This window comes from Tenrec ecaudatus, chromosome 7 (genome assembly GCF_050624435.1).
Source record: "Tenrec ecaudatus isolate mTenEca1 chromosome 7, mTenEca1.hap1, whole genome shotgun sequence".
Lineage (NCBI taxonomy): Eukaryota > Metazoa > Chordata > Mammalia > Afrosoricida > Tenrecidae > Tenrec > Tenrec ecaudatus.
Window position 1 is genome coordinate 136,778,838 of NC_134536.1, and position 133,467 is coordinate 136,912,304.

The following is a 133,467-nucleotide window of genomic DNA, read 5'->3' on the forward strand; positions in this document are numbered from 1 at the left end:
AGAGCAAATGCCTTGAGAATGATTGGGGCAGGGAATGTATGGATGTGCTTTATACAATTGATGTATGTATATGTATGGATGGTGATAAGAGTTGTATGAGTCCCTAATAAAATGTAACAAAAGAAGAGAAAAAAATGATTAGGACAAAGACTGTACAGATGTGCTTTATACAATTGATGTATGTATATGTATGAACTGTGATAAGAATTGTATGAGCCCCAATAAATTGTTAAAAAAAAAAAAAGAAAAATCTGTCTAATGGGGTCTGCTGTCCGCGTTTCCTGAACTGTTTTCTAAAAGGGTTTACTAAATAACCATCAACAGTATCGACAACATGGTTAACCAGTTCCTTATCACGATTCTTTGCACTAACCTCTTTGAGGACCCATGTTTTTTTTAAATCTAAAAACAGTATAGAAAGGCACAAAAAACAAGAAAATTATAGCTAAACGCTTGGAACACAGCCGCAAAAGGTTGAAACCATGGGTTCTCAAACTTTTTTGACAATTAAAAAAAAAACCTTAAATTCTGCACACATCTTATTTTGAAGTAAAAATAAAATGGGGCAAAAACACCCAGCGGCCTGGATAAATATCCTCGGGGGCCGCATGTGGCCCGCGGGCTGTAGTTTGAGGACCCCTGGTAATGCATACTAACGCCAAGACCACAGCACAAACTGCTTTTGTTTACAAAAATCATGTGTCGGGTTGGATTCTGATGTTTTATTTGAGCTCCAATGAAAAATTTTCTCGACATTTCACGTCAAATTCCGATTATGTTGGGTATTGATGCAGTTGAGTACCAGGGTTCTCCTATAGAAGGCTTTTCTCCACCTTAGTCTCCTCAGTCATCCTTCCAATTGCCCTGTTGGCCATCAGTGGTCACTTCTCGTGACCTGTCATCTGCTCCTACCTTCCTCTCCAAGTCCTACCTGCCAGAGAAATCTCGTCTTAGAAAGTGTAGGACCTCTTTCCAGGTGTAATGCCCCTTTCTGAAAAGGCTGGAGCCCTGGCCCCTGAGGGAAGCACAGCACTGAACAGGGAACTCCAGCCTTGAGATGCTGTCGGGCACATGAAGCAAGCCTTGGCCAGGTCCTTGCTCTGGGATTATGAGGGCATGGATTAGCTGGCCTTGGGCCAATTTTCCAGCCCCACGGCTGCCGGGTGTGCGTCTTCGGGTGTAAAATGAAGGCCAGACAAGCTCCAGGGGCTTCTCCAGTTCACAAAGCCCAGCTCATGCTCTGTCCCTGCCACCCACCCACAGAATGAGAATCCCAACGATGGAGGAAGCTGGAGCATCTTGCATCTAGAAATCAGCTGGCATGATCAGCAGGAGCCAGAAGTGCCCAGGGGCCATCCCATTTCCTTCACCCCAATGGGGAAACAGGTGCTCCCAAGGAGCATGGCCAGAGAGTGAACATGGGGATTGGAGCAGACCTTCCACAGCTTCCAGAAGGGAAGGAGCTACCTGTACTTGGGAGGGAAACGAAAATCAGAGCCCATCTACACGCCTTTCCTAGGCATCCAGGAGACTGACTTCTCACCCTACTCAAACTAACAGCGTGCAAAGCTCCACCTTTCACGGCCTGGCGTGCTTATTTCCCTGTTGTGCCCAGGGTTGTGACGAGTCAGACCAGACTTGGTGGCCCCAGACAAGGCTTTCTGAGGAGGGAATGAGCTCAGTATTAAAGTGAGAGCCCCGCTGATTACACCGAACACAGCCACAGCAAGCGCTGCCCATTAGAACATTTATTTCTCAGAGAGAAAATAAGTTGTAGACAGTCATATTATAGTAGGTAAAATTAACTTTTGTATTCTTTACAAGCATAGATTTTTTGTTTATTACCTCTCTTATACCATCTGTTATAAACAATTCTAGAAAGCAAATAAAGTCACTTTCTACAATAAATAGAGCATCATGTGCTTCACAGCAGACACGGCAGAGACCCGCAGGCCCCGTGCCAAAGCAGGATCTGAGCCGTTTCTCGTTCTAAGAGTATTTAAAAAACTGAGACTCAGAGAATGGAAGATTCAGAGACAGGAGTTGGGGGTGGGGGGGTGGAATAGAGGGTGAGTGTGTCAGGGAAGAAAGGGGTAGAGAGACAGAGTGAGGGCAAAAACCCCAAGAGCTTAAACACAGGTTGAGACACAGGTCACAAAGTCCACAGCTGACCAACTACCTGGGGAGAGGGGACATGTTGGCTCCTTTAAATAACGACACTGTGTGCATTCCAAACACTCAGCCACACAATGGGGGACTCCAGTCATGGCAACGACAGGCTGGAATAACTTAGAACAGTATTTTACAGTTATATATGTACACACCATGGCCTTCCCTAGCCACGGGCTGTATTGCAGTTTTAATATTGTACAAAATCCCAAACCCCATCCTCTAGTCACAGATAGTTTTGTTGGATTCGTTTTTAAACTCTGGCTCGTGTCCCAAATGTGTAAGGAGTTGCCGCGTGGTTGGTTGGTTCTATTTTTTTAAAAAGCCAAATGTGTAAAAATGGCAGTGATCGCCCTAGTGACTTCATTTTGTCCAAAACTTCCCTGCAACAAAATGTAAACCAATGATAAAAACCACCACCACCACCACCACCACAAAACCTGATCAGGTTAAAAAGCAACATGGTGATCAGTGGCCTGCAAGCCAGCATGGAAGCGCTGAGAGCGGCGGTGGTTTGTCAGTCAGCATTCCCCATTCACAGTTTTTTTTTATCCTTCCATTTTGAGCCGGTATAGATAGGGAGGGGCCCTGAAGGGAGAGGGGGAAGGGAAAACGGTAGGGAGGGCTTGAAATCAAAATGTGGCAGTCCCTGGAGTTTGGGGGTGGGAGCAGCAGAGGCTGGGCAGGGCAGGACAGGACGATGGTGACTGAGGCACCAGGTCAGCCCCAGGTGGTGGAGTGATACTGAGGACGCGGAAGCAGATCACTAAAAGCCCATGCAGAGAGGAAAGGACAGGGTGGTCAGGGGTACACCCAGCTGAAGGGCACGAAGCAGCTCTACTTCAGATAGCCCTCAGCACCCAGTGGGCAGATGGACAACCCCACCACAAGCAGAGCCTGGCCTGGTAAACCTGTCTACTCAGCCTTAGCCCACCCCTCAGCAAGGCCAGGAGCAGGAGGGGCCTCGGGTGCAGTCTGAGGGGGGAGGTGCTCACAGCGTTGGGTCTGTGGCAGATGTGAACTTAAGGTCAGGAGCCAGGTGGGGGCACCCACCTAAGCTCGGCAGCTGGCCTCAGGAGACTGAGACAATAAAGACATTTAAGAAAAAGATCACTTTGGGATGGTTTCTGTCAGTTTGGCACGAGAGAGAGACAGGAAGGAAGGAACATTGGGGAGGAATTGGGGTGGGGGTGGGAGAGACTGAGAGCAGAACAGGAGAACAGTAAGGGGTGAGAAGGTAGGGTTAAGGGGAGTTCGGTGAGGTTCTGAGTAGGGCCCTAGTGTATCCACAGCACCTCTGGGATTAATGTCAGAGCCTCGCCGCCCTGAGGTGGAGTTCACTGGAAGTGGGGTAGAGGAGTCAGGCAGTGTTTGAGGAGCACAGGACCCTCGCACACTGGGCCAGGTCCACGGGCCCGGGCTCCTCAGCAATTTCTACTTTTTGCTGGCTCTTCAGTGGACTATCCCCGAAGGGACCTTGTGGGAGTTTTTGGCACATAGCAGGCCTGCCAGGAGAGCCATGCAGTTGGTCAAAGCTGGAGCCTGGCTCTTGGGGAGACACAGTCCCAGTCCCTGGCCTGCCATGAAAAGGGGAAACTTCCAGCCAAACATCTGGCTGGGGCAGGAAGACATATCTCTGTGCCCCATGGGACGGAGGCAGGGTTGGCAGACACAGGCCAGACCCTGCCCTCACAGGTAGCTGGAGCTGACGAAAGAGTGTGGCCCCCGGACACGGCTCAGGTGAATCATGGCCCGGTCATAGGCCACCTGCACAGATTTGCGGATGCTGGTCTTACGGCCTTCCAGCATTTTGAGCTTGTCCACGGTGTCCTCCACACCCAGGGGCAGGACTTTGTCTCTTGGAAGCCACTGCCTGAAATGAAAGCACAGTGAGGCCTGGGTCAGACCAGGTCCCATGAAGGGGCTCCTTGAGACTCAATGGCCCAAGACTAGCAAAGCCACAGGAAGGAGAGTGATGAAGAATTGACTGGGACATGCTAGGCAGGCTACCGCTAAGAGTTGGGGTACCAAGTCGTGTGGTGTGGTGATGGGTTGTGCTGCGTCATGCTCCGCATCAACATCCTTCCCTACATCCAGCACTCACTAGGGCCAGGAGCAGAGAGAGGCCTATATGCCATGCTCTGGACTGGCTGGGCCAGCATGCAGGGCTCTGAGGAAAGCTGGGAGCGCTCCCTGAGTAAGCTACCATGTGGGTCAGGGCACAGTCTCTGGAGCCAAAGGCTGGTTTGTAGCCCAGCTCTGATTCTGAGGTCTTGGCTTTCTGCACATTTTCCTAATTTGCAAAATGGATTGTGAGAGAATTAATGAGGATTTAAATGAGGATTAAATGGGATCATGTATATAAAGCATTTGAATAAGAACATTGCCGCTCAATAAGTGGCAGTTTCTATTATCATCACAATTAGCATCATTATTTTCGCCAGCTAGACCTACCTCCTCACTGGGCAGAAGCACGCTGGGGCCCCGGAAATCCAGCTGTGGGGAAACCATGGGCAAGGGAGCCCTTGCAGGGCCGTCCCTGAGTTGTTCAGAAACCCATTGGGACTGAGACACTCATGCTGCCAGCTGGCAGGTGCCCAGCTAAGTCTCTCTGGGAATCCCCCTCCATCCAAGGAGCTGCCTAGTTCCTCCCCAGGGCAGCTGGCATCTAGTGACTAGTTGATGGCGGATTGGGGACGGAACGCAAAGATACAGCCCCAATTCCAGACAAGTCCACGTGACCACCTAGCTCCAGAGTTCCTGCAGGAATAGCTGTGGCTTCACTTTTAAGTGCATCACAGTTTAACTCTTTCCTCTGTGTTTTCCAACACCAGGGGCCCCGACTCTGGAGTTCTTCCCAATGGATCCCCAGTACAATACTGATTCGTGACCGTTACCACAACCTATGGAGTACAGACTGGCTGCGTGCAGAAAGTGCCTCACCCTTCACTTTGGGAGACAGTTTGCCTTTACGGCTCCTCAGCATCCAGCAGCCTCCCATCCTGGGCCCCTCAGGGCATAACTGGTACAGCCCCTCCCCTGGTAGCATTGCCCACTCACCAGGTGCGCTTGTTGTCAAAGAAGAGGACAAGGAAGAGCTTCTCTCCAGCCTCTGCCTGCCTCTGCTCTCCCAGCTTCAGCACATCCAGTGGGGGGACTGGGATGGGGACACCATTGTGCAGGAGGCCCTCCCGGGGCATCTTGGGATCGATGATCTGGAAGCAGGAAAGGGCAGAGGCACTCAGCAAGGGCAGGAAGGGAACCCTAGCCAGCACTAGATGCTGAGTCACCCCATGATAAAGCTTTACAAGGGCTTGGCTGAGTCCCAAACCATGGAATGGAGAGGCTGACCACTTCTAGGACCCCAACACAGAACTCTTGACTCTCTTTCAGCAGTCTAATCTGACAGACCCTGGCTGACCAGTCTTTTCAGGAACTAGGAGCTTGCTTAATGAACTGTAGGGGCCCCGGGTCTGAAGCAGAGCTAGCTGGAAGAGGATGTCAGAATTGAGCGGGGTACTGAAGTCTAGGCCAAATGGGAAAAGCCCTTTCCTCCCAATGTCTTTTAGAAGAGCAGAGGTTGGGACCTTCACAACTCATGACCAAGCTTGGGCCCATCAGGCATCATGATTATGAGGATGGCAGGACCCATTCCTGTCTGACTACAGTTCTTCCTGTGTGTCAACCACATACATGTGTGTCACCCCAAGGGCCCCACCAGGATCAGAGAGAAGGCTCACTGTGGAGCAAGAACGCTGGCTGCAGAGGGCTGCAAGAGGGGGTATGGTGAATGGAAAACAAGAGCCACTCGAGCAGGGGTTCTCAACCTTCCTCATGCCGCGACCCTTTCATACAGTTCCTCATGTGGTGGTGACCCCTCAACCATAAAATTATTTTCGTTGCTACTTCATCACTGTCATTTTGCTACTGTGATGAATCGGGCGACCCCTGTGAAAGGGTTATTCGACCCCCCCAATGGGGTCTCGACCCACAGGTTGAGAACCGCTGCACTAGAGGATGGTGGGCCCAGGGCCGAGCAGCACCAGCACAGCAACAGGTCTCCAGCTCCACGGAGCACCCATCATTACCTAACGCCCCGAATGCACAGGGTCATCTCATTCTACCAGCCTCGTGCCAGTGCTGGGAAGTTTGTGAGGCAGTGATTCGAAGACCGAAGGAAGTGCCAAGCACAGAAAGAGGATGGGGCAGGTGGGAGCCAGTGGCCTGGATGAGGCCCCAGCCTGTGCTGCCTCCCACACAGGCACTTCAGAGCAGTTGGCTGATGATCCGTGCACACAGAGGCAGAGCGACTTGGAACTGAACTGTACGGAGGAAGCAGCCACCTCCTCTCGGGAGACAAAGCCATCTCAGTGCCTAAGCCCTTCCCCAGGGGGCCGCTGCTCACACTAACCTACTCTCAGTATTCACTGCTGGATGTCTACCAGCTTCCCCTCGGTCCTCTTGACAGCAGCTGAAAGCACGTGCTCTCGTTAAGACTTTAAGGGAGAACCACCCCCTGGCTGTCTAGCCTGTCAGTCCAGGACTTCAAACCAGTTCACTCCAGTTCCACTCCCTGCTGAGAACTGACATTTCCACACACACCCCACCCCCAATGTACTGAATCAGAACCTGTAGTTTGCCAAGATCCCTAGGTGATTCTTGTACATTCCTGGGGCTATGAGAATCACCTGGACGTTGTTAAAAGACAATTGGTTATCTAGGGTGGAAATGCAATTCTCAGAAGGGGTTTCAACAAGACAACCCAGAGCTGTGGGTGTGTATGGGTTTATCTGTTAGCCTGTCCCTCCTGAGACTAGAGCTAGAGGTGCTATCAAGAACCACCACACCCTGGGCTTCCTGGACTACTAACTACAGGAACTACTCTGAGGAGTCGTCCTCACCAAGTCATCTTGGTCCTGCGGGGGTGAGAACCCAACCAACCAGTCCGCAAATCCATTCTGCCTCACTGGGACCGGTAGGAGAGAGGTGCCGAAGGCATTAAATCTTCAGGAAAGCAGCAGACAAACACATCTTTCTCCCATGGAGCAGCTTGGTGGTTTTACACCAACTTTTGAGTTAGCAACTGAGTGCTTTAACCGCGGTGCCACCAGGGCGCCTTTCAGGACAAACTGTCAACGATTTGATTCTGACCCATAGTTACCCTATACATCAGAGTAAAACTGCCTCTTTAGGTTTCTGAGACTCTCAAATCTTTAAGGGAAGAGACGTGTCATCTTTTTCCACAGTGCAACTGGTGGGTTTGAACCGGCTGACCAGGGAATTAGCAACTCAACGCATGATCCTCTATGCCACCAGGGCGCCTACGTTGGAGCTAAGAGTTCTCAAAAGAGTCTCTTCCAAGCCCAAAAGCAAGGTGAGTAAGCCTGCCTTTTGAGGAGAGCTTTCCTCTCTTTCAAAGACATTAGCAATTTTGTTCCAAGTAATAGTCCACTCATTCAATGGAATGCTATACAGATGTGAAGCAACATAAAGACTGCGATACAATTTCATATATAATAAATGTGGACACACTATTACTTTGAAAAAAAAAAAAAGACGACACACATGCTTACAGTACACACTAGGATGGTGGGGTTTTGTATTACTTGCCCTGCCCATAGAGTTTTTCAAAAGACCTATCATTTGAATAAATTATTTTCAGTCAAAAAATTTTTTTGTTAAAAACTATGTCTTCAATATTGATAAAAGCGAGAGCTTCAAAAAATGGAAAAATGGGACAGAAAGGACGGTTCTCAGGAACTTTCTGCAGTGCCCCCTTAAACATATTTAGGTATGCATGAGGAAAAGACAGAGAGCATACACCTAGGTTTAGGCATTGGTAGAATTTCTTCAATACTGAATAAATGATTATGAAAATAATTCAGAACAGAAATGAAACCAAGTTTAAATTAAACTCCCCCTTCTGGGGAAGTTTTTTTGTTTTTTTGTTTTTTTCCTAACCCTAACCCAGTTTTTAAAAACAAACCCCAAACCTGCATAGCCTTAATCATTCCTTCAGTGAGCTAAACTGCCAGAGTATCACCTATAGCAGATCCTAAGCATAGGGACATGAAGGCATCTCCCAGGTCTAGACCTGTCATCTACAGAGATCACCATGTGAGATCCCTGCCTGGCCTAGCTAATGAGGGAGTCAGACAGCCATGTGGACCTCAATACCAGCTCCAGGGGTTATGGTTTCCTCACCCTGCCCGAAGCGGATCAGAATCTCTGGTCTTTTCATTTTAAAATATTGCTGTCAGTATCAAGTGTCGTGGATGTGAAGGAGCTGGGAGAAGCACAGTGCATAATGGGCATTCCAGAGCTGGTAGGGCCCCGTGGTGGTTATCAACTCTGGCTATAGGTCACCTGGAAGTCTTTTAAAAAGTACCCAGGGTTCTATCTGGCCCCAGAGAGTTTGAGACCAAAGGAGTCCTGGTGGTGTAGTTCCCTAAGCATTCAGCTACAAACTACAAGGTGGTCACTCCACAGGAGAACGTTTGCTTCAGTAAAAACTGCAGTCTTATGGGGCAGTTCAACCCTGTTCTGTAGGTTCAGAGGAGTCAGAACTGACTGAATGGCAGTGGCTGTGGATCTGGGGGAGGTGGGATTAAGGGTGGAGCTCTAGGCCTGCTGTTAGGCTGTAAACATTTAGATTCCAGAGCGATCTGAGCACAGAAAGAGCCCTAAGAAATTACATTCAAGGTAGTAAAGCCGTGGAAGAAATGGACTGTTAGTTACTGCCTGCAAGAATGGAAACTAGAACCAACTTTCTGAAGGTAACCTTGCCAAGCCACAGAATACTGCACCCACCTTCCCAAGAAGGCATCCCAAAGAACTGACTGCAGACATGTTTGTGCACAAAGGTAGAGCTAGCCCAATGCTTATGCTGTTTGTCATAGTGAATATTCAAAATGATCTAAAGGGCCAACTAGGTTAAATGATGGTGCATGCCAACCACTGGGGGCAATGTGGTCATTACCGTGACACTTACGAAGACTGTTTAATGACCTATGACGCTCATGCTCATAGTGAAGCAGAAGTTAAGAATGAAGTGGGTCTGCCCTATAAAGGTTTTCGGTTGCAGTAAAAAAGCTGAAGGCACCTTTCGGAAGTTATCTCAGCATAGATGGGGCTGTGGATGGTCTTGAACTTAGTGGCTCAGAACATAGCACTTGACGTCACGCATTTTACTTACTCCCTGGGGTCAAATTCCAGCCCTGATGCTTGTAGTGAGATGACCACAGGTAAGCAAGCAGTCTTTGGGTTTTCTTCCTTGTAAAATGGAGTAGCTGTACCTTCCTTGGTATTTGAAGGCCTTACTCCAAGAGGAGGTGTCATGCTAAGTAGCCAGAGTTGAGAGCCACCCCTCCCTTCCTCTGACATTATTAGCTTTTTAAATTCTCTACCACAATCTCATATACCTTTTATGCATGAACAAATAAACATATACCATTAAAGTCCTAAGAACCCTAGTCTTGTGTCCACAGCTTTAGCCCCTAGCTGTGAGCCTTGCTGGTCTGACCCACCCAGGATGGGATAAGACTTCCCTCCCTTGTGTAGCTGAAGGCATTCTGAGCCCCACCACACTCTGTTGGCTTAATCCACTCAGATAAGCCCCAGAGGCAAGGCAGGGGCCAATAGACCCATGAGAGGTTTGGGTGGGAGGTGGTGTCTGGGGCAGACTCACCAAGGCGGGGTAGGAGGGGTAGCCTCGGCACTTGGCCCACACCAGCTCCAGGGGTTCCAGGTCTCCGCGGTCTTCAAAGGGCATCAGGAGGCTTCTGCCTGGGGGTGGGGGAGGGGAGGAGACAGTGCCCAAGGGGACTTGGAATGGTGCCCAGAGGCCTGAGTGTGGCCTCCATTTGACTGGGGCAGCCCAGAACTGAGTCAGCAACATCCCCTCCACCCTTCCTCTCCCCTAGCCTTTCCTTGGGAGAGGTCCTGAGGCTTCCTTAATGGGTCCAAGAAAGCTTTCCATGTAAAAGGCCAGAATGGAAGTCTTTCAGTGTCTGTGGGCCTCAGGGGGTCTCAACTCTACTACTATAGCATGAAAGCAGCCATGGGCAAGCCAAAAACTATTAAGGAGGCTGTGTCTCAATAAATGTTCACAAGCACTGAAATCGGAATTTCATGCATTTTTTTTCACCACTATGAAATACTTTTATCCTGGACTTCCCTTCCCCCCAGTCATGTAAAATTATCAGAACCAGTCACTGTAGAGCCTACCAAAATCAAACTGTGAGGCTCTGGGCCATGGACTGATGGGTTGGGTCAGGCGGGCAACTTTCCTTCAGCACCAGACAGGGCCCAATGGAAATGATCCAGATCCAGCTCAGAAAAAAGTCACAGGACAGAGAGCTTTATAGCATTCCTGGAAAAACCCCATTCTCTTGTAATTCCATTTCCCACAAACTCTTTGAAGCCCCCTTGAATTGCTCTCTGGGCCTCTCTAGCGGGGAGTCCACATGAAGGAGGCAGCTTCCTGAACAAAGATGTCTGGAAAGGAATCCCTAGTAAGCTCCTGCTGAGTTCTCTTCAGAAAGGGACAGCCCTGTTCAGCTGCAGGTCACCTGGATGCAGAAGGCTCAGTGGGCTTGGGTTTCAGGTGCTTCACCTCCTTGCTTTTGCCAGGCCCTCAGTGTTGAGCCTGGGGCAGGCCTTAAATCTCCTTGGCTTCCTGAACTCTCTCCTCACGCACTCCAACAAACTTCTTAATCCTCGGGAACAACTCTGTCCTTGCCTAAGGAAGTGACCTCACTCAACTGAGGAAAAAGGCCAAACCCCAGAGTGTGGAAATTATGTTCTGAAGGAAATAACCACCCTTGTAACTTAAAAGAAAAAAAATGTACTAAGCTAAGAACGATGCATTCTTTGGTACCTATTGAGTCGAACGCAGTAACTGAAAGATGAACTCAAACTCCAAAGAGGAAGCTGGGGCCATCCCACACTGCTGATACAACTACAGACCAGCTCAACCCTTCCAGAATACGATTTGGTGGCATGTGCCAAGAGCCATTAAAAACAAGCATGAACCATCTGCTCCAGTAAGTGCCTTCCCTGGGAATTTATTCCTAAGCTAGCTTCAGAAAGATAGCTTGATAAATGACTTTGAGCGAAAATATGGCCACTCTATTATGTCACAAACTGGAAATAACCTAAATGCCTAATAACTGAAGAATGATGCATAATCTTTAGTGAAACGATTAGGAGATACACTGCTCCAATAAATGAGAAGTAGAGAGATTATGTGTCAAAGGGGAGAAAAGCATAGCATTGGGGGGAAAGCAGCAAAAGTGTCCGTGTTGGGTTAAAAATGGTCCTAAAATAAACAGAGAAATGAAGACAACTGGGTTAAGCTGGTGGGAATGTGAGGCCAATTTCCTCTGGCCCCATTTTCAATCATAAGCATGTATCTTCGTACAATAAGAATAAGACGTCACCACCAGAAGCACAACTGTGTGTCAGTCTGTTCCTGGTCTTGGGCTGGATGCTGTACATCTCAACACGAGCCCTGCCTTCTGGGAGCTGACAGTCACAGACAGTAATGGAGCAGACAAGCATGTATCCATCAACACACACATAAGAAAGAACTGATGCAAGGAGAACACAGAGCTGCCGGGAAAGGAGAGAGAGGGGAGAGCAGCTTCGAGGCTTGTATCTTGGCAGCAGCTTCAATGAGAGGGCATCCAGAGATCACATTTGCTTCCTAGAAAGCTGGGCAGAGTGAGCTCAGAAACCGCTCTCTCTGCACCTGCTCCACCTGAGCACCACCCAGACCCTTTTCTCTTGGTCCCAACCCCCACCCCTTTGGCCCAGGTATTTTATGAGGGAGATTCAAAATAATTTGTGGAAAATTTTCATTATCTTTTAATCCCATTTTCCCCCATGAACTTTGTGAAGTCCCCTTAACCTTTTTCGACCAGTGTCTTTTGAAGAGAGGGCTGAAAGCATTGGATTACATGAAATTACAGGGTTTTTATAGGAGTTTCAGCAAGACATGCTCTCAGGGCAGAATTGGCTATATCAACCAAATTTACAAAAGCATCCTTCCATTCAGCAATTCCACTTCTATAGACACAATTCCTGTGTGTAAAACGTGCTCTACCTACAAGAATGCTACCTGGAGACTGCAACAGCAAATAAGCAACAACTATCCCGATGTCCCTCGTTGGCAGGCTGGGCTACATGTGCCATGGCCCTCCTACTACAGTGGAACCTTGGGCAGCTGATCAAAAGCAGAGTCATCCCTGAGGGGATCAAACCAGGAGGATCTCCAAGAGATGATGGGGCTCCAAAAAATTCATGTAAAAATGAATGAAAAGATACATTTTCCCATGGACTTTTGGAAGCTCCCTTGTCTACAACTAACTGAATAAAGACCTGGTTTATAACAGCATGCATGTAGGAGGCTTCTCTGTTCTGACTTTTGGCTGTGTCCGTGTGGATTACTCTGGAAAAGAACTAGAAAAACGGCTAGAAGTAGGTGTTGGGGAAACTGCTACTAGGGAAGGGACTGCTGCTTTCCAGGCTAAGTCCTTCTGGGCTTTCCCCGTTCCTGTTATCAAGCGCATGCATGAGTTGTTCAAATTTACCAATTGAAAAAAAGCATGAATGACCTGGGTGGAAGGGTCACCTTCCCGCCTGGTGCCCCAGGGTTTGGCGCACAGGGGCTGGCTGCCCAGTCGAAGTGTCCTGCAGAGTCTAGGCCCTGCCTGGACCAGTTCCTCACCTGAGTCATTGTAGTCAGAATCTCCATTCACACTGTCCAGGAAGGGCACTCGAGACAGGGCTGGCTTCCCTCGGCTGCGCTTAGGGGCCGTCAGACCACTGCGTACAGAGTGAGGAGAGGACAGAAATCAGCAAATCCCGACAAAGGACATTCTCACTCCTCTTCTTCCATTTGCACAGGAGTGAAATCATGCAAGGAAGGTGGTTTGTCACCTTCCACCAAAAATGCACTCTACTGCGGCACATTCTTGAGGACTGTCTTCATCCCCGTGGAGAAATGGAACCCAGGAGCATCCCAGCCCTCTGCCCTGGAGCCTTGGACTTCACCCAGTGACTTGTGACCCTCCCAGAGCCTGAACAGAAAAGGCTTTCTCACATCTGCCCTTTCTTTACTCCATGGCACACATTACTTCTTGAGAAATTAGTTTTCAGTTCCAAAAATCTGCCTATCAAAAATGTTTAAATGGACACATCTTAAGGTCCTTATTTTAAAAAGGTATTTTTACATTGAAGAGAAAAAATCCCCACTCCTTACTTTCAAATAATTCGTGAAGACAAGGTGAGCTCAGAGAACAGTTTGCTCTGTCCTTTCTGTGCTCTCGGACAGGGAGAAATCCCTATAATTGGTTAATACCATCTTTTTTTAATGAAAAGGAAAACATTTTATATAGATAGTGCAGGGAAGTAAAAATACATAAAGGGGGCTTTCAAAACATTCATGGAAAAATGCATTTTCACAAGTTTGTGAAGTCCCTTAGTATAATGAACAAAGACCAGAAGTAAATAGGGGGGGGGATTAGTTACAGCAAAGCAATGGTATAATATAAATGGGGCTCCATCCAGTGTTTTCAATACCTTTTCCCACGACTCTAATGCACATCCACCAAATGCATTTTAACTTTGCTGTTCTGTGCCATCAACTTGGTTAAGACTGAGAGATGTCAGTTGACTTGGTTGAGCTGTCCCAAGAACGCCAACCTTTTGGTTAGCAAACAGTGAACAGTTTCACCCCTGGGGCTCCTTGTTTTATTATGTAATAGGCTCAACTAAAAGAAAGACAAACCCGACAGAACTAGAGAAGAGGAGCAATATTAAAAAAAAAAACTCCCAGGATAGGAAGAGGCCTGTATTAGGACCACAGGGTAGGGCATTTCTGTCTCCTCAACCCAAAACCTAGACATGCTCACGGCCAGAAAACCTCGCATAACCAAGGCCAAGTGAATCATAGCCCTTCCGTAACCAGTAGTCAGGTTGGGGCTTTTATCCTGTTAGTGACAATCACTCATGGCAACCCCGTGAGTTTCTGAGACTGTAACTCCTATGGGAGTAGAAATTCTCAGCTGAGTCAGAATCCACTCAACAGAAGTGAATTAAGTTTGGCTTTGGTGAGAGAAAATTAGGACTTGGGCTTTGAAGTCGTTCATTCTGATTCTACTCTCTACTGAGAATTTGCCTTTTCAACCCAGATAGACTGAATCAGAACATACAAGTGATCATGTGCACACATACAGATTCTGATTAAAATGGAGACTCTGATTCAGAAAATCAGAAGCAAATTCTAAGGTGGGGTGGTGGTGGTGAATCAGTATAAACATTTCAAAGCACTGGTTTGAGAAAATGATAAAAACCAAAGTTCTATAGAGCTCACATCCTGGATGCAGTTCCCACTCACCCTCCAAAAATCTATGCATGAGTTCTGATTCTCGGTCCTGCACAAGAATTTCTATTAGGAAAAAGCCTCTCAAGGAGACATTCTCCAAAGAGCAAGAACACACACTGCAAGGTACCCTGAGGCCTGGGGGCTCCCTACTGAGCTCCGACTTGTGGGTCGGTCATTTAGCCACTCTCAGGCGTTTGTTCTCTGTGTGCTGCTGAAAACTGACGGAAATTAATGCGCACAAAGGCCCCAGCAGAGCACACACCAAGTCCACCTACACCTGACAATAATGAGCGCTGAGATGCAAGATGAGAATATTGCTGCCTATGATGGCTAACAAGTTATGTGTCAACGCACCTGGGCCATGTCTCCCGGTGGCTTGGCAGTTATCTAATGATGTAGTTAGTCATCCTTCATTAAAAAAAAACAAAAACCCACTTTTTTTTTATCCTTCACTTTTGCATAATGCTGATCTCCAAATAATGATCTGGCTTTTGGAACCTAACCATGTCAGTAAGTGAGAAGCGGGTGTACACAGTAAAAGTACTGATTATATGAAGGGCAGTACATTCTAATGTCTCACATTAAGTAGTGCAAATTACTTTATGAATACTGTTCTATGGCATGATGAACACTGAGGATGATGAGCTCAATAAAATAGGATCCAGCAACACCAGTTCTGTGAACTCCAGATTTATATGGGCAAAAGGTACAACTGGCCCCTGCAGGTCGCCCAGGCCTAACAAGTGAGCCAATCTAGAATTACTCAACTACGGGTTTATGGTCCACCTCAGCCCTCCGGAAGATAACCTCCACATGAGTAAACACAGGTGTGCTCAGTTATTAATAGCTTATGAGCCACAGTAAAAGGGTTCAGCCCCAACCTCAGAAAATAGTCAGAAGAGATGAGCTAGTAAGTATGTGAGGAATTTAGTGACCAGAGATCTTTCAAGGTTCTTTCAAACTCAGATCCTGTAATTCCAGCCTAATCAACACATACTTCTTTTTTTTTTTTTTCGTGTCAGATGGGTAATGTGCCCACGTCGTAACAAGCATTATGGGAGGCACATGTCACACAGACGCGTGAGGACCCGATCATCATGTTTATGAACCGGAAAAGGATCAACACATACTTCTTAAAGTATTGCTACAATGTAGAAGAACAGCCCAGAAAGTCTGCTGTTGGAAGGCCTCCCATCTCCTGTTTCAAAGCCTTAAATTCCAGTGAGGTAAAGAGGATTTGCTTCCCAAGGGCACTATTCCTCCAAAGAGCAGAATTTGGTGGCACTGGACTTAAGTTCCATAGAAATGCAATCACACCATCTGAATCAGCAGGCTGGCCACAACCTGTCCTGACTTGCTTCCTGTGGCCCATAGCTGAAGAAAAACGTCCTTCATGGGAGTACAACTTTATCTGTCTTTAGTCAAGGGTAATGAGGGATAGTTTGAAAATACCAGCCTGCCCCATCCTCAGCGAACCGGGCTTCCAGGCACCATATCCTGGAAGAAAGTCAAGAATCCCAATCCAAGATCTAAAAAACTGACTTCCATCAAAATCAATACTGATTCAGTGACCCTACACAACTAAACAGAAGAGAATTATCCTTTCCGGTTTCCAAGACCATGAAATCTTTCCTGGAACATACAACTTTCCTCTAGTTCTTTAATGCTTCCCCCCCCCCCCCACTATCATGAACCTAATCAATCTGGTTAGACCACAGCATGCAGAGAATTCAAGATGGATAAACCCCTCAGGACCAATAATGAAAGGAGCAATACCAGGACAGTAGGGGGAAGGGGCGGGGTGAAAGGGGAAACTGATCACAATGATCTACATATAACCCCTCCCAGGAGGGTGGACAACAGAAAAGTGGGTGAAGGTAGACAGCGGTCAGTGTAAAACATGAGAGAAATATATATAAATTATCGAGAGTTCATGGGGCGGGGGGAAGATGAGCTGATACCAAGGGCTGAAGCAGAAAGGAATGTTTTGAAAATGATGAGCACATGCACAAATGTGCTTCACACAATGGCTATATGGATAGATTGTGATAAGAGCTGTAAGAGCCCCCAATAAAATGATTTAATAAATAAATACAATGTTAAATAAATAAAATCCTGGAGCAGAAAGCCCTGTCTTTCTCCTGTGAACAGCTGGTGGCAGGCAACACATAACCCACACCACCACCAGGGCTCCTTAAGACCAAGAAAGAAACACAAGATTCTGGAAATCTTTTCTCTTTTCTATGCGTGGCAATTTTTCATATTAAGGGCTTCCAATTGAGACCTCAGCGAGAATTTGCACTCTTGCCTCCCCTCTCCTTAATATAATAATCGAAACCTGCATTTTAATAATTATATAAACACATAATCACCTGATCTTGTTAAAATGTAGATTTTGATTCATACCTGGTGTGGAAATGCATTCTCAGGCAACCAAACTGGAATAAACTGGCTTAAAGCCCTGCTGTTTTCCCTATTCACCACTCCTATAGTTCTCGAGAAAAGGGAGGAAAATCACTCAGCCACCACTGAAAGCTGGGTCCTACCACAGTGAGGCTAGTCCAGGCCTGAGGGAGCACCCAGAGGAGGTTCCGTTGGTCCAAAGTGATACCTGACAAAACACTCCCTGGCGATGAGAAAGGCATCCTTTCTGGGAAACACATCAGAGGTGGAGTGCTGCCCTGGGCCCTTTCCTTCCCTACTCTGAACCCCGGATCCATTCTGCTGCCTATGTGAAGAGATCCTGGGGCAACCTCTGGGACAAGTCCTTTTCCCCACTTCCATGAGTCCTACACTCCCAGCTGCCTTCAAGGGCACAGAATGCAGAGCAGGGGTCTCCACAAACTCTTGGACTTGGAAGTTAGTCTCAGAAATCCTCCCCTCACAGAAAATTAAATAAAGCCTATACCTTCCTAGGGCAGCAAGACTCGGGGACCTGTTGGATAATAGGCATTTACAAATTTCTTATGTGTTCATTTCTTAATCTTGCATCATGCCGCTAAGAGCAGATACCTGGGCAGATATGCAAGCTAAACAGGTGTGGGAGTACACCGATGAAGACGATTTGACAGAGGCAATTTGTACTGGTCTATTTCCTTTTGCTACAAACACACCCATGAATGTGATAGAGTGCATGGAGGGCAAAGGTATACAAACTTCTTAGACATCACCAAACCCCTGAAGGAAATGGTTCCTGGGGTGCCCAGGGCCATAGTCTCAGGAGAGAAGGCAATGTTGTATATTTTAATAAGGTGAGGAGAAATTGGGGTTTTAAAAGCTTGTGAGTGTGGAGGCTGGGGTGGAAAGGGGGAACCAATTACAAGGATCTACATATAATCTCCTCCCTGGGGGGACGGACAACAGAAAGGTCGGTGAAGGGAGACGTCGGACAGTGTAGGACATGATAAAATAATCATAAATTATAAATTATCAAGGGTTCATGAGTGAGGGGGAATATTGGGAGCTGATACAAGGACTCAAGTAGAAAGGAAATGTTTTGAGAATGATGGCAAATGTACTTGACATAATGGATGGATGGATGACGATGAGTTGTACAAGTCCCCAATAAAGAATTCTAATATTTTTTAAAAAAAGCTTGTGACCGCCGAAGGTGCAACAATATGGTCTCTCCCCACCCAGAGGAATGATGAAAACTTAGACACGAAAACAATTAGTCTAGTGGATCGATCAATTCCCACAACTCTTAACACCAAAAGAACTAGATGGACTGAGGCAAACCACAATGTCTGTGGTTCAAAACTACCAGTCACTCCTCAGAAGAAAAGTAACTCTGGCTCTGCTCCCCTAAGCCCTATATAGGGTTGCTGACTTCGATGTCAGCCTGGATTTTGAAATCGACTCGATGGCAGTGTTTCTGTATGACTAGCACCATTTACTCAGAAAAGGATCATGAAAGAAGGTCCTCAATAGTGTGGAGGAAAAACGCCGAACAAGACCCAAAATTCTAAGGATGACCAGGCTGACTGGTGCCTGGTGAACCCCCAAGACGATGGTCCTTAGTCACCCTTCAGGCCTGGAACTGAACTCACCTTGTGTCAGAATCATCAACCACTGAAGAGCAAAAGGACAGCATTCACCCAGGCAGAGTTCAGTGGGTTAGAGGAGAAGGAATGGAAACAGGAAACACAAGGAGGAAATAGGGCAAGTGATGGTACAGTAAGGAGACTGTATTAGAAAAGTTTAAACAAAATGTGTTAGAATTGTTGAAAATAAAACAGATTATCTGCTCTGGAAAATCATGACTTAATTCACAACAAAAAGGCAGGGGTGGAGGGTGGGTGACCACTTGTATGATGCATCAAAGGGTGAAGGTGGGTGGAGGAGTTGGCTCTAAGTTAACCTGATGGGCAATTCAGCCGTTTCCGTCCTCTAGAACCCAAATTCAGCTACATAAACCCTGTACAGTATGTGTTACTGCTCTGCTCCTAGTCCAACCAGGCCTGAGAGCTCCCAGCGTTGCAGACAGGAGGCCTCAGGAAATACGAGTGGGGAATGAAAAACGGAGAGAGCAGGAAGAGGCCGACTTTTTTGCAGAGCATGAAAGGAGGGATGGCAGAGTTGCCGACAAGGCTGTTGGGGAGAGCAGTCTTACCTGCAGGCTTCAAATGCCAGTCCACCACTGAGACCCAAACTACATTCCGAATCAGACCCGCTTTCGGTGTGCTTTCCAAAGCCATTGGTCACGCCTGCCAAGGACACACAGAGTGAGCCTGAGTGCAGTATCCTGACATCTACTACAGTGTGGGGCAGTGGCTACGGTGCAGAGGACAGCTGTTCCTTCCCATGGGAAGCTAATCTTGTGTGGCAGCAAAACATGACAGACTGTTGGATGGGGAAATGCTGTTTTCTTCCCACTCTTAGTTGCACTTTAAGGAAAACTTGGGTTCCCGTCATGTGGTACAGGGTAATACCAAGACCTCCCTGCTTTGGCTCCTGCCCTGGATCTGCTTTTCATTTCAAGTCTCAATTATCAGGGAGTTTCCTCTGCTTCTGAGAGTACCACCCACCTGGCTTCTTCTGATAAAACACTCCCACCCACCCTATCACACAGCTGACCCAGCCTTATTCATTCTTTAAGGATGGAGTCTGGAGAGGTTGGGGCAGGATAAGGGCTGTTAACTACACCCTCAAATATCTTATAAGGGATATTGCTTGTGGTTGGGAGGGAGGGGGCGCATGCAGACTAGCAGCAGCATGAACAAAGCATAAACCCTTCTGGACTGGGGACTCAGAATTTCCCCACTCCAGCCTATAAAGCTAGCGTCAGGCCTACTTCTTTAAGCCTTGGTTTCCCCTTCTAATGAAGGTAATGAAAGTACCACCTTCTTATTTAGGGACCATGCTATTAAGTATAAATGAGAGCTCTGTTTACAGCAGGGAGCCCTTCCAAAGATAGCCCAGGGACATGACCATCTTCTCTACCTAACCAAGTTCTAGCAACACTCCAGAGTCCTGCACGGCTGACAAGATGAGCCAAGGGAGTATGGAGATGTGCCAGACACTTGACTCAAGAACTGTCAGTCAGAGACACTTTGGCAAGAAAACTTGAGACAACTCACACCTGTATCTAAGAAAGACGTCTAGACTCTGGCCTAATTCTGCCTCTAATGCGCTGACCTCGATTTAAGTCACTGCATGGGCCTAACGTCCAAGGGCAATTTCCCAAATTGTAGTTGTCATTTTTAGCAGTGTTCTTAGTGCTGTGTAGCTAAGTCTGATAGAGCGGATGGCGATGACAACTGCTACCTTCTATGGCTTTATGCTGGGACCATTAAATGGCAATGGGCTTGGTGTTGGTTTACTGTTGTCTAAGTACTCTACAGAAGGAATTCCTAACCCTCAGACACCTGCGAGGCATCCAGTCGCCCTACATCCTAGCAACCTTACAAGGACAGTTGAACTGCTCCACAGGGTTTCCAAGGCTGCAATCTTCATGGAAGTCTGCAGACCACCTCATCTTTCTCCCATGAAATACCTGGTTGGGTCAACCTGCCAACCTTTTGACCTTTCACTTAGCAGCTAAGCACTTAAGTATTGTATTACTAGGGATCTAGGTCCATATTAAATAAGTCTCTGGCAGTTAACTTAAATTGCCTCGGGATGCAGTTGATAGACTGGAATATAGCTTTGCCTAACTCCAAGCCTCAAGCTCTTGGCTCGACTAACCCACTCTCCTAATATTGGGAAACCTGATCCAGAATGAAGGAAGGTATTGTTAGAGTGTTAGGCAGGAAGATAGAAATGAGAAATGCCAAATGCTGATCTCACAGAACAAAGCCACCACATAAATGGACATGAGATTGACAAAGAGCAAAAGCCAAGAGCAGCCCACAGCCCAAGCAAGCTGGCCTTCCCTGTTGCATCAAGACTAAACCACTCTGTCCTGTCAAGGTTCTTCAATCCAGGCCCACGGTACCTGCCTGGTGTTGGCTCGAGAGGCTCTGAGAAGTCCCTCTCCTTCCTGTTCCCGATTCTTCCTCTTCCTTTACACTGACCCAAGCTGTAGTTCTCCGTCCTATCTGTTCCATTCTCCCTGCACTCACATGGCCAGCCTAAGGTGCTGCCATCTCATGAAACCTTCCCCACTTTGCCAGCCTGTCTTCCCTCAACACCTCAGCAGGGCTGGCAATGGACACAACCATATATTGCTCAGCACAGGAATTTCTCTGCATCCTTGGGAGATCACCCAAACTGCCTACTGAACTGTAGATTCTTCTAGAGCTGGATCTGATTTTGACTTATTTTAAACCCATGACCAGCTGGGCATGTGGTAAGGACTCTTAAGATTGAGCTCTTTCTCTCTATCTCTGGCCAACTGACTCACACAGCCGCAGCCACATTGGTCCTTTCACTGTTCCCCAGACATACAGGTACTTACCCCATCCAGGACCTTGCTAGATCTTTTTTGGAACATTTCAACCATCATACTCCCACATTGCTCACTCCTTCAAATTTCTGTGGATCTTTACTGACATGTTACCTCCTTAGGTTTCCCTGGTCACTTTAATACCATAACCTCTCCCACCCCAGCATTTCCTATCCACCATCACTGCTTGACTTTTGCCATAGCTTCCAAAATGAGGGCATTTACTCATTTGCTGTTGGTCTGTCTTTATAAAAAAAACCTTTTGTCCATTTTATTTATTGATTTCCCCCCGGGGTACTTAGAATAATGCCTGATAATATGATGGGTGCTCAGTAATTATTTGATAAGTGAACTAGAAGATATGGGCCATTTTACCCCCGTATCTTTTACAGGGTCAAAGAGAGCCCCATATACATCTAGGGATCCCAAAATACTTGCTCAAAGCCTGTTTCCCAGGTCACTACTCATGCACTAAGCCCAGCTGTGAGATATATTATTACTGGAGTCCAGGGGGCCACGAGGGAGCTGGTGGATGGGGAAGGTGCTGGGTGGCAAGGCAAAGCAGGAAAGCAGATGAGATGCAGTGAGCCAAATTGCAGGCAGGATCACCTGTCTCTTCCTCCTGTTGAGGGGACCTTTCCCCTTCACTCTCACTACAACTACCGCTCCGAGGCCGCTTCCGGGAGTGCTGCTCCTCCTCAATGCTGGCTGGAGAGGCAGGAGAGCCAGCAACACTATGGTCCTCGCCATTCTCCAGGGCCCCATCGTCGGGGCTCCTCTGCAGCTTAGTCCCGTTCTTGGCCTTCTTGAAGAGGACTGATGTGCGACGGCCCACGCCACTGAGGGGGGCACCAGGGGGGCTGTCGGGGGCTGTGAGGGGAAGTCTGTTGAGACCACTGTCACTGAGCAGACATTGCAAGGGCTCACTCCCTAGCTGCAGAGGTGATTTTTCCAAGAGCTCATCTTCTTCCACCTTTCTGGGCTTTAGGAACCGGCTTGGAGGCTTGCTATCATTGATGGGTTTCAAAGTAGGGGGTTCTGGGGGAGATTCCTGCTCAGACAAGGATGGTGCCGGCCCAGTAGGCTCCAGGGTTGGTGGGGGAGGGAGTTTGGCGTCATCTGTTAGAGAAAAAGAGAGCCTGCTTGAACATTTTAGAAAGAGTCTGCCCCTACAAACCAGACACCAACACCGAGAACCAAGGACTGTAGGGCTGTCGTAAGGGGGGAGGTGTATCCCAGAGGTTTGGGGCCCGTGGGGAAGAGCAAGTAGGACAAAAGAGTACTGACAGTTCTCAAAACTGGCTCTCAGAATCATCTAGGAAGGTTTTTTTAAAAAAAAAACTCTTAACGCCCAGGCCTCATCCCAGACAAAATTTAAACCAAATCTTGAAGGGAGAAAAAAAAAATATTTTAAGCTCACCAGGCAAGTCTGATACAATGGTTGAAAACCATTACTCTCCAAGAAAAACCAAACCCACTGCTAGCAAGTCAACTCTGACAGTGACGCTTCCTAAGAACAGACAACCTGATCTTTCTCTCCCACCTCTAAGGCACCTGCTTAATGCTAATTAGCTAAGTCTCCACTTGGCAGATTTGGGGTTAGCAGTGTGAGTTTTTTCACCTGTCCATGGATTTTGTCGTATCACCCAAGTGAAACCATGTGGGGAAGGCAGAAAGAAGATGTTCACATGTGGAAAACAGCACAAATAAGTGCAGGCGGTGGCTCCCAGACAGGTCTGTTTCAAACCACAACCTGTACCCCAACAGCCTGAATCTCTGGGAGGTGAGGCCTTCAAAATGAAAACTTAACTCCATGGGTGATATGGCATCTAGTCCACTGGGCGCCACCCCTGCATTACCAGGGTCCAGGCATGGGATACCGGTGGTGTCTGCCACACAGAAAGCTGAGAGGGAATCGCAAGGGACACAAAGTCTTCCAATCCAAGTGCAACCTCTTACATTTCCCTGTTCTGTCAACACAAAACGAATGGTTGTCGGGGGTGTTTTTTTTTTTTTTTTTTTTTTTGTGGGAGGCTGTTTTGGCTTCTTTGCTCTGGAGATAACGCCTATCCTTGGGTAGATGACAGGCCCTCCAGCACAAAATGTGGGAAAACTGGAAGCAGCTCTGGGGCTCTGGCAGAATCATTCCCCAGATGTCTTTTGCAGTTTGGCCTTTCTGCTTGGGGTTGGCCTATATACCCAGCCAGCTGAGGTCAACAAAGGAGCTCCCCAAATCCACTCCTAACCCCCAATAATCTGCTCTGAGTCTTTCTACATGATCGTATAAAACAGGCTGATTTTTAACTGATTATGACTCCAGCCATTCAAAAAACAAACAAAAAACCCTCTGCATGATGATATAAAATGGGCTTTTTTTTAACTGATTATGTATATAATAGTTATAAAAAGAAAAAGGCAAACAAATCCATACTCACTACCAATGAGTTGATTCCAGCTCTTAACAATGCATGGGATAGGGCAGAACTGCCCTTTTGGGTTTCTAAGACTTTACTCAGGGGTCCTCAAACTACGGCCCACAGGCCATACCCCAGGACATTTATCCAGCCCGCTGGGTGTTTTTGCCCCGTTTGTTTTACTTCAAAATAAGATATGCGCAGCGTGCATAGGCATTTGTTCAGTTTTTTTAAAAAACTATAGTCCGGCTCTCCAACGGGTCTCAGGGACAGTGAACTGGCCCGTTTAAAAACTTTTGAGGACCCCTGCTTTAAATCTTCATCTTCCTCCCAAGGATCTGGCAGGTTTGTTTGTGCAGTTGTGGTTTGCAGCTCAGTGCGTGGCTCACTAGACCACCAGGTGTCGAACATATTGAAATAATGCTTTACTGAATTGCAAACAGCTGCTGGACCCCAGCACCAGAGGCTCAAGGAGCCTCCCTATGACCCAGTAACTGAACACTCACGCAATGCATCCTCTGCTCCCTCCCACACAACCCAGCATCTACAAGTGTTTAGCCTCGATAGATTCTTAAATATCATCTCTAAGCATATTCAGAAGTGTAACCCCTCTCCCCCAAGGGCGTGTGCTTCCCTCAAAGGTCAGAGCGTCACGTAGGGAAAAGCTGCCCTCACTCTGGGGTTTCAGTTGATCCTTAGTCCCTCACTCCTCCCTGCTCATGACTCTCTCACCTCTGTCCCCACTGTCCTCTGGCTCCTCCCGCAGGGTCTGCTCTAGCACAGCACTAGCTCCCCGGAGCTCTGCTGGCAGCTCTCCGTTGAGCACAGTCTTGTTCACTGCTGGTGGCGGGGGCTGTGCCAACTTCTGTCGGAGGGCGTTGATTTCCCGGTGCAGTAGGCGGACCCGGCGGGTCCGGGCCCCACTGGACCGCATGGCGCTCACCAGGTCCAGTTTCTCCAGCAGCTCCTTCAGCTGCACCTCCGAAGACAAATGGGCCCGGTTCTCTGGGATGAGGATGTTGTCCACTGCCAGGAAGAAGGGAGGACACAGAAGGGACTGAAGGACCTGCCCAGCCCAGAGCAAAGGGAAGGGGTCGAGTCCTCCAGATGCAACATATTCTCCAGGAATGCTAGGGCCAGTGGCTTTCAACAGCGGCACTGACACAGGTAACACCACCCCCAGAGAGTAGCCAAGGGGACAAGGTTAAAATGTGGGAACCATCTGCAAGAAGCCGTTCACAGACACAGTTACAGGCTCCATGGAGCAGAGCCGAGGAGGTTTGGCAATCCCCTGGTCTGAGTGGCTGTTGGGCTGCAGCCATTGAGAAGCAGGGGCTGGCAAATCACAGGGCTCAGAGGCAATCCCATGGTTCTGATCCTTGACCTGCACTCTTCTGAATAAGCCAGACACACCAGCACAGCACAGCACTCCCCCAACCCTGGGCTCCAACTCCTCACAGAGGGGTTGAGGAAGAAGACCCCAATGGAGGTTTCTCAACCAGATTAGCACCTGATCTCCCTTTCCTACTACTCAACACCTGTGAAGTGCATTAGGTAAGCTTTAACTCCTGGAACTACTTCAGCCACAAGCAGGCATACCCCAGCCAGGGGCCTACCCTCAGCTTTGTTCCTGGAGTTTTCCCAATAGCCCCAAGGCCCACCCTGCTCCCTGGTTCTCCGGCCTTTGTGCCTCCTGTTTGTCGTCCCCCGCCCTTCCACCCCACCCTTCTGGGCTTCTCACCGTCTTCCCAGGAGAAGCGGTAAAAGTCCTCCAATTTGGGTGACTCAGGCAGATGGGTGCCCCTTTCGGGGTCATAGCCGATGTTCTCTGCCTGCCTCCGGGCATGCCGCAGGATGGCCCCTCCTAGATCCCGCAGGCGGACAGCTGCTCGGTGGAAAATTGTGTCTTTAGCATTATACTTCATGCAGTTGGTAACTATAAGGTTAAAGTCCTCCTCAAACTCCTCCAAGGTGCGGTACAGATGGGATTCCAGCTTCCGCCTCATAGTAGAAAAATCCATTGGCTTGGATATGAATTCCAGGTAATCTGGAACCTAAACATATAAAACCTGTACAATTACAACAACCATTTACTAGCCAAACAGGACGCACCCTTCACCGGCACTCTTGGCCTCCCCATTTTCTGGTTTAATCATACCAGGTTTTCTCATAGTCCCAGGGGCCTGGCCCACCCTAGCCTGTTCCCTAGGGTCCTAACCCCTCATCATGGGTGTCCTAACCTTGCCCCCAAGTGCGTACACTCTGGCCTAACCCCCTCCTGGTCTACTCAGAACCTTATTTCCTGCTCAGGAAATGAGGAGGAACTTGCCTCACTCAGGTTGACCGGTTCGGCGAAGATATGAGCGGGATCCTTCTCCTGCAGCAGGTCCAGCGTGGTCCTCAGCAGAACATTGAAGGGCATCAGTTCCAGCTCCATGGCGGCCTGCTGGACCTTAACCTGTGGGAGAGGCAGCAGCGGGGAGAGGTCAAGGCAGCCCTGGAAACAGACCCCGAAACTTTCTCTTGATAACTTGGCTCTCACCTACTATGTATGACCAATTAAGCCTGGTCAGGATATGTGAAGCAATGCTACAATTTTGTGAATGTTTATTATGTAGCTAGCACCATACGGACACTTTTAGTAGCACATTTACAGTACTGATTGACAGTTATGTTCTCAGCACTTTCAGCATAACAAACTAATTTGATGCTCACAACTATGAGGCAGAGATAAAATATTGCAGAGGGGGAAAAAAAAGCCCAAGGCATAAAGAGACTAAGTGCCTAAGGCCACACAGCTACTAAGGTAAGAGTTAGGGTTCACTGTGTGTTGTGAACCGCTAGGCCCTACTGCCTCCCTGCTTCTATTACTCCAGTTACTCATCAAAATGACCTTGAAGGAGAAACGCTTATCGGTTTTACAGATAGATTATGATGAGGAGTCACTAACTCAAGGTCATTCATTCAACTAGAATAGAGCCACAATTGAAAAACCCAGGTATGACTGGCTCCAAAGAGCACATTGATGACAAAAAGTGTCCCGGGCCAGAATTTCCCACCCAGTGCAATGAAATATTGATCCTATCAGCCTTTGGGGTAGCTGGCCCGGCCTGGAGTGACTAGAGCTTCTAGGCTTACCACCTCAGCACGCAGCCTCATTGGTTTATACTAGCGTGCTGAACAGGTAGTTTTCCATGTGCCTTACGGTGAACTGGTTGGGGTTGGGAAGCCATGAACTGGGCCCAGGTTACATCAAAACAGGTTTGCCTACGTCTGGAGATCTTGGCCTCCTTCTCAGTTCTCTGAACCAGAGGCCAGGAAAGAAGCTCAGCTTGCAAGGCTAGACCTGGCATACTGAGTTTGTTCAAACTTGTAGAAAAAGTTCCGAAGAAGTCCTCCATGGCCACCCCACACCAAAAAATATTAGGAGACCTGCCCGGGTGCAGAGGTGGAAGCTCAGGCTATAGGCCTTCCAGGGAAAGGCTTGCGCTGGGGCTGAACAATAAAGAGAAAAAAATGGTCTGTCAGCCCAATATGGAAATGACAGCTGCGATTCCCAGACCAGAAAAAAAGTTTTGGCTTGTCATCAATTCAGTCAATACTCTCTGCCATGAGCAGAGTGCCAAGATAGACAATTCAAGGAGGCAAAGAATATCAATGATAAATAGTAATAGAGGATAACCTTTATATGGCCCCTGCCAGGTGGAAGATACTACTCTAAGCTCTACACATGTATACTATGCCATCTAAGCCTACAATCCCATAATGTGGGCTCTACTGTTGTCCTTGGGTTATAGGCTACAAAACGGGGTATAATAGGATGCTATAACTTGTTCCGTGTCACACAAGTAGGAAGTGGCAGAGCCAGCAGCCTGGTGCTCCCAGCCCTGATATTAAACTATCCCAACATTTCCTGCTTTCAAAACAGAGGATGGAAATTTTAAATCACCCAAGGTAAAAAATGTGCAAGGCCCTTTAGAAGAGAACATTAGGAAGCTCACAGGCCAGAGGTTCTCTATAGGTGATGCTTAGTGAAGGAGTTTTCCAAAATATTTAAGGCCAGGCTCAACCCTGAATCAAGAAAAGTCTGGAGAGGACCCAGGCACAGGAGATTAGGATTATGTGTGTGGGGCCACCACAAACAATCTCAAAAAGTGGGAGCCATCAACAGCATCACATCCAACATAGTGTAGGCAAGCTATAAAGCCCACAGGAGAGGGAGTGAAAGCTGACACCTGGGAGGGGCCCCAAGCTTACCCCCAGAGGGAGAAAGTGGTGGGGGAGGAGGGAACGGGGAGGAAAAGGGGGGTCTCCTTACCTGCTCACGCTTCAGCTTCTCCCTCTTCCGAATTAGCTCAATCAGCAGCCGCGCCCGCTCCAAGTCATGGCGGAGCTTCTGCCAGTATTTCAGCTCCTCCTTCACTGCACTTGTCTTCTCGTCCTGCTCTCGCTGTAGGACAGCCAGGGAAGGAGCAACTGGGGCCTCCTTCCTGTTCAAGCCTCTTGGGGCCTTGGCAGGTAAGAAGAGCCCTACCCCATTCCTTGACTGCCCACCTTCTGGGAGACTCTGCCCTCTCCCCAGACCCCATTCCTCCCTCCTGCCTTCTAACCATGTTTCTTTACTGCTACACAGAAACCGTAGCTGGAACAGAAACTGCCACCATTCCCATCCCAGAGGACCCCACATAGCAGCTGCGTCACTCGGGGCTGCAAGGAATTTGAGAGAAAAACTAATAGACACCTCAAGGGAGGGAAGACTCACTCTAGGACTACAACTTGGCTAGAAAACAAAAGAGGGCTCTTACTCTCAACTTGTACTAAGTAGTTGGAGAGAAGTTTGGTAAAACAGCCAACGAATTTATTTCTGTCCTAGAAAAGGTTAGTGTATCTGAGGGGTGGAAACCCAGGTTTTGAAGCACAAGGACTTCATATTAGCCTGAATATAACAAAAATGGATACAGGACATAGACAGTTTCTAAATGGGTGGGGTTGCACCAGAAAAGCCATTCTGGGGTGGGAGAGCAATCCTCCTGCGGCTCCATAGAGAGGTGGATGGAGTAAAGCAGTAAGAAAGGGCTTTTCTAGAACCAATGGGACCACCTGGCCATAGAAGCCAAGGATGGTGGGTCCAGGATCCACCTGACAAAAATCCTAAAATGACAGGCCTGGGTAACCAACTCATTGCCATCGAGTTAATTCCAACTCTTAGTGACTCTACCTGCCAGAATAGAACTGCCCCCATCAGGTTTCCGAGACTGTAAATTCTTACAGGTAAAGACTGCCACATCTTTCTCCTGAGAAGTGGTTGGTTGGTTCGAACGGCCAACCTTTCCTTCAGCAGAATTCTTGAACTACTGTGCCATCAGGGCTCCTCCTACCTGGAGAGGGGTCATATATTCTGGAAAAGGAACTGACACTGAGGACACAGGTGTGTAAGCACAGCTATGAAAAGAGAGCATTAGCGGCTGAGGACACCTAGACAGAACTCACTCAGTCGGGTTCATACTGATCCTAGAGGACAGGGTAGAAATGCTGCTGTGTTTCTGGGACCAACTCTTTATGAGAGTAGAAAGCCTTGTCTTTCTAGTTGGCTGGTGGTTTTGAACTGCTCAACTTGCAGACCAACATGTAGTCACAATCCCACCAGGGCTCCTAGAAAGCAAGCTACTGCTAAGACTAAGGGCACAGCGTAAGTAAAATGGAAATAAAGCCCCAAACCAAACCTGGTGTCCTCAAGTCAATTCAAACTCAGAACTCTGTGTGTATCATGAGAGCTAGGCTCCATAAGGTTTTTGGAAATAAATCTCCCCCCAAAACAAGGGAAGATTAACTGGCCCATGGTTGTGAGAAGAATCACCTCTCCAAGTGAGAACATAAGAGTTCAGGAGGGAGATGCTTCCATGACAATAATGGTGAAATAAGTTTATTGAAAAGAAAATGGTGATTTGTTTCCAACTTTTTTGCATTACAACATTCAGTGAAGTGTCCCAGAGACTAAAGGCAGAAAAAAAAGGGTGAGAAAATGCAGAAAATCTCGAACTGCTACCACAACATTATGTCACACTATGAAGAGTTGACATGCTTCCTAAGGAAATGGGCAGGTCACCTAGTAACTGGGAAAACCAATCATTATGAAGTGAGAAGTGGGGTCAGCACATGGTAAATGATGAAGTAAACTCACCACCATCAAGTTCATTCTGACTCTTAACAACCCGATAGTGCAGGAGAGAACTGCCTGTATTTCCAAGACTTTAACTCTTTAAAGGACAAGAAAACCTAGTCTTTCTCTCATGGAATGGCTGATGGTTTTGAATTGCTGGTCCTGTAATTAGCAGCCCAACGAGTAACCACTATGCTACTGGAGTAGAAAATGATGTCACAGAGCTCTTAGACAGTATGATCCATGGTATCAAATGCAGTCCAATCTCCCCAATTAGGGGAGAGTCTGGGGAAAGACTTGCTGGGCTGGAAGAAGGTAGTTGATGCTCTACAGCTGGGCTCAAGGGAGCAAGAGGATAAAATGGTTCAAGGAGAGGCTAAATATTGATAGGCATTTCAGAAGATTGGTTACAAAAGCAAAACCAGACACAAGTTTAAGGGGGTCAGAATTAAGTGAAGGCTTGCTTCAACTTTGGACCAGTGGTTTGGGGATTTAAAGACAGAAAATGAAGGAGCAAGTGAAGACGGAGAGGAGAGCTAAAGATGCTAACAATTCTGAAATGGAGACAGCAACTCTAGGGGGCCTCAACCATCTCGGAAAACACCAAACATTCAGCAACTCTAGCTGCTAAGGACTGGTTATATATCCTTTGTAGGTCCCCCCAAAGCCCATCACAATTGTGTAGGGTGTGTATTAGAACTCAAAAACCGTAAATCTGAATACTTACTGGGGAACACTTTCTGGGAGTCTAATGGCTTAATGCAAGGGTGCCTTTTTTCTAATTCACGACAGTCTGCCACATCTGGAAGGTGAACTTCCTCCAACATATGTGGAAAGTTGGGCTCGCCCTCCAGTCTTCCCTAGAATTTTCTCCAAAGCCGTGCCTCTCCCAACCAGAGTAGCTACTGTCTAATGAACAAACCCCCACGGCAGCCTCAGGAGGGGGAGGCAATCTACAGGTCTGGAGGCCATTCCTGAGGTAGACCACTCGAGAGAGCAAGACTTGCAGACCAAGAAAGGCTCTTTGGAGGGCCCAGGGAGGCAAGCTAGCAAGCCCAACCTCCTCCTCTTCTTGAGTCTCTGCCATTTTCTCACCCATCACTCTACCTACCTGCTCGGCATTTCTTTGGGACTGCAGGTGAGAGTGCAGGCGCCGGATGAGAGGGACGCCGTTCCGTGCCTGTCGCTTCAATAGCCAGTAGTTGTGCAGCCGCTGCATGAACTGGTTTTTCCTCTGAAAGGAGAGACCACTACAGATCTTGTTCAACCTTGAGTAGAGGCACAGGGAAGTGAAAGAGAGGGTCAGTGGGCAACCCAGATTAGAGCCCAGGCATCCTATCCAGACCCTGGTTCATCTCTGAACCAGACAGAGCGAGAAAGAAGTGGTCAAATGTTTCACCTCAGAGAAAAGGCTAGACAAGGACAACGAAGTTAAGCAGCTTAGATTCAGCATGAGCTATTTCACTTGCGTTTCTACCTCCTGCGCCTTGCAGTCCTAATCCTCCAAAGGAGAATGCCTCCCAGCACCTGTTTCCTGTGGTCCCTGGCTCCTTAGTCCCAAGTCGTCTCGTGCTCCAGACTCTCCTCTTGAAACAGGCAGTCAAAGGGAACAGGTACTTGAGCAAGCTATGGGCAATGTGGACAATATCTCCTGTCCCCTCTGGCTCAGGGTGCCAGACCAGGAGGCAGTCCACAACTGGAAGGTAAATTAGCAGGCGTGCATTAGGATACTGTTGCCTAACCTCTGCTTTTTCCAAATCTCATCAGTTTAGTTATGATTGAAGCAATTGAAAAAAGCTTTGGACGAGAAGATATAAAAATATCCTAAAACATGGCTCATTACAGCACCCTCAAAGAGAATCCCTGTCAGAGTTGTAACACTAGGGGAAGGAGTAAGAAGGGAATTAATGAAAACTTACTATCTCTATTCTTCATATTAATACTGTAAGGCGAGTAACATTATTCCCAAGTTAACAAAAGATGGAAAGCTAGCTGAGGAACAGGGGCTGGGAAAAAAAAATGAAAATTAACTAATGTAATTTATACAATGGTGGTTACACTTTGAATCCAGGGTTTCCCTATCATGCTGTGTACCCCAAAATGTTTATTTACAGGGTAAACGATGCTTTGTTGCTCCTACGAAAGTCCCTCTACCTTTTCTCTTCATCTCATTCCACTGAAAGGAAGATGAGCACGGCCAACCAAGGTGAAGCCCAAGAAAGACGAGCATGTTGGGCTATTGCTCCCCTAGTCTAAGAAAGATGAGCATGTTGGGCTAACTAATTCCTCTCCATAGTCAGACATTCTTGCCCCAAAGCCAAGCTTACAAAATCAAGGCCCACATCTAGGCCTTTCCCCAAAGGATAGATTCCCCCACCAACATCCATGCCAAGCACACCTGTCCAGATGCAGGCAGCCACCTCCCTCTACAACCTCTTGCCCACGGAGGGCACCAACAGCATTTGTGCAGGTAGGGAGAAGAACAATAAAATAGCAGCAGCAGCAGTAGCCACCGTTTATTGAGCACTTACTATCTGCCAGGCACTGTGCTAAGTGCTTTACTTGTAATTATCTCATTTACGTCTTACAACAATCCTGTGTCGTAGGCTCAGTTTCCAACTACACTCAAAGGTTAAGTAAGCTACCAAAGGCTTATAATTAATTAATTAATTGATAGAAGCAGCAGGGTTGAAAGCCAGGCCCGTATGGTTTGTAGCCAGCACAATATGCACCCCTGTGACAAGTATCTGGAAGAATATACACAACAAATAAAAAATCTAGCCCCTGAGCATAACCACCTTAGCAAGCATGGCCACCCCACACCCCGGCCTCAGGAAACAGGGTAGCCTAGAATAAACTCTGCGACGAGGAGACAAATTTCAAGTCCCCAAATTGTAACTTGTTCCATGGATCGTCTCCACTCTTATGCCTTTTCTCCCCAACCAAGCAAGTCTGGCTGCCTGTTTGCCTCATACAACTCATTCTCCATTCCAGTTCTCCTGTCTCCCTACCACTCTCGCCAGAGAGAGAGAACAGCTGGAACAGAACACAGCCTCATGAGTTCCAGAGAGGAGCTCAGGGTCTCTTGCTTTCTACCTGGCCTCAGCCTTTAGAACAGGACTTAGCATATAGTAAGTGCTCAATAAACATCTCATTGAATGAATAAAGGAGTGAGCAACTTTACCTCCTGTGGCCGCGGTTTCTTCATCTGGGGGTGTGGGAGAAGGTGCAAGGACTACATTAGATGAATAATCTCCAAGATTCTTTCCTGCTCTAAGACTGTATACCTTTTTATGAGTTTCACCCCTTATAAGATGAGCCTCCACTGGGACATCTTCCCTCTCTCTTGCTTCTCATCCACTTCTTCCAATATTTCCTTACTTTCTAATGGCTTTTAACCCATGTACAGTGGCTTCTCTACAGATAGGGGCCTAGGTGGCTTACATGACTAAGAAGTGATCTTCAAGAATCTCTAAAAAAATAAATAAAATTAAGCTCTCCCCATCCACAAAATGTTCATTATACCCATTCCAAAAACAAAAAACTCAAAATCATTGGCATCAAATTGATGCCAACTACACTCAACCCTATAGGACAGGGTAAAACTAATTGACCCTGTGAGTTTCCAAGACTGTAACTGTTTATAAAATGGAAGTAAAAAACGTGGTTTTAAACTGCTGACTTTGTGTATCTTTAGCCCAATGAATAGCCACTATGCTACCAGAGTGCCTCTCAGCATACCCAAGCCACATCTTTTTAAACTAGAGATCCTGACCCCTTTAAGGGATGTAAATTGGGAGTTCCTTCCAAGGATTTTCTGAAACACGTGGAGAGCATCTGAGCTTGTTACAGATAATCCTTGGGGAAGAAGATGCGACTGGCCTAGATAGTGCTAAAGATCTAGGAGTGCATGGCACAGCCCCTCAGAGTGAACAATTATCCTGTCCAAAATGCCATTGGTGACCTTGTTGAAAAATACTTCCTTAAATACCTTGTAACTCCAGTTTTTGAGCAGCCTAAGTGTATTTTGTCTTACTTTAATTCAAAAGACATACATTACTCTGAGGGCACAAAACCAGTAACTGTACCAGGCTAGCTCGCCATCTAAAAAATTTCAGATTTGGGAGCATAGAAGATATTCACCAACCACACTTGGGGATGTTTAGCCCAGGGACAATGCCAGCAGGAGAAGCCATCAGTTTTGGGGGAACCCTTCTGAGCAGGCTTACCTGTAAGAGGGGATCTGTGGTACAGTGACCACTGGGGCAGCTGAGGGTGTGTCCCTTCCTGCTTCCTCTGGTTCTTTCTTGATTTTTTGTTTCAAACTCATCTTATTTTTCTTGGGCACTCCTCCCTTCTGGGGGCCACTCACCCCACCTTGGCCTTCCTCCTGCCCCTCCTCCACCTCTTTTTCATCATCTTCCCCACCACCCTCCTTTAGTCCTTCTTCATCTCCAGCTTCACCAAGGCCTCCAGAGGAGTCACCCTTTCTCCTGGCAGCAGTGGCACCTGGTGGTGAGTGGGCCTCACAGTAAGCCGTCTTGCGCACTGTGAAGATGGTACCATTGAGGCTGGTCTCTCGCATGGGCTCAATCTTCATGAAAAGCCCAGCCCGCTGAGCACACGTCACATGGAAGGCCGTGTAGCAGTTCACCTTATGACACTGGATGGCTGCACCCAGGCCCTTCTGTTTACAGATATAGCAGGTTAGTTTCCAGCGGGCAGGTGGGATGTTGTCAATGCCTTCGATGGGCTCCAGGAACACGGTGTTTGCAAAGCAGACTTCTGGGATCCAGATGGCACACACCACATGGGCCCAGTGCCCATCACTGGTCTGTTTGAAGGCGCCACCCTTGTTTGGGCAGAGCACACAGTCCACAGGCCGGGAAGGAGACTGCAGGCAACAGCGGCAAAGCCACTGTCCCTCGGGGATGTAGGGAACTCCATAGCACTCCTGGTGTACAGCCAGATTGCAGATGTCACAAAAAAGAATGACATTGCTATTGTGGCATTCATCATCTAGACACACGCAGCAGAAGGCGTCTTCATCAATGAGTGACTGCTGGGCTCCAATGCTGCGGCTCTCCAAATACGACTCCTTCTCAAGGCGGTCCACCAATAGCTCAAAAGTGTCTGCTGATACCAAACCGTACCCATCCATCTGCCGCTTTTCGTTCACCATGTCCAGCCAGGCGAGGTCTACCTCATCCATGTCATACTCTACTTCTGCATCCAGATCTTCAGGTGGCTTCTCAATGTAGCGGTAGTAAGCAGCAGGCAGAGGAGGGGCTTCTGGCTGGATGAATGAGTCCACTACCCGAAAACTGGGCTGTGGGAGGTGGAGGGAGGTGCCAGATGCATGTTTGGAGCAGGACTCCTTTTTCTTGCCTTTGGATGAAGCTTTCTTGGACTTGCCAGGGAACTGGGGCTGCTCACTGTTTTCCTTATTACTGTTGCATTCAGTGATATCCTGAGCTGTCAGCTCATCCTCTGTGATGATCTTGAGTGGGTCATAGATGCTGATGCGATGTAGGCGTCCATCAATGTCCACCTCAACGATCCGTTGGGCCTGGGCATATGTCAGGGTCTCACGGGTAGGTGAGCACTTAAGGCTGTAGGGGGATGGGGAGCGCCGGCCCTCGGCATTTTGCCGAGACTTCTTGCGGGGTTTCCTCATGGCACCTGGTAACTGAGGGGACAGGCCTAAGAGGAAAAAGATCAGGAAACAGTGAGCTAGATGTTTATGCTTACACACACCTCATTCACCCCTCCATCAAGAGAACTGGCTTATCCTGGTCAGAACAACCTGCAGTGCAGACATGTACATAACCTGCTCATTTCTGTGACATCTTTTCTGATTACAGTTTAAAATTGCAATCCTGCCTCTAACAACTCATTGTTCATGCTGCTTTATTTTTCCCTGTAACACGAAGTGCTATCACACTATGTAATTTGTCTATTGTGTGTCCTTCCACTAGACCCATAAGCTCTGTGAGAGTACATTTATTTGCCTGTCACTGCTGTATCCCAGACGCCTGGCTCCAAAGTGTTAATATTCATTAAATAATAAAATCAACCAAACTCACTGCCATCCTCATAGCAACCCCCTGCTGAGTTTCCGACACTCTCTTTATGGGAGCAGAAAACCCAGCCTTTCTTCTGCAAAGCTGTTGGTGGTTTCGAACTGATGACCATGTGGATCACAGCTCAACGCATAAGTATTATACCTCCAGGGCTCCTTATTAAACAGGAGAAATCAAACATATGATCTCTGCCAGCTTTAGTGACATAGCAGTTAGGATAACTGTCTTTCACAGCTATCCAATAGTAGGGAAAGAGATGTTAACAGATCACTATAATGTGATGGGGAGAGATCTTATGCTGGGGGGGCACAGTGGTGGTTCAATGGCAGAATTCTTGCCTTCTCTGTTAGAGACTGGGGTTTGAGTCACTTCAAGTGCAGCCTACCACTTGTCTGCCAGTGGAGGCTCGTATGTGGCTATGATACTGAACAGGTTTCAGATGCTTTTAGACTAAGATGGTTTATGAAGAAACACTTGGCAACCTACTCTGAAAATCAGTCAAGAAAAATCGATGGACCTAATCAGTCCGATCTCACGATGTAGGAAGTTCCTGAGAGTCCGTGTCTGTCTCCGTGGCAGCTAAGAACAACAATTATATATATATATATATATATATAAAGCTGTATAACAACCCGCTACAGAGAGGGGTGGTGAAGGCTACAGAAAGGAAGAACACAGAACAGCACCTCTCTAATGCTGTACACGAACAATGGCTTCCATCAGAAGATACACTCACAGGCCTATCAGTAACCCTTTCCCTTGGCCATGCCCAAGAATAAAGGCATCTCTGAGATACCTATCACATAGGGCTTCAATGTTTCCCCCACAAAAAGTGCATCCAGCATACAATGGCCATATATTTCTAAATAGACGGTCTAGGAGTGACCTCAGAACATGTTAAGTTGTAAGTGGCTTCCTGGGCTCAAAATTCAAGGTGATCAGGACAGTATTTGAGTCTCAGTGCATTCTGTAACTTCAAAAATTCTTCCCTCTAAAAATATTTTTGTAGTCCACCCTTGTAAAGGAGAGAAAGTCCCCAGGTTTCCCACACCATGCTCGGTGAGCTCACAGGAGCAGTGACAGGAAGCACTTACTGCAGGGAAAGAAAGACCTCCAGGGATGTATCGCCCTGAGGCCTGGGAGGAGACTAGGAATGCTAAGAATTGGAAGGCGGATTTCAGGGAGAAAAATGCACCACCTAGGTGGCAATTTAGCATATACATACAGAGTTCTTTCCTAACCAGCCTTGGAATTAGCATATTGTGTCTCCATTTTATAAATGAAGGCCACTCAATGCTGTTTACGGTATGCCAGAGTCAATTCCAACTCACAGTGACCCCCATAGGAGGAAGTCAAACTGCCCATAGGGTTTCCTGAAAAACACAAAAATCAAACTCCATGATATCAAGGGCAATTCAGACTCAGTGATCCTATAAGGGCAAAGCAGATCTGCTCCCAGGGGCTTCTGGGACTGTAAATTTTTACCACAAAAGGTCCCCTCCAAGCCCTTTGGGGTGGCTGCTCAAATGCATTATACTATATCACCAGGGTTTCTATTAAGAGTTTCCTAGGCTTTTTAATAGATTACCAGGTCTTTTTTCCCTCTTGTGCAGTTAGTGGATTTACACCTTTCAGTTAGCAGTCTAAATAGCTATTATGAAATAACCATTATGCCACCAGTTCTCTTTAACCCAAAGGACCTCCCTACAACACCCACCACCAGTCAATTCTGACTCAAGAAACCCTATATAGTGTGTCTGAGGCTGCATATCTTTATTTATGGATATAAACAGCCCCATCTTTCACCCTGGGAGCAGCTAGTAGCTTTTGTTAGGGCAGTTAGATGGTAACTTTATCTTCTGATCAGCTCAATTCAACCCTGTTTTACCGCCAGAGTCAATTAAGGACTCAGAGTGACCTCACTGTGGGTTTCAAACTGCCAATCTGTGGATCACAGGTAACCACTGCACCACCAGGGAGAAGCCATGGTCTGGTACAAGAGATCTTGGTTCTCATCTCGGCCCTATTTGACTTGACAAAAGTCTTCTCATTTCCTCCTGCCTCTCCCCTCCATTAGTATAATGGGGGTAAATAAAGCCTACTTCTTAAGGATTGCTATTTGCTGGTAAGCCCCTCAGTGCCCCTCAGGAACACAAGCCCAACTTGAGCCAAAGGAAAAAGAATTATCACAGTAATCCTGTGTGGGTTCCTGAAGTCCTCGGTCCCCAGATGTCTTCCCAAAGCCAAGTGCTTGGGACAGCCATGGCCAACAGACCTCCTTTACTACTCCCTCCCTCCCTAGGGGCAAGGAGTCCCTAGGTGGTGTGCCCATCTACCAGCAGCCCAAAGGTGTGACTAGTGTATCGCAGGAGCGGGGCTGCCCCCCCCACTCCACCCCCACCTTCATTCACTCAAGTCACTCTGCGTCCCGTACCTCTTCGCAGCTCAGGTCTCTCTCAGCCGAGCAACATCTACGGAGACCTCTTCCTTCCAACCCAAGCCTCTAGAGTCGCCTGGGGGGCCAACTCTTCAGGGAGAAGGGCTACAGCTGAAGAATCTGTTATGAGCACTCTTCTCCCTCAGGGCGCTTACAGTCCAGAAAGGGTTTTGGCGGGATTTCCTCTCCCCTCACAACCCTTCCCCACATCCAAACCTCGAAACAACATTCCAACCACCCCAGTGTGTTTCTCGGCAGCTCCTGCCCCCCGACCTGCGCACCCACTCACCCCGGTCCCTGAGGAATGAGTCGCCGCTGCAAACACAGCGACCCCCCTGAACCCCACATAAGATACTCAGACTAGACAGGACCCCAGCCAAGGCTCCCGCCCCTTTAAGGGGGCACTTCTTCCAGAAGAATCTTACCCACCCCTCAGTGCAAGAGAAAAGAGCGTAATCGAATCTCCTCAGAGACATGGGGGGTGAGCGCGCCACTACCGACAGCCTGACGCGGCGTCCGAGCCGCAGACAGAGAAAGCGAGCGCCGGCGAACAAGCGAGGCAGAGATGAGCGCGCCTATTGGGCAATACATCTGCCAGTCAAGTGGCCCCGTGGGACCAAGGGGCGCGCCGAAGGCGGGAGTTCTTCCCAGCTTAGCCAATCGGAGTGCATGATGGGGGCGGGGCCCGGCTGCGCTGCTTCCAGAGGCGGGAGGGGGGGAGACAAGATGGCGACTGTGGGAGGAGGTCCCCGCTTCTCAGCTGCCCCCCCTCACCCGCGTTCTCCTTCCCGGCCGTCCCCCCCGCCCCGGGGGAGCGCTTCGCACCGCCCCCACCCCCACCCCCGCTCGGGGAGCCTCCGGCTTGCCCCTGGCCCCCGCCCCCCGCCGTGCAGCTCTTGGTCCCCGAAGGCCCACGGCCCCCGCCCCCGCTCTGGCCGGTCCCGCTGCCGCGCCCCCATTACCTCAGCCGCCAGCCCGGCCCCACCGTTCGGGGCCCCTGGGCGCGGGCGGGCCGACCGCTGAGCCGGTCGGCGCAGCCCGGGAGCGGAGCCTGGCTTCCGCCGTGCGCCCGCCAGGCCCGCGCTGGGGCCCCGGCCCGGCTGCCGCCTCCGCCGCTCCCGGGGGAGGAGGGGGAATGGAGCCGCCGCCGCCGCCGCTGCCGCCACGGAGCCCGGCCGAGGGGAGGGAGGGATCAGCCCCCCGGCAGGATCCGCCCCTCCGGCCTCCCCCCGCCACCTCCACCCCTTCCCTCGCTCCCTCCCAGGCTCTGCGGGCTCTCCCGCTGCTCAGGGGCGAGCGCGCGAAAGCGGGGGAAACGGGAGAGAATCCCCTCGCTCGGGCCCGGCGCGGTGGCGGCCAAGGCGGCGCGGACCGGAGCGCGGAGCCGCCGCCGCCACGGGGCAGAGTCCCCGGCTCGGCCTCACGGTGGCGGTGCCGCCGCGCCGGGGCCCTGCTGAGCCGTGGGTCTGGGGCCCTGCCCGCCCGCCGCGGGGCGAGCCCGACGGGAGAGCTGGCGACGCTGGCTTTTTGTCGTCGGGGAGGACGGGGCTCCCTGACTCTGACTGGGAGTCCACCACCCCCTCCACCGTCCCTGTGGGGGCGCTCACTAAGATTGTGACCCGCAAACCACCCTCTCCTAGCGAGAGTCCCTCCCAAGCTCCCGCCACTGGAATCATTGAAGTCAAAATCGCCTGTAGGGTTTTTTTTTTTTTTGGGGGGGGGGGGCGCAAATGCTTGCTACTACCAGAGAGTCGCCCCTCCCCCAACGCCCAAGTCCCGAGGACAAAGGTCCGGCGATGTCCATCCCCTCCCCCAGTGAAGACAGTCGGGGAAGACCCGCCTCTGCCCTGTACAGGTGAGCGTCTCGATCCCCCCAGATATCCTCCTTATGAAACAGACCTGACTTCGCATCGTGTGCCACCCTCTCCCTTCGGTGTTTAAACTGAGTAAACATAAAAGTTTGACAGTCTGCTTAAAGACGCCTGGGAACTCGTCTGTCACTGCAGGCGTGGGAAACGTTCTCTCTTTAAACCCCGTTTGGCTAAGAGCTGGTTAATTCCATGCACTAGGCGGCTTTCTAAAGGATGCTTGACGAATGGCAACTTCACGCTCAGATGTAATCAAATCGCCTTTGGATTGAAAATAATAATGACAAATTTAAGAAAAGGGTTCCTTTGCTCGCCCCTTTTGCCTCTAAATTGAAACGCTTACCTCATATGATTGAAGTCTTGAGCTGCAATGTTTAATGATGTTTTAAAGGGATGTATGCATAGGCTGCCTTTAAATCAGAAGGTGAATGACATGTTTTGAAAGCGTCCTCTGCCCGCGGTGGTGGTGGTGGAGCTGGTGGAGCCTTCCACAATTTCTTGCTTGGTTCAGATGATCAAGAACAGAAATTCCAGACTCAGGAGGATTGAGTCAAGTCTTTAGGATCCAAGTACTGCCTTCCAAATGTTTAAACTGAACCAGCTACTTTGCTCCTTATCAGAGAGTTTCAAATACATAGAACTTTGAACTTAAAAGTTTGATAAAAACAAGGAAGCTTGTTTGTATTACAAAGAAGTTTTTTGATTAGCTGTTGGCCCCCTCTGGCAAAAAGATAATGCAAAAATATTTGTATCAACCGGTTTAAAGAGAATACAGGGGAGTGGCTGGTGAGACTAAGCAAGGGCAAGACAATGTTTTGAAAGCTGTGAGGATGGAGCTGTATAAATTAATGTGTTGAAAGGCTTGGGGGAATAGTAATCACTTGGAGGGAAAGTGTGGAAGAAAACGTGATTAATTGTGGGAAGGAAAGCCCGAGAGACAAGAAAGTATTGCAATTACTTTCAGTAAAGAAAAAAAATGTCGACTAACAGAAGCAATAGTACTGACTTTCATTTCACAGTCTTTCAAAACGTAAAATATGATAGCCATTTGTCCACAGGACTAGTGATTTTTATTTCCTGATGATGTTCTCAAAATTATTTAGCATAATTCCCATTTGTGTGTTTGGAAGCTATCATCTTTCCCAGGAAAGTGAATGAATAAATACCTTCAGAAAATACACGGTTTGTTTTCCATTTGTAGCAGTGAGTAAAACAGTAATTTAAATGCTGTTGAAAATCCCTTAAGTTCAAATGTGGCAAAGAAAGCTGATGGTGCCCGGCTATCGAAAGAGATAGTGTCTGGGGTCTTAAAGGCTTGAAGGTGAACAAGCGGCCATCTAGCTCAGAAGCAATAAAGCCCACATGGAAGAAGCACACCAGCCTGTGCGATCATGAGGTGCCAAAGGGACCAGGTATAAGGCATCATGCAAAATAAAAATATATACCATAGTGAATGAAGGGGGAAGTGCAGAGTGGAGACCCAAGACCCATTTATCAGCCACTGGAGATCCCCTCATACAGGAGTTTAGGAGAGGAGATGGGTCAGTCAGGGTGCGATGTAGTACCGATGAAGAACACAGCTTTCCCCCAGAGCTTCCTCCCCCCAACTACCATGATCCGAATTCTACCTTGCAGGACTGGATAGGGCAGAGGTTGTACACTGGTGCATATGAGGGCTGGAGGCACAGGGAATCCAGGGTGGATGATACCTTCAGGACCAAGGGTGTGAGGGACGATGCTGGGAGAGTGGAGGGTGAGTGGGTTGGAAAGGGGGAACTGATTACAAGGATCCAATTGTGACCTTCTCCCGGGGAGGTGGACGGCAGAGAAGGGGGGGGGAAGGGAGACTCCGGGATAGGGCAAGATATGACAAAATAACAATCTAAATTATCAAGGTCTCATGAGGGAGGGGGGAGCGGGGAGGGAGGGGAAAAAAAGAGGACCTGATGCAAAGGGCTTAAGTGGAGAGCAAATGCTTTGAAAATGATTAGGGCAAAGAATGTAAGGATGTGCTTTATACAACTGATGTATGTATATGTATGGATTGTGATAAGAGTTGTATGAGCCCCTAATAAAATGTAAAAAAAAAAGAAAGAAAAGAAAATGCCTTAAGTCAACCTAGTGCACATGGATTCCCAGGTTTGTGCATTAAAAAGCTTTCATGTTGGGAACTTACTCAATCCAAGTGATTTACCTTTGGTTCTCAATGTCCATTTTTTACAAGACAGCATTACAGATGCCCTCACTTTCATTTTTAACATCTGCAATTGGTTTCTGTTCGTGTAACTGCACACATAACCGCTCACTATGATGTTAGCCTAACTGTAACGTGAGACAGTTATGCCATTAAAAACAAATTTGGAACACATCAAAAAAATCCCAGCAGCACTAAATTTAACTCACTTTAATCTTTAGCTTTCAAAGAGTTTAAATCCATCAAATACATAGAGTGATCGAGTTCAACATACAGGAGCAGGAACCTGCTTTTAAAACTCCCTCTCCCTTAATAGAAGGCGACATATTTGGAGAATGCTCTACCATTTAGAGCCAAAACAAAAACAACTACAAAAACTCTCCCTCCCCCGACCTTTATATATTTTTGCTATCTCAGTATATCTTTCACAATATTTTATTGAAGGATTAACTTGCTCTTTAATAAAATGTATGTGATGTAGGGAAAATATGCCTTAACTAATTTATTAAATTATTTTTAATCATTTTATTAGGGGCTTATACAACTCTTATCACCATACATACATTAATTGTGTCAGGCACATTTGTACATTCATTTCCCTCATCCTCAAAGCATTTGCATTCCACCTAAGCCCCTGGCAGCTCCTCCTTTTTTACACCCCTCCCCGCTTCCCTTCCCTTATGAACCCTTGATAATTTATAATTATTATTATTTTGTCATATCTTGCACTGTCCGACGTCTTCCTTCACCCACTTTTCTGTTGTCCATCCCCCAGGGAGGAGGTTATATGTAGATCCTTGTCATCGGTTCCCCCTTTCTACCCCACCCTCCCGGTATCACCACTCACACCACTGGTCCTGAAGGGATCATCACCCTGGTTCCCTGTTTCCAATTCCTATCTGTAAGGTAGAATTGGGATTATGATAGTGGGGTGGGGAGGAAGCATTTAGGAACTAGAGGAAAGTTGTATGTTTCATCATTGCTACATCGCACGCTGACTGACTCATCTCCTCACCAAGACCCTTCTGTAAGGGGATGTCCATATTAAATTATTTTTAAAGAATACTCTATCCTTGGAATTCTGAAACCACAGTTTGAAGGAATGTTGGTGGTTGCAGTCAATCATGCAGTGTCTGTGTGCGTGTGCTGTGTAATGGGATGGGTTAGGCACATAAAATTTATTTAGGACAAGAAAAAAAAGGCTAATAGATCTTAACCCCCCCCCCCCTCTGAATTTCATTCCATTCCTGGATTCCTATGGTAGCTCTGGGGGATGTACCAGTTAAACACTCGGCCATTAAAGGGTTGGTGGTTCCAACTACCTGGATTCCCAAAACCAAACAGGGTAGGATCGTCCTGTGTGGGCTTCTGAGACTTGTAACTCTTCAGGAGTAGAAACCCTCGTCTTCCTCCCTAGTGGCAGCCTAGTGGGTTCAAACTGCTAACCTTGCAGTTAGCAGCCCAACCTGTGACTACGCCACCAGGATTCTCACAGCATAGATTGCAGCCTATGGGACAGTACTTTCCGGTCACCTGGGGCCGCTTTTGAGTCAGAATTGAGTAGATAACACCTAACAAATAGATGTCCAGCTTCTTTGGAAGATAATGACAAAATCTTGACTGAGAAAGGGCCTAGAGATCACATATAAAGATGGAATATATTTTTTCCTTGCTCTGAATTATTAGCAATAACTGGAAATCAGCAGAAGAAAGTAGATAAAGCAGCTAACAGCGTAGAGCTTGAAAGGTCTTCAAAGAAGACCTTGGAAGACAGGTGACTTGAGACCAGCTCCAAATAGTGACGGATATGAACTGGTGGGAAGAATATGGTCTGACTTTATCAAGTTGGTTACAGGAAAGCCCAGGCAAAGGGAAAATACCACAGATATGGGTAGTAAGAAGATTCTCATAGCTGGCATGTAATAGAAAATATTGAATTTGGTGTGAGGTATGGTTGGGGACAGGGATAATGAAAAATTAAAAAAACAAAACAATTCACTGTTCACGACCATTCTAACTCATAGCAACACTATTGGGCAGGGTAGCAGTGCCCTTGTGGGCTTCTGAGATGGTAACTCTTTATGGGAGTAGAAAGCCTCGCTTCTTCCCACAGAGAAGCTGGTGGTTTTGAACTACCGACTTTGAGGTTAGCAGCCTAACACGTAACCACTGTGCTTTTCATACTGTATCAGAAGTCTTTATTGAACATATCAGTGGGGAAAAACAAAAACTCGTTTAATACAAGAAACCCATTGTCTCATGCTATGTAAAGTAGTAGTAGTTGCTGTTCGGGGCCATGGAGTTGATTCCAACTGATGGCAACCCTAAGCACAACAAAAGGTAGCACCGCCCACGCCAGCACCGCCCTCACAGTTGTTCCTGTACGGCAGCCCCTTGATGCAGCCACTGGGTCAGTCCATCTCATGGAGGGCCTTTTGTTTGCTGCCCCTCCACTTTACCAAATGATGCCCTTCTCTAGGGACTGGTCTCTCCTGACAGCATGTCCGAAGTATGTAAGATGAAATTTTACTATCCTTGCCTCTAAGATAAAGGCACAGTGAAACGATGGCTCTGGACAACGCGGATAGACACAATTGCTCCAACAAAGAGCTCAAACAGCAGTTGTGAGGATGGCACAGGACTGGATGGTGTTTCATTCTGTTGTACACTGGGTCACACTGAATTGGAACCAACTCAACAACACCTAACAACAACAGCATTGTCTCTTAGGAAAGGAAGTCTAGGAGTGTACCAGACTTCAGACATGGCCTAGGAAAGGAATTCACTTTGGGACACTGTCTCTTGTAAGCTCTGCCATCATGAACCAATGGCTATAGCTGGAGAGAGATGCTGCCCTGGTGAATTCTGGTCATATGTCCGCTATTAGAGCCAGAGGTCATGGACAGGAAATGGTGAGTCCCTAAAAAGAGCACATGTACAAAATAGATCCGCTGTGCTTGCCATATCTCATTTATCAATCTACTCACACTATGAAATAAGCATCATTATTATCTGCATTCTGTACAAGATTGGGTCAGAAAGGATACCAAGAAACCAAGTAAGAACTTAATCAGATAATTAGGCATTATGAAAATGAAAAGGCATCAAGAGGAATGGGAAGAAGAGTTGGCAGAGAGGGGAGGGAAAGAACGAGCCAATCAGCAGTCAAGACACTTTAACAGTTTCACAGCTGATTAGGCATAAGAACGAAGAAGAGGGTCAAAGATGAATCTAATGTTCAGAGATGTGGTGGGTTTTTGTTATGCTGATACGATCACTACAACTGTGGATGCTGAAGAGTTGCTCAGGAGCTCCAGCTTTGAGGGCCTGAGGACTGAGAGGTCAGTTCAAGTTCTATGGAGTCTTTGTTGGTCACACTGAAATGCGTAGCCATTCTATCATTACATGTTCGATGCCAGTAAGGTTCTGTTTTATACCTGTGGAGATGACAAAAGTGAAAAGGTGTTTTCAGCCTTGAAGGCACTTGCTGAGGTTTTGTTAGAATCTTCCAACAGGAATAAAATAAGCATATCATTAACTGTAACAGAACAGAATATAAGCAACGCAAGAGCGATGTAAACAAAGTGGTATCAAGTTTAGAGAAGAGAGCTAGCTTCTCGGATTGGCGAAGAGGGGAGGCTCCATGGAGGAGACTCTGCTTGTGCTTCTTCGAGTTGAGCAAAGTAAGGTGTCAACGAGGAAGAATGGCAGAGGGAGTGTGTTCAAGACTGTGTCACCAGCATGAGCAAAGACCAGGGTGGAACTCCGTAAGCTTGATCATGGGAGAGATGAAGAAGGCTCAAACTCCGAACTCACTGCCATCAAGTCATTCCCAACTCGTAGCGACCCTGTAGGACGGTAAAAGTGACCCCATGGGTTTTTGAGACGGTGAATCTTTATGGGAATAGAAAGCCTCATCTTTCTCCCATGGAGCAGCGGGTGGTTTCAAACTGCTGACCTTGTGAGCAGCTCAGTGCATAAGTGCATAACCTACCTCACCCACCAGGGTTCCTGAGAGATGGCTAGAAAGGTAAAATAAAGTCAGAGCACAGCAGCTTTTGAGCAGGAAATGACATGATGATTTTTGGAACAGGAAAATACTAGGTCCAGGCTTTAAGAGACTCATGCAAGAGAGCGTGGTACCAAACACCAAACCTACTGCTGCCTGCTCAGTTCCAATTCAGAGACTCTAGAGCAGGCATCCTCAAACTACCACCCGCGGGCCACATACCCTCCACATGCCCTCCAGTGGTAAATCTCCCTGGGAGCAGACAGGCTTATCTTGTTCTCAAAGATCGGCTCGTGGGTTTGACCTGCCAACCTTGCAGTTAACAATCAGTACTTAGACAACAGTGCCAGCGCCACCAGGGCTCCTCAGTGCAGTAGCCATCAAACCAAACCCACTGCTATTGAGTCAGTTATGACTCATAGTGGCCCTACACTGGGTTTCCAAGGTTATGAATCTTTATGGGAGCAGAGAGCCTCAACTTCTCCTTCGGAGGACCTGGTAGTTTTGGACCACCAACCTTCCTGTAAAGAGTTATAGCCTCGGAAAGCACATGGGCAGTTCTCCCCTGTCCCATAGGGCCATAGGGGTCGGAATGGACTCATTAGCAACAAGTGAACCTTGTGGTTTGAAAGCGCCCCCAAGGCTCTTTCTAGTACCCAAACCAAACCAAACTCAGCTGCCATTGAATCGATGCGACCATATAGGACAGGGCAGAGCTGCCCCTGTGGGTTTCCAAGACAGTAACTTTTGATGGGAGTAGAAGTCTCATATTTCATCTGAGTTCTGTACAGTAAGGTAAATGGTCTCCCAATAGGGCATTTGTTACTATCTTTGGACTTGAATTCTAGCTATATCATTCACCATAGACCCCCTGGCATGCTGAACCACAAGCTTGAAGTGTGGTGTCAATTGTTCAACCAGACTTCTTGTTGTTAGGTGCCATTGAGTCGGTTCTGACCCATAACAACTCTATGCCCAACAGAAAGAAACACTGTGTGGTGCTTTGCCATCCTCACAATTGTTCCTATGCCTGAGCCCACTTCGCAGCCGCTGTGTCAGTCCACCTCCTGCAGGGCCTTCCTCTTTAACACTGCTTCTCCGTTTTACCAAGCACAGTGTCCTTAGCCAGGGACTGGTATCTCCGGACAATATGGCCACAGTAATAGAAGACAAATCTTACCATCTTTGCCTCTAAGGGGCACTCTGGCCTTCTTCAAATACAGATGTTTGTCCTGTTAGCAGTGTATAGTACTTTCAGTATTCTTCTCCAGCACTACAATTCAAATGCACAACCAGACTTAATGTCTTATCATTTCAACCATGAATTTGTATTTTCCTTGAATCCTAAACTCTTTTTTAAAATAAATCATTGTATTGGGGCTCATACAACTCTTATCACAATCCATACATACATCAGTTGAGTAAAGCACCCTTATACATTCGTTGCTCTCATCATTCGCCTTCCACTTGGGTTCCTGGAATCGGCTCATTTTCCTTTTTTTCCCTCCCCCACCCCCTCCCTCCCCACTCCCCCCAAAACCTAAACTCTTAACCATGAGTAAAGTCAGGACATCATAAAATATCAGTCATGTCTGTAGTCTAGCACAGGAACGGACCCTACAAACAGCTGTCTGCTTTGTCTTGCTCTACAGGCACCCATGAAATACCCCATCTCCCCTAAAATGCCTGTCCGTCTGCTCACTGGAACTGGGGAATAATTTCCTGGAACAAAAGGTCTGGTACAAAATCCACATTCTCCCAGGAGAGGGGATAGTGACAAGCTTGCTGATACTGGTGTTTGATAAGTGGGGAGGGATGATCCAGGGAAAGGGGAAGGGAGCACCGAGGGAGAAGATAGAATTAGAGAAAATAGTGAATGGAGAGGCAGTGTTGCCTACCAGAGCAATTCAGTCTGCTCTCTCCTGAAATACCCTCCCTCCTGGTTTGTGAGGGGAAAGGCCAAGGGTACCTTCTCATTTTCCTTTGCAATCTTTCCCCTTCCCAGGAGGCTTCTTTTTATACAGAAATTCTAAGTCTTAAACCTTCCTGGCTGAAGCCTCAATTAGGACAATTTAGCACTTCTCACTGCCTCAGTCCATTTGCATGATTTTCACTGATTGATTTGACATTGTTTATTAGTGCTGGCATGAAAAAGAGAGAAGTGTTTGGGGGAGGGGACATATATTATCTTCCAGGGCAGCAGTGTCTTCTCCTGTGACCCACCCTCTTACCATTTCCAGCCCTCTCCAAGCTTTCACACCACATTCCTTGATTGGAAACCAAACTCCTTCACATCCGTCTCTTTTATCTCCCCAAGCTCTCCTTCCAGGCCTTGTTTGTAAATCTGCAAACTCCTGACTCCCCCAGGTCATATTAGCTTGAGTAAAACAATCCCCACTTGTTTTTATTTTAATGAATCATTTTATTGGGGGCTCTTAAACCTCTTTTAATGAACAATCCATACATCAATTGGATCAAGTACATTTGAACATATGTTGCCATCATCATTTCCAAAACATTTTCATTCTATTCGAGCCCTTGGTATCAGCTCCCTTCCCTCCCCCACCCTCCCACCCTCAAGAACCCTTGATAATTTATAAATTATTTTCATGCTTTACACCATCGCTGTCTCACTTCACCCACGTTTCTGTTGTTCGTCCCCCAGGGGCATGGGGGGTGGGGGTGTTGTACGTCAATCATTGCAATTAGTTCCCCTTTCTCCCCCCATCTTTCCCCTACCCTCCTAGTATTGCTACTCTCATTATTGGTTTTGGGGGGTTTATCTGTTCTGGATTCTGTATATCGAGAGTTCTTATCTGTACCAACCACTGTACATGCTATAGTCTAGCCAGATTTGTAAGCTAGAACTGTGGCCATGATACTTGGGGGGAGGAAGCATTAAAAAACTAGAAAAATATGTGTTTCATCGGTGCTATACTGCACTCTGGCTGGTTTGTCCCTTCCTGGTGACCCTTCTGTGAGGGCTGTCCAATTGTCTACAGATGGGCTTTGGGTCTCCTCTCAACCCCTGTCTTTCTCCTAGAAATGGTTGAATCCCCACTCTTGTTAGAACCCTTAGATGTGATTACTATTGAGCTGCTAATTACAAGGTCAGCAGTTTGAAACCATCAGCAGCTCAGTGGAAAAAAGATGGGGCTTTCTACTCCTGTAAAGATTTAGTTTCAGAAACCTACAGGAGCCATTTTAGTCTTTTGGTTCACTGTAAGTCAGAGAAGACTCCATTCCAGTGAGTTTGAGTTTGAGCATCCGCCTAAGACACCATCTACCATCCTCATTATTATCCCGGTTCATTATTTTCTCTTTGTTTTGGTCTGGAATTTTTCTGTTTTGTTGGGGGTTTTTTTGTTTGGGTTTTTTTTTTTGAGTGTGTGTGTGTGTGTGTGTGTGTGTGTGTGTGTGTGTGTGTGTCTATGGATGCCTGATACTCCACCAACATTTATCGAATAACTACCTTTATGCTTTTGTCAAAAATCAATTAAATTCACCAGAGAGTATGTATATCGGCAACATGCAGATGAAAAAAATCATTAACCACTTTCCCCCAAATACAAAGCCACTGCCATTGAGTCAGTTTCAACTCACAGCAATCCTATATAGGCTCTTTGAGGCAGCAGATCTTGATAAGAGCATACTACCAACAATCCCAATCCTAGCTATACACTCAGAAGCAATGAAGGCAGGGGTGGTAGTTACATAATCTGGTGTCAACTTGAGACTATTAAGAGTGGAGGGGCGGGGTCGAGCCTATCAATCAGGTCACAGCTTGATGACCTCATTTGGAGATGCTCTAGGAGATAAATAGGTCACTGAAGACCAGACCCACACTCTGCTTCATCTTCCTGTTGACAAGACACATGTAGCTATGCTGATGAAACCAGAGCCCTGGAGCTGGAGGAACCACGTGGAGACCCATGCCAGTGCTGAGATGCTTCCACAGCCATTGGATCTACAAGACTTTCCACCCACTGGCCTGTGATCTTCCTGCATTCGGTGTTACTGCATGTGTTGTGTGAGTCTGAAGAGGAATTTATAGACTGGTATTGGACATATGAGCTAATGTAGGACTTACAGACTTGATCTGGACTGGGCTGGGACGTTTACTTAATATACAATTACCTGTTTCTATAAAGCTCTTTCTTAACATACATATGTGTGTCTATGAATTTGTTTCTCAAGTCAACACGGACTAATACAACAGGAATGCAAACAGATGTTCACGGCAGCACTTTTCACAGTAGCCAAAAGGTGGCTACCACTGAAATGTCTACCCACGGATGAACGGGTAAACAAAATGTTCACCCACACAATGGACTATCGTGCATCTGTAAAAACAACTGAAGGCCTGGCTGGCGCATGTCACAACATGAATGAACCTGGAAGATATTATACTGAGTTCTGAAAGATGTGAGTTGCTAAAGGACAAATACTGTGTAATCTCACTGTTCTAAAATAATCAACTATATGGACACCAGGGGTGGGAGGAATGGGGACAGGGGGAGTGGGAAATGTAATCAATAGCATTAGATGTAAATGGGAAGCTGTTTCCGTGTGTAGGTTTTCACAGCAACAACCAAAAACTCCGCTGGGCATTTTTGTTCCTGTGGGTCTATTTTAGAGCTCGCGATTCCGTTCCGCTAACCCACAGGGCTAACCCTCTGCCAATATCTGAGTCTTGATTAATGCTGCTGTATAAAGTCCTTGGAATCAGAGGCTGATCCCCTTTCTTTATTCCTCTTTCTCAAAGTTATTGTAGCTCTTCTGGCTCCTTTGTCTTTCTAGCTAATTTTTAGAATAATCTTGTATATAACTGAAAAAACTTTCTAGGATTTTGACAGGAATTGTTTTATTCCTGTATAACAATTTGGAGAGGATAGAAATCTTTCTAAGTATATATTTTTAAACTGTCTGAATATAGACAGTGTTTTATTTATTAACTCCTAAATCATGCCATTGTAATCAGAGAATGTGATCAATCTTTTAGCAGTTCCTTGAAATTTTTGGTACTTGCTTAATGGACTCATAGATTTATTTATTTTTTTTACAAATGTTGTTTATATATCTGTAAAGAATTAATATCCAATTTCTTGGTGCTAAGTTCTATTGAGTCTAACAATTAGTGAAGTTTTTAAAAAATCTTTTGTGTTTTTTGCCATTTTTTTCTTTTGCATTATTAATCTACTAGCAATTGAGAGAGTTGCATTGAAATCACCATGATGATGAATAGATGAAGGTCTCCACCTATTCCATTGCTATCTCAATTTTTGTTTTACTTATTTTGAAGCTGTTTACTTGGTGCATCAACTGTTAGAATTTTTATAAGCCTCCATGCCTTTGACTCTTTTTAAAAATACATGACAATCTTTCTAATAAGGTTTTTTGTCTTAAAATCCATATTCTCTAATGCTATTATCTATTATTAGTAATTATCTGAGCTAACTTTTTTGTCCTTTTACTTTCCACTTCTCTGTGGCATTATGTCTTCAGTATGTCTATTATAAATAGTATATTACTGGCTTTTGTTTTTTTATTTTAAATTCAACTAAGTATTTCCGTCCTTAATGGTTCTTTTGAGCCATTTAGTTTCTTGTGATTATTGAGACACTTGACCTCCTTTCTATCATCTTGCTCTATGTTTCCTATTTGCCACTTTTCCCTATTCCTGTAGTGGTTACAAGTTGGGCTGCTAACCAAGAGGTCAGGAGTTAGAAACCACCTGTAAAGAGTTACAGTCTTAGAAACCCACCGGGGCAGTTCTGCCCTGTGCTTTTGGGTCACTAGGAGTCTAAGTGGACTCAATATCAGTGAATTTGGTTTTGGTTTTTATCCTACCTAACACACACACACACACACACACACACACACACACACAATTTCTTGTAAGTTTTTACCTTTGGAATTTTACCATACCTACAATTCTCAGGTTCATCAATACCTTAAATCATCTCCTGAACAATGCAAGGAACTTTTGAACACTTTCATGCCAATTACCAATTACATATTATAATTTTCCAACTTTTAATACCTGTTCTTAACTGAATTTGTTTTAAAAAAATGAAATCAGAGCTTCAGGTTCAAAAGGTGGAAATATGAAATGGTCTACAGTAAAACATTAAGAAAGAATTAGCCATCTACCTCCAGAAAATTATTTACTGAAGCCCTAGGGGGCACCGTTGGTTCCACCCTGGCACACATGGGTTTCTATGAGTCAGATTCAGATAGAATTCTGATGAGTCAATAGCACCTCAAAACTGGAATACAGCTCAAAGTCTCCATCCAATATTTGTCCCCCATCTTCTTAGGTCTCTATCATGAGCAACCATTGTTCTTAGTTTATTGCATATCCTTCCAGAAATCTGTGTACACGAAAATGTATATATGATGGGCTATCCCCAAAAACCTGGAATTTCGCTGGGCGAAGTGGAGCTTTCTTAGTACGCATTTTTCTCCCTAGGAGAGCATCAAGCAATTCTGAGTTAGTGTACCTAGAGTCGTTGCCTGGGAAGGTTCTCTCTGGTCACAGTAAAATTTTTAAATAAAATCAGTTTCGCTCAAAGCTTGTTTTTTGTGATGGCTGATTTAAGAGAACAGCATGCAGCTGTGAAATTGTGTTTCTTGCTCAGGAAAAATGCTGCAGAAACTATTGTGATGTGAACACATCTTACAAAGACAATGTTATAGGAAAAATTCAAGTGTATGAGTGGTTTTCTCATTTCAAAAAAGGTGAAATGTCAATTGATGACAAACCTTGTTCTAGACATCTGTCAACTTTGCAAATGGACAAAAATGTCTACTCAGTGCATTTGGAGTTCGTTCCACCAGGTCAGAATGTTAATCAAGTTTTCTATTTAGAGGTTCTGAAAATATTGCTGAACAGTGTGAGACAAAAAAGGCCTGATTCGTGGCAGACGGGGTACTGGTTTTGCCACCACAGCAACGTACCTGCTCACACAGCTTCTCGGTGCATCAGTTTTTGGCAAAAAGCAGCATGCCTTTCTTGCCCAACACACCATAGTCACCTGACCTTGCTCCATGCGACTTCTTTTCGTTTTCTTGAATGCAGAGGCACATGAAAAGACAGCGATTTGAAGATGTAGAAGAGGTAAAGAAAAAAAAGGAGGGAGGTGCTGTCAGCCATCCAAACAGACAAGTCTGAAAAATGTTTTCAAGAATGGAATCGCAGATTTGACAAATGTATTAAACGTAATGGAGAGTGCTTTGAAGGTGAGAAGGTTGTTTTGTAAAAAAAATTAAACACATAGCTTTGAAAAAAACTTCTGGGTTTTTTTTGGGGTATCCCCTCATATATTACTACTCTAGTCCCCTTTAAATAACAAAGTGCATTGCATAAGTTGCTCTACACTTCGCTTTTTTTCACTTGCTTTGTTCTAAAGATCATTCCTTTAATGGAGAACATTCTCATTATTTTCAAAATAACTGCTTATAGTTCATTATATGAATCACCATAATTTATTTACCAGAATAATGTTTGTTTGTTTGTTTTTTACTAGAATAATTTTGAAATTTTGGTTACTTCCATATTTATTTTACGTTTCTTACCTTTTTTAGCCAATTAGACCAGCTCCAAGGGGTAAGGAATCTGGATTTTTTTTTTTAAAAGATCATTTTGTTGGGGGCTCATACAGCTCTTATCACTATCCATACATACATTCATCGTGTTAAGCACATTTGTACATAGGTTGCCATTATCATTTTCAAAACATTTTCTTTCTACTTGAGCCCTTGGTATCAGTTCATTTCTTCCACCCTTCTCTACCCTCCCTCATAAAGCTCAATAATTTATAAATTGTTATTTTTGTCATGCCTTACATTGACCACTGTCTCCCTTCATCAATTTTTTTGTTCTTTGTCCCCCTGGGAAGGTGTTACATGTAGATCATTGTGATCGGTTCCCTCTTTCTCCCCCCACCTTACCTTACCCTCCTGGTATTGCTACACTCATTATTGGCTTGAGAGGTTTATCTGTCCTGGAAAACACTCATAAGGGTCAACAAACAGAACTGGAACTATTTCTAGGTTTTTATTTCTTTGTCTTTGGTTTTTTCTTGGTTGTTATAGTTTTGTTTTGTTTTTTTTTTTCTTTTTTTACATTTTATTAGGGACTCATACAACTCTTATCACCATCCATACATATACATACATCAATTGTATAAAGCACATCCATACATTCCCTGCCCCAATCATTCTCAAGGCATTTGCTCTCCACTTAAGCCCCTTGCATCAGGTCCTCTTTTTTTTTTCCCCTCCCTCCCCTTTCCCCCCTCCCTCATGTGCCCTTGGTAATTTATACATCGTTATTTTGTCATATCTTGCCCTATCCGGAGTCTCTCTTCCCCCCTTCTCTGCTGTCCCTCTCCCAGGGAAGAGGTCACATGTGGATCCTTGTAATCAGTTCCCCCTTTCCAACCCACTCACCCTCCACTCTCCCAGCATCGTCCCTCACACCCTTGGTCCTGAAGGTATCATCCACCCTGGATTCCCTGTACCTCCAGCCCTCATATGTACCAGTGTACAACCTCTGTCCTATCCAGCCCTGCAAGGTAGAATTCGGATCATGGTAGTTGGGGGGAGGAAGCATCCAGGATCTGGGGGAAAGCTGTGTTCTTCATCGGTACTACCTCACACCCTAATTAACCCATCTCCTCTCCTAAACCCCTCTATGAGGGGATCTCCATTGGCCGACACTTGGGCCTTGGGTCTCCACTCTGCACTTCCCCCTTCATTTAATATGATATATATATACATATATATATATATATATATACACATACATACACATATCTTTTTTTTTTTTTTGCATGATGCCTTATACCTGGTCCCTTGGCACCTCGTGATCGCACTGGCCGGTGTGCTTCTTCCATGTGGGCTTTTTTGCTTCTGAGCTAGATGGCCGCTTGTTCACCTTCAAGCCTTTAAGACCCCGACACTATCTCTTTTGATAGCCGGGCACCATCAGCTTTCTTCACCACATTTGCTTATGCACCCATTTGTCTTCAGCGATCCTATCATGGAGGTGTGCAGTCAATGATATGATTTTTTGTTCTTTGATGCCTGGTAACTGATCCCTTTGGGACCACTCGATCACACAGGCTGGTGTGTTCTTCCATGTGGACTTTGTGCTTGTTATTGTTTTTGCATGTCTATCTAGATAACATAGGTAGCATAAACAATCCAAAGGAGGAAACAATGGGACCGATGTTTCTGAGGGGAGGGCGTTATCCATGGGAGAGGGGGAGGCAGGGGAAAGGAAGGGGAGGTGTCAACAAACCCAGGGACAAGGGAACAACAAGTGATCTAAAATCAGTGATGAGGAGGGTGAAAGGTGGCGTTTGACCAAGTGCAATGTAACCGAGATGAATTACTGAAAGCCAAATGAAGGCTGAACATGATAATGGGACAAGAGGAAAGTAAAAGGAAATAGAGAAAAGAACTAGGAGGGAAAGGGTATTTCTAGAGGTCTAAATATAGGCATGTACATATATAAATATATTTATATAATGATAGGGAAATAGACCTCTGTACATACATTTATATGTTAAGTATTAAGGTAGCAGAAGGACATTGGGCCTCTAACTCAGGTACACCCTCAACACAAGAGCACTTTGTTATTATAACCTGGCATTCTGTGATGCTCACCTTCCCAACACAATTGCTGAAGACAAAATGGGTGCATAAGCAAAGGTGGTGCAGAAAGGTGATGGTGCCTGGCTATCAAAAGATATAGCATCTGGGGTTTTAAAGGCTTGAAGTTAACAAGCAGCCATCTAGCTGAGAAGCAACAAAATCTACATGGAAGAAGCCCATCAGCCTGTGTGATCATGAAGTGTCTATGGGATTAAGTATCAGGCATCAAAGACCCAGAACAAAAAAATCATATCCATGTGAATGTGAGAGTGGGGTATGAAGACCCAAAGCCCATCTGTAGACAATTGAACATCTCCTTACAGAAAAGGCGAGCCAGTCAGGGCGCAGTATAGCACCGATGAAACAAAACTTTCCTTTAGTTCTTTAATGCTTCCGCCCCCACCCCACCCCCAGACTATCATGACCCCAATTCTATCTTATAAATCTGGCTAGACGAGAACATGTATGCTGTTTTTTTTGTTTTATTTTTTGTGGTTTTTTTAAAGATCATTTTATTGGGGGCTCTTACAGCTCTTACAGAATTTCATATATCAATTGTATCCAGCATATTTGTGCATATGTTTCCATCATTTTCTAAACATTTACTTTCTATTTGAGCCCTTGGTATCAGCTCCTTTTTTTCCCTCCTCTTCACCCTCCAATCCTCATAAACTCTTAATAAATTACAAATTATTATTACTTTCATATCTTACAAGACTGCTGTCTCCCTTTACCCATATTTCTGTTGTTCATTCCCCTGGAAGGAGGGGTAATGTGTCAATTATTGTGACTGGTTCCCCTTCTTTCCCTTCTTCCCCACTTTCACCTTCCACTCCTGGTATCACTACTCCCATTTCTGTTCCTGAGGGGCTTATCTGACCTGGATTCCCTGTGCCAGATCACAGGTAGGTCTGGAGTCATGATCATGGGGAGTGAGAAAGCCTCAAAGAACCGGAGGAATATTGTGTGTTTCATCGGTGCTCTATTGTACCCTATTGATTCCTTCCTTCCTTGTGACCCTTCTGTGAGAGGATGTCCTATTGGCTACACATGGTTTGGGGGCCTCTGCTTCCCCCCCCCCCCCACTCATTCTCAACAATATGTTTGTTTTTTTAAATTTTGGGTCTTTTAAAAAAAAAAATTTTTTTTTGGGTCTTCTGATGCCTCTTATCTGATCCTGATGACACATCATGATCACTTAGGCTGGTGTGCTTCTTCCATGTGGACTTGTTGCTTTTTTGCTAGATGGACGCTTGTTTAAACTTCAAGTGTTTAAGACCCCAGACTCTATAGCTTTTGATAGCCGGGCACTATTTGGTTTCTTCACCACATTTGCTTATGCACCCGTTTTGTCTTCAACGATTGTGTCGGGAGGATGAACATCACAGAATGTCAGGTTGTTAGAACAAAGTGTTCTTGCATTGGGGGCGGGAGGAGCTTGAGCAGAGGCTCAAAGTCCATCCATTTCCTGTATTGTCATATAAATATATGTGCATAGGCTAATACTTCTTTTTTTATGAATTAATATATTTACATATATACAGACCTTTATACCTCTATCCATAGCGTTGCTTCCTAGAGCTTTCCTCTGTTTCCTTTTACCTTCTTCCTGCTCCACCATCACACTTGACCATCTTCTGCCTCTTAGTAATTCATCTCAGCTAGATTGCTATTGCTCCAACACCCCCAGGATCTCTACGTCCTCCTCATTGTTGTTTTTAATTTCCTAGTTGTTCCCCTGTCTATGGTGTGGTTTGCTCACTGTCCCCTTCCCCTGCCTCCTCCTCCCACCAAGTCTCTCGAACCATCGGTCCGTTGCTTTCTCCTAGGGCTTGCTTCCCATGCCTATCTTAAATAGGTAGGAAAAACAATAACTGAAACAAAATAAAAGATCAAAGAAAAAGAGAAAGCAAAAATTCAAGAAAACACAGAAGAAGCATACATAATTCCAGGTCTGTCCTTTCAACTTTATGACTATCTTCCCACTGGTCCTCAGGGGTTCCTGGAACTGCCCTCGTAGCCTCTATTTTTGGGGCTCCTCAGGGGCTTTTGGGCTTTGCTTTGCTCCTGTTGCTGACCTATTATGTTCCTTTCTTGGTTTGACTCATGGAGGAGAGGTCAGACCAGACTCACTCCCCACCAGGTATCCTCAGTATTGTCCTCTGTTGAGGTTTGCTCTAGTGAGGGGACAGCATGTCTTGAGCTGTTGTTGGCCCTACAGTCCTCTCTGTGCCTTAACAGGTGTGCCAGTATGAGGTCCAGTCCCTCTCTCTCTTTTTCCTTCTTGGTTTGCTTCTGTGTGGTCACAGCAGGCCAGCCCCTCTCACTAACCTTTAGGTTTAGTGTTGTCCTCTGTAGCACATACTACTAAGGAGGGGGTCAGTTTGGCTCTGGTTGGAGCTGGCCCTCTAGACCTCTCTGTTCATGAGTTGATCCATGTGGTTACATTGTCCTCAAGGTTTGGCATGCCGCCGTGGCGGGGTCTGCATTCACACTCCCATTTCCATGGAGACATAAACAATATCCTCCCCCTAGGTGTATTAGTGCCCTGATTCCCCCAAGCCATCTTCTCCCTCTTTTTTTCCCTTCTGTTTCCCCCACCCCCTTCCCCTTCTTTGTGTTGAGATGGCATGTACATCCTTTGGATTTGGTCTGCCCCCTGCCTGATTGCCTGTATCTCAACCTGTATAGTGTGAAATAAGTGGCTTTTTTTCTCTACTATTGTGCTGATTATACTTATCTCAGTGGACTTGTCCTTTTGGGATTGGCTAACCTTGCTTAGCATAATTTCCTCCAACTCTTTCTATGAGACAATGTGCTTCATACAATCATCAGTGCTCTTTAGGGGTGTGTAGTACTCCATTGTGTGTATATGTCAGAGACTTCTTATCTACTCCTCTATTGATGGATATTTACCATACATACTTGTGTATAAGCCGAGTTTTTCAGCACAAAAAATGTGCTGGAAAACTGGTGTTCGGCTTATACACAGGTCAGTGGTACCCCAGCGAGGTGTAACATCTCACTGCCCCTCCCCCCCAAGGTAATGGGACAAGTGCCCGTTATCTCGCAGGTAATTGCCGTTTCTCCACTGTTCATTCAAAGCCCCGCTGACACTGCAGGGCTTGACACTGCAGGGCTTTGAATGTTTGTTTACTCACATCTAACCAATCAGAGCCGTCCTATGATGTGTATCTTTGAATAAGCCTTTTAAAGACCGTGTGTGAAGGATGTGGCATGAATGGATGTCATCTGGTCAAGCTCGACTAACAAAAGGAGGAAATCTCATGAAGCCTGACATAGAGTTAATAGGAAAGTGGGTTCAAGATGCATAGAAAGACATTCCAGAAGACATGGTGCCACGTGCCTTCCAGAAACGTAGTATTAGTAATGCTATGGATGGCAGTGAAGACTGCGCTTTGTGTGAAAATGACAGCAGTGATGGTGATGACGGCGATCTCAGTGAGGACAGCGTCTATGATGACCTCACACCAGCTGAAGCTCTGCATTGGGATACGGATGATGATGAGGAATTCAGTTTTGAAGGATTTTAACTCTTTACATTTTAGGTTGGTTGCTTATTGAGCTCAGGGAATAGTTCTCTTAAGGTATCATTGTTGATACCTTATTGCTTTTGTTGAACCTATTTTCCACTTACTGTACTGGTTTACTAATGTTAAATGACTTGTCCTTTTATTTAAAATAAATATTTGAATACATTACTCCACTGCTGTTTCAATTTTTAGTAATTTTATTTTCATTTGTTTTGATTATTGAAACTCACCAATAGCTTCTGCATTTTCCACCCTTGGCTTATACTCGAGTCAATCAGTTTTTTTGGTTTCCCAGATAATAATTAGGTACCTCGGCTTATACTCGGGTCAGCTTATATTCAAGTATATACGGTAAGCTGTTTCTAATTCTTTGTGATTGTGAATTACACTGCATTAAAAATTGAAGTGCAGAAAACTGGTTGTAGTCTATATCTTACATCTGGGTATATACCCAGTAGAGGGATTGCTGGGTCATAAGGTAACTCAATTTCCAGTTGCTTTATATATCACCAGATGGCTTTCCACAGTGGCTGTACATATGTAGATGACCACCAGAATAGGGGGGAGTTCCTATCTTGCCACATTCCATCCAACATTTGTTGCTCTCTGATTTTCTGATTTGGGCTATCTCAAGGGTGTTAGGTGGTATCTCATAGTTGTTTTAATTTGCATTTCTCTGATGGCTCATGATAGGGAGCATTTTCTCATATGTTTATTGGCCATTTGGGTCTCCTCCCTAGTGAAAGTTCTGTTCAGGAGTTTTGCCCATTTCCACAGGAGGTTAACTGTGTTCTTCTTTTTGCAGGCTAGGAGGGTATGGTAGATTTTAGTAATAAGCCCTTTGTTGTGTCATTGCTAAAAATTCTCTCCCACTCTATGGGTTCTCTTACTCTCTTGATGAAGTCTTTGGAAGCACACACGTATTTTAGCCTTAGTATTACCCACTTGTCGATTTTAGCTTCATCTGTGTGCGTATCCTTCCCTATTGCAAATAGCCTATGTATATTCCCTGTGTCAAAGTTCTTAGGTTTGCCCCAGTTTCCTTCATTGATAGTCCTGATAGTTTGGGGTTTTACTTCTAGGTCTGTGATCCACCTTGAGTTTGTTCTTGTGCATGGAGTGAGATAAGGTCTTGCTTCATTTTTCTACAGGTGGATATTCTTTGTTTTCAGCACCACTTGTTAAAGAGGGCATCCACCTCCCACTTGATGCTTTTTTGGGCCCTTGTCAAAGATCAGTTGTCCATACACTGATGGTTTTATTTCTGGGTTTTCTGTTCCTTTCCATTAATCTGTGTATCTGTCCTTATTCCAGTACCGTGCTGTTTTGACCACTGTGGCTGTGTAGTAGGTGTTAAAATCAGGTAAAGCAGTCTTCTGACTTTGTCCTTCTTCTTGAGTTCTCTGCTAATTCTGGGCTTCTTCCTTCTCCATATGAAATTGGTGGTCAGTTTTTCCAGTTCTTTGAAGAAGGTGTTATGTCTTTGTTTTTTGAAGAAGCATATTCCATATAGTTACACAGTTCATCTCAACAAATGAAATCAGTAATATATCCTATTAACCCTTATAAATGTAGTTTTTTCTTTTTCCCCTGTCATCCTTGCTCTCTGCCTCTATAATTTCCTATCCCTTCCTTCTCTATGTTCTTATTTCCCGTCCCTGGCATCCTCATAGTCTTCAAAGTCTTTTTATATACAAACCATATTTATTTTTCTTTGTTTTTCCTTATATTAATGTGTTATGAAATATTTATAAGATTGACCAAGTTGGCTAAGCATAATCTTCTCTAATTTTGTCCATGCCTTGCAGGGTTTAAGAAAGTTGTACTTGATTTTTATTGATGCATAATATTCCATTATATGAATGTACCAGAGTTTGTTTCTCCATTCCTCTATAGTCAAGAGTTTTGGGTTGTTTTCAGATTTTTGCTATTATGGAAATTTCTGCAATAAATATAGGTGTGTATTTGTATTCTTTTTCTTTCTTTAGTGTATATACCCAGTAAAGAGATTGCTGGATCATAAGGTACTTGTATTTGAAATTGTTTAAGGAAGTGCCATACTGATTTCCATAGTCATACAATTCTACAGTCCCACCGGCAATGCTAGGGCATTCCAATCTCTCTGCATCCGCTCCAGCAATTACTGTTTTCTGTTTTATTGCATTGTGATGAAAGTGTCTGTGTGAGGTGGTTTGTCAGTCTGGGTATACTAGAAAAACAAACATCCCAGCCCAGTCCAGATCAAGTACATAAGTCCGATATTAGCCCATATTTCTGATACCAAGCAATAAAGTCCTCTTCATACTCACGAAACACATGCAATGATGCTAAATGCAAGAAGATCACAGACCAGTGGGTGGGAAGTATTGTGACTCCAGTGGTGTTGTAAGCATCGCAGCACTGATGTAGTCGTCCAGCTCCAGGGAACTCGCATAGTGCCATGTGTCTTGTCAGATGCATTGTCTCCAAGGGAGTAAGTAAGCCTTGTCAGAGAGTCTCCAAGGGAGTGAGGGAGTGTCTTGCTTTCAGTGAGCTATTTATCTCCTTAGTGCCTCCAAATGAGGTCATCAAGCTGAGACCTAATTGACAGGTAAACTCCACCCCTTCACTTGTAAATCTCAAATTGGCAACTATCACAGGTGGTATCTCATTTTATTTTATGTTTCTCATTGCTAATGAACAAGAACATTTCTTCATATGGTTATTAACTCCCTAAATGTCGTCTTTGGGACTGATCAATTAAATTTTTTTCAGAAATGAACTGAATTGCTTTCATTTTTATAGCAGGAGGACAAAAATATCATAAAATATACCAAACAAACCTCTGTACCATTCCAGTGACTTGTTGAGTCACATTCTTGTGAAGTCACATGTGAAGAATGCATCTCTGAAGGCGAGAATACAAATTTGGGGGAAACTTGTTCTACACAGCACCAAGGCCCATCTGCTGAAGATAGAGATGTTGTAGCCACCAGCCGTTAGTTACTAAGGAACAAGTTCCAACCTCTCTTCATGTTCAGTCTGAACTAAGCAATCTGTAAATGTTAATCTTTTTGTTGTTGTTCTTAAGTCCATAAAGCTTTGGAAGGAAAAACAATAAATTACTATTTTCAAATGAAAAAAAGAGGACACATGGAGATTGATCTTGAAATACAATACTGTCTATAATAGGAAGTCCAAATCAATACAACTATTATTCAAGTTTTTTCCCCAACCACTAAAGCTTGTGATGAAGAAATTGAAGAATTCTACCAACATTTTCAGTCTGAGATTGACCAAACATGTGACCCAAATGCATTGATAATTATTGGCATTTACAATGTAATAGTTGGAAATAAAAAGGAAGGAATTGTGGTTAGAAAATAGATCTTGTTGATAGAAATGAAGCTGGAAATTACATGATAGAATTTTTCAAGATTTTTTCATAGCAAATACTTTTTTTCAACAACAAAACCGCAATACACATGGACTTCTCCAAATAGAAAACACAGACGTTACATTGATTACATCTGTTGAGAGATATGATAGAGAGATGGATATTAGCAGCTAAAACCAGGCCAGGGGCTTACTGTGGAACAGACCATCAATTGCCCATATGTAAGTTCAGGTTGATGCTGAAGAAAATTAAATCAAGTTCATGAGAGCCCAAGTGGTGCTTTGAGTCTATCTCACCTGAATTTGCAGAACATCCCAAAAATAGATTTGTACATTGAACATTAATGACAGAAAACCTGGAGAGCTGTGTGCTTATATCAAGAACATCATACATGAAGAATGCACAAGCTCATTAACAAGACAGGAAAGAAAGAAAAGATCAGTGTGAATTTCAGAAGAGACTCAAATTTGTTCTTAATTGTAGAGTAGTTAAAGCAAATGGAAGAAATGATGAAATCAGAGAGCTGAACAGAAAATTTCAAAAGGCAGTTCATAAAGATAAAATAAAATATTATAAAGAAATGTGCAAAGACCTGGATTTAGAAAAACAAAACAGAAGAGCAAACTCAGCATATGTTAAACTAAAAGAACTGAAGAAAAAATTCAAACCTCAAGCAGCAATGTTGAAAGATTCTATGGGGAAAATAGTGAATGACGCAAAAGCATCAAAAGGAGATGGATAGACTACACAGAGTCACTGTGCCAACAATAACTAGTCAACATTCAGCCATTTCAGGAGGTAGCACATGATCAATAACCAATAGTACTGAAGAAAGTTCAAGTTGCACTGAAAGTATTAGCCAAAAACAAGTTTCCAGGAATTGATGGGATACTAATTGAAATATTTCAATAAGCTAATGAAGTACCAGAAGCCCTCATTCAGATATGTCAGGAAATTGGGAAGACAGCGACCTGGCCAACTGACTAGAAGAGATCCATATTTGTACCCATTCCAAAGAAAGATGACCCAACAGAATGCTCACATTATAGAACAATACCATTACTATCACACTCAAGTAGAAGTTTGCTGAAGATCATCTAACAATGGTTGCAGCAGGAAGTCGACAGGGGGCTGCCAGAGGTTCAGTCCAGATTCAGAAGAGGATGTGGCACCAAGGGTATCATTACTGATCTGCGATGGAGCTTGGCTTAAAGCAGAAAATACCAGAAAGATGTTTACTTGTCGACTTAGCTAAGGCATATCAATAAAAAACTATGGATAGCCTTGAGAAGAATGGGAATCCCAAAACACTACATTGTGCTCATGTGGAACTTATACATGGATGAAGAGACAATTGCGAACAGAATAAGTGAATACTGTATGATTTTAAATCAGGAAAGGTGTGGATCAGGGTTGTAATCTTTCACCGTACTTACACAATCTGTATGCTGAGCAAACAATGAGAGAAGCTAGATCATATGAAGAAGAATGGGTCATTAGGAGTGTAGGAAGACTTATGAATAGCCTAAGATGGCATAAAAAAAATCAACCTAAGATGGCAGATAACACTACCTTGCTGAACGTGAGGAAGACTTGAAGCACTTGCCGATAAAAGTCAAAGATTGGGGGGGGGGGGCAAAGAGGACCTGATGCAAAGGGCTTAAGTGGAGAGCAAATGCTTTGAAAATGATTAGGGCAAAGAATGTACGGATGTGCTTTATACATACAACTGATGTATTTATATGTATGGATTGTGATAAGAGTTGTATGAGCCCCTAATAAAATGTAAAGAAAATAAAATGATTAGGGCAAAGAATGTACAGATGTGCTTTATACAATTGATGTATGTATATGAATGGATTGTGATAAGAGTTGTATGAGCCCCTAATAAAGTGTTTTAAAAAAAGAATAAAAGTAGCAAAGAAAAAAAGAAAGAAGTTTATATACAAGAACAATTGAACATTGAGTAAACGTCCAGATCAAGTCCATAAATCCGATACCCATCTATGAAGTCCTCTTCAGACTCACGAAGCACATGCAGTGATGCCGAATGTAGAAAATCACAGGCCAGTGGGTAGAAACATCTTTGGATCCAGTGTCATTGGAAACATCTCAGCGCTGGTAGGGGTCTCTGCATCAGGGTGGGTCTATGTGTCTTGTCAGCTGCTATGTCTCTCAGGGAGTGTCAGAGAAGTGTCTCCCACCTCCAAGGAGGAAGTACCAGATTTCCCAGAATTCTCAGGAGAAGGCCATACCCCCACAGAGGTCTCATTGGCTATCTCCAGATCGACAGGCTAGACTCCACCCCTACACTCTTAATCCTCAAATTGACACCAGATTAGGTGACTACCACAAAGAGGAAGGCTCTCACCAAGATAGCTCGACACCGTGGCTGCAGCCATGGGCTCAAACAGAAGGACAGTTTGAGCAGAGTGCAGGATCGGGCAGTGTTTTCTTCTGTTGTAGGAGTTGGAACTGACTCAGCAACGCTCCTAACCACAGCAGCAACAACAATAATTTGCTTAGAAGGATTAATACCAGACTAGTCCTAAGAAGTTGGAGATTAAAACTATTATAAATGTCCAACTTTTCCAACGTGTTATACAGCTTCATCCAACCTCACACCCACTCCACCTTAGGATATTCCCTCCTGTCCCAGGGATCTGTGCTTCACTGCAGTCTCATAGAAACTCATGAAACTTTAAGGAACTGTCTCATATGGCTGTGGGTGCCATTAAACCCCAAATCTAAAGGTCAGGCAGAGGAAAGTCAAAGGCAGGGTCCAGAGCCAACAGCCAAATACGGCTGAAAGTTAAAGCTGGTCTTCCTGCTTCTACAAGGCTCAAGCAGGATGTAGAGGTCACAAAAGGGAAGGCTTGGATGGAGGTGTGATATTGGTCTTTCAACAGACCATACCCAAAGGAAAACCTAAGTCACACCTAGCAGGGTAGAGACTAAGAATACATCCCACTTTAATCCTTTGGGAAGTACTGGTGGCATAGTGGTTATGAGTTGGGCTGTGATCCCCAAAGTCAGCAGTTTGAAACCACCAGCTCTGCAGGACAAAGATGGGGCTTTTTATTCCTGTAAATAGTTCCAGTGTTGGAAGCTCACAGGGACAGTTCTACCCTGTCCTATAGGGTTTCTGTGAGTCAGCATCCACTTGATGGCTATGAGAGGGAGCTTAATCCTTTAACAGAGAATTTCCTTCAAAATGGGACTATAGGTATAAGGGCTAGAATTTACAGTATATTACGATCAGGATTATGTCCAATAAATCGTTGAGAGCAAATGCTTTGAAAATGATGAGGGCAAAGAATGTACAGATGTGCTTTACACAATTGATGTATGTATGGATTGTGATAAGAGTTGTATGAGCCCCTAACAAAATGTTTTTTAAAAAAAACAATAAATCATTGAACTTACACAAAAACCCCATGTAATTTCAATAATCAAGATTGTATTTTCCAACTACCAATTCTTCAAATTCCTCATTCCAATTACCAGTAATTATCAATGCATCTAGGCTGCAAGTTTAATCAATTTGAGATGGCAGAGACTGGTAAAAATCTTCAATTTCTTCATTTTGGGCCTCAGCAATTACCACATAAATTTGAATAATAGTCACATTAACTGGTCTTCCTAAAAGGCATACAGATAGATCCCATCACTGACAGTGCTGTACTTCAGAAAAGAGCTTAAAATGTTCCTTTGATGATAAATATGACATCATTCCTCCACAAGTTGATATTCCCAGTGTAGTAAAACATATGATTGTCTGATTCAAAATGGCTACTACCAGTCCCATTTCAGCTCACCGATGCCTAGGATATATCAATTTTTATGGGTCCATTGCATTTTGACAGCCTCCAATCTTCCTAGATTCATACTTCGTACGTTCCACATTCTGATTGTTAATGGAGGTTTGCAGCTGCTGCTTTTCATTGTGATTGTGCCACCTCAGCAAATGAAGGTCCTGGAAGAAGATTTATTAGCATATTAACATGATAAACAGTTAACACACTCTTGCTTGCAGCAAGCCAAGAGAACTTGAAGCACTTATTAAGGAAGATCAAAGCATATGGATTACACCTCAATATAAAGAAAGCAAAATCCCCAGTAAACAAAAACTGGATCCATAAATAACATCATCATAAAAAGAGAAAACACTGAAATTGTCAAGGATTTAATTTTACTTGGCTCCATGGTCAACACTCATGGAAACAACTGTCAGGAACTCAAACGATGTATTGCATTGGGAATGCTTGTGGGGAAACCTGACCTGAGCCGTGGCGTTTTCAGTTGCTTCATACATGTGAAAGCTGGTCACAAAAGAAGACCAGAGAAGACTTGATGTATTTGAGGTGAGTTTAAAAATTACGGTGACGGCAAAAAATATCGAATGTACTATGGACTTCCAGAAGCTCAAACAACTCTGTCATGGAAGAAATACAGCCAGAATGCTGCTTACAATCGAGGATGGTGAAACTTTCCATCCAGTATTTTAGAGAACAGCCCCTGGAGAATGGCATCTTGCTTGGTAAAGTAGGGGATCAGCAAAAGAATAAGAATCTCTGAGGTGAACTGACACAGTGGCCACAACAGTGGACTCAGACAGGAACTACGGTGAGAACGGTGTAAGACCCAGCACTGTTTCCTTCTGTTTTACTTAGGCTCGCTTTGAATCGACAGTGACTTAAGGCACAACACATGCGCCCAAATTGGAGGAACCGTATATATATAACCTGTACATTTTGTTCCATAAATTACACTTGTAGCATGCTTTGTTAAAAAGACTTTTTCATTTCTTCATTAGATAGGAAATTTAGGGCACAGTGAATGCCCTAAATTCTGAGTTGGAATCAACTTAAGAGCAGTGAGGTTTTTTGAGTGACTGTACAGATATGTTAATGTAGGAAGAACTATTTAGAAAAGGAGGCTATGTTCAGTTGGGTTGACTAGAGAAACAAATCCAGTGGCACTCATATATGTGTGAGAAAGAGCTTTATACCAAGAAGTAATTGTATCAAGAATACATCCCAACCCAGTCTAACTCAAGTCCTTAAGTCTGAAATAGTCCGTAAGTGTCAGAGTACCCATCCTAACACATTATCACAGGTCTGCTAGAGACAATTGTACAGTGTTAATAAGTAAATATTATAATAAAGTCAGAGCGTGAGAGATTGAAATAATGGAGTCAGACACATTTCATGGTAACATGCTCACCTCAGCCTTACTTGGTGGTCCATGTGGAGAGAGACCAGAGAGCAGAAGAGAGGGGGAGGGGAACGAGGACAAAGGGAACAGGGGAACGAGGACAGGAGAGGAGACGGGGTACCAATGAGAGGCCAAAAGGGATCTTTATTGCTAACCCGGGCCTATATACCTTTGAGGGGATTGCAAGTCCACTAATTACAAGTAAAGACATACATCACAGGAAGGGGTTGCACTATAGGTTATACAGCAATGAGGGGGACAATCTAGGGATATGCACACAATAGGAAGAGGAGGGATTGGAGGCACACGTGACAAGATGGGCGGATCCTAGATTCAGGATGGCAGCCTAACTTTGGATGTCACTGAGCTGGTTTGACCTGTTCTCTGGATCTCCATAGAAACCACTATCAGTAGGGTGTAAACCCCACCTACAGGAACCACAGACTAATGGTCACAACTTTTAGGGAGAAGTAACCCATTGTCCTTAACAGCAGGGAGTGGGCCCTACCTGTGGTGGGACCAGACAGTATGGCAACTGACTGCCTTCAGGGAGGATGTCTCTAAGCATCTGACCTCCCCCCATATGCTGGCAAATAGCCTCTAATATTTGACATGTCTTTGGGGGAGACAAAGCTGGGGAAAGGCTCTTTAATCCCACACATAAATCCTTGATAGACTCGCGCAGTCATATGCAATGATGAAGAATGCAGGGATAACACAAGCAGTAGACGCAAAGTCATGTGGATCCAAAGTCAGTGGATAACATTAGAGGCTCTGGCAGCTCTCAGAGTCAGCAAGCATGAAGGTCAAGGCAGAGAGAGGGGGTAGGTTCGCTGGCCCTTCTTAGGAGAGGGCCACATCCATCAACACTTATACATATTTTAAGTTGATATAAAATTATGTAACTACCACAGAGGATGGGAATGAGTGCACAAACTTGATGACTTTATAGTAAGTCATCAAGCCAGATAGATTAAGTCTCCAGATTTGTTTGCCTTTTAGGTGTTATTTGAAATATTCTGTGTTCTTTACAACACTACACACATTTTAATAAAACCTGAAATTTTGATTGGTAATACATTGAATTACACTATGTATCACTCGGGGGGAAATGAGTGTCTTAAGAATATTGTGTTTTCCTAGATTGTGGAGTCCTGGTGGCATAGTGACCTGTTGGACTGCTAACTGGACGGGTCAGCAGTTCAGAACCACCAGCTGCTCTGTGGGAGAAAGCTGAGGTTTTCTACTCCTGTAAAGAGTTACAGTCTTGTCTTTCCTGAGGTGATGACCACCCCACGTGATCATGCCTCTCGCAAAGGATCTCCTTCATCCCTCTCCAGACGAGGGGAAGAAGAAAGACAAGAAGAAGCCTGGTGAACAGCTCCAATTCTTACTTCTTGCTTGTTAAATGTTCAACCTCCTCTAAAATCACCACGGTCTTTAGCCATGCACAAACAGTTTTTTTGTATTGGTTCCTCTACTGTCCTCCGGCAGCCTACAGGGGCAAAGCAAGGCTTACAGAAAGATGCTCTTTCAGACAGAAAGCAATGCTGAAAGACCCTGAATCAAGATTGGGGGGTGGGGGGGGGGGGCGGGAAGATGAGTGGGTAGCCATCCCAATAAACCTATTTTGGATTTAAAAAAAAAAGAATTACAGTCTTAACTGGTTGGGAAATAATCACAAGGGGCCACACCGAAAGTCTAAAGGTATAATGGGGTGGGGCACTAGAGTCCTCCATCTCTTGACTGCAGGAAGAGCAATGGGATCTTGTAGAAGGTGTGCACCTTGGTCACGAATGCTGACGACTGAAAAGAGCATAAGTGCTGTTAGGTAAGCAGGTCCTGGGAGACAGAGCCCCAAAAGAAAAGGGGATTGGACTGATGGATTCTAACAGGGCCTGCCCGCTATTCAGCAGAGAGATATTCATCTATTCTGGGCCAGGACAACTGTTAGACTTGGTCTCTCTCTTTTTTTCTTTTTCCTTTTGGTGTCTGTATTAGAGAAGGCGGGGTGGAGGGAGGGGAGTGGTGAGCCAATAGCAGGAAAAGGGGAGTGGCAAGGGATCTAAAATTGACAGTGAGGAGGGTGTAGCGTTCCTGGTCATGTTTGATCAATTGAAATGTATCCAAGAGGAATTACTGGGAGGTGAACAATGGGTAAACATGATAGTGGGGCAGGAGGAAAGAACAAGAAAGTTAAAATTATATAGTTATAAATATGTATATATGTAAATATATAATGATAGGTGTATTTCTTTCTACACACACACAACAAGGAAGCAAATGCACTTTGGGTCTCTACTTAAATCTTACCTCAGTACAAGAATGGTTTGTTCTAATAATATGGCACTGTATGATACTCACCTTCCCTACATGGTTGCTGATGACAAAATGGGTACATAAGCAAATGTGGTAAAGAGCTGATGGTGCCCGGCTATTAAAAGATAGAGCATCTGGGGTCTTAAAGATTTGAAGTTAAACAAGAAGCCATTCAGGGAAACAACAAAGCCCCTATGGAAGAAGCACACCTGCCTGTGTGATCATGAGGTGTGGACAGGAAGGACCTGTGAGATAATTGGACAGTCCCTCACAGAAGGGCTACAAAGAAGGGATAATATATCCAGGGTGCAGTACAGCACTGATGAAGCACATAACTATCCTCTAGTTCTTTAATATTTCCTCCCCTTACTATTATGAACTTAGTTTTACCTCATTAATCTTGTTGGACTTGTGTATGTTCATTTGTATAATTAAGATCATTCAATGCATGGAATCCAAGATAGATAAACCCTTCAGAAACAGTCAGGAGTAATGATTCCCTGAGAGTAGGGGAAGAGTAGGGAAGAGGAGCTAGTGGGAACTGATAGCAATGATGACTGTATAACCCCACTCAAGGGGAACAAATAACAATTGTAGATAAACAATACATTTGATGGTATAAGACATGGAAAATAAATAATATGTAATATAATAATAAGAGTTTCTGGGAGGTGGGGTACAGGGGGAGTGAGGGGATAAAGGAAAGCTGATATCAAAGAGTTCAAGAAGAAATAAAATGTTTTGAAAATGATGGTGGCAACAATTGTACAATTATGTTTGATCTAATTGAATGATGGATTGCTATAATGTCTGTTAGCGCTCCCAATAAAATGATTAAAAAAGAAAAAAAAGTTTTGAAACTGATGGTGGCAGCAATTGTACAATTATGCTTGATCTAATTGAATTGTGGATTGTTATGATATCTGTAAGATAGTATAAATAAAATTATTCTTTTAAAAAAGGATTTATGGTCTTAGAAACCCACAGAGGCAATTCTACCCTGTTCTTTGGAGTTGCTATGGATCAGAATCAACTCGATAGCAGTGAGTGAGTGAATGATCCATAGAGTATATTCTTCTATAAATGTCTATCTTTAAACTTCACTTAAAAATGTTTTATAGCTTTCAGTGTAGAAAACATACCACATTCTCAGAAAAATTGTCCCTCGGTATTTTTAATTTTACTTAACCAGCATGGTTTCACTGGATATTCTTGTTTGTTTTTCCATATACATTTTAGGGTCAACTTTTTTGGTTTTAAGTCCCTGGGTTGTGTAATGGTTAACACATTAGTGGCTAACCAAAAGGTTGGTGGTTCTAGTCCACCCAGCATTGGCTGAGAAGAAAGGCCTGGTGATCCACTTCTAAAACTGAGCCAAGAAAGCCCGCCCTGTGGAGAACAGTTCTGCCCTGGCACACACTCACATCGGAAAGAACTCAAGGGCAAGTTTTGGTTTATTTGTTTGTTTTCTGGTTTAAAAAAGAAAGAGAAAACCCAAATAAACTGTTTGGTACTTTTAAAGGAAAATTTTAACTTTCTTAGATGTCAGATCTTATTGTTCAAGACCAGGTCTTCTTGTCATTACCTAATGCCTTCTGTGTTCCTTCGTTGGACAAGATTGTTCAGCCTAAGTCTCCTTTCATTGCTGTGCGTGGTGTTTGCATTCTCCTTTCTAAGCCCCTTCTTGTGTCCATTCATGATTGTGTTCTCTTGAATTAGATCCCAAATCCAAATATAACTTATTTTTCCTTCTCTACTTCTTTAACCCATATTCCATCTCCAGTTTTCTTGTCATCTCTTCCTTATTTTCTTGTATTTATGCTTGTTGTTTTAGTTCACTGAAGAGATTCTTAAAAGACCCTACTGAAATTTCTATCAGAATTTCCATCTGTTCCTTGTCTGCTCTCCATTTCTTAACTTTCGCATCCCTCCCCACCGTGTTTTCTTACAGGATCTTTGTACTTGAATAGCATCTATAGTACTTTTTGTGATTCCTTATGCAACGAGTTGGAATTCTCTAGCCTATTTGCTTGCAGAAGGTTCTTCTAGGGACTGTTTTGTGGGCAGTTTCTGAGACCTTACAGCTCAGGGTGATTTCTCGGCTCTCACCTGTACTGCACTTCCACGAATATAGCTTCTGACCAGTTGCTGTCTGCCTGGTAGCCTTCGACTTTCTCAGCACTTGTGGTGGGTAAAGGATGCAGGCTATTCGCTTCAGAGAGCCCTGTACCCACAGGAGATGCATTTTTGCTTAGCTTTTCTGAGATCTGCCACATCTTGCCCTTCCTGTTCACTTCATCCCCTGTGGTTATCCACTGCACATAACCCTCATGCAGCTTCTCTGTTGCTCTTAACTGTTATTTTTTTTAAGCCTACAGATTATATCTACTACTCAGGCTTGCTGAAAATGGAATTTATTGACTTTTACCCTCCCTACATCTTTCAGTTTTCTCCCCATCAAGTTTATTTATTTTGCTGCTGCTGTTGATCATCTAGGAGCCCAATTGGCACAGTGTTCATGGGTTGGTCTGCTAACCGCAAGATCAGCAGTTCAAAACCACCAGCTGCTCCTCCGGAGAAAGACAGGGTTTTTTACTTCCATTAAGAGTGTAAGATATGTGAATGTTGAGGGCAACGAATGTACAAATGTGCTTTACACAATTGATGTATGTATGGATCGAGATGGGTGGTGTATGAGTCCCTAATAAAATGATTAAAAAAAAAAAAAGAAGTGGGGGAAAGTGAGAAGATGCCAATATATTTTAACTCATTTTGTTCTACACTTCAAAAAAATCCCTCATATAATACTTAATCTTAAATAATACATTGTTTAATGGTATTTTTAAAATATTATATGCCATCTATGTAAAAATGTTTTGAAACTGTCTGGTAGCAATTGTACAATACTGTTTTATGTGATTGATGGAATGTTATGATATATGTAAGAGCTCCCAATAAAATATTTTTTTAAAAAGAGTGTAAGATATTTGAGCCAGGATTCAGGGAGGGTGGGAGGGTAGGAGAGAAGGGAAAAAAGAAGAGTCTATGGCAAGGGCTCAAGTAGAAAATATTTTGGAAATGACGATCTCAAAATATGTACAAATATGCTTGATACAATTGATATATGGATTTCTATAAGAGCAAAATAATAATAATGATAAATTATCAAGGGTTCATGAGGGTGGGGGAGGGAGAGATAAAAAAATGAGGAGCTGATACCAAGAGCTCAAGTGGAAAGAAAATGTTTTGAGAATATTGATGGCAACAAATATACAAATGTGCTTGACACGATGGATGGATGGATTGTGATAAGAGTTGTATGAGCCCCAAATAAAATGATTTTTAAGTGTAAGATATGAAAAATATATAATTTATTAAGGGTTCACGAGGGTGGGTTGAGGGACGAGGGAGAGTATTAAGAGGAGCTCAAGTAGGTGCAAGTAGAAAGAAAAATGATGTTTTTAAAATGATGATGGTAGCATCTGTACAAGTTCACCTGATGTAATTGATTTATGGGTTGTTATATTACCTGTAAGAGCCCCAATAAATCAACGAAACGCCCCCCCCAAAAAAAAACAGAGAATACCAGAGGGGGAAAAAAGTTACAGTCTCAGAAACTCACAGGAACAGTTCTACCCTGCAGTGCGCTGATAATAATCACACAAAAAAGCATAGGAATGCACCAGTTTCGACATGTATAAGTTCTGATGTTGCTTACGTTCACCAAGCTGTGCGACCATTCTCAGCCCCCTTGCCTGAGGGGTTCCTCCTCCACTATAGCTATTGTAAACTGATGCCTATGCAGGTCCTGTCTAATCTTCCTGGTTGCTGTTATCAGGTGGATCCTGACTAGATACTGCTTTCAAAGGGGGAGCACTGGAGGCAGTGAGTTTCTATTGGTTAAGCTAAACTGGTGTTCCATTTTAAGAAGGCTTCGGGATATTTTTGTCTCAGTGTTTGAAGCTGATCTCAGTGCAATGGGTTTAGGGAAATATTCAAATTCTGCAGGACATTTTCAAGAAGAGAAAAGTTGCTGTCTTACACCCCTCTTTTTATCAGACTTTAATAACCACATATTTGACATTTTCTTAATATTTTTTCACTTGCTTAGCGTTGTCCAAATGTTCACATTTGAGCCCACTGTTGCTTTTTCTCTGGAGTAATTGTCCTTCTATCTGAAGTACACCCTTTAGAAATTCCTGAAGAAGTCTGTTAGTTTTTGTTTACTTAAAGTATTTTTAGCTCATAATTTTCCTTGAAAGGTAATTTTCTGGTGTGCAACTTTAGGCTGAGAGTTTTTTTTTTTCTCTGAGCACTTGGAGCAATTGTCTAATATCCTAGGATTTGTTGTTGCTGCCAAAAAGTCTGCTATTGGAGTGTCCCGGCCGGTGCGGGTCCGCGCCTCGTCGCCATGCCTCGCAAAATCGAAGAGATCAAGGACTTCCTGCTCACGGCGCGGCGAAAGGACGCCAAGTCTGTGAAGATCAAGAAGAACAAGGATAACGTGAAGTTCAAGGTGCGGTGCAGCAGGTACCTCTACACCCTGGTCATCACCGACAAGGAGAAGGCCGAGAAGCTGAAGCAGTCTCTGCCCCCAGGTCTGGCAGTGAAGGAGCTGAAATGAACCCGGCTAGCTGATGCAAACTATAATAAAGAAAAATTCTTTAAAAAAAAAAAAGTCTGCTATTAGTTTGTTATTTCTTAATAGTTGATCTCCTTTTTCTCTTTTAACTACTTTACACGTCTTCTCTTTGTCTTTGGTGTTCTGACTGACTCATGTTCATGGGAAATTTTCATTATCATTTCATCCCATTTGTCCACAAACTTTTGGATGCTTCTTCATACGATTTTTTTTTCTTTTTGTCTGTCTGGTCTGGTATATATTCTGCATTCTGGATCTGAGGATTTGGTCTGGAAAATTCTCAGTAGTAATTTCGTCTCCAAAAATGGCTTCTTTCTGGGTTCTTTTCTTTCCTTTTGTGACTGGTTAGATATACGTTAAGCCTTTCCATTTTCATCCCCATAAGTCTTAAACTATCTCAGAGCTTTTCAGCTCAATATCTGTGTGCTGCAGTCTGCATCTCTTGTTGTTTACTCAAGGTAGGATTTCATATTTATTTCTTTAAATATTACATTTAATTCTATATATGATCACTCTGGCCTTTGAATTTCTTGATGATCTAAATATGCTGTTCAATTTTTTGCAAATTTTCACTGATGATGAGTTCTTCCTAGACATAGTTGGTAGTCTTTCTTTGAGTGTTATATTTGTCTGATCTTATTCTGTGGGAACGCTTGTGGCTTAAACTAGAGGTGCAGTCTTTAATGAGAATCTGCAAGTGTTTCTTCTCAGGGGATGCTTCTGATTTGGAGCAATGTTAGACCCCACAGAGAAATCCCTGACTAACGTGGTGTCTCAACTTCAGCAACTTCAACTTGCCAGTGGCTCAAGATGTAGTTTCTTATGTACAATATACATATAAACATTCCCTTTCTGCGTGACTTACCCACAATCTAATGCCTTTTGTTGACTTGTTGATCATATCTGTCACTCTGGTGTTAACTTACTTTTTTAAAAAACATTTTATTAGGGGCGCATACAACTCTTATCACAATCCATGCATATACATACATCAATTGTATAAAGCACATCTGTATGTTCTTTGCCCTCATCATTTTCGAAGCATTTTCTCTCCACTTAAGCCCTTTGCATCAGGTCCTCTTACTTTTGTCTTATAGTTGGGTTTTTTTTCATGATTGAACCTTGTTTTGTTTTGTTTTGTTTTTTAAGAAGCTCGGCAATGAATTATTCCATTCCAACCCACTATTGTTGAGTAAATTCCAACTCTTAACAATCCTATAGGGCAGAGTAGCACTACATCATAGGGCTTCTGAGACTGTACATTTTAACAGAAGCAGGTTGCACAACTTTCTCCCACAGAAGGGCTGTTAGGTTTGAATCACTGACCTTTTGATTCACAACCGAGAGCTTTAACCACTGTGTGCCAGGGCTCCTTAGTGAATTGCTAAGTATTTTTTCCCAAGACAGAGTTGTTTTTGTATTGGGAGGACCTTTACATAACAACCACTCCTGACAAGGCTGAAACTGCAAGTCCCTGTCAATACCTCTAGACACTGCTTCTGGACACGGCCACTACTGATGAAATCTCAGCGTCCCTTCCTCTTTGCATCACTTATTTCATTTCAGGTCATTGTCCTGAATGGGAAATAATTCCTTTCATATGTTCTTGTCCAGAACTGATGACATGCACATCCTAAACCTATCATAGACAGACGGACTAGGAGTGCTAGGATTGGTTTAAACCAGTGGGTCTCAACCTTCCTAATGCCACCACCCTTTAATACAGTTCCTCATATTGTGGTGACCCCTCAACCATCAAATTACTTTCGTTGCTATTGCTACTTCATAACAGTAATTTTGATACTGTTATAAATCGGGCAACCCTAGTGAAAGGGTCATTCGACCCCCAAGGGGGTCACGACCCACAGGTTGAGAAGCACTGGCTTAATGTCTAATAAGCTGGGGTGGAACACATGTTGGAAAGTCAAACACCATGACCACTGTAGACTCAAACTAGCCACTTTGGTGATCTCTGCTGTTTGTTTTGGTAACCACATGCCCACTTTGCTTCTGCTGGTCGAAGTCTTCAACCCCCCTTAAAGACTTCAGCCCCATTAGAGCCAGGGGTCCCATTTCATTTTCACGTTTCAGCAGCAGTGTTTGCCTCCAAAGAAGAGCGATCCAGGTGCTTTCAAAGATACTGGCTCCCCCTGCCCAGCGATATCTTAATTTTCTGCTGCAGGAAATATCTCTGGGTGCTCTAAGGGTTCATAATTGTATGCACATGCTGCTGCTGCTGCTGCTGCTGAGGCATCGATGGGCTAAGTCCTTCTAACATTCCTGGCTTCTAGAGTCGAGGAAGTTCCTCTGCATTATTTCAAGAAACTCATGGTACCTCAACTTAGTGTGGTTCATTGTTAAGTGGAGACCAGGGTGTGCCTGGATTTTAGTTAACCAGCTGAGTAAATTGTTAGAACTACTCCCAGCTCTCAGCACAGTGAATCCAAAGTTCTGAGGAAGAACGCCACATCAATACATTTGGTCCCAAATTAAAATTACATTCCTCGTACTTGGTGGGCAGACACAGAAACCATCCCTGCTATAAATCAGCAAAATCCCTATAATTATTGTTATATGTAAGCCTTCTCCCCAGTTGGGCTTGAATTTTTCTCTCCCAAAGCATGCTGGGATCTGAGTATAGTTAGAGAGGATTGACTTTCCCTTGCAAGGGGAGAGGGTAGGTTTTCTTAAAGAAGAGAGAGACAACTTCATCGCATAGGGAGTAAAGATCGCTTTCATAGATACAGAAAGTAGAAGTGAACATCTAGGCTGAAAGCAAGAAGAAATGTGGCAATCCCTTCCACTCAAGTTCCAGAACAAACAGCACAGGGTATTTCTCTAAACAGAACTGAACACAAACTGTGGAGGGTACTAAGCCAGCTCGCATGGTTCTGACACACTTTGGAAATGCCTTTCGCATTGTGCCTTCTGTGCCTCACCCAAAGCAGTATGTTACATGTGCGTTTAGTAGTTCCTGTGTATGTGGCCCTCAGTGAGACAATGTCTTTTCTAATTTAGCAACATGTACAGAAAACCAAAGTCCACTTGACATTGAGCAAGACCTATAGTGCAAGAAATTCCAAACTGAAATTTGTTTTCAATAGGAGGAAGAAAAGTACATCCATGTTAGTTCAGGAACAACAGAAACAAATTCATCTCCTCAAAGATTGCTTTATTATAAAGCAGGTCCTAATGCAATGGAAAGGAATGAAAACAAGAAAGAATTCCTGATGATTAAAAATATGACTGATGATATTAAAATATGACTGATGATATTAAAATATGAATGATGAATGTGGCAGCATAGTTCTTTTACAAATTTTTTAACAGATTTATTGTGGAATAATTGATATAAAATAATTCTAAACCATACCTGTTTTTAAGTGTACAACTTATGAGTTCTGACATGTGTGTACCCATGAAACCAGTCCCACAATCAAGATAATGAGCATTTCCATCAACCCCAACACTTCCCTCAGGCCTCTCTGTACTTCCTGTCTCTTGTTCCCCGCATATCACCTCTCCAGACAACCAATGACATGGAAATGAAAGAGTCCAATATCCACTCTAGTTTGGACTTTAGAGAAAGTAACAAATACTAAGGCCAGGCAAAGAAGAGTCAACATACTTAGAAAAGGAGCCCATGGATGTTTTCAAAATGGGAGACTAGAGCAGATACTAAGAACTAATTTAACACAGTTTTCCTGATATTATTTAAATTTTTAAAATGATGTATTGAAGCAGGTATCTCTGACTTACTTTGCACCTCATCATCTAGCCCTGGGTGGCAGCTTACAGAATGTTCTGGAATCACAGTGTGTTAATCTGGGTGGACTAGAGAAACAAATCCAGAGACACTCACATATGTGTAAGAGTTTTGTATCAAAGAGTAATTGTATATTAAGAAAACATCCCAACCCAGTCCAGATCAAGTCCATAAGTCTGATATTTTCCCATATGTGCGATACAAATATGTAAATTCCTCTTCATACTCACACAAAACATACAATGATGCCAAATGCAAGAAGATCACAGACCAGTGGTTGGAAAGTCTTGTGGATCCAGTGGCAGTGGAAGCATCTCTCCTGCAGGGGTCTCCCCGTGTCTCCTCCAGCTCCAGGGCTCTAGCGTAGCTCCATGTGTCTTGTAGCAGGAAAACAAAGCCTGTGTGGGTCTGGCCTCCAGTGAGCTATTTATCTCCATAATGCTGCCAAATGAAGTCATCAAGCTGTGACCTGATTGACAGGATAGACTCCACCCCTTTGCCGCGGGTTGACAGGGGATTATGTAACTGCCATACCAGGATCATGCTTTTTAATCATGCCTCTGCCATTTGTCAGCCAATTCTATTGCCTAAAAGGCTTTCCCTGTTTCTTCATCAGGCACCCTACAATGTGTCCTTCAATTCTAACATCACTTCTTCCATAATGTATTTCTTGAATACTTTCCCCCTAACTTGACCCCAGTTCTGGGTTCCATACCTTCCTCTGTGCACCTATAACAGCCAATATGTCTTCAAAGCTATGTCCATCTCAGAACTGTGACCAACTGTGCCTATGATCATCTCTACATGATGATATTTTGTGTTGAAATGAACTTGTCCTTTGGTCTTTGTCTTCTCTTTCCTGGGCTCAATACTTGGAGATGTGTCACTATAAAATGAACTGCAACAAAAACAAGTACATTGCTATTGAATTTATTAAAACTCATGGCAACACCCCAGGGTGGAGTGGAACTACCTCTCGGGATCTAAGGTTGTAATCCATATGGAAGCAGATTATAATCTTTCTCCCAAGGATTGGCTGGTAGGTTCAAACCACCAACCTTTTGGTTAGCAACCAAGTCCTCTAACCACTGTATAACTCACTCACTCACTCACTGCCATTGAGTACATTCTGACTCATAGTAACCCTATACCACATTGAGTTAGTTCTGACTAATCACAACTGTGCCAGTAGGGCTCCCAAGATGAATAAAAGAAAATCAATTCTGCACATTATTGCTAGGTGCCATTGAGTGGGCCCTGACTCATCTTGACCCCGTGTACAACAGAACAAAACACTGCCCGGTCTGGTGCCATCCTCACAGTGGTCCTTATATTCGAGTCCATGGTAGCCACTGCGTTATCCATCTGGCTCAGGGTCTTCCCCTTTTCCACTGCCCTGCTACTTTAGCAAGTGTGATGTCTTTCTCTAGGGATTTCTCTCTCTTGACAACATGTCCAAAGTACGTGAGACAACGTCTTGCCATCCTTGCCTCTAAGGAGCAATATGGGGTACTTCTTCCAAGACAAATTTGTTTGTTCTTCTGCCAGTTCATGAGACTTTCAATATTCTTCACTAGCACCATAATCCAATGCATTGACTCTGCTTTGTTCTTCCTGATTCAATGTCCAACTTTCACGTGCATATGAAGCCATTGAAAATACCATGGGTGGGTCTCACCACCACTGAGTCGATTCCTACAGTTAGTGACAGGTTACCTTAGAAAAACCAAATAGCCCAACTGTCCAATTTGCTTCCATTGAAAGAAGTATCAGAAAAAAGAACGTATCATCCTCTTGTGTTTGCAAGCATGTGGCTATCGTGCCCTTTTGAAGGGCATTCTCTACTAAGACTAATGGGCAGGATTAGGATGGGATTAATACTTGATTTTCATAGCAGGTGTGAACCAGACCATACCCTTGGTATCCCTAAGGGGCATCTTGAGAGATGCCACCTTACAGGAGGGTGTGAATCAAGCCACACCCTGTTTCCTTGGGGGCATCTTTAAGACCAACCTTAGTAGAGTTAAAACACCAACCTTTGTTTTCCTTGGATATTTACTGATACCACCATACAGTTCTAGCACACACATTGCCTCCCCTGGAAAGCTATCCTCCTGTTTCCTGGCTGAGTTTTGATAGAAGAAACAGGAAGACCTGCTGTGACTTTGGCACATTATCTCTGCCTGACCTTCCCATCTGGGACTGAAGAGTACCCAACACCACGTGAGACATTTCCTCAAAGTTTTGTGAGTTTCTGTGAGATGCTGCAGCGAATTGCTGAACTCAGGGATGAAAGAGAATATATCTAAGAGAGGTTGGGGAAAATGGTGCTAGACAGCATATTGGAAGCCTTTGGGAAATCTCTGACTTCTTGGGACTAGTCTGGTATTAATTCTTCTAAGAGAAATGATTACCATTGACATGACCACAGTAATTACATCAGAAAAAATTTTCTTGGCTCCAGTCTAGCAAGTAATTAATACTGTGACAACATATTTTCAGGGGAAAAAATGAGTCTTACAAAATTTTAAATCATGATAATAAATATAACATTATCAGTGTTAGTGAATGAACCAGTATATCTAAGTCCAAGGATTGAAACATCTTTGCATTTCATTGGTGTTTCATTAAAGGTGTTGAAACTTGTGCCCTTCTGACACTCACAGCGAGACCCTGCCAGGTGACCATCATCCCATTTGTCAGTGGCATTCCCTATGCAACAATTCAGAAAGACTCTCGTGCCCTTCCCCCAGTGCCTTTGCCATGTTCCCTTTAATAGAGAATGAGCGTTTACAGCAGTTGGGTTTTAACTAGATGATAAAGCAGGCCGACCCAGGCCGTGGTTTTTTCTTTAAGAAATGTCACACTGGGATGCACACAAAAGATTCAGGAGGAAACTGCAGCTCTGCCAGCTGGGGCGTTCTGCGCTGGTGGGGCTGCATCCGCAGCGGGGAATGCCGGCATGGAGCACCTGCTCCTGGGGCCCGGGTTTTTGTTTTGTTTTGTTTGGGTGTGGGGGAGGGGGTTACACCTCTGAGCCATGACCATAAATTTCAAATAGACTACAATAGAGTGATTTTTTTTCCTTTTGTCTAGTATTCTTCCTATTCATGCTCAATACTTTTCATCTGATTAAAGGAATTCCTTTAGGGGACAGTCCATTACTTACATTTTAAAATTTTATATATTTTTGCTAAAAGTATACGCAGAACCTCAGTTCCTCCGCGTACAATTCCACGACACTGGTTGCTTTCTTCATCGGGTTGCCATTCCTCATTGCTCACCCATCTTGTTTCACCACCATTGACTGAGACTCGCTGCTGCTGGTGTAATGGGTACGCGTTGGGCTGCTGGCCAAAAGGTGAGTCGTTCTAACCCACCAGTTGCTCCACAGAAAGAAGATGAAGTGGTCTGCCCCTAGAAAGATTTACAGCCTGGGAACACAGGGACCCTTCTGCTCTGCCCTATCACATTGCTATGAGTCGGAATTCACTGGATGGTAGTGAGTGACTACCTACTCCAGGCTATACAGCTACTGTTGACAACTTGATCCCACATAAGTAATTATTTAAAACAATGAAATGTGGTGGTCACTGGACCTTGGGGGGAACCCCTGCCTTTGGGGGTATCCAATAGAAAGAGACCCAGAATCACCCTACATTTAGTACCTTGATACTCCCCTACTGGTGGCCTAACAGGTTTTGATTTGTTGGGTGAGAAACTGCTCATGGAAGAACTGATCCAGGAAAATTTCCCCTGGCGCCAAGCTTTATTTTTATGGTGGGTACACAGAGCTCAATAGAACGGGATATCGAGCTGTGTTGGGCGACAATTCAGGGACTGGGGCCCAAGGTGGGTCTGTGCTCACATCGACTCCTCCTACCGACAGTGTCCCGAGTGCTGTGTCATTACTGGTGCAATCGCCTTATGCCCCAGGGGATGATTGACAATGTTGTACTTTTTTGTTTATATGGGTTTTTGTTTTCCTGCCTTTAGGGTTTTTTTGTTTTGTTTTCTCATTGTTGGTTTGATTATTTGCTGGTTGCTTTGCTGCTGGTGCTAATGTAGTAGATCATATGGAGGCTTCATTTTGTCATAAGACAATCACCGCCAAAGAAAAGCGTAGTCATGCATATCCCATGGACAAACAGATGGATTCTGGGCACCTACTTAACTCTCGCCCCAATACAAGAAGTTAGTTCTGATAACATGGCCCTGCTCGATATTTACCTTCATGAAGAGATCACTGAAGATAAGGGTGCTACAGCAAAGTGATGTGAAGAGCGTAGATGGTGCCAGCCTACCAATCGGAATAATGTCTAGGTCTTAAAGGCCTGAATTAAAACAAGCAGCCATCTAAGTGAGGAGTCAACTAAGCCCACCTGGAAGAAGCACGCCAACCTGTGTGACTCAAAGAGGACAAGTACAAAATTCAAATATGATGAAGGGAAAGGTATCACTTAAATTGTGAACACTAACAAACCCAGGGACAATGGAACAACAAGTGATCCAAATCGGTGGTGAGGTGGGTGTGGCAGGCCTGGTAGGGTATGATCAAAGGTAATGTAACCAAGAGGAATTGCTGAAACCCAGGTAGGGGCTGAGCATGATAGTGGGACAGGAGGAAAGTCAAGGGAAATAGAAGAAAGAGCTGGGAGGCAAAGGGCATTTATAGAGGTCTAGACAAAGACATGTACATATGCAAATATATATGGAAATAGATCTATGTGCCTATGTGGTGAAGAAAGCTGATGGAGCCTGTGTGATCACAAGGTGCTGAAGGGATCAGGCATCAAAGAACAAAAAAGCATATCATTGGGTGCACACTTCCATGATATGATTGCTGAAGACAAAGCGAGTGAATAAGCAAATGTGGTGAAGAAAGCTGATGGTGCCCGGCTATCAAAAGGTATAGCATCTGGGGTCTTAAAGGCCTGAAGGTAAACAAGCAGCCATCTGGCTCAGAAGCAACAAAGCCCACATGGAAAAAGCACACCAGCCTGTGTGATCACGAGGTTTCAAAGGGATCAGGTATAAGGCCTGAGCCATCTTCACAATTGTTACATTGTAGTCTATTGTTGCAGCCATTGTGTCACTCCAACTCAATGAGGTCCTCTCTTCTTTTGAAGTCCCTTCAGTTTACCATGCACGATGTCCTACTCCAGGGACTGGTCTCTCCTGATATGTTCAAAATAGGTGAAATGACTCTTTTACCTGTCTCTCCCCACCTCTCTTTTTAGCCTAACTCCTCTGAATTTGACTTTTAGACCTTAAAACTATGACATTATCTCTGTTAGGCTTGAAATTTTTAAAAATCATTTTAAAATTTATTTTAATAAATCATTTTATTGGGAGATTGTACAATTCTTATCACAGTCCATACATATATCCGTTGTGTCAAGCATATGTGTATATTTGTTTCCCTCATCGTTCTCAAGACATTTGCTTTCTACTTGAACCCCTTGGTATCAGCTCCTTATTTTCCCCTCCCTCCCCGCTCCCCCTTTCCGCATGAACCCTTGATAATTTATAAATTATTATTATTTTGTCATGTCTTACACTAACCAATATCTCCCTTTACCCACTTTTCTGGATTCCTTTATAGGGTCTCTGATCAAGATCTTTAGTGATTGTGTTAGACAGGGTTCTCTAAAGAGACAAAACCAGATTGCTGATAATTTTATATATATAAATATATAATATATAAATATATATTTAAATATATAATATATGCACATATTATATATAAAGATAGATAGATATATATAACACAAGAAATGAACAGTTAAATTATAAAGCCATACAAATGGCTCAGTGCAACTCACTCCCGTGAGAGAGTTGTGAGACACTCGCAGTCCTTCAAGTCTTGAGGGCTGTCCGGTAGTCCTCTGTAGAGAGATTCAGGCTATCCTGGCACAGGCAGCAAACAGCAAGGCAGGTCACCAACTGTCAGCCAGGTCACCAACAGTCAGTCCCCAGCTCCAGAGATGTGCATTCCAATTCTCTGGCGAGGCAGGTCTTAAAGGGGCCTCAAATTACAGTGACACAGTCCATAGGTTAGGTGTCCCACAGGTAGTGTAGTCTGTAATTGAGGCACAGAACAAGCAAGGCAGCCACACACTGGTCCGATGATCAAAGAGCAAGTGACAGAAAGGCGAGGCTCGCCAAGCCATTTATCTCTCTGCCCTTCAATTAATCCCACATGTGTTTATCAGCCAGGTTGGCACAATAAACTGACTATCTCAGTGATGATAGCCAGGCGCCTTCCACCTGGTCTTGAGGCAAAAGAGGCAGTTGTTCCTGGAAGCAGTCAGCCACCCATTCCGTTTCCTCCACTGAATCGTCCACTGATCCCGCCTCTCCTCCCTCTGGTGCTCCAGGTGAAGAGAGACCAGTTGTGTCTTGAACGGAAACTTGCAAGCTTTGACCCCCGGCACTACCCAGTGAACTAGAAGGGAGAACTAAAGCTCTGTATACAGTATTAGGTCAATTCACTGGGATGCTGTTAGGGTTGAATTTTGTCACCTAAAAAGATATTCCCAAGGCATTGATGATTCTGACCTTTTTGGGAAATGGGATATTTGTATTCAAATTAAGAGGAGGTCATCCTGGAATGGGGCAGACCCTAAATCCCAGGACTTATGTTCTTATAAGGACAGGGTGGCTAGACGACATCTAGAAGGAGCGTGGTTACGTGGTGCTGGAGGCAGTGACCAGAGAGATACAGTGTCTGCTCACCTGCCAAGAAGCCAGCATTGGGCTGAGGACCACATTTCGTGAGTGGCTGATCTAATGCTCACCTACCCCATGACCTGAGTCTCCAAGCTGACCTACATCAATGAGAAGGCTTCCGAAGGTTTGTGGGGGGAAAACCCATTATTTTTCCATTCTTCTTGGCCCTCATCATGCAGGCTCGGGAGGATCGATCAATGTCCTCATTGAAGCACGGGTGTGAATGTTGAATCTCTCTGGCTTGTTTGCAAAGGCCCTGGCCAACATCAGCACAGAGGCCTCATTGGCAGCGGCCAGGCTGGTGGACCTGCCCTAGCACTCACCCAGCCTCCACCACCTCCGTAGTTCAGCTAAGGAAAACACAAAGCAATGAGCAAGGCTCTACAGTCCAATGATGACATGGGCTTCGGGCGTTTGTTCTGTGCTGTTTTACTAAGCCCCTTTTTTTAACCAGTTCCATAAGAGACTGAGCTTTTTAAAAAAAAAAAAAAAGGAAAGGGAAATGGGAGGAATGCAACTACAAGCCACGGAAGGTCAAGGACGGCTGGAAAATACCAGAGAGGAAGAGCCTTCGGGGTGAGCATGTCTCTTCAGACAGCTTGATTTTACACTTTTGGGAGGCACTGAGTCGTTGACTGACATTGGAGAGCGGATCACCCAAAGTTTGGAGGTTCAAGTCCACCAGATGTGCCTCGGAAGAAAAGCCTGGTGATCTACTTCTGAAAACTCAGCCCTTGTAAACCCCACAGAGCACAAGTCTACTCTGACACACAGGGGTCGCCAGGAGTTAGAATCAGCTGGATGGAGAGTGGGAGCCCCCAGCACTTTAAGAGAAGAAATTTCTGTTGCTTTAAGGCACCTGGTTGGTGGCAACTTTTTATGGCCGTGCCAGGAAAGGAATCCACACGTGTTGCCTAAACTTGTTTAAATTAAACATGTCAGAGAGTAATTATGTGAATGATTTAGTGGCTTTTTTGTTTTTTGTTTTGCAGGAAACACACTTAATCAGAACCAGCAGGCATTTACAAAGTGTCCAAGAAACACAGCTCGAACAAAAGGCATGTGTGCTTGCAGCCACGAGAGACTCCACTGCTCAGGTCCAGAACGAAACTCAAATGGGCGGCAATGAGTTAACTCTTTCATTCCGACAGGCGATGTTGTCTATTTAAATTCCACCAAGGAAATCTTTCCTGATAGCCAGTCAGTTGCTAAGTAAGGCTGTAAAAAAACCGCCCAGAATGCTTCCATCAACTAGTGAGCATTGCCTGTAAATTTAGGTCAAGCCGGTGGCTACCAGGACAAAGCTTAGCAAGTGTTTGCTCTTGCATCTCTTGAAATTGGGTCAGGAAGCCCAGGAATGTGGCTACCTCAGTATTGTTCACTTTCCTTTCCTGTAGGCTCCTGAGAAAAAAGGGATTAAGGAACCGGACTGCAAAAACTAGGGAGTTGTGGGAGCAATTGCACACTTCCTGCTGTGATGGAACAATGGAATGGTATTGGTAGCCGTCCTCAGGTGAGGTCTACCCACAGAAACAATTGACACCAAAGCCTAGTTTGTAACCCAAGTGGGGTTTTATAACGGCCTTCTGCTGGGGGGGGGCGTGGTCAACGGTGCTGGCTGATTCCATTGGCTGAATTAAGCCCACGTGACCTAGATTGGGCCCCACCCAGGTGTACCACCTTCTGGCTCCAGGGCCTGAATTAGCGCATGCCCTTTAGCCTTTACCACTGGCTGGGCTCGCCCGAGTCTGCAGCAATCTCCTGTAGGGGTGCCTTGGCATGGAGAGGAGCAAGCCCCTATCCGGCTACCTAGCCCTATGATGTCTCGCGTAGGTCCTAATAAAATGATAAGAAAGGTTTTAAAAATTAAAAAGTAGGGAGAATTAGAGCAAACAGCCCCAAAGTCTCTAAAATGAAGTCCAAGGACCTTTAAAACTGCGAAGCCTCTCACTCTCACTGCCATTAAGTTAATTCTGACTCACAGTGAGCCTCTAGGGCGGGATAGAACTGCCCCAGGGGGTTTCTGAGACTGTTGACGGGAGTAGACAGTCTCATCTTTCTCCTGCAGAACAGCTGGTGGTTTTAAACTGCTGACCTTGTGCTTAGCAGCCCAGTGCCTGCCCCATTACACCACCAGCCTCAGAATGGGAAAGTCACAAAGTTCAAGTCTGGTGTGTGCATCACTATTCAGAATTTGGGAGGGAGCTATGGAGAGTTGATAAAGGATTGTTTTCACGAAGAAGACCCGGCAACTCAGAGCTCAAAGGAAGCGTGTCTTAATTATCAAGCGGTACCAAAATGGCAGGGAATGTTTGTTTTAAAGCGGTATTTGTCCTCAGCCCTTGGGGCTGCAGAGCAAGAGACCTAGTGGCGTAGTGGGTTACGTTTTGGATTGCTAACCACAAAGTCTGCAGTTCGAAACCATCAGTCTCCCTGTGCGAGACCGACGAGGCCTCCTTCTCCCAGCAACATCAGAAGGGATGTTTCCCTTCTGCATTCTCAGTGCTGAGCAGTGTCCAGCACAGAGTAAAGATTCGAGAAGTAATTTCTGGTGTGAAGAGAACTGTTGTAAGCTTGGGTTTAGCTAAAAGAGAAAAACTCTAGCCGTGGCTTAAACAAAAGAGAAGGCTTTTTCACAGACGAATGGATAAATAAACTGCAGTGCGTGCGTGGACACATGGAATATTGCTCGGCTATAACGAGAATGAACTCTGATGCATGCTACATGGATGATTCTTGAAAAGAATGTGCCGCGTGAGGTAAGTCCATTACAAAAAGGCCCCTTTTGTTGATTCCATTTAATGAAGTTTTGAGGACAGGTGAGTGTATGTAGACCTAAGTTTACCACTGGTTACCAAGAGAGAAGAGGAGGGAGCAGAAAGAGGGGACTCACTGCCTAGTGGGTGCTAAGCTCCCGCTAAAGGTGATGGAGAGATCTGGAAACGGATAATGGTAGTGGCTGACCAACACGACAAACATAGCCAGCGTCAATGATGTGTACACGTGAAGAAGGTTACAGTGGCAGGGGACGCGTTATGACTTTTACCAAAACACTGCAGCAGCAACAACATCAAAATCGCAAGAGGTGGAGAGAGAAGGAAGATTTTGTTTTCTCTTCCCCACATGAAAGAGCTGTAAAGCTAAGCAGAACCAGGCTGAGAGGGCAGCCCCACGGTCATTGCCATGCCAGCTTCCCCCGTGTTGTTGCTCTGCCAACACCAGCGTGGCAAGTCATGCACTGAAAAGGCAGCTGAAACCAGCTGCAAGGAAGAGAGGGCAAAAGGAAGGGCACACTCCTTCCCTTTAAAGAGACTATCCGGAAGCCCCACCAAATGTTTCTCCATGTACATCATTGCTATCATGGGGTCACGTACCCACAGCTAGCTACACCAGGAGCGCGGCAGTCTGAAGCAAAGTCAGTGCTCTGCCATGCAGCAGAGAACAGGTCCCGGCCACAGGCAACCATCTGCCTTGTCCAGTAGGGCTTACACAATAATTGCAGATGGACAACAAACGTGAAGAAATCGAGAAACGAGGATATTTATAAATCAAAACACACACTAAGGCCAGTTCGTTGTTTTTTCTAAGAAGAAGAGTCCAAGTCCACATGGACCTTCCCAAATCCTAAGTCTTCTGACCACAGGGTCCTCATCAGCCCTAGAGGGCAGAGAGACTTGACTTCTCCGGGTCTTGGCCAGACCAGCACACCAAACCAAACTCACTGCCATGGAAGGGTTTCCAGGACTGTACATTGTTACAGCATCAGACATCCTCATCTTGGTGGGTTTGAACCGCCGACCTTGTGGCAAACAGCCCAACATCTAGCCAACAACACCACTCGGGGTCCTTACTCTGGTGAGAAGCAGGGAAGTGTGCTTACAGCTTACTCTGAATGGCTTGACACCTTTTCCAGCCCAGGCCTTTTCCTTTTCCTCTGGCTTTATTCATGGTTCCTGTCTCCATGCTTGGATTCTGTGGCTTGGACTTTCCAATCAAGATGAATTTCCACAGTAAAGGGTTGTCGTGGGCAGACCAGCACTATTTTCACGCAAACACATTTTCGTCGTCCTTCTCAACGGATTATACAAATTGAAAATATATCATAGCTCTGATTTGTTTTCTAGCAGCCCAAAGCTAGCAGGTGGTACCACAAAGCTTGTATCTCAATTTGTTCATTTGAAATAAATACATAGTATTCTGGATTGAATTGCATTCCCAAAAAAGATATGTTGAAGTCCCAGCCCTTGTGTCAGTGTGATGAATGTGACTTTCTCTGGAAACAGAGTCTGAGGGTGGTAGAATCCCTGAGCAGCACAAGTGGTTCGTGTGCCCAGCTGCTCACCAAAAGTTGGCTGTTTCGGTCCTTGCACAGGTGCCTTAGAAGAAAAGCCGGGTGATTTGCTCCAGAAAATCAGTCATTGACACCCTTAGGGAGCACATGTCCACCCTGACCCACATGGTCATATATTGTAGTTGACTTAAGAGCAACTAGTGTGGGGGGGAAGGCCAGCCCCCCACAACTAATTGCGGGTTTGATAGGCGCAATTGCACAGTTAAGATGCATAAAGATTGTAGTAAAGTCATAGAGAATAAGGAGAGACAGAAGAGAGATTGAGATAATGGAGTCACACACATTTCATGGTAGTAATGTTTACCTCCTGGATGGCCATGATCTCAACAGCCAGGACAGAGAGGGAAGGAGAGGGAGGACGGGGAAGGACATGGGGAGTGGGGACAGGGGAGAGAGCCAGGGGGACAGAGAACCAGGGGAGAGCTCTTTATTTCTAATCAAGGCTTATATATCTTTGGAGGGCGGGCATGCAAGCCCCCTAATTACGGGTAAAGATATATGTCACAGGAAAGGCTTGTACTATAGGTAATACAGTAATGGGAGGGGGACAACTTAGAGGGACACACACTACAAGAAGAAGAGGGATTAAGGGCATACTTGTGACAAGATGGGCAGATCCTAGATTCATGATGACTGCCTAACCTTGGAGCTGGAGACTGTTTAGCCTAAGCTTTCAGGGGAAGCGATCCACTGTCCCTAACAGCAGGGAGTGGGCCCCACCTGTGGTGGGACCAGACAGTAGTCTGAAGACTGAATGCATCTGACCTCCCACCATGTGCTGGCAAACAGCCTCTAATGTTTGGCACATCTTTGGGAGAGGCAAAGCTGGGGAAAAGTCTTATTATAATCCCACACTAGTGGTTTTGAAAAATATCATCATGTGCGTGAATGAGGCCCTACTGGAGTGAATTCACTGCCATCAAGACCATGCCCGCTCATGGTGACCCGACAGGACAGAGGAAAGCTGCCACTGGGGTTTCTGAGATTCTGACTTTTTACCGGTGACGAAAGCCTCATCTTTCTTCCACAGAGGGGCTGGTGGTTTCAAACAGCTGACCTTGAGATCAGCGGCCCAATTTGTCACCCACTCTGCCACCAGGGCGGGTCCTAATCCCTTCTGGGTGGTGTCAGATCAAAGGGAGAAGCTACAGGGAGGCAGGGTTACATCGGGAAGAACACACACACACACACACACACACGCACGCACGCAGAAGGTATAACTAAAAGTTGCAAAAGGACATCAAGGGGTGCTGGCAGACACCAGAAGCGAGGAGAGAGGAGTCCGCAGAAGGAATCCCCTTGGTCACGTGAACTTCTAGCCTCCAGACCTGTGAGATGAGACACCTCTGTTCCTTAAACCCAAACTGCAAACTGCCATCGGGACCAGGCTGGCTCCGAGTGACCCTACAAGACAGGGTAGAATCGTCCCTGTGGGCATCCCAAGCCGGGAGGGGAAAGCCAGCTCACACCTGAAGCAGCCAGCAGGAGGGGGCACCAGCGCTCCTTTTGAAGGACACACAAACTGTTCTCTCTCCAGCTCTGTGGTTTCTTAGCACCAATCCACCAGCCAATGCTGTTTCCCTTGGGCACTTTCCAGCTGTCTCTTCAAATGTGATTTGTTGGTAGATTGATTATGATGTACTTTAGCAGTGGTTTGGTCTGTGTTTTATCAAGTTGGGGATTTGCTGAGCTTTGGGGATCTGTCAGTTCTTGTTTATCGCCGCATTTGGCATATGTTGAACATTATTTCTTCCAATATTGTGTCTGCCCCTGTAATGATCCCACCTCTTCTAGGAGTTGAACTGCATGCATATTAGATGATTTGGGGATAGCCTATAATTCAGTAGCACTTTCTTTACTCTTTCCAAAGAATGGTATACATCTTTAAAATTTGTGTTATATAGACTGACTCTTCCTTCATTTTCAATCCGGTGTTAAATCTGTCTAGTACCTTTTTATGGTGTTAAGTCTGTCTAATAAAATTAAGTTTCAGAAACTGTGCTCTTTTATTCTAGGATTGGTGTGTGTGTGTGTGTGTGTGTGTGTTCTCTATTTATCTGCTGAAATGACCAATTTGGACATACATTTTGCCTATGTTTTCTTTTAAGCACGTGGGCATATGTAAAATAGCTGTGTTGACATCTTTGCTCATTTCCATGTCTGAGTCATGTCTGAAGTGGTTTTTGTGGACTGCTTTTCTCTTCCCCAAGGATCCCTTTTCCCGGCTGCTCTGAAAGTTGGGGTTCATTTTTGGTGTGTTATTGTGTGTCATCTGCTGGACATTGTAGATGGTACAGCTAAGGATTTGCTCAAATTTTATTTGCCCTTTCAGGTTCCTCAATCTGGCTTCTTCCTTCCAGCTGTGTTGGCAGTCCTACACCCCAGTCTCTGACTTGTCAAACCAGTAAGACTGCAGCTTAGTGCTTGAATTCTGGTTGCCTCTTGTTTATGTGTATTGGAGAGGGCCCTCGAGCAAAAAAAAAAAATCCTATTTATAATCCCAAGTATCACTCGCGTCATGTCTCTTCTTTACTGGTTGATGTCCCTCTACCTCCTGTCTGCTCTGGGTCTCTCAGTGCTGCATTGTACTGTCCAGAACTAATCATTATAATGCGGTGCTCGCTACCCCACCATCATCGGAAGCAGAAGAACCTTCAAGTTTTGTTTCTCAAACATTCAGATGAAGATGTTGAGGGATCTAAACTTCAGCTGAAGAAATGCTCCAGGTAGAAAAAGATATATTGTTCTCGTCAACAAAGAGATGAGATTAGAAATAAACATCAAGAGGAAAGGGTTGAATAGGGTCTACCCCAAAATTCGGAACCTCAGAATGTGTTCCTATTTGGAAGGAGGGTAATTTGCAGCTGTAATGACTTAATATGAGGTCATGTGGCATTAGGGTGTATTCATAAGAAGAGGGACCTTTGGACACAGAGCGAGAAACAGAGGAGAGATGGTGTGAAGACAGAAGACCATGTGGAGCTGCAGACATGTGATGACATGCGGTGACGAAGACAAAGGCTGGAGTCACGAGGCTACAAACCAAGGAACAGCCAGACTGACAGCAGTCATCAGCAGCTAGGAAGAGGCCAGGAAGGATCTTTCCTTAGAGCCCTCAGAGAGACAATGGCCCTGCTGACATCTTGCTTTGGGACTTCTAACCTCTAGAACAAAGGAGACTGATGGCTAAGTCCAGCTAGTGACTGCCAACCCAAAGTTTGATAGTTTGAACCCAGCAGCCCCTCCAACGGAGACGGATGAGGCCATCTGCTTTCATAAAGATTTAGCCGTGAAAATCCTGCCGTGCAGTTTTACTCTGCCCTCCATGGTTGCTGAGTCAGGAATCTACTTGCAGCAGTGGGCTTGGTTCATCTGTTGAACCTCTACAGCTGTGGGAGATGAATGTCTGTTGTTTAAGCCACCATCTTGTACTTCGTCATGGCAGCCCCAGGAAACCAATAAACGGACCCCAAGCACTAGGAAAACTCCACTCACTGCCATCAAAGCAAAGCCGACTCATCATCACCTCTAGGACAGGGTAGAATTGTCCCGGTGAGTTCCCGAGATTGTAACTCTTTATGGGAGGAGAAAGCCCCATCTTTCTCCTGAGGAGAAGTTGGTGCTTTTGAACTGCTGGCCTTGAAGTTACCAGCCCAATACATAACCACTATTGTGGGAAACAGAAAGATTTCTCCCAATTTGTCCCCCCCCCCCCACATTTGTTAGACTTAAGACACTGCTTGCAGTCAGTTACCAGACCACTGATAGGCCCCACTCCCTGTTGTTAAGGACAATGGGCTACTTCTCCCTAAAGGCTTTCAACCATTAGCTTGGTCCCTGTAGGTGGGGTTTACACCTTGCTGATATTGGTTTCTATGGAGATCTAGAGAACAGGTCAAACCTGCTCTGTGACATCCAAAGTTAGGCTGCCATCCTGAATCTCTCTCGGATCCACCCATCTTGTCACGTGTATACCCCCAATCCCTCCTCTTCCTATTGCGTGTATATCCCTAGATTGTCCCCCTCTCATTACTATATAACCTACAGTGCAACCTGCGACATATGTATTTACCTGTAATTAGTGGGTTTGCACTCCCCACATAAATATATAGGCCCGGGTGAGCAATAAAGAGCTCTCTCTCTCTGCTCTTCCCTTGACCTCTTGTTGGCTCCCTCTCTCCTCTCCTGTCCTCGCTCCCCTGTTCCCTTTCCCCTCTCTCCACATGGACCACCAAACGAGGCTGAGGTGAGCATGCTACCATGAAATGTGACTGACTCCATTATTTCTCTCTTCTATCGTTCATGCTCTTTATGACTTTAATATAATATTTCTATATCTCAACCATGCAACTGTGCCTCTCGCACCCGTGATTAGCGGTGGGGGCTGGCCCTTCCACCACACGCTGTGCCACTGGGGGTGCAGAGAAAAGAAGCGCAAACTGTGCCCCAAGAAGGAAACCTTGGTTGAGAACGTTGAACACCCAATGGTCAGTTTCCACATCTGTAAAATGGAATAGCAATGAGCTTGCAGTGACTGTGAACGGTAAAGATCATTGATTACAGTGCCCAGTACCATGCCTGGTACTGAGAAGGCACACAACAAAGCGATAGCAATTATGCCCGTGAAAGCCATTTCGTGCTCAGACTGATCCCGGCATGCATCCCATACCCTTGAATGTCCCTGTCCTCTCAATTGCTTGCCTTGTGTCTGAGCTCTCTGAAACCTGCTTCTGCCCTAGCCTAGGTTTGATCTGTGTTCTTGGTTTTTTCCACAACAGATGTTTGTAAAGACTCAAGCCTATTTGAGTTAAAAAGACCTTAGAGACTCCCAAAGCTTCCCCAAGGGTATTCCACTTATGTTAATAGGTGCGATAGGATTATAAAGTAGTCTATGCTTAAATAACTTTATTAACTATCTGGTAATATAAAATTAATGCTGTTTCGGCATTTGGCCAATGAGCAAAGTTTAATGCTGATACCCTTATAGGTACTATGAATATTCATGAGCAGGGTAAGGTATTAGGGGAGTTCCCAAAACACCATAGTTGGCCACAGAGCCCTTTGAAAAAAGAGCATTTCCCGAGATCAGAGGACACACGCAGGCTCAGGAGCAGCAAAGGCAGCCCTGACACCGGAGACACCAGTGAGATTACCTCAAGGTCTTTATCTCTGTTCTGTGCTAACCCCAATGCCTGCTCCTGACCTTGACAGATTGCTGGGCGCTTGAATTCTGACCTCGCCTGCATCATTATTAGGTCAGTGGTTCCCAATCAAGCACCCGTCATCTTCCCAGTGCTATTGCAGGGCGTAACCAAGACCCAAGCCAAGCCCACCGCCATCAAGTCGATTCGACCCAGAGCGCCTAGGTGAGGCCAGGTGGCCTAGAGAAAGAAGCCCAGTGGCTCCCCCGTGTGTGTGTGTGTGTGTGTGTGTGTGTGTGTGTGTGTGTGTGTGTGTGTGTGTGTGTGTAAGAAAGCGCTTTCTATCAAGAGTCATTTATCTCAAGACCGCAGCCCTCGTCAGACCCATGTCTCTGCAGGTCGACGACACAGAACGTGAAGCAGGGAGATCACAGGCCGGGGGTGCAATCACACGGATCCATGGTCAGTGGGAAAGTGACAGGACACCAACAGCTCCCAGGTTGACTCCCTGAGTCCGAGGCCCACTTGGGTCCATCCCTGGAGTCAGACGCAAAATCCCAGCGAGCATGGAGGATGAAGGGGCAGAGAGAGAAGTTCTCTGTGTCTAGCTTATAAAAAGGTCATACCCCCAAGGCATCACCAGAGTACCACCTGATTGAGAGGTTGGACTTCACCCTACCTCCACGTAGGTACCCATCAAGTGGGCATACAATCTAACTACCGCAGCGACCCTGCCACCCCTAAGTACCACAGAAAAGAACTGTCCCACAGGGTTTCCGAGCCTGTAAATCTTTATGGGGCAGACAGCCTCATCTTTTCCCCTCACAGTGGCTCAGGAGTTTGAACAGCTGACCTTGCTGTGAGAAGCCCAACACCTAGCCTGCCAAGCCACCAGGGAAGGAGGGAAATCAAAAGGAAGCATCATGGCTTGCGATAAATGGCACTGTTCATTCTTTCCCCCTTCACTCCTGTCTCTGATCTGGACTGGGGGGAGCTAGAACAACGCAGGAAAACCTTACTAACAAAACCATAAACCACACCCACTGCCCATTCAACTCTGACTTACAAACAGAGAAACAAACTCATTGCCATCGAGTGGGTGCCGACTCATAGTGACTGCCCCCTGTGGGTTTCTGAGACTGACTGTTTACAGGAGTAGAAAGCAGAGCAGCTGGTGATTTCGAACTGGTCAGCCAGGTAGATCACAGCCTGATGCATAACTCCTGTGTTACAGGACTCCTCTGACTCATAGCAACCCGATATAAGGTTGCTGTAAACTTTTACAGCGCAGACAGCCTTGTTCTCCTGAGCAGTAGCTGGTCAGTTTTGAACTGCTGACCTTGCGGTCGTCAGACCAATGCCTGATCCATAGCACCACCAAGGCTCCTGATTACCACCATAGCAGAATGTTAACATTCTACTGGGCAAGGCAGTTCATATTTCTCACAGATGCTTCACTCTGAACAATCTGTCAGACTATAGGATCAGGACCGCTGGCATCTGATCCCACACTTAAAGGGATGGGTTCTGGGCACTGGGCAAAGGCATACCTGAGTAAGGAAAGGAGGGGATGGGTACAGGGATGAAAAGAACACTGAGAGAATCAGGCAAAAAGACCAGTCAATAAGGGAAGGGTGTTTCGGATTCTCCTCCAATGTGGACCCTGTGGGCTGATCAGCATCCACATGAAACAAGTGAAAAATGATTCCCAGCTTTCCCAGAATAACATGCTTTTGCCAGACTGATGAATGCAAATGGAAACAATATTGAGGACTTCCTGAAAACAAAAGCAAAATGAACCAGGAAAAGCAGTTGCCCTGGAGTCAGTTCCAACACCTGACAGCCCCCTGTGGGTCTGAGTAGAGCACTGTGCTCTTGGGAGGTTCAGTGGTGTTTTTTTCCAGATGTAGATCACCAGGCGATACTTCAAGGTGCCTCTGGGTGGACTCCAACCTTCAACTTTTTGGTTCGTAGCCAAGTACGTTAACCATTGCCCCACCCAAAGACTCCACTGCCATTAAGGGTGCCCCAGATCCTGACAACACCCAGGAACTCTTATTCATCTAATGATTAAAATTTTTTTTTAAGATCCTGTTTTATTTAATCTCTTACACAGAGAAAGATTTTTGGATTTATTTTGTCCCTAATTCTGAAGGTGACTAGAGTCAAATCCACTGTACATCAAATTATAACCAAGAAAGGGTTTGCGCAGATGCAGGTAAGCACACTCCTGGGCAGGCCAAGAGGGCCAATTAGTTGGGCAGAAACAATGGCAAGGCCTCAGAGAGAAGGAGAGACCGTATCCCTTTTCAGCCGCCTTGAAAAATGGATGTCCAGCCTGGGCACCTGAGAAGATGCAGCTGAAGAGCTGGATAACATGTCCTTAAAGAAAGAAAAAAATAGCTAGGTAGGATATATTGGGTAAAGGGTAATCTCAAACATCAATAGAAAACTACACCTTAAGCAAAAAAAAAAAAATCCAATAAAAAAATGGGCAGATGACACAAGTAGACAATTCACTGACAATTCAGGACACCCATGAAGAAATTCTCCAGATAATTAGCTATAAGAGAAATAGTGTTTACTTGCTGAATATTTTAAATATCCCCTGTGGCTAATAAGCTCATCTAATCAACAGATTCCAACACTTCAAAAAAAGGAAGAAATAGAAATTAAAACAATGATAAGATATTACCTCACATGAAAACTGATAGCAAACTTCACAACAACAGAAAATAACAGGCGTTGGAGAGGATGTGGAGAGATCCGAACGCTCAAACATTCCTGGTGGGTGGCAGACTTGCACGGCCACTGTGGAAAACAGCATGGGGCTCCCGGAAACACAAGCAAATAGAAGTACCACGTGACCCTGCTCTCCCCACTCCACTGGGTATCTGCCCGAAGAAGTAAAGAGCAAACATGAACATGTGATCACAGTGCTTTCTGTCACAGCGAAAGCACAGGACCAACCAAAAGGCCCATGGGCAGCGGAATGGTGACAGAAAACCTGGTACATACCCACAGTGGACAAGGATGCATCTCTACAAATCATGAATGAGACCATCGAACACCTCTCCTGCGTGCATTTGGAAGACATTCATTCTGCTCAGCGAAGCTAGTCAAGCTCAGGAAGACGAATACTTCACATCACCATCAATATAAAGGAAACCACCACCATCTACAGATGCCTGGAAAACCTGGTTTCCATGCAAAAAGCGGCAGGCTGTGAGGGCTGGGCGGAGGGAGCTCGGTGGGCTGTGGGGGACAAGGGGAGGGTGGGACAGAAAAGAAAAGGAAGAAAGAATCACAGCCCTGGAGGGTTGACTGGGGGACTCTCACTGTTGTGGTGTGACCAGGCTGTGTAACTCTGTGTTGGTCTCCCCAAGTAAAAGGGGAAGGCCAGAGGGAGGGATAGCGAGAAAGCCCATCCTTGAAAACCCCCAGCTTCCTTCTCCATCAGATGCAAACACTGGCCCGAGTGGTCACAAAGAGAGGAAGAGTAACCTGGCAGCGGACTCCGATGCTTTAGTAGCACAGGAGCTAGTTTCAAACTCACAAAGATAAATCGAAGAAGAGAAGAAGGGAGACAAGGAAGAGTGAGGGAGAGAAGAAGAGATCAAGGAAGAGAGAAACAGTGTTTTGGTTTAGCTCTTAAAGAACTCTTTAAAACAACTGGTCTAGAACATTAGCAGCATTGCACAATGCAGACATCTGTTTGGGAGCTTGATTGCGTTCCTGGTTTCCAGGAAACTGAAGCTTCACTGATCTCCACTTGGCTGTTGACTGCCAGGAATAGACAGTCTTTCCAAAATATGAAATGGCTGCCAAGGGGTAAAATCTGAAACACTCTTCACTGTCTCAAAGATGAAGAAGCCCTGTGGTGAAACTTTCCTCTCCCCACAAAAAAAGAGTGTGAAGAATTTATGAAAAAAGAGTTCAGGGAGAGGATGGGAATGTAGAGGTAGTTTTTTGCATGAATTTAAAAGGTTCGGAGCCATCTTCCTAAGATGGTGTTATGTCTACACAATGCAATCGAAGACCTGATGGTGGGGACCGTGCCTTTGATACCTGGTACTCACAAGAGGATCGTTCTCATCAAAAGCTTTTAAGCCCCTACTGCTATAACCCCACCCCTCTCTGCCAGTGTGTCGCACTGTGGTGGCTTGTGTGTGGCTGTGATGCTGAAAGCTCTGTCACTGGTATTTCAAATACCAGCAGGATCACCCAAAGTGAACACTGTGACAGGTAAGTTTATTGTGGCAACCTGGCCAATAGGAACATGTGGGATTAATAAGGTCACAGTGATTGGAGGGCAGAGAGATAAATGACTTAGCAAGACTTGCCCCTCACTCTCTTGCTCGCTAGTGATGGGACCAGTGTGCAGCTGCTTTGAGCTACACTACCTGTGGGACGGCCAACCTGTAGATCGTGTCACCAGAGCCTGAGGTTTGTTTGAGACCTGTTCGCCAGGCTGCTGGTGTGTACATCGCTTGAGCTTGAGGCTTGTGGATCCTGTCGTCTTGCATTGCTTGAGTTCAATATCCCATCAGGCCTGTTTCGTTAAACTCCCGAGCTGCTGACTGTTGGTGACCCACCCTGCTGTTTGCTTCCTGTGGGTGGACTGCCTGCATTACCTGAGGGAAGACTCAGCTGTCTGCTTCCTTGACCTTGGACCCACCAGCTTTCCTGAGTTGAAGGACTTCCAGTACATTAACTGTTCCACAAAGTGAGTTGAACTGAGCCCTTGTACTGCTATGTGAACTAATTAGCTGTTATATTCCTTCATGCTGTATAAATCTATCCATACACACACACACACATATATACACATATATAATCATAAGTGTCCTGGTTTTGTTTATCTAGAGAACTCTGCCTAACACAAACAAGTTTGAGCAGAGCTTCCAGACTAAGAACAGACTATGAAGAAGGAATAAGCTGTCCACTTCAGAGGAATTAGCCACTGAAAACCTTATGGGTAGCAGAAACAACCATGTTACTTTGACCCACGCTGTGGTATTTTCAATCGCTTCATATGCATATGAAAGATGGACATTGACTAAGAAAAGCCAAAGAAGAATGAACACATTTGAATGAGGGTGCAGGTGAAGAATATTGAAATCCCATGGACTGGCGAAAGCACAAACAAATCGGTCTTGGAAGACATTCAGCCCAGATGCTCCTTAGAGGCCAGGGTGGTGAGGCTTGCTTCTCAAGTACTTTGGCCATGTTGTCAGGAAGACCTGTTCCTGGAAAAGGACATCGTGTTTGGTAAAGTGGAGGGCAGTGGAAAACAAGGCCCTGGAGAAAACGGATTGACACAATGATCGCAGCAATGGGCTCAAGCTTAAGAACCATTGTGAGGATGGCACAGGACCGGGTGGTGTTTGTTCTATTGTACGTGGGGTCACTATGGGGGAACAGACTGGATGGTACCTAATGACCCCAACAACTGCTACAACCACAACCATAGTCACCACCACACTCATTGCCATCGAGTCAATTCTGACGCACAACGGTCTATAGGCCAGAGGAGAACAGCCCTATGGGTTGCCAAGCTTATAAACCTCTATGGAAGTAGGTAAGTCTCATCTTTCTCCTCCAGAACAGCTGGTGGATATGAACTGCTGACCTTGAGGTTAGTAACCCAACTATGCCAATCGCCAGAGTTCCTTATAGTAAAGACAGTTCGTGCTTATTGTGTACTCTGTGTGTACATTTAGCCCTCACCACCATCCTAAGGGATAGGGTCTTCTTTTATCTCATTAAAAAATCATTTTACTAGGGGCACATACAACTCTTATCACAATCCATACCTACATCAATTGTGTAAAGCACATTTGTACATTCATTGCTCTCATCATTCTCAAAACATTTGCTCTCCACATAAGCCCCTGGCATCAGCTCCTCATTTCCCTTCTCCTTCCCCACTCCACCCTCCCTCATGTACCCTTGATAATTTATAAATTATTATTTTGTCATAACTTACACTGTCCAATGTCTCCCTTCAACCACTTTTCTGTTGTCTATCCCCCAGGGAGGAGATTATATGTAGATTCTTGTAATCGGTTCCCCCTTTCCACCCCACCCTTCCTCCACCCTCTAGGCATCGCCACCCTCACCTCTGGTCCTGAAGGTATCATCCATTCTGGATTCTCTGTGTTTCCAGTTCCTATCTATACCAGGGTACATTCCCTTGTCTAGCCAGATTTGTAAGGCAGAATTGGGATCATGAGAGTGGGGAGTGAGAAAGCATTTAGGAACGAGAAGAAAGCTGTATGTTTCATCGTTGCTACACTGTACACTGACTGACTTGTCTCCTCTCTGTGACCCTTCTGTAAGGGGTTGTACAATTGCCTACAGATGGGGTTTGGGTCTCTACTCCACACACCCCTTCATTCACAATTATATGATTCTTTGTTCTGATGATGCCTGATATCCAATCCCTTTGACACCTTGTGATCCTACAGGTTGGTGTGCTTCTTCCATGTGGGCTTTGTTTCTTCTGAGCTAGATGGCCATTTGTTTACCTTCAGGCCTTTAAGACCCCAGATGCTATATCTTTTGATAGCCAGACACCATCAGCTTTCTTCACCACATTTGCTTATGCACCCGCTTTGTCTTCAGTGATCGTGTTGGGAAGGTGAGCATCATGGAATGCCAGTTTAATAGAAGAAAGTATTCTTGCATTGAGGGAGTACTTGAGTGGCGGCCAAATGTCCATCTGCTACCTTAATATTAAACCTATACATATATGCACATAGATCTATTTCCATATCCTCATATATAGATATACTTACATATGTACATGCCTTTATTTAGACCACTATAAATGCCCTTTGCCTCCTAGCTCTTTCCTCTATTTCCTTTTATCTTCCTCTTGTCCCACTATCATGTTCAGTCTTCATTTGGGTTTCAGTAATTCCTCTTGGTTACATTACCCTTGATCACATCCTATCAGGCCTCCTACACCCTCCTCACCACCGATTTGGATCACTTGTTTTTCCCTTGTCCTTGGGTTTGTTAACACCACTTAACTTTTCCCCCACTTCCCCCTCTCCCATGTCCCCCCGGAACTGTTGGTCCTGTTGTTTTCTCCTCCAGATTGTTCATCCAGCCTATCTTATTTAGACAGACCTAAGGAGATAATAACATGCACAAAAACTAGACAGAGCAAAAGCAAGCAACAAAATAACAACAAGCCAATGACACAAAAACAGAACAAAACACAACAAGCAAGAATAGCTTGTAGTGAGTTCAAGGACTTTAGGAGTGTTTTCTGGTTGAGTCTGATGGGGTGCCAACCCCTGGCCCCAAAGGTTATTTTTGGTATCCCCTGGGGACTTCCTGGCTCTGTTCCCCTTGCTGTTCTGTACCACACCATTAGTGTTTTGCCTCGGTGTGGTGGCATCAGATCTCTTATCTCATTTTAAAGAAGTAGAGGAGTCAAATAACTTGCCTTAAAGCACACATCTCATAAATAGCACACATCTCATAAATAGTAAAGCCAGGACTCAACTGCACGTCCTCTGGGGTGCAAACACCAGCCTGCGAACTCCACAGTCTGCGGCCTCCCCGACTGCATGAGAGGTCTTTAAAAAGTTCCCAGAAAAAGTCGATTGTTTTGAAATTTCATTTTTCCAGAAACTTTTCCAGCAGTCAAAGAGCAAGTGTATATATAATTGTATACCATTTGAACAGATGAAGACATGATGTATTTCAGGGTATACAAAAGCTCTATCATCAAGTTGGCACTGACTCATATCAACCTCCTAATGTCGAGTTGACTGGCTCCTTAGGGTTTCCGAGACGAGATCATTGCGCAAGCAGCCGACCTCATCTTTCTCCTGACGAGGAGCTGGTGGGTTTGAAACCCGGCTTTCTGTTAGCATCCCTGTGCATAACCACGACACCAGGCAGGCTGTTGTGGGTAGGCGCCTTCCTGTGAGTGCTGACTGAGAGCGACCCTCTGTGTGTGGACCACGGCCCTGCCCCAGCCCTGCAGCGGGCGAGACGCCTGAGCCCCATGACTGCGCTGCTCAACCCATCTCGTCATCCTCTTGTTCGCTGCCCTTCAGCTTGGCCCAGCGTGGTGTCCTTTTCCAGGGACTGGTTCCAGGGAGGTGAGACGAAGCCTTGCCATCCTCATTTCTTTTTTTTTTAATAATTAAGTCATTTTATTGGGGGCTCATCCAACTCTTATCACAATCCACACATCCATCCATGGTGTCAAACACATTAGTACACTTGTTGCCCTCATCATTCTCAGAACATTTGCTTTCTACTTGAGCCCTTGGCATCAGCTCCTCATTTTCCCCCTCCTTCCCCGCTCCCCTCCCCCATGAACCCTTGATAATTAATAAATTGTTGTTATTTCATCATATCTTACACCGTCCAGTGTCTCCTAAAGAGCAGGATGCTTTCCTTCCTCCGAGACAGATGTGGCTCTTCTGCCGGCAGGCCGTTTCCACGCGCTTTCTGAAGCCCTCTTGGAGAAGCCAAGCAAAGCTGGTACCAGGATGAGTCGTTAACTATGAAAATGAACCTGGTCAGGTGAGAGGCTGGTATAGTGGGTCCTTCAAGCAAGCGGGGCAGGTGTCTGAAGAACCCCGAAGAACGAAGAGCCGGACGGGGAGCCTCCAGCAGGGGAAGCCTGGATGGCACAGTGAGTAAGGATGCCGTTGACGACAGCGAATCCTTTGTTGGGTGAACTCAGCCAGCACCCAGGGAGAAAGTCCTGGCAACGCTTCTGCAAAGCCGTTAGCGGAAATTGTCTGAAGGGGTTTGAGCGGAAGGGAAATGGCTGTGGATAGATTGTCTGCTACGGGTACAGGTGTGATGGGACCTCAAGTGCCAGCACAGAATAGCTGCGAAGAACATGCCCATGGAGGAATTCCCTAAGGGGGGCGCAAACAGGAAAGCAAGGTGGAGTCAGGCAAGGAGCCCCAGTGGAATGGCGAACGGGGTGGGCTCCGTTGGCCAGGAGGGGAGGGTGGGTGGGGGGAGGCTAGTGTGGGGGCCTGGAGGGAGAGGAGAGCGGTGGTGGTATGGGCAGGGGAGGTCCAGCCAGGCTGGAGGGCAGTGGTCTTGGGAGGAGGAAAGGCAGGTGAATCCGGACCTCCCTCCCTGTGCTAGGCCAGAGGCAGAGTGAGCCAAACCAGTGGGAAGTAGGGGTGCAAGGTGTGGGGGGAGGAGGGCAGATACTCAGGCTGCTGAGTCAGAGGACCTCCCTGCAGAAGGGATGGGTGGCAGGCCCTGGGGGTGGGGGCTCGATGATGTCAGGACGTGTAGATCAGGGGCCGGGGTGAATCTGAGGGGCAGGTAGATGCCGAGATGTTTGCTGGAGGGTGGCAGTGAGGTCACAGCAGACAGACACTCCCCTTTGCAGACACCTAAAGCCCTGGCTGGGTTCTCCGTGAGCAGGCCCGTGAAGCACACCGGTGAATGGAGACATCAGCTGTCGAGAAGGAGGAAGCAAGGGTTCTAGGAGATGGGGCAATTCGGGAGGGAAGAGGATGTGGTGGAGAACATGATTAAAAGCCTGGTTAAGACTGGCTGAGCGCCTCGGGCAGGGGCTGCTCAGGGGGCTTTCTTGAGACTAATTTCTTCAGCAGCTACAGCCACCCCTCAGGTGAATTGCTCTCATTACCCCCGTTTTACAGGTGAGATCATGGAGCCCAACATCAGAGTGGCAGAGCAACAGGCAATTTGCCTCCGGAATCCAAACGCCTGTTCAGCACCGTGGCCTGCTGCACGGGGTCGGACGGGCCGCAGCTAGCTACAGGTGCCGGTCCACAGCGGGCTGGAGCGGCTGGATGGACTTCCAGAGATCCTCAAGCCCAGCCCCTTCGTGGAGTTCACTGATGGACTCCCACAGCCGAGGAAAGAGTCTCTGAGTGGCTATTGTGAGCTGTGGGCTTGGCCAGGAGTCGGGAGTAGAAGGGAGTCAGGAGCAGAAGGCCTGAGCGGCATCCAGTTTTGCACAGAACAAGGCCAGGCCAGGCAGACTCAGGGCACGTTTCACAGTCCCCTGCTATCTCTCCAAGATCTTTCCAGCCTCTCATTCTGCCATCCTTGGTGTGTGGACCTCTCCTCCGTACTCCTATTGCCTCAAGGCCACAAAACGACTGCCAGACAGCCCCCCAACACTCAGCAGGTCCCAGGTAAGGTTACACAGTTGGGCCGCCACTTTTAGCGACATGGCCCCTTGGACATCAGAGGGGATCGAGGACTGTGTTCTTTATGTGTCTTGGCGTGCTCTGACTAGACTGACCCAGAAAAGCTTTAGGTCAATTCTTATTTTATGGGAGACCTGAGTTTAAACCAGTGGAGATTAGCATAGCCATGGAGGATGAGCTTGGAATGACCGATGTGGAAAAATTCATGTGGTCACAAGAGATTGTCGCGCCCACAGGTGAGCAGATGAGCAGCATGTGCGTGAGTAAGAGACCAGACTGAGATTCTGGCTCGAGTGTGTAGGAATGAGAAGGCAGGTAGGCATCCTGGCCGGCACAGAGCAATGCTATTGGACTTGTGTTTAAACAGTCTGGGGCAGTGGGTCTCCACCTTCCTCACACCGCGACCCTTTCACACGGTTCCTCATATGGCGGTGACCCCCCAACCATCACATGATTGTCGCTGCTACTTCATCACTGTCATTGTGCTGCTGTTATAAATCCGGCGACCTCTGGGAAAGGGTCGTTTGACTCCCCAGGTTGAGAACCGCTGATCTAAGGGTTTTGGCCATTGAAAAGGAATCTGGAAAAAAAAAAAAAAAAGACTTCCAGCAATCAGAGCTCACAGCACCACCCTTAGGACAGGTGGCAGGTGCAGGCCACCTGGAGACACACACACATACACACACACACACACACACACACATCCCACACACCCAGGTCCATGTGGCTGGAGCTGAGCCCTACACCTTCGATCATCTGGGAAGGAAACTGGAGCACGGCTGGAGCCAGAGGAGAGGCTTCCTGAGCACGTGGCCACTGAGCGAAAAGTTGTTTCAGGAAGCAGAGGGGAGTGGCTGGTGGGTTGGCAACAGAAGCTCGGTTGTCTGTCACAGGAACTCACTGCCCCGACCACAGCGTTCTATCAGGGCTGCTTCTGGGGCTCAGGAGTTTCAGCCACGACTCAGCCCCACTGGGCATGCCCAAAAGCCTCCTCCTGCGCATTACCAGAGTGCTGACAGGGAGCTGGGCACGGTCCCAAATGACCACGGGCACTCCCAAACCTCTCCCTCTTCCCAGGCAAGAGACTCTCTGGAAGGCAGCCACACTCTGCTTCTCCTACACAGACACACACACAATGGCAAGCCTAGGACAGTCGGAAGGACTGACATGGGCTTAAAGAATTGCTTTAATAGAATTGAAAGACCCGCAAAGCCCAAAATTCCCTGGTGAGCTGGGGTTCTAAGGACGTTTCTCCAGAAAGATGCAAAGAAATTCCCTCCTGAGTGCAGCGCAAGAACGACTTTCACTTGCAAGCTGAGCCCAGCTCTTTGAAGCAATCCTGCGGCCACTAGGCAGTGCTGTGCACGCCATCCCTCAGCCCCCACTCCATGCCCTCTCACCCCACTCCATGCCCCCTCACCCCCCTCCATGCCACTCACTGGGAGCATCCTGACTTGCTGGGAGCATGCCTGCAACCAGTGTTCCGTCCACTTCCTGGCACTGCTGCCCCCCTGACCTGCCGCTCCCTGCCCTCTGGGCACTGTCTTGTTCTCCTGAAGACCAGTCATCACAGCTGCCGTCCCCAAGGTGCAAGGTGCAGGGGAGGAAGGGAGCACGAGGCCTTTTTGCCATAACTGAACTCGCCCAGGCTCCGAGTCTGGTGACTTTCTGTTAAGGCTTTGCAAGGTTTCCCTGAGCCACAGAACAAAGCCTCCCCCTCACCTCCCAGGAGCAAGGGCCACGAGACCTGCCCATGTCCTGCAGCTGAACCAAGTGACCACACTCATTCTCCGGCCCATCCAGACTCATGATAGGGCTTTATAAGGGTTGAATTTTCAGAAGTAGCTCGCCAAGGCTTTCTTCTGAGCCGCGTCTGGTTGGATTCAAACTGCTCACCTTTTGGTTAGCAGTTGAGTGCATTAACAATTTGCACCATGCAGGTAGGCCTGCCCCCTCTTGAGGGGAGTTGAGCTTAAATTCCCCCAGGCTCAACCTGCCTGCCTGCCTGCCTGCCTACTCCCAGCCCAAGATGGGCTTGATTTCCATCGGAAAGGCCCAGCACCTTCATTTCCATGCAGAAACTCCCAGAAGGTTTGAGACCAATGGGGGGTGGAGGGGGAGGTGGCAGGCACTTGAGTTTCATTCTGGGGTGGGGGGTGAGTGGGAGTCTGAAGGGTCTAATCCTGGGGTGGCAGAGGACGTGAGATGCTGATAGTTGTCTGGGAGCTTGAGGACATAGACATTTCCCGGGAGAAAGGCTCAGGCACAGGCCTCAGGCCGCTTGCTTCTCTTTCTGCTGTGGGTTCCCTGACACCATTGATACCACACCAGGCTGGGCAGGCAGGAAAGGACTGACCAGACCTGGGGACATCATTCATTCACAGATTTGTGTTCAAGCTTGTGGGGGGCTTGGGCAGGGTCGGGAGAACCACACACACTGCAGTACTGCCCACAGGGCATGGGGCAGGCCAGTGGGAGCTGCCCGGTGCCTGAGGGATGGCCTGGAGCCCCTTGCAGGCTGGGGAGAGTTTGGCCAGGAGGAGAGAGGATGGAAGCCTGAAGGAAGTCCAGTTCTAGGCCTGCTTGGGGAGAGGTCACTGGGGTATGCTGCGTGCCAACATCAGGAGAAAACACGGCTCTTTAGTTAAGTGAAGGAGCTTGGTGTCACGATGGGTTAGGGATTGAACTGCTGACCACAAAGTTAGTGGTTCGAACCCACCAGCTGCTCCTCAGAAGACTGATGTAACAGTCTGTTCCTAGAAAGATTAAAAACTGAACCCAAACCCACTGCCAGGATCTTGACTCTGACTCAGAGCGACCCTATGTAAGGTTTCCAACTCAGAGCAACCCTAGATGAGGTTTCCGAGACCGTGAGTCTTTATGGAAGTAGACAGCTTCACCATCTTTCCCTGCAGGGAGAGTTTGAACCGGTGAACTTGAAGTTAGCGGTCGAAAGCTCGCCCCTCCTTGGAAACTCTATGGGTGGCCTTGGTGGGGAAGGGGGCACCCATTCTACTCCTTCCTAGAGTCGCCAAGACTAGGGATTGATTTGGTGGCAATGGGTTTGAATGGCTAAGCACCTTTGGTGAACAGACCTCAGTACTGCAGGGCTTAGCTGAGTTTTAGTGCCTGGTGCACGCGGGCCAGGCTGGCCGGAGGAGGACGGGAGGTCAAGAAGGCCAGGCTGCTCCTTGGGGCAGGTGAAGTCTCCCAGCGTGTGATCGCCTGGGAGATTCAGAATCAGGGCATGGAGGCCAGGTTAGGAGCCAGCAAAGCTACGGCTGTGGCAGGCTATGGCCTGTCACCTGACCCCCGTCCACCCACTCCCCCAGCCTTGTGGACGCTCTGGGGGAGAGGATCCAGCCCCAGGAAGGAGCTTGAAGACATGGGAGAAGACTGAGGGGAGCCAGGTAACCCTGGACTCCACGTTTGGATTAAGAACCTTTGGCAGTCATCAGAGCTGCTTGGGTTCAAATCCTGGCTCAGCTGCCTCCTAGCTATGGAGATTTGCCCTAATAGTAATGGCCCTTGGAGTGTGCGTGTGTGTGTGCATGCGTGCGCATTGGGGTGCAGTGGTGGGTGGTTTTCACATCAGAAAAATGAGTGTGACGTCTGTCTAAAGCCCCGCAGCCTTCTAGGGTCAGTTTCTCATGTAGGCCTTCCACATTAAGTGATCCTGACGTCAGAGACATGTGGTCAGAGCCCTGCTAGCAGAGGGGCCGTTGACCGAAAAGTCAGCAGTTCGGACCCGCCAGCGGCAGCATGGGAGAAAGATGAGGCTTTCTACTTTTGTAAAGACTTAGTCTCGGAGACCCCCATGGGCAGTTCCACTTTGTCCTGTAGGGTCTCTGAGTCACTGTCATGGACTCGATGGCAGTGAGTCAGGTTTGGGGTGTGAGTTCATCAGAAGGCTGGCCCTGGGTAAGGAAGGGGTGAAGGGCCTCGTTCAAATACATTTTCTCTGTTCATAACACCACCCTCCCACCCCACCCCCACTGCTGAGTCAGAAGCCCTGAGGGGAGGGGTCTGGAAACGGAATATTAAACAGTTCCCTGGAACACCGGGTGGTTTGAGGCCCAGAGCAGGAACTCCTGGGCTAGCGTCCCCAGCCAGGTGAACCCATAGGAATTTAGTCTGCCGAAGTTCTTCCAAGCTAAACAGGAGCGCAGCCTCGGTCAGATGAGAGCTCTGGAGGAGAGATCTGTCTCCTACCAGGGGAAGGGGGGGCGGAGCAGTTTGCCACAAAACCAGGAAAGGTCCATCAGCTCCCAGGCCTCGGGCCCGCTGCAGTTCCCTGAATTAGCCGGTAGTCACTGCCCTGGTACTGTGTGCATGGCCTTTGGGGGGGCCCCAGCTGACTGACACACACACACACACACACACACACACACACACACACACACACCACCCCCCCCCCCCCCCACAGTACCAGGGCAGTGACTACCGTGGCTCCATGTGGATGGTGCACAGGGCCCCGGGAGGGACTCTTACTGCAGGCTCTCTGTCCCGGGTTGAACAGGGGTCCCCATTTTCATTTCCACTCGTAACCCCAGAGTGTGACTGACTCATTTGGAAACGGGATTTTTGTAGGTGACATTTGCAAGGACTGAGATGGGATCCTAGTGGAATAAACCAAAACCCCCCCAAGCCCAAACCAAATTCACGGCCATCGAGTCGATGCCTATTCATAGCGACCCTGTAGGACCGGCAGAAATGCCCTGTAGTTTGCTATTTACCGAAGTCGAGCCCCTTGTCTTTCTCCCTCAGAGAAGCCCAATGGGTCGACTCTGCCACCAGAGCTCCAGAATCAACCCAAAGCGAACCCAAACCCCACGACTGCCGCTGAGAACACTCTGACTCGGCTTGCCTGTAAGGTCAGAGAACTGCTCCAGAGGGTTCCTAGGCTGTGAAGCAGCCAGCCTCCACTTTCTCCCAAGGAGCAGCTTGTCCGTTTGAAACGCCAGGCCTCCCATTAACAGCCCAATCTTGAAGCCACTGTTTTAATTAAGCATCCCGTTAGCAACCCAGTCTTTAAGCCGCCAGGGCTCCTTGGTACTGGACCAGGGAGGCCCTCAGCCCAAAGGCTGATGTCCTTATCAGAAGAAGGGGCACCGGGAAGGCAGCTTGTGGAGACGGAGGCCAGGCTGGAGTGAGGGATGCAGCTACGAGCCAAGGGCTGCTAGGAGCCGCCAGCAACCAGAAAGAAGCAACGATGGAGTCTTCCGTTAGCACTTCCAGCAGGCGGACAGCCCTGTGGACACCTGGATTCTGGACTTCAGGCTTTCAGAACCGAGAGCACACTTCCGTCGTTGTTAGCACCCAGTCGGTGGTAATCTGCATGTCAGTCCTCCCCAGCCAAACCGCCATCATTGCTGTGGACCCCCACCCCCACCAACCAACTCAGCCCCATGACAGGTGGTGGAGGAAAGGACCCCCCACACAGGTGATTCTCTAAAGAGGCATTTTATGTCCGGAGCTGCTCTCCCAACCAACAGTTCAGAACGCCACGGCCAGTGGTCCTGTTCCCTTCACAGAAGCCCTCGGCGTGGGCGGCCACATTCCAGGAAAGGCCAGTTTGAGGAGTCGCTAATAAATACCGGTCCCGGGGCAGTGTCTAGCACGCGGTGATCCCCGGGCTCGCTGGGTCACTGCAGCTTCAAGCCACTCCGTCGCCGGGAGTCCTTGCGGGCGATGGGGCTGAAGCTCACAATCTCCGTGTAGATGTGTTCTGGGTGAGGCAGGGGGTTCAAGGTGAGTAAGGGGGGTAAGAAGGAGCCCCTCAGACACCAGGGGAGCAGGGGATCTGTTCAGACGGGAAGAAGGCCAAGCGGGAGGCAATATGGGTTTTGAGAGAAGGGGGTGGGCAGTCAGGCACAGAAACCGAGGCAGAGAAGAGAGCCTGCAGCAGGGACCAGGAAGGGACAGCACCACGGCCCGGCTCTTACTCTTCCATTCATCCACTGTGAGTTTCTCGTGCTCAAAGGAGTCTGCAAATGGCTCCATGCACTCTGTCTCCTCCTCGGGGTCCCGGCAGGACTCAAAAAAGGGGTGTGCGAGGGCCTGCGAGGCCGTCAGGCGCTTGTCCACGTCCAGCTCCAGCATCTTCTCCAGCAGGTCTGTGGCTGCAGCAACAGGGCTGTGAGTCCCCTCGTGCACCCTCCAGGCCCCGAGAACCCACCCGCCTGCCCGAGGGGTGTCAGGGCTGCCAGACGGCAGAGGCCCCCAGGCTCACCCGGCGGGCTGGCACGAGGGAAGAGCTGAGAGAAGTCCTTCTTGGGGCTCTGAGGCAGGGACTGGATGTAGGCTTTCGCCTGGAAGACAGGACAATAACAACGAAAACCCAAACTCACTGCCATCAAGTCAATTCTGACTCCCGGTGACCCTACAGGACAGGGTGGAATCGCCCCTGTGGGTTCCCCAGTCTGTAGTTCTTTTACGGGAGTTGAAAGCCTCGTCTTTCTCTTGTGGAGCGGGCTGGTGGTTTTGAACTGCTGATCTTGCAGCTAGCAGCCCAGTGAACACCCACTTGGCCACCAGGGCTCCAAGTAATCACTGAGCAGCTGCCAGGGCAGAGAGGCACTAAGGGAAGGTCAGGTGGCCCCTGGCCAGCTGTTCCCTGAGCCACCACACCCGCAGCCAGGCCCCATCCCTGCTCACCGCCTTGTCCTTCAGCTTCTGCACGAACTCTGCGCCGGGCACCCCGGTCACTTTCAGGATCTGGGTCAGCTGGTCCAGGTCTGGTCAGTGGGTCAAGGCCAGCCTAGCTCTCAGAGGGTTGACCTGAGGTTGCCCTCCCCATGGCCCCATCAACCCTCCTGAGGGCCTGGTCCAGGCCCCAGACCCATCATAGGTCTTTGTTTCAGGACTCTGTGCCTGAAGCTTTCCTGATTCCCGTCTGCAGAAATCAGACCAGGGAAGGATCTCTCCCGACAAATGTGCCTGGGATACTTTCTTGCTCCTTATCCCACCCTATTGTCACCTCATCTCCCTCCCACCCCTCACACCATAGGACAGCACAGGGTCAGCCTGTGGTCCAAACGTGAAGTGTTTCTTATGGTGGTGGGTGGGACCACAAGTAACTTCTCACTGTTAGCTACTGTGGGGGCCAGCTACCAACTCAGGGCAATTCATGCTTCGGGGATGAATGCTGGCTGAGCTCTCAGGGGTGAATCCAAAGGTTGTGACCCTTAAGGTTTTCATTAGCTAATTTTCACAAGCAGATCATCAGGCCTCCTATCCTAGTCTGTCCTAGTCTGGAAGCTCCACTGAAGTCTCTTCACTATCTTAGCCACACACACACCTCCAGCAGTCAGCAGAGGGTGATGTGCTTGAGATGAACTGTCTGGGGACCCTAATCAGGGACCCATGAACATACCACAACAGAACACTACTGTAAGTGGAGTTGATTCAAACTCACGGTAACCCTACAGGGCAGTGTCAACAGCCCCTGTGGATTTCTGAGACTGTAAATTTTCATGGGAGCAAAACGCCTCATCTTTCTCCTGTGGAGTGGATGGCAGGTCGAACCACCAACCTTGTGACTGGCAGCCCAATTTGTAACTCACGACACCACCAGAGCTCCTAAGACCCCTACCCCCTACATCCTTATTATGCTTATCTGAATTTAAAACTTGTTCTACTGGGAGTCTGTATCCCTTCCGCATTAAGAAAAACACACCACAAGTCAAGTGCATGCTGAAAGAGTGGATCCCTGAGTGAAGTTCAAGTTTTGTACCAAAGGATACAGTCTTTGCCCTTGAACAGGGTTTTCCCTGTCAGCATCTCTGCCATGATACAGCCCACAGACCAGATGTCCACTGTGGAGGGACAGGCAGAGACCAGGGGATCAGTCGGCGCTGACCTGGCCTCTGGGAACCTGCCCCACACCCCTCCCCCCAGCAGCTGACCACGGACCAGTCTGGTTGTAGTGCATCCAGCTGAGGATCACCTCAGGGGCCCGGTACCAGCGGGTCACCACGTAGCCAGTCATCTCGGCATCTGCTTGCCTCGCCAGCCCGAAATCCAGGATCTATGGCTCAGGGGACACAGGGGGAAGAGCTCATGGAGGGAAGGGGCTTCTCAAGAAACCTCATGAGGTTCATGTGGGCGAGTGCCCCAGCCCAAACCTCGGATGACCCGGCCTGAGGCCACTCACCTTCAGCTCACAGTCCTCGTTCACAGCGAGGTTACCTGGCTTCAGGTCCTGGGAAAAGGAGAGAGAGTGTGAACACTGGGCTGAGGGGCTCGTCCTGGCTCTGCTATCGCCTGGCTGTGTGACGTTGGCCAGGCCCCTTACCCTCTCTGGGTCTGGGCCTCCCATGTGACTTTGGCTGGTCCCTTGGCCTCTCTGGGCCTCAGCTCCCTATCTGCTAAACAAGGGTTGGGCGAGGTGTCCTGGGGGAACCCACCTAGCTCTGAGAAGCTTGTTATTTTTGGAGCCTGACACTTCCTGAGAGCGCTACCCTGGAACCAGGCTGGGTCTGAGAACCCCACATTCCAAGCCCTCCCTCCACCTTTCCCCATTCCCCTGGGCTGGAGAGCCCCTCTGGGCTGCGACAGGGGCCCCAGATAACACTCACCCTGTGGATGACCCCAGCTGAGTGGATGTACTGCGGTAGGGAGAGAGACAAGAGTGAATCTTGGCCCCAGCTTCTGCACCAGGCTTCATGATGCCCCACAATCACTCCCACCCAGTCCCAGAGCGATTCCCCCAGAGCTCCCCACCCCTCCCCCCACCCCCACCCCCACACTGCAGGTGTTTGGTGCTCTGACTCAGAACTCTCATATGCAGAGGAGAACCAAAGGCAGCCCGGCCCTGCACCATCTTCACCACCATCACTGCGTTGACTCATTGAGTGGAGTCCAAGTCCATTGCTGGGCTGGGCTGGGCTGGGCTATTGCTCCACCACCCCATGAAAGGGGCCCTAGTTTCCGCTGACCCTCTCTTTGAGCAAACAGTTAGTCCCTTCCTACCAGTTAGTCTTTCCTGATGACATGTCCAGGGGAAGTAAGCCAGAGTCTCGCCCTCCTTGCTTCTAAGGAGCATTCTGGTTGGCCTTCCCGAAACCACGGGTCTCCCCTCTGCCACCTTCCAAGCCCCCACCCACCTTGAGACCCTTGAGCATCTGATACACCAGGTACTGAATCTTCTCCTCATTGAACTCCATGCCCATGATCTTCTGCAGGTCCGTCTGCATGAAGGGCATCACCAGGTAGCTGAAAGGCACAAGGGATTCTTGGGGCAGCCTCGGGCCTGAGCTTAGAGAAGGGCCATGGGATGAAGGAGGCCCAAGGTCTTAGAGCGGACCTTTGGTGGTGCAGACAGAACCAGCCCACCACAGCCAGCCGGACTCTGACCCACCTTACGGTCATTGTTCACAAAGAACCTGATCATTGCCCCCTCCACCCCACCCAACACGTGGGCAGAGGCTGGGGATGGTCTGGGCCCCGCTCTGAATTCCCAATGCCACGCCCAGCAACTGGGACCCTAAAGACGGAAATCAGTCCCTAACTATTGCATGAACTGAAAATAAAAGCACGCTAACAAAGGAGGCCTTCAGGGCTGCCGCGGAACAAGGTCAAAACCAATGCAAACACTGTCTCCCTAAAGGCTCCCACAGGAGCCTAGGCGCTCCTTAGTGAAGCCGTGGATTTAGCAAATAGGATTTCTGGTTTTGGGTAATTGTGTCTCAAACTTGGTTGGCCAGAAGCAGCCGAGGCTGCCTGATCCTCACTTTACGCTGGAAAGAGCCTTAAGATCCAGACTCGCTCCAGGATCCCTGGCAAATGGCCAGAAGCTGCTTCAAATCCTGTGGGGTTGGGTATGTGTGTGTGTGTGTGTTGGGGGAGGGGAGCGGGGGGAAGTCCAGCTGGGTAACAAGTAAAACAGTTTTGCAGACAGCATGTACCCCACAAAGTTCCTCCAACCCTGTCTGCCAGCCTTTCTTTCCTCCCTTGGCCACACCCCGGATCCCAACCCCCAGAAGGTGGGCCACGCAGATGGCAGCCCTCAGAGTCAGCATCTACATTGGAGCGTTCACGGGAAAACCAAATGGATCCGTGTCACCTCTCTGCAGAGGTGCACTCCTTGCTTCCCTGCACGTCTCACACGGCGCCAGCAGCTACCCCAGCGGGCAGAAACACCTGCCATGTCTCCTGCTCCTGTCCAGGTGCTTTCTCTCCGGGAGAGTCACCTCCAGCGGAGACCGTCTGCCCTTCGGATACAGTCACACCACTTCCAAGGAGATGGCGGACGGCAGGAGACTGGGAGATGACAAACAGAGCGAGACGGGCCAACCCTAACTCTGACTCCAGGATTTCCGTTTAGTTTTGTTCTTCACTGCCATCAAGTTGACTCAGACTCAGAGTGACCCCAGACGACAGTGTAGAACGTTCGCTGGGGGTTTCTGAGGCCGTCGATCTTCATGGGAGCAGAGAGCCTTGCCTCTCTCCCTTGGAGCGGCAGATGGGCTTGAACACCACCCGCTCCTTGTTCCTCAAGGTAGCAACAATAATGCAGAGCAAAAAAAGATAAGCCTTTTCAAACGAATTCAAAGAATGAGAGAATGTGGCCGAAGCCATCTCCATGTGCATCTGTGTTTCTGCCTGGCCGTATTCCCTCTTCCTGCCCAGATTTGCCCCATCCACAACCCCCTCCCCTTCTCCGGTTCACGGCTCTCAGCTCTTCTCAGCCTCTGGTTCTCTCTCCTCCAGGTTCAGTCCTGGGACCACCTACCCTTGCCCTGGCTTCTTCAGGCAACCATTCCTGTTCCAACCCTTTCCCTCACCACCAAGTTTCTACAAAGAATGGCCTGCCGTCTCCTTTACTTTTTTAACACCCGCCAACGTGAGGCCCACTGCCCCTGTGTCAATCCTGACTCGCAGTGATGACCTGTGTGTCAGAGTGGGTTTCCAATGGCTGTAATCTCTGGTAAGTACATTACTAGGCCTTTCATCGGCAGTGCCTCAGAGTGGGTGTGAACTGCTAACTTTTCTGTTAGTTCTCACTGCCATCGAGCCAATGCCCACTCATAGTGCCCCCCCCCCCGTGTGCATTTCTGAGACTGTAACTGTTTACAGGAATAGAAAGCCCGTTATTCCCCCAGGAGTGGCTGATGGGTTTCAAACTGCCAACCTTGCGGATCGCAGCCCAAAGCATTACCACCACACCAGCAGGGCGCCTGTTAGTAGCCGGTAGCAAACTGCCAGCTTCCCCCTGTAATCTACTTCCTGCTCCTGCCCTATCACCCAAACTGCTCAGATTTAGCTCCTCAATAGATCAGCTCAAGGTCCAACCCCAGTGCCCAGTCTTTCTATTTGGTTTTGGGCAAAGCCTGAAACTTCCCAAAGGCCTCTGTGATACAATCCCCCTCTGTCTCATCACATGCTGCGCTGACCTGCTCCTGTCCCCAGAGCAGAGCTTCCTCTCCCGAGCCCAGAGCCATTTGCAATGGCTGGTTCCATGCCTCACTGTTCACGGGCTCTTCAGTAGTGAAGGCCCCCCAAACAGGTCACACCTTTCCCCCAAGACCAGTTCTTTCGTGTCCAGTATCCCAGGCAAGAACCTGGTCAGCCTCCGGCCCTGGCCGGCTCACTCAGCAACGGCAGCCTTGTAGATACAACAGGGCCCAGATGGGCCTCCAAGGTGCTCCTGGCATTCCATCAACTCTCCTTTAAAATAAGATCTAGATGACTATCGTTGGCCTTTGGACCTGGTTCCTCCGAGCTGCTGACTTCTCCCTCCCACTGCTGCCAGAGACGCTGCTATTTGCCCTCAAGTCAGCCCTGAGCCATGCTGACCCCCATGCCCAATGGAGTGAACTGCTGCCCACTTGGCCATCTCCTCGATCGACTGCAGATCAGGCTGTTGTCATCCATAGCATTTCCTTTTCAGACATAAGCTGCAGGCCTTTCTTCCGACTCTACCTCAGACCCAAAGCTCTGCTGAAACCTGTTCAGCATCAGGGCGACATGCAAACCTCCCCTGACAGATAGGTGCTGGCTGTGTGTACATGCGCTACCCTGTCTGGAAGTGAACTGGGCTTCCTGCGTGCCAGGTAAGAATTCTGCCCTGGGACCACCAATGCTTCCCACTACTAGCCAGCCTCCCAGAGCTCGTCCGTCTCCGTCACCTTCCTCCTCCAAGCCTCGAGGCTCCCTGTAGGATCCAATCTGGACTTCTCGTTTGACCAAACCAGCCTCTGGTCTCCACTCCCCAAAGTGCAGTTCTCAGTGTTGTCCAGATCGCCCTGCCTCCTTCCTGTGCCTTGGCTGCAGCCCACACAGACTCTTCCACCGGGCTCCTTGTACTCCAGGCAAACGTCAACCCATCTCTCAGGACTCTGCTCACTCACCCCCCTCTGTGATGGCCCCCAAGGTGACACAGTCCCCACCTCAGAACTCTGCTCTGACCTAGGGCCTTGACCACCCTACGGTCATTGTTCACGAAGAACCTGACCATTGCCCCCTCCACCCCACCCAACACGTGGGCAGAGGCTGGGGATGGTCTGGGCCCCGCTCTGAATTCCCAATGCCACGCCCAGCAACTGGGATCCTAAAGACGGAAATCAGTCCCTAACTATTGCGTTGAACTGAAAATAAAAGCACGCTAACAAAGGAGGCCTTCAGGGCTGCCGCGGAACAAGGTCAAAACCAATGCAAACACTGTCCCCCTAAAGGCTCCCATAGGAGCCTAGGCGCTCCTTAGTGAAGCCGTGGATTTAGCAAATAGGATTTCTGGTTTTGGGTAATTGTGTCCCAAACTTGGTTGGCCAGAAGCAGCCAAGGCTGCCTGATCCTCACTTTACGCTGGAAAGAGCCCTAAGATCCAGACTCGCTCCAGGATCCCTGGCAAATGGCCAGAAGCTGCTCCAAATCCTGTGGGGTTGGGTGTGTGTGTGGGGGGGGGGAGGGGAACGGGGTGGGAAAAGTCCAGCTGGGTAACAAGTAAAACAGTTTTGCAGACAGCATGTACCCCACAAAGTTCCTCCAACCCTGTCTGCCGGCCTTTCTCTCCTCCCTTGGCCACACACATGGCAAGCAGAACCCCACCCTCCCCCCAAAGAGAATTGAACCTCCCTTAACTGGCTCCTGGGGGGCAAGGAGCCCTGCAAATGCCCCAGAACCCATGTGGTAGACTCACAAGTCATGGAAGTTGCACAGGGAGGAGGCTGGGGTGAAGACATCCAGGAGCCCAATGACCTGGGGGAAAGGTCAGCAGTGAGGATGGGGGAGCCAAGGCCCTCTCCTCCCCACCCCCACCCAGGGCCCCAGCCAAACACAGGACCATCCAGCCTTTCCTAATAGGCCATCTCCAGCAGGAGGCAAATCCCCAGCCTTCAGGGAGGGAACTTGGGGTAGTCTGGAGAGAAGGGGAGGGGACCTTTCTTAACTCTTTGGGCCCAAGTCTGGTGTTCAGGGCCCAAATCAGCTCAAATCAAGCAGTGAGACACGAATGACAAAAGGCATATTTGCAGTGAGGGGGTGCTAGGGAGTGGGGAAGAAGTCTTCCAGCTAACCATCCAAAGCCCTGACCTTGGCGCCCCACCACATCCATCCTTGGCTGCCATGGGGCTGGTTTGAAGCCAGGGGCAAGATCACCCCAGGCTGGAGGCTAAAGGGGACAGGCTTGATGAAGATGGAGGGGGCTCAACGTGTGCTAGATATTGTGAAATCATGATTTTAGTTGTTTGCCCTCCAATTCAGGTGGGTGTCGTGGGGTCCGATGTAGCTGCCAGGCTCGGCGCTGGCTGGGCCACAGCGATTCCTAAGCAGTTTAAACCGATGGGACCATACAATGGTGATGCACCAGATCTGGAGTCAGGCTGTCTCAGATCAATCCCCTAACTAGCCGTATGACCTGTGAGCCTTTCTGTGCCCCAGCTTCCCCATCTGTGGAATGGGGGTAATATTGTAGATTAAACTAGCTAGTTGAATCGAAGCTCTTAGGATCGTGCCTGGCACAAAGCAAGTGCCCAGTGAGTGCCCATGATTGCTATCAGTATCTGGCCCCTATGTGGAAACAACAGTACCCGCTGGCCACCAACTCCTGGACCAAGCACACACTCTGTGTCCCCCTCCTCACAACACTGAGACAATGGTGTTGTCTCTTGCAAAGCTCATCCTGTCCCCAGCCACAACTAGTCTCCCAGGGAAGTGGGCAGGGCAGGTCCCGACACCCCTCTCTTCAAAATGGGGGAAGGAAAGCAAGCTCCTGACAAGGGTCAGCGGGGTCAAGGAGAGGATCGTTTCCGGTTTCCCAGCCATCTCGGTGCCCCCTCAGGGTGTCCCCACTACACATGGGGGGCTTCCCCAAGCAGCCCCCAGGCCCAGCCTACGTTCTCATGCTGCATGTGTTTCAGCAGCAGCAGCTCCCGGTAAGCGCGCTTGGCAAAGATCTCAGACTGGAAGGGCCGGCTCAGCTTCTTGATGGCGACCTTCTCCCCTGACCGCTTGTCGATGGCCGAGCTGAAGGGCACAGGCAGGGGAACCGGTTGGCAGCACCCGCTCTACATCCTGGTGGTACCGCCCCCTCCCAGCTCTTTCTCCCTCGGGTGGGCGATTCCTGGCAGGAGATGAAGAAGGCGCCAGGGGAGCACAGGGTGGGACGTGGGGGTAGATCTGCCTTGGGTGGACAAGGTCAGGGGCAGGGTGGGGACTTCACTTTCCAAGTAATGGCATGCTCTCCTCGCCGGGGCCCAGGGAGAGCCACAGCCGCCCAGAGAGAGACTGGCACTGTGGTGGCCTCTGCCACAGCAGGAAGCTTGCCTGCATCTCCACTCTGCTGCCCAGCCTCCCGGTTCTTCCCAGCGCTGGGGAAAGTCCTTGGCAGGGCCTTCAAAACTGGGCCCTTGGGGGTCCTCGGTAAGGTTGTGGGTATGCGGCCCCACCCCCACCCCCCAGTGCCGAAGCGGCACCCAGCGCTGGTAGGAGAGGGCAGGTGCAGCTGCCGGGCCCGGCCGGGTGTGTAGGGAGGCTCCCCGCTCGCTCGTGCGTCTGGTACCGGGCACCCGACGGCCTGGGCTCCCCACGCCCGCCAGCGGCCTCGCAGGCCAGGGGTCTCACCACACGGCTCCGTAGGCCCCGCTACCAACGTGCGTCGGGGACACATAGGTCTTGGGAAGCTCCCAGGCGGTCTTGTTGACGTCCTGCTTGTAGAAGCCTTTTTTCCGGGTAAGGCTCATCCCGGGCACCCAGTCTCGGAAGCCCCAAGGCAGTGGTTGTGTTCACAGCGCGCGGGCGCCCAGAGCCCCGTCCAGCCTGCGGTCCCCACCGCGAGCCCGCCCCTAAGTCGCCCGCTCCTCCCCCCGGGAGGCGGGGACAACAGCCTGCGAAGCAGCGCCCCACCTGTCGCCGCGCCCAGGTGCTTGGGGCGCGCCCCGGGCTTGCCCCGGCAGCCCTGAGCCGCGGAGGCCCCGTTTCCGTCCATGCTCCAGGCTCCAGAGCGTGTGGCCCCACGGGCAGAGGAAACTGTAAGGGCCGGTGGCCAGGGTCACTAAGCACAGTCAAGGAGCGGGGAACAAGAGGGACTTTGGCTCAGAGTGGGGTCCTGGGAGGGCCAGAGGGCGGAGGACTAGAAGGAAGAGGTGGGGGGGAGGGGGGGAGGGGGTATCTCCTAATCTCCTTACAACCTGACCTTTGAAACAGAGCACCCCGTGAATGTTGAGGACAATTTCGGATAAAAGCAAACCTTTATGCGATGGAAAATTTCCCAAATAGGCAGAACAGTTCCGTACGTGTTGCCGTCCACTATCCACACCAGTACGCCAGCAGTTCCTATGAAGAAGCAGATTCTGACTCAGCAGGTTGCGCGTCTGCGTGTCTCACCGGCCCCAGGCTCCGAGGGGCTCTGGGCAACCACGCTGGGAGGATCTCATGAACCCACCCTGGCAATCGCTCAGCTGCAGGAGCCCTCCCTGTTCCCAAACCCGTGATTTTCAAACAAAGCCCAGGCATCATATTTCATACACACATCTTTTTTGAATCCCTAAAAGATAAGGATTCCTTTAAAAGACCATAAACACGATATCATTTTACAGCTCAAATTAATAAGAGTGATCCCATCATATCAGCGATCCTGTCCAAGTCCCAGTTTGAGCAGTTGGGGCTGGCTTCTGCTTGCCTCCAGAGGGCTGTCTGCCTGCTACGTCTTGGTGGGAAGAAAAATCTGTGCTCAAATTACATCACAGATGCCCCTGAGAAGCAAAGGGCAGGGCTCCGGATGCCTATGTTCAGGGACCCCTTCTCCCCCAACTTGTGAGGGAGGGGTGGGAACCACTGCTTCACTTGGTCCAAGGAAGAGGAGAGGCCTGGGAAGTGGAAAGGAGCTTCTCACGGGCCTAGGACAAGCTGGAGTTTCACACTTGGAGCCTGCAGGCCCCGAACCGGCCACCCTAACGGGTCCCAGAAGACCAGCTTGTTCTTCCTTGTCCACATAATTTTGGCAAGAGAGGGTAAAGGGATCCCACAGAAATGCCCAACAGGCACGGTGGGCAGGACATTGGTCTTGTTCATCTCTGGCACACAATAGAAACAATAAAAGTATAGAGAATGAAGTGACAGCTTGTAAGAAATGAAAAACACACACACATTTAATAAGCGCTTATATTGGTCGTGCTGTGGGTTAGCCATTGGGCTGCTCTAACCCAAGGTCAGGGATTCGAACCGAGGAACCTCTTCAAGGGAGAGAGTTGGCGTCTCCTTGCATTAAGTTTTACAGCCTTGGGAATCCTATGGGACAGTTTTACTCTGTCCTACAGAGTCACTCTTCATTGTCATTCCTGTGGGTTGTGTTGTGTTTGTCATGTGCCAGTCATTATTCTGAGTGTTTCATAAATATTTAATCCTGGTAAGAGTCCCATGAGTCAGTAATTATTATCGTCCTTTAGAGATGAGCCAGCGGAGGTACAGAGAGGTTAAGTAACTTGCCCAAGGTCACACAGCTGGTCAGGAGCAGAGCCAGGGGAAGAAATTAGAGCAGCTAGGTTTAAGAGTCCACGCTCTTGTCTACGAGGGTGTCAATGTCTGTCCCCCCGGCTGAAGGAAGGCGAGTCATTGTTCCTCTAATGGCCTATGGGTCAAACAATCTGCCTCTGTAGCTTCATACGGACCCGCCTATCAAATCCTTGGCCCCTCAGGCCCCCTGGCCCCTAATATATGCCACGCCTTCTTCCCCAAACCCTACTCCAACTTTTTGGGAGGAGAAGGGATTAGGAGCCTCGAGCCTGGGGGACATTGTATGATTTCAGACCTCTGAGGGGGTGGGGGGGGCAGTGAAGGCACCTTGATTCTGAAGCTGGGCAAACTCACCAAGCCCACTGCCAGCGAGCTGATGCCAACTCCCAGTGACCCCCACAGGGCAGAGTGGAACTGCCCCTGTGGGTTTCCCAGGCTGTAACTCTTGATGGGAGCCCAAAGCCTTGGCTTTCGCCCACAGAGGGATCTAGTGGGTTCCAGAGGCTGTGGGGGTTAGCAGCCCAACATGAAGTCCACTATGCTGACAGGGCTCCTTTGAGGCAGGGCAGGGGTTTACAAACAAAAGCCAACAGGACAGGGGAAAAGTGTGGTTTTAATGCCTATAGGGAACCAATCCTGATTCTGAAAAGTAAACCCATGGCTCAGTGTGGCTCAGTGTTGGGTGGAGTGGAAGCCCACCATGGGCTGGCACCTCTCAACATGAGCTTGGTGCTGCCAGCATCCATCAGCTGACCTCGGGGTTACCAGGGAGGCTCTGGCTTTGGGGAGAGGGTCAGACATCTTTTGCATAAATCTTTAGGTGTAGTCCTGGGGTTGTAAAACAATAAAAGTTACCTCGCCTCTCAAGAAGAAAATTACGTAGTAAAGTTACCTTAAAAGAAACACCTTTCAATACACCCTGAGCTAGCTATAGAGACCACAGGGCTCTGTCCCTGGGGAGTTTGCAAAGATTGCTATCGCTGTAAGAAGAAGCCTTCTGTTCCTACTTAGTAACTCTCCAGTTACAGCGGGTGGTGGAGCAAGTTAACAGTTTTATTTATTTTTTGCCGGGGTGGGGTGGAGGTGGGTGGGAGTGGGGGCGGTGGCGGCTGTCAGATATTCCCAGTTAACTTTGGGTTTGTGGGTAAGAGAGACCCCTTGAAAACGACGGGCGGTGCCGGTTGGTTGGTCGGTCAGTTGGTTGGTTGGTTTCCACACCAAGGAAGGTCCTGGAAGAGCGAGCATGGAGCTGGGACGCAGGCAGAGAGCAGAGGTGTGCCGAGGCGGACTGGCCTTCCTGTGGCTTGGGAATCCAGTTCTCCAGGCTAGGGAGGGGGCTGGGACTCGGGCCTACCCGGGGTCACATCCTCTCAGATGTGTCTGGAGAGCAGCAGTGTGGCAGAAGCCATCCAGGGAGGGGAGGGGAGGAGGAAGAGGAGCATGCACATTGGCCAAGGGGTGCAATTCGGCCCAGTGCACACCCGCCTCCGGCTGTGGCTCTGGACGCCTCTTGAGCAAGGGCCCGGAAGTGACTCGTCCACAGCTCCTCCTACTCTGACCCTGGGGCAGTGGGCCTGTGTGGGGGTGTGGGGGTGTGGGGGAAGCTCACCCAGGTGGGAGAAGAGGAGGGATTCGCCAAGACTTCCTGGTTGCCTGCCTGCCTCCCTCCCACAGTCCACCTGCTTGGTGCTCTTGGGACTCCAAGGGCCCTCTATTCGGTTCCTCCGCAGACTCGGCTTCTGCCGGATTCCCACCGAGGGAGGCCGAAGCCCAATTGCTTGGTTTAGGGAACTAGCTTGGGAAGGAGACCCGCATATGCCCTGTCACTTCCCAGCTGTGTGACCCTGGGCAAATGTCTTACCTGCTCTGAACTGGAGTGGCCTCTTTGTGAAATGAGAATGAGATCATTAAGGTCTGAACGGATCCGTTGTCATCTAGCCAGTTCCAACACCTAGAGCCCCGTGTGTTAGAGTGGAATTGCTCCATAGGGTTTGATGGACTGCCATCTCTGTGGGGATTGCCAGGCTTCTCTTGCTTGGTGCCATGGGGTAGATTTGAACTACCAACCTTCAGGTTAGTCTCAAAAACTGGCAGCCCAATGTGCAATCCACTGCGCCACCTGGGCAAGCCAGACCATCTGTACCACGCTAAACCAAAACCACCTTACTGCCATTGAGTTGATGCTGACTCACAGCGATCTTACGGTGCAGGTTAGAGCTGCTCCCATGAGTTTCTGAGACTAACTCAATTGGGGAGTAGAAAGCCCTGCCTTTCTCCCTCAGAGTGCCCAGTGGTTTCAAACTGATGACCTTGTAGTTAGCAGCCCAACTTGTAACCACTACACCGCCAGGGCTCCCTTTGTGCCTTACAGGAACTTCTAGTGAATTAAACGTCCTGTCGCGTTGATTCTGACTCATGGTGACCCTGTAGGACAAGGTAGAACTGCCCTTGTGGGTTTCTGAGACTACAATTCTTTAGGAGAGTAGAAAGTGTCATCTTTTTCCCGTGGGGCGGCTGGTGGTTTCGAAGTGCTGACCTTTGGGTTAGCAGCTCCGCGTAGAACTACACCGCCAGCAGGGCTCTTGAAGTACAACAAAGAGATTTAAAGAGTCCGTGGAACACACTCTTACAATTAGAGTACGCAAGAGCACCATTGAGTTCAAAGAGAATGGAATTTTTCCACTTGCTTTTTGAAGTCCAGTCGTGCACCTGCCTCTTCACCATTGAAATAGGTGCCGCCAGTGTCTCCAGCAGAGGGTCCCCCAGCTGTGGGAGAGCAAGTTGGGTGCATTGATGGATTCTGTCAGGCACACATGGGGGCCGTGGGCATCTCAATAAGCGTGCCAGGAAGGACTTCCAATCGGGTTTGGGCTTGTCTTGCCTCACTCTGGGGGTGGGCTGAAGGCTGCAGGGCTTTGTTCTGGGTGGAACGAGGAAACAAGGTTCAGTCTATGATTGGGAGGGAAAGCTGTGTTCGGTAAGGCAGTAGCAGCCATTGAAGTTAGCAGAGTGAGGAGGGTGTTGGGTCATTTTTGTGGTCTGGACATCAGCCGTGTGTGGTCTGTGCTCAGACACGGTTTGGGGGAGGTCTTGTTGGTGTGTGGCTCCAGTGTGGTCCAGATGGCCTGGTCTGATGTGGAAGCTCAGGGAAGCTGTTGGTGCTTATGGGAGAACACCAAGACTGAGCGAGCAGTGACGGGCCAGCTGCTAGCAATGCAAGCCCCTGGCTGTCAGGTCAGCTCATCTCTGACTTGATACCATCACCCCCCAGTCACAGAGCCGTTTGCCCAAGGTCACATGTAACCAAGAAAGTATCTTCAAACCCAGCAGCTGGTGTGGGAGACCATCCAGCTCATTGCTGAGAAGTCTGTCTGGGGAGTTGCTAGGTGGTTTAGACTTTAATGTGATTGAATTACCTGCAAAGCAAGAGGCTGGAAACCTGTGTCTTCCCAGAGGGACTTAAAGGCAAAGCCTGATCATCTACCTTCAAGAACTCAGCCACTGAAACATAGGGAGTACAGGTCATATCTGATGCTCATGTGGTCGCCAGGGGGTGGGATTGACTTGGCCGCCACTGGAGTTTAGATTGCTTCAAATACACTGCCATCGAGTCACTTCTGACTCATGGTGACCCTACAGCAGGGTGTCAAACTCAATGAAAACGCGGGCCCTTTGGGGTAACAGGTCAGATTCACGCGGGCCGTATCACATTTACAGATTTTGCTAAATTTATATTTTGAAGTGAGCATTCAGGAATATGGATCGGACAATTAAAACACTATATAATTACTTTTATTGAAACATTTATTTTATTTAATGGATTTATAAAACTAAAATTATTCTTTTTTACCCAAAACTTGCCAGTGCTTTCCTCCTACCAGTTTTTACTTGTGTTGTGACCAGAAAATAGAACAATAACTAATAAAAAACATAAAATGTTGGACAGCTGATAAATGTGATGCATAATCATAATGGCTTCCCTCTAAAAATGTGAACTAGCGCTGCCGCTAGGTATGATTCATAACAGCACAGCCCAGAGCGCTCTTTTTAACCTTTTTGCTATTGGGATCTGTTTACATTACATGACACTGAGAGTGGCAGACGTGTCGCTTCCAAACATCCCCAGAACTGAGTCAGCGCATTTATACACGTCCACAGGCCCCAGGAAAGGCACTGGACCACGTGTATACTCGTCTTGAGTAGTTAAAGGGTTAACGGGGAATTGTGTGTACAGTATTGCCTCGATTTCCCCTAAGCGCCATATTTTTTCACAACAATCTTTCCTATTTTCATTTTATTTCAGAGTATCTCGGGCCACAAAAAATTGCTATCTGTGGCCCGAGGGTCGCCAGCTTGATACCCCAGCCCTATAGGATAGGGGAGCCTGGTCCTGTGGTTTCCAAGAGTGACACAGTTTATAGGAGTAGAAAGCCTCATCTTTCTCCGGCAGAGCAGCTGGTAGCTTCAAACTTCCGACCTTGTGGTTCACAACCCTTTATGTAAGCACCAGGGCTCCTTGTTCAGGCTGCCTGGGATGGGGCAGATGCCTCAGAAGTGGTAAGGGTTAAGGTGGTACTGTCTCCTAGCTAGCCTGGGGCCTCGGGAGTGGATGATCATGGCTTGGGGATTGATTGACTGGCTAGTTAGAAACGGAGACCAAGCACTAGCTGACTATGAAGCAGGCCTCCCTTTCTTCCCGGGCGTGGCCACCCAGATTTCATTTTGCCTCAGAAATAGGGCGGCGCCTCAACCACCACCACCTTCTCCATCACACTTGGCTAGGCCAGCACCCAAATCCTCTGGTGATTGGCCTGATGATTGGCGCTACCCAATGTGAAAGCACCACTTGCCTGGAAGCCTTTAAGACAGCTGTTCTCAACCTGTGGGTCGTGACCCCTTTGGGGGCCCAACAACCCTTTCACAGGGGTCACCCGATTCATAACAGTAGCAAAATGACAGCAATGAAGTAGCAACAAAAATAATGTTATGGTTGGGGGTCCCCACCACATGAGGAACTGTATGAAAGGGTCGCGGCCCGAGGAAGGTGGAGAACCACTGCATTAAGGGTATGGAACAGGTCCGGGAGCCCGGGGCTCTGATTCCGGCTCTGTGAGATTCCCTTGCTGTTGGAAGCAACCAGCCTCTCGAGGCAGCAGGGACGTGACACGGGGAGACCCCGCACGCTGTGACTGCTCTGGGACTTGTTAGGCTGGGTGATCTTGGACAAGCTTGAGTTTCCTCATCCGCAAAATGAGAGAGGGGAATCCTGCCCACTGCATGGACTCCTGGTGAGGATTCAACGTCCAAGAGCTGCCCCTATTCTGCCCCCAACTCACAGCTAACCCCCTTGTTAAGCTTTTGCCAGATGCCAGCCCAAGAACTCACTCATTCATCCATTCACCATGTACTGGTGGCCTGCTATGTGTCTGACACTGGTCTGCTTGGTGGGGGTGCAGTAGAGAAACCAGAGCAGACTCCCTGTCCATGTGGAGCTGACAGGAGTGGAGGAAGCAGATGGTGTGGTGAGGAACGGAAACAACAAAACCCCAACAGGGAACCGAGGACCTGTATGAAATTCCTACGATCTGACAAGGTTCCACGGGCCAAGCACACACCATGTCAGGTGGTACTAAGGGCTGTGTCGTACAGATGTCTCTGCACTCGGCGGCTTACGGAGAGTTTGACGGTTAGGTCTGTCTAGAGGGGCCTCGAAAGCAAGTCCTGGTGATCTACGTCAGAAATACCAGGCATTCGTTTTAGGCTTTCAAAATTCGGGGTACGCTTCCACGCTGGTACTGTGGAGTTGCTATGGGGTGGAACTAAATCATATCGCCCCCTTCTCACAGGTGCCCCTAAATGACACCAACTATTCTCTCAGGCCTCCAGTCCCTCTGCTCCCACGGCCTTCTCCCTCCCCGCCCTCCGCTTCAGCATCCCCCCGCAGAGCACCTCTGCTGAAGGGACGCTTTGCAACAGGCTCTGGGGTCCGCCTTTCTGGTACCCAGAGGAGGTAGTGTTCCTTCACACCTACCCTCATCTCGTTACTTCCCTTTCCACTCTTGCCTCCGACCTGCCTTCCTCCATTCACCCGAGCCCCCTGCCCACAGAAGGACCCCCTGCTCCCAATCCTGGAAAAACCCAGGTGAGACCTTGTTCTGCTCTTCATCTCTGCACTCTCCTGTCTTTGATCTTAACGGAGCTCCTTGTTGTGGATTGACCTGTGCCCCTGAAGATCCGGGCTGGGGCTCCAGCCTCATGACCGGCACATAGTAGGGCTCCGTAAACAGAGAGTGGGTGAATGACCCGAAGATTTCGTGTGTGGCTTCTGGGTCTAAGAGGTGGTGAGAAGACATGGTTTGAAAGCCCAAAGGTGGCACGAGGGAAGCAGTGGTAGGGTAGGCTTGAATGTAGGCCTACGGTGGAGTTTCTGTGGCGTACTGGTCATGCATTGGGCCGCCAACCATAAGGTTGGCCGTTGGAAACCACCAGCTGCTCCGAGGGAGAAAGATGAGGCTTTCTACTCCTGTAAAGAGTTGCCTGGAGAGCAAATGCTTTGAGAGTGATTAGGGCAAAGAATGTATGGATGTGCTTTATACAATTGATGTATGTATATGTGTGGATTGTGATAAGAGTTGTACGAGCCCCTAATAAAATGTAAAAAAAGAAAATGATTAGTATGAGCCCCTAATAAAATGTTTTTTTTTAAAAAAAGAGTTGCCATCTCAGAAACTCACAGGGCAGTTCTACACTGACCTTTACGGTGGCTCTGAGATGGCATCAACTCGAGGGCAATGGGGTTTTTGTTTTGCTTTGTTGTTTTTGATGAGGTCTGGTGGCTATGTGTTGATTGGCTAATGGAAAGGTCAGCCGTTTGAGCCTACCAGCCACTCTGGGGGACAGAGGGGAGGGCCTCTGTCCTGTAAAACTTCACAGCCTTGGAAGCTCTATATAGGGTCTGCTATGGGTCAAAACAACTCAATGGCACTGGGTGGGCAGCTGGGCTTTTGGGAAGTTTGGTCTCTCTTTGTCCCAGAACCATCCATCCTGGGATTTGGGGGCTCTCCACTGGTCACTTCCAGCTTCTTGAGAGAAGGCTGGGGGATGTGACATTGAGCCGGACTCCGGCCCCCAGCATGAGGCTGGACGTGTGTGTGTGTGTGTGTGTGTGATTTTCAAAAGATGGTCAGTCTGATTTTACCCTGAGTCGGTGTAAGACATGAAAAAATATATATAAATTATCAAGGGGGCTTGGGGGAGTTAGGGAAGGGGGAAATAAGGAACTGATGCCAGGGGCTCAAGTAGAAAATGTTTTGAAAAAGATGATGAAAAAAAAAAAAAGAAAAAGAAAAAGATGATGGCAACATCTGTACAGATGTGTTTGACAAAATGGATATATGAATGGATTGTGATAATAGCTATACGATTCCCCAATAAGAATAATAAAACATACAAAAAAATCCCACAAGATGTCCAATCTAAGAGCCAAGGTGCATCCTCTGCATCTGGAGCCCTCTTCTCTCACTGTGACTTTGTACCAAGCCAGGTCCCTCACTGCCCAGCGTCCTCACTCTGCTTCCCACCCCCAGAACTGGAGGCCAGCCAGATCGCTCCCCTTGGGAACTCCCTTTCCTTCCTGCTCTTTGAAGTTCAACTCTAAATGCCCCTCTCCAAGGTGGGGTTCCAGAGCGAATCCTGCACCTGCTCACCCTATGACTCTGACTCTGTACCCTAACCCCCACCACACACACACCTAGGCTTTATGGAGTCTACGTTCTTGGGTGCACCTGTACTGCTGGGAGCCAGTGGGGAGGAAGGCTTATGGGCTGTGTGGCCTTGGGCAGGTGAGCACACATCTCTGAGCTTCAGTTTCTTTCTCCTCAACCCACAGGGGGTCCCTACCAATTGTAACCTAGTCACAGCAATTGGTTGTTTTTAGTTTTTAATATTAGCTAGGGGTGATAGGATTTAACGAGTACTATGCAAGGAAGGAGCCGGGTGGTATACACCTTGGGCTGCTAACCACAAGGTCAGCAGTTCAAACCCACCAGCCACTCTGTGGGAGGAAGATGAGGCTCTCTGCTCTCAGTAACATTCCCAGCCTCAGAAACCCACAGGGGAAGTTCTACTCCGTGCTGCAGGGTCGTGAGGGGTTGGAAACGGCTGGATATCAGTGAGTGGGATGAGAGACACAGGCAGGGTTCTAGGCATGGTCCTTGGTGTTCCCTCGGCCTCTTCAGGTCTGCTCAGATACCACCTTCTCTGATAGCTTTCCCCACCGAAAGTCACGTCCATCTCACTCCTGGTCTGCCTTACCTGGCTCTATTTCCCCGAAAGCCCTCCAGTAACTCTAGATTTACTCACTTATCCTGTTTTCTTCCCCAGGGCAGGGGTGGGGAATCTTTTTTCCCCCCCGCCAAGGGCCATTTGAACATTTATAACTTAGTTCTAGGGCCATGCTGGAGAAGCACTTCACTGACTCACCCCCAATGGGAAATGGTTCCACAAGCCGAGGAAGCCCTGGAAGCACTCCCTTGTCTGTGTCAGGAAATTTGGAAGCCAACTATGTGGCCAGCTGACTGAAAGAGATCCATACTTGTACCCATTCCCAAGAAAGGTGACCCAACAGAATGCTCCAATTATGGAACGGAGATCACATGCAAGTTACATTTTGCCGAAGAACGGACAACAGTGGTCGCAGCAGAACACTGACAGGGAGCTGCCGGAGGTTCCGGCTGGACTCAGCTGAGGACATGGAACGAAGGACATCATTGCTGTTGTTGGATGGATCCTGGCTGACGGCAGAGACTACAGCTAGAGAATGCCCTTCAAACAACAGCCACCGGCAGGTGAATGCCATAGGATGATACTTTCTTCACCCCCGCCCCCATGTTTCCTTAACCTGAAGCAAATTGGACAGTTGGATTATTTTGTTTTTCTCAAGTAAATCTATCACCAAGAATAGGAATCAACTCAATGGCGATGAGACCCAAGCCATGATCTTTTCAATCGCCTCATACGCATGTGAATATGGACACTGAATACGGAAGACTGAAGAGGGGTCATGCATTTGAATTAGGATGCGGGCAAAGAGTACTGAAAGCCCCACGGACTGCTAAAAGAGCAAACACATCTGTCTTGGAAGAAGTACAGCCAGGATCCTCCTTAGAAGCAAAGATGGTAAGACTTCCTCTCAGGTACTTTGGGCATGGTATCAGGAGAGCCCAGGCCCTGGAGAAGGGCTTCCTGCTTGGTAAAGGAGAGGGGCAGCAGAAACGAGGAGGGCCCTCCGACCAGATGGACTGACACACTGGGCTCAAATATAAGACCGTTGTGAGGCTGGCGCAGGACTGGGAGGTATTTCGTTCTGTTGTGCCACTCGGGGTCACCGCTGACTTGATGGCACCCAACAGTGGCATGGCTGGACCTGCTTGTCTGTGGTGAGCTGAGTGAGGTACTGCTTTCTAGGGCCTTGGAGGACCTGTGAGCGAGATGGTCCCACCCCTGTTCTAGAGCACCGGGTCCATGTACTTGGTCTCTTTTGCTCATTGTTGAATCCCAAGCACCCACAGTCGTGCTGGCACATACGCAACTCAACTCCCTATCCCGGAGTCAACTCTGACTCATAGCGACCCTATAGGACAGGGTAGGACTGTTAGGCAGCTTAGCCTAGGGAATTGGGAAGTCTATTTACGCATGCCCAGGAGAGCCAGCATAGGACAAAGCTGGATCTTCCCGCCGGTGGGCTAGGATGGGCGTTACATCTGGAGCAGCCCACCTGGGCCAGGTGATTGCAATTCAGCCAATGGGCTCGACCTGGAGTCATTCACCATGCCTCCCCCAGGAACCCTTGAAAAGGCAGGGACCGGAAGGGAGAGGGCTTGTCTGGTCGTCTTCGTGGGAGGAGAGAGAGCCTTGTGTGACCTGGGGCAGTCTCTGCCAGGCCGCATGGTCAAAGGAATCCTATGGGCGCCGCGTAAAACCTGAAACTTCTAACTCTCATTAAATTCACTTGGATCATGAGCCCAGCTTTGGCGTGAAATCTTTCTCGCGCGGAGCCAAGGACCGAGGCTGAAATCTAGTCCCGGAGAGAGACCTTACAGGACGGCCTTTGTTGGTTTGTTTATGGAAATAGAAAGCCATACTTTGCTCCTGCAGGGCAGCTGGTGGTATTGAACCATTGACCCTGCAGGTAGGCAGCCTAATGAGTAACCCACTAGCCCACCACTTCTCCAGGCATCTCAAGCCCTCTTGTCTCAGAGGCAGCATTTGTAATCCGTGCTGCATTGGGTAATGCCTGTGGAGGGCCAGCCTCTGCCTTCTAGCCAGCAACATGTTTTTCCTTTTCCTCAGCTGCATGCTCATCCGGACGGCCCTCATTGAGAGGGCCTGACACCTGGCTGAATCAAAGGGCTCGTGCGTAGGAACCATTGTGAGGATGGGCAGCCCCTGCACTGCTGTGTTTGGTCGGGCAGAGGGTCGCTAAGGGTAGGAGCTGACAATGGCACCTCACAATCACAACAGCAGCAGCATGCTCATCCTCCTGAGGGCTCCCCTGGGGGTCCCTACAGAGGGCTCTCCCCACCTGTTCTTCTCCAAATCTACAAATCTAGTATGGCACCTCCCTTACTTCCAGAGGGAGCCAGCCCGTGTCAAGCTGGTAAACTGACTCTCAGGATGGGAAGCTTGGATTCACAGCGTTTATCCATTTCTGTGATACAAATACTCCCACCATTGCCCATTTCACGCTCCCCACGCATTGTCACTGGACAAGAGCTGGAAGAGATGCAGCTCTGAAGAGCCACAGTCAGCAGCCTAGTGCCAACCCCTGGCAGCCCAATCCACGGTGCGGCCATGGGGACGGGCAAGGGGCTACTGCGAACACCCTCCCCAGCTCCACTTTGAACCCGACGGTTCCCAATGCTGGTTTCCCAGAATGAGAGGTGCGCTTGAACCCACAAAGACCTTTT

The 133,467-nt window shown here is 47.3% G+C and overlaps 3 protein-coding genes and 1 non-coding gene across 7 annotated transcripts; 1 reads left to right on the forward strand and 3 right to left on the reverse strand.

Annotated features, from left to right (window-relative positions):
• Positions 1–1,612: 1,612 nt before the first annotated feature.
• On the reverse strand, positions 1,613–39,679 carry BRPF3 (bromodomain and PHD finger containing 3). 3 transcript variants are annotated; one of them, XM_075555201.1, is made up of 13 exons: positions 39,500–39,679; positions 34,247–35,720; positions 31,129–31,285; positions 28,176–28,307; positions 26,187–26,315; positions 25,599–25,911; positions 24,590–24,883; positions 22,053–22,562; positions 19,170–19,263; positions 12,899–12,996; positions 9,857–9,954; positions 5,230–5,384; positions 1,613–4,042 (listed from the first exon to the last, which is right to left on the reverse strand). In XM_075555201.1, exons 2-13 carry the CDS (start codon positions 35,692–35,694, stop codon positions 3,859–3,861), a joined length of 3,612 nt encoding a protein of 1,203 aa, XP_075411316.1. In that variant the 5' UTR covers positions 35,695–35,720; positions 39,500–39,679; the 3' UTR covers positions 1,613–3,858. The 3 variants fall into 3 exon arrangements, with proteins under 3 accessions (XP_075411316.1, XP_075411318.1, XP_075411319.1); XM_075555203.1 differs by lacking the exon at positions 39,500–39,679 and adding an exon at positions 38,535–38,677; XM_075555204.1 differs by lacking the exon at positions 9,857–9,954 and having other exon boundaries at positions 3,902–4,042.
• LOC142454143 (small nucleolar RNA U13) lies at positions 15,574–15,677 on the reverse strand. Its single transcript, XR_012785664.1, has one exon. It is a non-coding gene; the product is annotated as a small nucleolar RNA U13 (small nucleolar RNA).
• A 33-nt stretch (positions 39,680–39,712) lies between the features above and the next one.
• On the forward strand, positions 39,713–75,415 carry LOC142453665 (large ribosomal subunit protein eL38-like). Of its 2 annotated transcripts, none has more exons than XR_012785399.1 (2): positions 39,713–40,392; positions 53,690–53,849. XR_012785399.1 is itself a non-coding variant. In XM_075555205.1 (2 exons), exons 1-2 carry the CDS (start codon positions 40,334–40,336, stop codon positions 75,359–75,361), a joined length of 342 nt encoding a protein of 113 aa, XP_075411320.1. In that variant the 5' UTR covers positions 40,319–40,333; the 3' UTR covers positions 75,362–75,415. The 2 variants fall into 2 exon arrangements, 1 of the variants encoding a protein (XP_075411320.1); XM_075555205.1 differs by lacking the exon at positions 53,690–53,849 and adding an exon at positions 75,079–75,415 and having other exon boundaries at positions 40,319–40,392.
• A 35,706-nt stretch (positions 75,416–111,121) lies between these two features.
• On the reverse strand, positions 111,122–120,729 carry MAPK13 (mitogen-activated protein kinase 13). The gene is made up of 12 exons (XM_075554118.1): positions 120,611–120,729; positions 119,884–120,013; positions 118,689–118,747; positions 114,655–114,763; positions 114,127–114,156; positions 113,703–113,750; positions 113,462–113,576; positions 113,293–113,364; positions 112,205–112,284; positions 111,780–111,858; positions 111,493–111,669; positions 111,122–111,275 (listed from the first exon to the last, which is right to left on the reverse strand). The coding sequence occupies exons 1-12, from the start codon at positions 120,727–120,729 to the stop codon at positions 111,193–111,195; spliced, it is 1,101 nt and encodes a 366-aa protein (XP_075410233.1). The 3' UTR covers positions 111,122–111,192.
• Between the last annotated feature and the right edge of the window lie 12,738 nt (positions 120,730–133,467).

Excerpts from the sequence above, each read along its gene's own strand:
- BRPF3 (XM_075555201.1), bottom strand. The coding sequence starts at position 35,694 with ATGAGGAAACCCCGCAAGAAGTCTCGGCAAAATGCCGAGGGCCGGCGC. Across the intron at positions 28,308-31,128 it reads CCCAAAGAAATGCCGAGCAG|CGAGAGCAGGACGAGAAGAC; the intron begins GTAGGTAGAGTG and ends GCTGTCCTACAG. Across the intron at positions 9,955-12,898 it reads TTCTGACTACAATGACTCAG|GCAGAAGCCTCCTGATGCCC; the intron begins GTGAGGAACTGG and ends CCCCACCCCCAG.
- LOC142453665 (XM_075555205.1), top strand. The coding sequence starts at position 40,334 with ATGTCCATCCCCTCCCCCAGTGAAGACAGTCGGGGAAGACCCGCCTCT. Across the intron at positions 40,393-75,078 it reads CCCGCCTCTGCCCTGTACAG|GATTTGTTGTTGCTGCCAAA; the intron begins GTGAGCGTCTCG and ends CTAATATCCTAG.
- MAPK13 (XM_075554118.1), bottom strand. The coding sequence starts at position 120,729 with ATGAGCCTTACCCGGAAAAAAGGCTTCTACAAGCAGGACGTCAACAAG. Across the intron at positions 113,365-113,461 it reads GATGCACTACAACCAGACTG|TGGACATCTGGTCTGTGGGC; the intron begins GTCCGTGGTCAG and ends GTCCCTCCACAG. Across the intron at positions 112,285-113,292 it reads CCTGTTCAAGGGCAAAGACT|ACCTGGACCAGCTGACCCAG; the intron begins GTATCCTTTGGT and ends CCCACTGACCAG.